General features: G+C 46.6%; 3 protein-coding genes and 1 non-coding gene across 7 annotated transcripts in view; all 4 read left to right on the top strand.

The window, feature by feature from the left end:
* Ccm2l (CCM2 like scaffold protein) overlaps positions 1-4,072 on the top strand; it is a 19,363-nt gene extending 15,291 nt beyond the window's left edge. Inside the window, exons 8-10 of one of the 2 annotated variants that reach the window (XM_036183742.1) lie at positions 66-195; positions 1,021-1,159; positions 1,987-4,072. In XM_036183742.1, coding sequence (XP_036039635.1) covers positions 66-195; positions 1,021-1,159; positions 1,987-2,297 — 580 coding nt within the window. In that variant the 3' untranslated portion in view covers positions 2,298-4,072. The remainder of the gene's footprint in view (positions 1-65; positions 196-1,020; positions 1,160-1,986) is intronic. The other variant, XM_036183743.1, reaches the window with a different exon arrangement.
* A 21,721-nt stretch (positions 4,073-25,793) lies between these two features.
* On the top strand, positions 25,794-75,893 carry Hck (HCK proto-oncogene, Src family tyrosine kinase). The gene is made up of 13 exons (XM_036184885.1): positions 25,794-26,074; positions 40,738-40,855; positions 44,772-44,814; positions 45,652-45,751; positions 46,505-46,603; positions 48,052-48,155; positions 50,830-50,979; positions 51,403-51,555; positions 54,001-54,180; positions 55,563-55,639; positions 62,797-62,950; positions 72,971-73,102; positions 75,395-75,893. The coding sequence occupies exons 2-13, from the start codon at positions 40,739-40,741 to the stop codon at positions 75,595-75,597; spliced, it is 1,512 nt and encodes a 503-aa protein (XP_036040778.1). The 5' UTR covers positions 25,794-26,074; position 40,738; the 3' UTR covers positions 75,598-75,893.
* Positions 75,894-81,655: 5,762 nt separating this feature from the next.
* LOC118583266 lies at positions 81,656-81,760 on the top strand. Its single transcript, XR_004944852.1, has one exon. It is a non-coding gene; the product is annotated as a U6 spliceosomal RNA (small nuclear RNA).
* Positions 81,761-89,969: 8,209 nt separating this feature from the next.
* Positions 89,970-136,128, top strand: Tm9sf4 (transmembrane 9 superfamily member 4). 3 transcript variants are annotated; one of them, XM_036184751.1, is made up of 18 exons: positions 89,970-90,180; positions 107,076-107,189; positions 110,271-110,370; positions 115,467-115,635; positions 115,735-115,867; positions 117,082-117,205; positions 118,358-118,476; positions 118,578-118,689; positions 119,521-119,591; positions 121,939-122,071; positions 122,942-123,023; positions 123,118-123,193; positions 125,007-125,090; positions 127,357-127,532; positions 128,265-128,328; positions 130,145-130,264; positions 130,949-131,038; positions 134,265-136,128. In XM_036184751.1, exons 1-18 carry the CDS (start codon positions 90,166-90,168, stop codon positions 134,412-134,414), a joined length of 1,932 nt encoding a protein of 643 aa, XP_036040644.1. In that variant the 5' UTR covers positions 89,970-90,165; the 3' UTR covers positions 134,415-136,128. The 3 variants fall into 3 exon arrangements, with proteins under 3 accessions (XP_036040644.1, XP_036040643.1, XP_036040645.1); XM_036184750.1 differs by having other exon boundaries at positions 107,073-107,189; XM_036184752.1 differs by lacking the exons at positions 89,970-90,180; positions 107,076-107,189 and having other exon boundaries at positions 110,312-110,370; positions 115,511-115,635.
* Positions 136,129-143,186: the final 7,058 nt, after the last annotated feature.

Genomic DNA, 143,186 nt, shown 5'->3' with positions numbered 1-143,186 from the left:
AGGACCAACCAACTTTAAGGAAAGGAACAGAGGTTGATGAAGGTCTTTTCCTCTTGTCTCTGCAGCAATGGCTCCCAGGACACATTTGAAGCATGTTACAGTGGTGCATCCACACCATCTTTCCATGGCTCCCACTGCAGCAGTATTGACCACAGTAGCTGGGCCTTCGAGCAGCTACAGGATTACATGGTCACGGTGAGTGGGGTGACAGTGTTCTGTAGCAAGCATGGTGCATTGCAGGAATCTTATGTGACAGCTCAGATGCCAGGGAGGGAGAAGCAATAGGGAGAGGCCAGGTTAGAAAAGCCTTGACTGACATCAGCCAGCACTGAATGTTCCAAGCCTTTTCGGACATCTTGTCTTTAATCTTTTCAACAACCCCAAGGAGGTGGGAGATCCCTTCTCACCACAGGTGCAGAAGAGGAAGGCAAGGATCAGAGGGGTAGTGACCTCCTGACACCACAGACGTGGTCACCAAAGGATTGAGCTTAGGAAGCTGGACCCACATCCCGTTCCTAGATGCAAAGAATCAGATATTCCCCCAGTGGGCAATGGAAGGTTTTGGAGGCAGACTAGGCCAGGTAGGCTGTTGGAGAGAACTCCAGCATTTTTAACAGGAATCGAGTTTTGTTGCACTCTGGGACTGGTCTCCAAGGATGTCCCTGTAGACAGATATTTCTTTGGGCCACCAGTTCCTAAAAAACAACACAGAGACTTATTATTAATTATGAAAGCTCAGCTTGTAGCTTAGGCTTGTTTCTAACTAGCTCTTATAACTTAAATTAACCCACATCTATTAATTTACTTTCTGCCTCCTGGCTTTATTTCCTCATCTCCATACTGCCCATCCTGCTTGTTCTGTGTCCCCTGGCTTCTCTGCCTTCTTCTTCCCAGCATCCTCTCTGCCTGGAAATCCTGCCTAGCTATTGGCCAGTTAAGCTTTTTATTAAACCAGTCAGAGTGACACATCTTCACAGTGTACAAAAAGATCATTCCACAACACATTTCTTATTCTCACAGCTGCGGAGTAAGCTGGGTCCCCCTGAGATCCAGCAGTTTGCAATACTGCTACGAGACTATCGCCTGGGGCTGCCTATCCAGGAATTCTGTGCAGGCCTGCAGAAACTCTATGGGGACCGTAGGAAGTTCCTTCTCATTGGTAAGCCCCGGCTCCCCTTGGCTCCAGGCATCCCTAGTCAGGCACCACCTGGGAATGCTTTGTTCTTCCAGCCCCTAAGGCCATGACCTTGAGACCCTGGAACAGAGGAGAGCAAGAGTATGGAAAAGGAAAAGGAATTGCCAGGAAAGAGCTGATGTGAACAAAGCCCTCAGGTAGCAAAGCTGGGTCAGGTTGTGACCCACCCCCTACACACACACAGCCTGTGGGGGCTCAGCCTCAGAGAGGCAAAGGAACTTGTCTAGAGTCACACAGCTAGTGAAGAAGGTTAATAAGCACCATAGGAATAATGCCAGCAGCACACAAGCACATGTTTGGCAGTTATCACAAGCCAAGCATGATCTCATAGACTGTCCCCACCTCTGGGAAGTAAATACCGTTATTTCGTGCCCATTTGCATGCAAAGAAACTGAGACCCAGAGTAGCAAAGTAAAGGAAGAAAACCAAAGAGCTAAAAAGGGCTGGAGGCAAAACTAATGTTTATGGGGCTCAGCATGGGAAGTAACTTGTTATTGCATTTGCGCCAAAACAGGTAAAAAACATCTATTTTTACAGGTGAGGAAAGTGAGGTTTGAGTAGTTATTTAATAAAGGTTGTGTAGCTAATAAGTGGGAATATAACCTTAAGCTAACAAACACGTGGGGAGCCTTGTGTTATCTCCTGTTCTGTGAGGTTTAAAAAAAAGAAAAAAAAAAAATCTTGGGTAAAGCCACACTGGCAGAGACAGGATTTGAACTCAGACTCCCAGAGAGGGGCACTCCTTCGCAGACTGGCCGAATGAGGGAATCATCTTGCCCTGTGTCCTGTAGGGATGCGGCCCTTTATTCCGGACCAGGACATTGGCTACTTTGAGAGCTTCCTGGAGAGTGTGGGCATCCGTGAGGGTGGCATCCTCACCGACAGCTTCGGCCGCATCAAGCGCAGCATGAGCTCCACGTCTGCCTCTGCGGTGCGCAGCTACAGCTACGACGGGGCAGCCCAGCGGCCCGAGGCGCAGACCTTCCACCAGCTGCTGGCCGACATTACACACGACATCGAGGCTCTGGCCCCCGACGACGACGACGTCTACGAGGATGTCTCCCCAAGCGGGGGCGATCAGGGTGAAGACAACTACCTATAGCCCCGCTGCCCGCCTCGGGTCTCACACACTTGCTCGTGGGACACCATCCTCTGAGTGCCCAGACATCCTGGGTTCCCATCTGTGCCTTCTGGGCTTCTGTTGCTACAGATGGGTTTCTAGGGTTTCAGTTCCTGCAATACCAAGAACGTCCTGCAGACTGCTTTACTCTAGGGAGAGCCAGACCCTAGAGTTCTCTACAGGATGAAGAATCCCTCCACCTACTGGCCGACAGAAAAGATTTCCAATCCAAGCCCCAGTTTTCTGCACACCCTGCCCAGCCTCAAAATAAAAGCATTTTCAGAGCCCAGAGACCTCTCTTCAATTTTACAGGCTGAGAAACTGAGAAGTTTGTTGTTGTTGTCGTTTTGCTTTGTTTTTTTAAGGAATAAATATGAGGGAATGACCCTGTTCTTCTTGTATATCACTACCTATTTCCACATCTGTACAATAATTTCACCTCTTTTCACAAGTGGTCATCGGGATGAATGGAGGTCAAGACCTTAGTATTGAGGTCAAGACCTTTGCCTAGCATGCGTAGATGTTCAGTAAATGCTGTTTCCTTCCACTTGGAATGTTTTCTGACTCAGTTTACCTACCGTTCCTGGGAGCAGTGGGTGGAATGCGATATCACAAAGACTAAAGGAGTTTAAAGCCTGAAGAAGAAGCAGGACTGGCCTTCACAGTGGTCTTATAGCCTGGCCTTGCACCCAAGCTCCAGACACACACTCAGGACTCTGCAGACACTTGCCCTAGGGCTGGGCAAGACAAAGAACTGTGTAGGTTCGTTCTGCTGTGAGCTATGGATGTTAAGACAAGGCCAGCCCTTGGCACAGCCTGAGTGAGGACTGTGAGCCTTGAGAGGAGGCCAGATACTTTTAGAAGAGATAAAATGTGTCTGCAAAGCCTTCCATGGCCAAATATTTTCAAATCATGTGATCACTGGAACTTAGTGTTCCAGATTCCCACTTGGTTTTGTGGCCAATGACTGTCCCTTCATCACTGGGTCATGCAAGGCTCTCCTGGTGTTGTGTTTCATTCCTCCCCTGTCTGTATTCTTCTCTACATCACAAACCCCAGCCCCACATGTCAAAACTCATCCCTGTCCATAAAACACACAATGCAGGCTGGGAAGATCATGCCGTGCATAAAATGCTTACCTTGGAATTATATGATGGCCTGAGTACGGATCCCCAGCACCCATGTAAAAAGCCAGTGTGGTCACATATGTCTTTAACCCTAGCTGGGGTCGGGGTTACAGAGAGAGTGGCCAGCTAATCAGTAAGTGTGGGTGAGAGACCCTCAGCTCGGTGAGACCGCTCAGATTGTGAAACATTTGTTGCATAAGCCTAGCTGCCTGAGTTCGAGCCCCAGAACCCATATAAAGGTGGGGGGAGGAAAACAGCTACACAAAGTGGTCTTCTGACCCCCACACATGAGCACAGTGGCGTCATCATGAGCACAGTGGCATCACCACCACCACCCTGCATATATATATGCAAGCACAGACACTAATAATAATAATTTTTTGTTAACAAAGAGAGACCCTTTCTTAAAAGGTAAGGCACAGAGAGACTGAAGAAGACACTCAGCATTGACCTCTGACCTCCACATGCATGCAAACCCAGACATGTACACACGCACATACACTATGCAATGCTGTGTGCACAAGAACACAGCATAAGTGACATTGGAATGGGTTCTAATTCTTCCACTTCCTTTCACAAACTTGTTGTTTGGGTTGTATTTTGTTTTGTTCTTGTTTTTTTGACGGGATCTTGTTGTGTAGCCAAGGCTGCACCCAACTCAAGGTCCTCCTGCCTCAGCCGCTTGAGTGCTTGGATAATAGGTGCGCAGTTCCATGCCTAGCTCACTCTGTAATGTTTTAAAGATCCAGACATATTACTGTGTGGAAACATAGCTTATTGCATTCAATGGCTGCCAGATATTCCAAGTGAAGCAGTCCCTCTATTTTTCCAGTCCCAATGATGGAAGGTTTGCTTTCAACCCTCTCATACCACAAACACTGCTGTGATGACCATGCTTGACCCTTGTGGACTCACGTGAAGATTCCTTTGAGTTCTGCCAGGAGGGGAGTTAGTAGATCCCAGACACACACGTGTAAATTTCACAAAACCCTTCCAGAAGGGCCTGTCCACAGCTTTCAAACCATGCTGTTGCCTTGCACATACATCCATCTGTTTTCTTTAATGCCTGACTACAATTGTTGTCTGTCAGTTTGGATGTGGCATCTAAGCAGGATTCAGCCTCAAAATAAAAAAGCCTAAGAAACACTGGGATGTAGCTCAATAGTAGAAATGTTTGCCTAGTATGTATGTGACCCTAAATTCAATTCCTAGTAACACACCCAAACACAAACACACACGCACAAATGCACACACACCAGACAAATACACATATACCATTATACCATGCATTCTTGCATTTCTGTGTTAATGCTGAGATCTGTGTTGTTGTTGTTGTTGTTGCTGTGAGATAGTGCCTCATGTAACCCAGGCTGGCATCAAACTTCTAATCCTCCTAAGTTCTACGATTAAAGATGTGCACTGCATGTCTGGCTTGTGGAATGCTGAGCATCATGAATGCCAGATGAGCACTCTCCCAACTAAGCTACATCCCTAGCTGGCTCCAGAGATCTGAGGCCTCCTTCTGTACCTATTGGGCATGGGGCTTTCCCTGCTATGAACTGCTCCTTTACTGTTTGCTCACTTCCATTGGGTTTCGTGTGTTTTTTTCATTCATTTGCAAGAATAGCATTCAAATTTTAGATATCACTCCGGTGTTGGATGTTGGTGTTCCACATATCTTCTCCCAACATGTTGCCCATCTGTTAAGTTTCTCCATAGCCTTGATTGACTAACTTCAGTGTGCCCTGGAGCCTCCAGGAAAGCTTGCTGGAACAGACTATTCAGCCGCTTACCCAGAGTTCTTGACTTGGTAGGGCACAGTTGGGACTGGAATTCTACATGGCCAGCATGAACTCTAGTGGTACCAGTAACCCGGAAAACTCACGGTGGAGAGCAGCTAGTCCATAGTGCCTGCTGTTGTGTTCTATTGAACACGCTCTTTAATTCTGATGTTGCCAGGTGTCTTTCCTTAACTTGTGAGGAGTGGCCTGGAGTGAAGGAGAAGACCTCAAGAAGGAAGCCATGTTGCACAGTGAACTGCAATATGGACTTAATAACAGAGCTGATTTTTTCAGCCTCCCTCCTGCCTTGCCTCCTATCCTAAAGGATGTGGCAATGCCAGGACACACTGGGATCTGAGGCCCTAGGAATCTTAGGAAGATACTGAGGGAGGCAGCCTCTCTTAAAAGTCTTCAGCTTTTAAGAACTCAGATTTGTCCACAGTCCTAGCCAGGGTACCATGGCAGGTACTGAGAGACACTAGAATGGTTCTTACCCCATATCCTTGAGGATGGGGCAATTTCCCTCACAGGCAGGGAAGTTCATGCTTGCCCCAGAACTACTGTATTACTAAAGTCATGTGACCACTTGCTGTCAGAAGGCTGATGGGTCTGGCTGGGGTAGCCTAAGCCATGAGCCTAGGAACTCTGGCCACACTTCATCCTGTGACACGAAGACACCCTGCCAGGGTCACTTCCCACCATGGTTCAGTTCCTGGCATCGAAAGAGGGGGAAATCCCCTAGGGCGGGGCAGCTGGCTCCCAAACACCTCTAGGGTCATGCAAGTGTAGAACTTCATGACCAGCTGGCCCCTCTGGGGAGTTTAATCCAAGTGGTAAGATCAGTAAAACTGCCTCTCAGAAAGTGCTCCGTGCATGGGGATCTCTCCTACCTGAGGACTCTACAGCTTCCTCCTCCTTCCCTGCTCCTTTCCAGCTGGACACTCATCTTATGGAAATTTCCAGCTGTGTTCAGGGATGAGTGCTGAGGCATTTAGAGAACACCTATTTCTGTGCCCAGTTTTGTGCTAGACACTAGAGGGAGACAGAGCCCGTTTCTTGCCAATGCAGCTCCTGGGTGTGGGTGGGTTTGGGTGGGTGGAGTGGGACATGGAATCTGGAGGGAGGTCTCAACATAAGCTGAGAGCGGTGACACATGATTGTAACTTTAGCATTTGAGAGATTGGTGTAGGAGAATCATGAATGTGAAACCAGCCAGGGCTGTGGAGCTGCCATGGATGATGATGATGATGATGATGATGATGATGATGATGATGATAAGTGGCATTACAGAATTTTCTCAGTTATAAAATTAAAGAGTGAGAAGTCCCCTCTTCTTAGGGAATCTGGAAAGGACTTTGAAACAGAGGTGACTTAGGAGCAAGACCTTCTATGAGGCTTGGGGTGAACAAGGGAGAGGAAGAGTTCTCCAGGCAGGGATCTTAGCATGGGCAGAGGAAGAAAAGTCAAAAGAGCATGGCAAGCAGGCAGAGGTAGAGCAGTGAGTGGGTTTGAATCCCAGAGCTGTTATCTGCTAGTCAGGTTAAGTTGGGGAACCCCTGGAATGTCTCTGGTCCTTGAGTTCCTTATCTGTAACATGGAGATAGCAGCATATCACAATCATGGAGCCTAGTGCAGCTTGAACAAGATAGGTCCTACTCTGTGGCTGGGCTCTCTGGGTCTCAAGTTCAAGATCAACCAGAGCTACATACTGAGAGCTAGCTCAAAAATAAATAGATACGCCGGGCAGTGGTGGCACACACCTTTAATTCCAGCACTTGGGAGGCAGAGGCAGTTGGATCTGTGAGTTCAAGGCCAGCCTGGGCTACAGAGTGAGTTCCAGGACAGCCAGGGCTGCACAGAGAAATCCTATCTCAAAAAAACCAAATAAATAAGTAAGTAAGTAAGTAAGTAAACAGGTAGGTAGGTAGGTAGGTAGTCAGGTAGGTAGGTAGGTAGATAGATAGATAGATAGATAGATAGATAGATAGATAGATGAGGTAGGTAGGTAGGTAGGTAGGTAGGTAGGTAGGTAGGTAGGTAGGTAGATGAGTGTGTGTAATCAGTGTTCAAAAAATATAGTAAATGCAGGCTGGAGGAGCAACGGGTGAGGTGGTATCAGAGTGGGTAGAGCTTATAGGAGAGGAAATCAGAGAAGCCTGAAGATTGAGGAGTACTGCAGGGGCAGGCCAGGAACTGCTGGAGAGGAGGAAGAATTAGAGAGCAGAGGAGGGGGGGGGGGGCTGGGGCTGGAGCAAGGGTTGGTGGTAGGATCTCAGACAGGGGAGAGGAAAAAAAGTGGAGGTTCATTCAAAGACGAAAGAGGACTACTTAGTCCTTAGACGCTGGCCTCTTGGAATTTATAGTCTAGTAGTTGGCATTAATGGGTTTTGGTTTTTGGTTTTTTGAGGCAAGATTTCACTCTGCAGCCCAGGCTAGTGTCAAACCCTCGGCAATGCTCCTGCCTCTGCCTCTAGAGTACTGGGATTACAATTGTGAACCACTACATCCGGGCTCACTCTACTCTTACATGGTGTTCCTTGGAAATTCCGGGTCCAACTACTCCTCATCCAGGCCAAAGTGGCATGTTTGAATGACCCTACTCTTACATTTCCATCCTCACAGGGTGTTTCAGATGCAAGGCAAAGAAGTTGAGGCCATAAAGCCAGGCCAGCCTGTCGTGCCTGGTATCTGCCATGATGAGTGCACAGTCTTTGGCACCAGCTCCTGCCATCATATGCAAAGCTGACAAGTGCCCCCGTCATTCCTTCCACCTTCCACCACTGCAGGCTCTAGCATCACGTGGTAGGCTCTATGCAATCATATGCAACAGTAGTGTGACCGTCAGAAGCTTCTTTTATGTTTTTCCTGTTTTTGTTTGTTTGTTTTGAGACAGGGTTTCTCTGTGTAGTGTTGGTGCCTGTCCTGGATCTCACTCTGTAGACCAGGCTGGCCTCGAACTCACAGAGATCCGCCTGGCTCTGCCTTCCAAATGCTGGGATTAAAGGTGTGTGCCACCACTGCCCAGCCAGAAGCTTCTTTTAAAAGACACCTGTTTCCAAAGAAAATTAATTTCTCAATTCATCATATAGACAAATATGGCTGCATTCCTGCTGAGTTACTCCTGGCCTGGCTCCAGAGAGCAGCACCTAGCCCTAATCCATCCTTTGTTTAACCGATGATACCTTTTGTTTCTCTTATCACCCTGTGTGTGTCTTGTCTGAGAGTCCCCCAAGGATCAAAGGCCTATGCAAAACTTGGTTCAGGAAACCCGGAAAACCGTGGTACCTGAGAAATGGAGGAATTTGCACTTGGCATGTATTGTGGGGAGCCCCTTTCAGGTTGCTTTGAAGATACAGAAATGAACTGGCTAAACTGTAAAGAGAGAGAAAATAAAAATGCCCAGGGTGAAGGGAAAGTGCTTCAGTCCTTAGAGGCTGGACCCCCTGCAGCCGCCAAAGGTTAATTCATTCTCAAGGTGCCTCTGAGTCTTCTTTCCACAGATCCGAGTGAACCCACACACCCGTGCCGTGACAGTCCACGACAGACAAAGGCTTAGAGCCTTTAATGAATAGAGAGATCCACCAATATGTAAGATCCAAACAGAAGAGCAGGAGGTGTTTTCATACAGCATGCAGAAAACAAAGTGTGTGTGACCCTGAAGCTTGTGATGAAATAGTCAACCTCACTCACGAAGAAAGAGGTCAAAATCGATACTACCCAGGGAAGCCACTTGTCAGCTGTGCGATTCGGCAACGTTCCGAACATTTGGTGACTGCCTTTGGGGCTGTGGCTGCGAGGATCAGGCACTGATGCCAGGGTTTTAGCGCAGCTCCCTGCCTGGAAGCCCATCCTTACTCGTATCCACACAAGGGGATGTGGATGGACATGCGACTGACCGGGTGTTAAAATAAACCAAAGAGCAGGTGACGGGGGACTGGTTAGATAAACTGTAGGTCCTGAAGAAAATGGAATACCGTGCAATCGTAAGTAAGGTTTGGTACCTCTCTGTGCTGACACAGAAGTATTCCCAACATAATGTAAGTGGGAGAAACAGACAAGGTGCTGAACAACGAGAAATACCTTTGTGTGTTGTGAAATGGTTCTGGACAGATACAGGGAAAAGGTTGCTGTTGTCAGCTCTGAGCTGGGACGTGGGTTGGCTGTAGAAGGAGAGGAAGGAGACTTTCTCTTTGTGAGCCGTGTATCTACATCATAGCAAAGCTATCCTTAAGAACCATTATTCTGCCACCACCATATGCAGCAGTGGGGGTGTGGGGGGGAGATGCCTCCTTTACCCTGTCTGCTTACAGCCTGCAACAGATGAGAGAGCTACCCTCCCCCTTACCAGCTGCAGCACTCGGCAAAGCGGGCCCTGCTCCTCACCTAGACAGCACAGCAGAGCTAGCTGTTCCGGGGTAGTTGGAGGTGAGGTTGACCCAGGACCTAGGTTGTGAGCAAAGGACAGCTGTCCCCATTACTCATCTGACATGTGGCAGCATGGTCGGAGGAGAGATGCCCTCCCCCCATCTCCCATCAACACCTGAGACAGGTGGAGGAGCTGGCCCTGGGGTCCTAAGAGCAGGAGAGCTGCCCCTGCCCCTCACCAGCTGCAGCACTAAGGAGAGTGGTCCCTGTACCTCAGACAATAGAGCTGGCCCTCATAGTGTAGATGTGGGAGAGCAGACCCTGAGAGCCTGAAAACAAGAGAACTGGCCTCACCCCTCACTCATTGCTACAAGAGGTGAATTAACTGGGGTGATGCTAGAGAGCTCACCCTGGTGGTAAGGACAGGGGAGAACTGGCTGGCAGACCAACCCTGAAGCTGCCCAGGCCCAGTACCAGAGTTATGACTTGGCCCACCCCAACATCCACCCCATCTATGATCGGCTGGAGCACGTGAAGAGGCCTGACCCATAGACCCAAAGCTGCAGGATCTTCACAACACAGGGCAACAACAGGATATCCAAGAATAATCCTAGTGAGGGCCCAGCATCGAGAGTGTAGTAGAAACCAGAGGCCTCGAACCAGACTCTGCAATGAACACTTGCAAGTGAAGACACAAGGACAAAGTGGTTTAATTCAAGACTCACCGTGCCACACTGCAGCTTCCATCATGAGATTTTAATTTTTTTCCTTTGTTTTCCTTTCCCTTTCTTCTCTAAATTTTATTTTAGGGAATGCAGGGGCGGAGGGCAGATGCAAAGGGATGGGGAAATGAATCGGATCAAGATACGATGTAAAAGACACATAGAATAAATAAAGAAGAAAAAGAACCACTATTCTACTGTTGTGTGGTTTATTGAGCTCTATAGACACCATCTGTTTCCATACGTTGACCTGCCACCCCCACCCATGACATGCAGGCACACATACATCTTGTAAGGGAGGGCTACTTCTGAGTCCCTCCTCACTCCCTGGAGCTCGGCATCACCCTTGGCACACGGCAGACATTTGGGGTAACTGAAAGTGTATTTATACAACCGTGTCCTCCAGTTAATCTCACCTCCTGGTAGTCATGCTCTGTGTAGACCCCTCCTACAACTGAACAGAGATGCCCTGTCTAGCCACTGAGATATTCCTTCTGGCTCTGTGTAGACCCCTCCTACAACTGAACAGAGATGCCCTGTCTAGCCACTGAGATATTCCTTCTGGCTCTCTCGGCTCCCTCGCTCTGGGGGGAAGCCTGACACAACCCAAGAACACATGCAGAGGTCTACCTGAGGAGGGAATAAGGTCTCCTGCTAAAAGCCTTGTGACTGAGACATCTTGAAACAGTGAAAGCTTCAGACGACATCAGATCAGCTTGACAAGAGACAAAGGCCTCCTAGCCAGAACCACAAAACTAAGCTGCTTCCAGAATTGTGACCCAGAGACACTGGGTGGCAGTAAACATGCCTACGTTAAGGACACTCAATCTGGGGCAATTTGTTACACAGCGATGTGTAACTAACACAATCTTTGTTTGTTTGTTTGTTTGTTTGTTTTTGTTTTTGTTTTTTCAAGACAGGGTTTCTCTGTAGCTTTGGAGGCTGTCCTGGAACTTGCTTTATAGACCAGGCTGGCCTCGAACCCACAGAGATCCACCTGCCTCTACCTCCCGAGTGTTGGGATTACAGGCATGTGTCACCACCGCCTGGCTATAACACAATCTTTTAAGCCCTCACTCCTCACTGGGTGGCTGGCCTGTGCTAAGTGCTGATTCAGTATATGAGCAACATGACACACTATAAGACAATATGGAATGTTCTGGAATCACAGAAATATATAGGTTAATGAGTTTAATTTGCAGAGCTTTACATGGATTTTAAAAAACTTAGCAAATGAGGGGCCAGGGATTTAGCTCAGTGGTAGAGAGCTTGCCTAGTGAGCACAAGGCCCTGGGTTCAATCCTCAGCTCAAAAAAACAAAAAACAAAAGCCAAAAAAAAAAAAAAATTAGCAAATTAATATTTCCTGTTGTGTACTTGATTATATTGAAATAATCTACTATGGGACTAGAGAGATGGCTCAGCAGTTAAAGAGCACTGGCTGCTCTTCCAGAGAACAGGGGTTGTGGTATTTGAATATAATTGGCCCCCATAATCTCATAGGGAGTGGCACTATTAGGAGGTGTGGTTTTGTTGGAATGGGTTCCTTGTTGGAGGAAGTGTGTCACTGTGGAGGTGGGCTTTGAGGTTTCCTATGCTCAGGATACTTGCCAGTGTCTCAGTCAACTCCTTGTTGCCTGCACACTGCCATGCTCCCCATCATGATGATAATGGACTGAACCTCTGAAACTGTCAGCGAGCCACCCCAATTCAATGTTTTCCTATAAGAGTTGCTGTTGTCATGGTGTCTCTTCAGAGCAATACAAACCCTAACTAAGACAGGCGTCAATTTCCAGCACCCGCATGGCAACAATCTGTAACTCCAGTTCCACGTGTCCTTTTCTGATCTCCACGGGCACTGGGTAGACACTTGGTACACAGACATACATGCAGGCAAGACATCTACACAAGTAAAATAAAAACAACTTGAATTTAAAGAAATAATTTACTATGAAATGCATCTAAAAATAATATTAACAGGGTCAGCAAAATGGCTCAGTGGGTAGAGCACTTGCTGTGCAAGCCTGAGGACCTGAGGCTGATCCCTGGAGCCCACGGGAAGGTGGAAGGAAAGAAACGCCTCCACAAAGTTGTCCTCTGCCCTGCACACTCGTGCTGTGGCATGCTACACAAACAACTCCACTACACACTCTCACAATAATAATAAGTAAAAATGCTTTTTAAAGAAAGGTACATTGGTGCTGGAGAGGTGACTCTGGGATTAAGAACACTTGCTGTTCTTGCAAAGGTCCCATGTGACTATGCACAATTACCTGTAACTCCGGTTCCATGGAGTCCAACACCCTCTTCTCACCCCCAAGAGCCCTACATGCATGTGATACAGTTGCGCACGTGCAGGCCCAAAGACTCACAGATACAAAATAAAAACAAGTCAACAAAGCCAGGTGTAGCGGCGCACACCTTTAACCCCTACACTTGGGAGCAGAGGCAGGTGGACCTCTGTGAGTTTGAGGCCAGACTGATTTATATATCAAGTTCCAGCCAACTGGAGCATACAGTGAGACCCTGCCGTAAAAAAAGAAAGGAAGAAATGATAAATGATTGGAAGGGATGATTGGCTCAGTGGTAGAGTCCTTGCCTACTATTTAGGAGTTTCTTCCAAAAAGATTAACTGGAGTCTGGGGAGATGGCTCAGCCCGTGAGAGTGCTCGAGGCACAAACATGAGGACCTGAGCCTGAATCCCAAACATGAGGACCTGAGTCTGAATCCAAGCATGAGGACCTGAGCCTGAATCCCAAAAAACATGAGGACCTGAGCCTGAATCCCAGGCACCCACACAAAAAGCTGAGCAAGGCTACGCATGTGCCTGTGACCCCAGGACCCTGGTGGGACCTCGCTGGCTGACAATTTGGCTTCAGGTTCAGTAAAAGACTCTGCCTAAATAATTGGAGAATGTTCTTGAAGTTCAGTGGCCTCCATGTACACAGAACACAAGCACACAAATGATGTGCGTGCACACACACACACACACACACACACACACACACACACACACACACGATGAATTGGTGGGCACACATGTGATAAAGAAGGTAATGTATTAATGATAGAAGAGAGGCTATAAATATAGTTCTGCAGAATTCTTTCAATTCTGTTGCATGTTTTAAAACTTCATAGTCACACCAGGCGGTGGTAGCACGCGCCTTTAATCCCAGCACTCGGGAAGTAGAGGCAGGTGGATCTCTGTGAGTTTGAGGCCAGCCTGGGCTACAGAGTGAGTTCTGGGAAAGGTGCAAAGCTACACAGAGAAACCCTGTCTCAAAAAACAAAAACAAAAACAAAAAAACAAAACAAAACAAAAAACCAAACTTCATAGTCAAGTATTTGGGAAACAGGACATTTAATATCAATGTGCACTGATTTCTTCATTTATTTTTATTATTCTAATTGCAAAAAAAAAGCATTCTAGTTAAAAAGGAAAAATAAAAGCTAAATACAGAAAAAGTCACTCCCCTCTCTGACCCCACACTCGCTCCTCTTCATGGTCACCCACTTTCCTGTGGGCTGGGCGGGTAACTTCCAGACTTTTCCCTAGTCCCATGCATTCAGAGGGTGGCAACCTTAAAGGACTGCACTCTGCGTGCTCTTCCTTGTTTAGGGGAGGGAAGGAAAGTTGAGAAAGGATCTCATTCTGCAGCCCAGCCTGGCCTAGAACATGGGACAGTCCTCAGTGTCAGAGTTGCAGGTGTGAATGAGCCATCCTGGCCAGCCTTTGCATGCTCCTGTACACACGTGCCCCGTGGTGTTAAGTCATACACATCACCAAGATGCCAAGTTGGGGAGGTGACTTCTCTAAGATTCAGGCTGAGAGAAGAGGAGCTTCACCTGGTACACACAACATGTTAGATGTGCAGACGGGGCGAGATCATGGGTGGGTCTGGACACCAGTTTCCCACCCTCACCATCACCCCTGAAAATAAAGCAAAGAGATGGGATTGTTTTCTCATCTCTCAGCCCTGGCAAACCTGCCAATGTTCTAGCCAAATGGTGGTGGGGAACACGGACATGCCCAGGACCCCTGTTGTAGAACCTGCAGGCGCGTCTGGTTCTGCCTCTTCAGGGAGGAGCCTGGCTTGGTATACCCTGACCAAGAGGAAGTCCACAAAGTGCTTCCTCTTTTCTTGCCCTCTGGGGACACTGGGGGAAGAAGAGAGGGTGTTATGAAACTCAGCCCTCCCTCCCCCAACCTCCTGGGAGGACCTATCAGCTGGCGGTCACCACACAGATGGGGGCAGAAAAAGCAGTTTCAAGGGATTCCCCCAGCAGCGTCCCCCCACACACACACCTCCTATTCCACCTGGTCCTGAACACCCTTGTCCCAGGAGCAAAGATCATGCCTGGGGAGGTAAGCTTTGAAGATACCCTAGGCCAGTCTCCACATCACCTCCTCACTGTGGCCTGTGGGAAGTGGGGAGTTCACAAGCAGACCAAGCCCTACCCATTGCTAGGCTTCCCAGGCTGCCTGTGACACACTGTGACACCCCAGCTGTCTTGTTACTTTACCATCACTGTGACTGAACACCCCAAGTTCAGGGAGGAAGTTCCAGGGGAAAGCTGGGTAGCAGGGGGTGACTGGTCACGCTGCATCCACCGTCAGGAAGCAGAGGGAGAAAGGCTGGTACTCAGCTCCTTTTCTCTGTTTTATTTCATCTGGGACCCCAGCTCATAAAATGGCGCTGCCCACACTGAGGGTGAATCTTCCCGAGTCAGTAAACATAATCCAGACAATTCCTCACAGACATGCCCAGACCTTTGTTTCAATGGTGAGGCTGGATCTCATCAGGTTGACAAGATGAACCTTCCTATCAAGCATCTGGAGCCCTTGAGCCTTGGCTCATCTAACAGACGTCTCAGGAACTCCTCCTTGGTGTGACCCAGGCTGGACCCCATGTCCCCCACCCCTACCCTGACACACACACAGTTCACTGTCCCTCTCAATCTAAATTACAGACGGCTGTGTTTGCCTCTGTAACTGAATGGTTGGACAGAGAGCTGGGATGTTGCTTGGGCACCAAGACCATCTTGCCCATCTTTGTGTTCCCAGACCCCAACAGAAACAACACCCTGTGGGGCCAGTGGGTAAAAGTACTTGCTTCACAGCGTGATGATCTGAGTCAAACCCCAGAACCCATGTTTAAAAAGAAGAGTTGGAAGCAGCAATCAGCTTGTGTAATCCCAACAGTCCTACTATGAGATAGGAGTTGAGGCAGCAGACCCTCCTGGAAGCTCGGGGCCAGCTAGCCTGAATTATGAAGCAGAGCGGAAAGGAGGAGATGCTGCCTAAGAAGGTGGAGGAAGGGAAGAATTGACTCCTGAAACGTGTCCTCTGACCTCCATTTGCACAGTGCGGCCCATGATGATGGAAAAAAAGAAATGCATACCACAAGCCTCTAATGTGTATTATCAGAACTGGAGAGTGAAGAGTTGGGCTACCATCCTAACATTCACTGGTGGCTCCTACCTAACTGAGCCTTAGTTTGTTCACCTGTGAAATGGGCACATGAATACTCCTCACCCAGACCTTGAAAAGCAAGAGAGAGAACAGACCACCAACAGATGAAACATGTGACTGTGCAACAATGCCCACTGGTGACAGGTGACAAGTTCTATGGTGGCAAGTGGAGCTGGGGGTGAAATGTGGAGACAGCTGGAGGAGGGAGGAGCTTTTTTGGGAAGCAGGGTCAGGGAGTTGGTAGGGGTTGCTGGGAACATCTTAAAGCTTGTCTTCCAGGGCTAATGCTTGCACCTCTTGTAAACGAGGACAGCCGTGACCTTCTGCCAGCACTAATGTGTGCAAAATGACTGACTGCTTTGCAGACAAAAGGGGAAACACGGGAGGCCTGAAGTAATGATTGCTGCACCCTCACCCCACCCAGCTTGTTTTGAATAGGAGATAATCAACAATGGTCCCAAGGAACTTAAAATATGAAATGCAAATGCCCATGGACATAGGAAAATGTATTCTGGAAGTAGCCAGCATCCTGCCCACTGCTAGTGAAGTCTGTGCTGTTTCCTGGGTCCTGACCTTCTGGGATGAAATCTGTCGGAGTCCTCCGTTCACTCCGTGCTCCCCCCCCATCCCCTGATGTGTTGATTGTACACACCACAAACCTAGCTGTTGTGGCACATTAAAGCACACCCACTGGCCATGAGAATGTGAGTCTTTGCTCTGCCACTTTTTGACTATATTACCATTGTTAAATGCCTTTACCTCTGTGAGTCATCCACTTAGCACTATTTTAAATCATTAAAAATAACAAGCTAATGCAACTGAAGGCAGAGAGATCCTGACTGGTGAGTGGCAGTGAGTCCCAGCCTCTGCCCTCACTCTGTCGTCTACCCCTCCTCCAACTGTCAAGGGCACTGTCAGAACAACTTACCTGATTCTTGATCCTCTAAAAATCCTGCCCAATCTCAATTCTATTTTGTTCACACAATCTCTGAGGTATTTGTGTGTTCCGTTCAAGGATCTCCTGTAGTCCAGGTTGGCCTAGAACTCCCAATGCCACTGAGGATGACCTTAAACTCATCATCCTCTGGCCTCTACCTCCCAAGTCCTGGGGTTACAAGTGCGCACGATGACACTAAGCAAGACGTTTCTGACTTTGTCTTTGTTTCTTTAAAAAGTCTGTGGGCTGGAGAGATGGCTCAGCAGTGAAGGAGCACTTCCTGCTCTTCCAAAGGACCTGAGTTCAGTTCCCAGCACCTACACCAGGAGGCTGACAATTGCCTGTAACTTCAGCTCCAGGGGATCCAAGGCCCTCTTCTGGCCCCCTCTGACACCCACACACGTGGCACACATTCACACACACACATAAATAAAAATAAATCTTTAGAAATACTAAAGAAGGTTTTATGCTGCCTGAGAATAGCTAATATTTCACATGGCTCACAAGTGACAAGTGAAAAGGGCGTCCTACAAATCCCCTCCCAAGGGGGAGACCATCCAACTGTTCCTTTGTCCATCCTGACTCAGCACTGTATGGTCCTTAGCTCTTGCTCTATGTAACTAATAAACAGCGTAACCATGGTGGTACACTGTTTTGCTTTTTTCCAATTACCCATGTATCTTGACATTTGGACTCTATTATTACATAAGAAGCTTCTCATTCTTTTCTTTGAAAAAAAAATGTCTTATTAGGACTGGAGAGATGACTTGGTTAAGAGCACTAGCTGTGCCTGGCAGCGGTGGCACACACCTTTAATCCCAGCACCCAGGAGGCAGAGACAAGTGAATCTCTGAGTTCAAGGCCAGCCTGGTCTATAGAGCGAGTTCCAGGACAGACAAAACTACACAGAGAAACTCTGTCTTGAAAAAAAGAAAGCAAAGCAAGCAAGCAAGCAAGAAAGAAAGAAAGAAAGAAAAGCTAATATTGATACCATTCATGCCCTTCACAATCTAGCCCCCCTGCCTCTATCATAGTACCTCCCCCATTCTCCCCACCCCCTGCACTCTGGCCATGCAGACCCCCTTGTACTCAGTGAACATGGGCTGAAATTCTTCTGGTCCCTTGCTAGTCCTGTTCCTTCATGGGACTCTGCTGGGTTCTGCCTGCTCCACTTCCTCACCACAGCAGATCTGGCCCTCATGCTACTGCCTCAGAGAAGCCTTTGCCGACTTGAGTCCCTTGGCCTGTGGCCTCTTGCCTTGGCCTCTCACGTTTTGTTATAATCCATATCATCCCCAGACAGAAGATATGCTTGCAATCTGCAGTTCTTGCCCACCTTCCCCTCCAGAAGGTCAAGTCCAAGAGCACAGATACTGGCTTTGTTCACCACTTGCATCCACAGCGTCCAAACTACAGCGCCGCATGTAGTAGGTATTTCACACGCTGTTGAATGAATGACCGACGCTGCCCATCTGTGAAAGCAATCCAGCAGCTTCCTATGGATCTTACTAAACTGGACCCTCCTGTAGAGGTCTACAAGGTCCTAATTGCCCAGCCAACCTTGTGGACTTCACCTTGGGCCTCTAGCAGTCACACTGGAGCTCTTCAGACACACAAAGCACCCTCCTACCTTGAAGATTGAATCTCACATTAATTCTCAACAGTGTACAACAAGTTATTCCAAAACATAACCGCTTTGAATCGTAAGAACTTAACTGCCTTACCCAGCTCCCACAGTTCACGAATCAGGATGGCTGCCGAGGCTTTAGCCAAGGTGTGACCAAGACCACATCACTCCAAAGCTTCATGGAACGATACACTTACCAAGGAGCTTGGAATGTGGCTCCCAAGCTGCTTGTGGTTATTGGTGGGACGCCTCACTCCTGTGCAGCTGTGTGGAGTTCTGCACATAGCAGGGTGGCTGGCTTCCCCCAGAGGAAACAAACCAAGAGAAAGCCAGGCAACAGCCATGGAGAAGGACAGGAAGAATGCTAGCAGAACTAACTTGCTGCTCCCTGGAGTGCACTCAATAAACTGTTCTTCCTTTAAAAGATGAGAGAGAGAGAGAGAGAGAGAGAGAGAGAGAGAGAGAGAGAGAGAGAACTGTGGATGTAGCTCAGGAGGTAAGTGCTTCTGTACAAGAATGAGGACCTGTGTTCAGGTCTTGGGAGTCATTAAATGAGGAGAGCCGAATGGATTCCTGAAGCTCATTGGCCAACAAGCCTAGTTGAATAAATGAGCTCCAAGATTCTGGGAGAAATCTTGTCTCAAAAAACAAAAGTGGGAGGCAACAAGGAACAGTCTCCTACTCACACTTGTGTACATACATATCCTACACTAACAAGTTCATATACCACATATGCACACCACACCACACATACATACACAGAGGGGAGAGAGACAGAGACAGAGAGAGAGAAGGAAGAGGAGGAGAAGAAGAAGAAAGAAGGAGAAGAAGAAAGGAAATAAGGAAACTAGTGAGGAAATCAAGGAGACCCGGGAAGAGAAGCTTCTTGCTTTGGAGTCTGGATGGAATGTCTCTCCAGCTGCCAGTTAAGAATCCCAGCCTAACACACCAATGTAGTGTGAAAGCCATCTACACAGAGGTCACCATACACAGGTGTTTCAGAGAAGCATGCTGGACACACCATGTGTGGGGCCTGACTGTGGTCTTCCTCCCCAGCTGTAAACATGCACTTTTCTAGAAAACAAAACAAGAAGTTCCATTTATAGTAGAAGGTGTCTTAAACCCCCCTCTGATGAGCCTGCAACAGACAGTTTACCTTCTCAGACTGTCATCTCACCCAAGGCACCACAAGCTACTTTATAATCCCATCTACAAGGGAGTTTGGAGGGGCTCCTTAGCAATTCTTTGAGAGACACCAGCTGTTGACATTTAAATGCATCTCTCTTGGGAAGCCCCCATCCACACTTGAGTGTGTCTTTTCCTTTCCCTTGCTAATAATGATAAACTCCAGTTCTGCTTCATGTTAACCCATCCCATGCCAGGCCAAGTCAGGAACCTCAGCTGCACCTGATGAGAGAATTCTATGAAGAAGCTAGGATGCTCCTGGCCGCAGCTTGGAGCTGGGGGTTTCTGGCCTACACCCTTCACCAATGACGTAACCTAGCCATAGAAGCCATATCCTAACCTTTCTTGATGTCTTGGTGACACAGTTCAGCTGTCTTCAGAGGGGCAGGGAATGCCAAGGGGGCATCTTGGAGAGTGGACATCACATACCTATTGCTTCATTCAGCCTTCTGGTCTCAGCTTACATGTTGTTTCCTCTGGGAAGTCCTTTCTTACTTCCCCTGTGGATCCTGAATGAATTCCCACCTTCTGCAGAGGATTCCAATTCTAACCTATCCTTGTTTGCACAACTACTTACACAAGCTTCGTCGAGATGAAGCTCCTGAGGCTCACACTAGGAGCTGCCTCTTCCTCTGGTTTCTGTAGCTCCCAGCTAGGTGCTCATCACTCAGTGAGGGCTCCACGAAAGTGTGCTGATGGGCCAGGCGTGGTGGCCCACACCTTTGATCCCAGCACTAGCGAGGCAGAAGCAGGCGGATCTCTGTGAGTTTGAAGCCAGCCTGGTCTACAGAGTGAGTTCCAGGACAGGATCCAAAGCTACACAGGAAACCCTGTCTCGGGGAGAAAAAAAAAGTGTGCTGATGGAATGAACTGGAGACATTGAGTGGCACACTCGGGATCACTTCTGGAGACAGAATGACACTAGAATCTAAGTTTAGACACGCCAGCCAGGATGGCTTCCTGGCCCCAGGTCCGCTTCAGTCACCAGACGTCAATGACAGCAGAAGTCTTTCCAGGGTTCCCATAGCCCGTGGTCTCCTGGCCCATCTTCCTCCTAGAGATAGCTTCTTGCTCAGTTGCATGTTGCTTTTTGTCTTTGGACGAGGCAGGTGGGGCAGCACTGACTTCCAACGCTGCTCCAGTCAGAGCTCAATCAGCAATTTCAAGTCTCACCGGTCCAGGCAACTGTAGAAATCAGCCCAGTCTTTGTCTGTTTGATTCTCTCAGCAACCTCCTTAGGCCAAGGCCATTTTCATGCCCTCTTGACATGAGGAGACTGGGGCTCAGAGAAGCTGATTATTAGAGAAGCCAGTGGGCAAGTGGTAATGCTAAGGCCTCTGAGCTTCCCCGGTTCTTCCAGCAGTCAGCCAGATTGTCTACGACAGTGGCAGGATGGATGGATGACGAGAAGGTTTACCACTTCTAAGACTGGCCACACACTGCTTTAGCACAAAATGTGTAATTGTATAAATGTCTTAATGTAAGTATCAAAGTTAGGTGGGATTTTTTATTATACTTCGTGCGTGTGTGTGTGTGTGTGTGTGTGTGTGTGTGTGTGTGTGTGTAAGAGAGAGAGAGAGAGAGAGAGAGAGCGCACATGCACATAAGGAGATAAGAAGACAACTTACAAGAATCATTTCTCTCTCTCCACCACAGATCCTGGTGGGGTCAAACTTGGGCTGTCAGGACTGACAGCAAGCATTTTAATGCCCTGCCCCCAGCCATCTCAATAGCCCTAGATGGGATTTTTAAAAAATAATAGATTGTACTAAAATTGTTATTGTTATTGTTAATGTTTTGCCTGCATGTATGTCTATGCACCGTGTGCATGCCTACTCCCCATGGAGGCCAGAAGAGGCTATGCGACTGGAGTTATAGACAGTTGTGAGCCACCCTGTAAATGCTGAGAATGGAACCCTGGTCTTCTAGAAAAGCAGCCCGTGCTCTTAGTCTCTGAGCTATCTCTCCAGCCTGGGGACTTCATTATATTAAAATATATATATATATATATATATATATATCAAATGGCAAGGATGTGGAGTGACTAAAATTCACGTACTGCTGATGGAAACACCAGTCACAGAGACACTTTGCCAACTCAATAGTTTATGGTGCAGTTAGACAAGCACCTGGCTCCAGATCCAGCTATTCCAGTCTAAAGTCACTCAGGAGAAATTGAAACAAGGCCTCTCTCAAGGTCTTTATGACAGGCACCTATCACAGCTTTAGTCACACAGTAAAAGAACTAAAGATAACATAAATTCTACCGGCAAGTAAGTGGACAGACAGCGGCACATCCGTACTGTAGAACACTACTCAGCCATGAAAAAGGACAAACTAGTAGACTGTGTAACAATGGACAATCTCAAGAAAGCAGTAAGTGAGCAAAGAGAAGAGAAACAAAAGAAGCATATCATGGTTATGATTGTGTGAAATTACAGAAAGTACAAAGCTAGTCTATAATAACAAACAATGAGTTCACGGGGACTGAGGAGGTAGCTCTGTTGGTAAAGTGATGGTCTAGGACAGATAAAGCTCTGGTTCCCAATACCCAATGAACCAAAAATATTGATGCACACCTGTAAGGCCAGCACTTGGGAGGTGGAGTCGGGAGGACCAGGAGTTCAAGGCCATTCTCAGCTACATGGTGAGTTCAAGGCTAGCCTCGGCTACATGAAGTTCTGTCTCAAAAAGAAAAAAAATCTATTGCCAATTACCTGGAGTCACCTAAGAGCTGGAAGAATTGACTGGAAGAGAGCTTAAGGAAACTTTTGGGCCATAAAAATGTATTTGTTTTTGAGGCAGGATCTCAGAATGTAACCCAGGCTGATCTCAGACTCACCATGTAGCTGAAAATAACCTTGGATTTCTGCTCCCCTTCCCAAGTGTGGGGATTACAGGTTTATGTCACTGTGCCCCATTAATTTGGTACTAAGGATCAAATCCAGGGCCTTGTGCATGCTAGGAAAGCCCTCTACCAACTAAGCTGTAACCCCAGCCCAAAAACATTCTGTATTCTGATTAAGGGAATGGTTCCATAAGCAAGTATTGTTTGCCCAGATTTACCATGCTTAATAGTTATAATTGTACCTTAAATTTTTTAAAAATTTTTTTGGTTTTTCAAGACTGCATTCATCTGTGTATCTTTGGCTGTCCTGGAACTTGCTCTGTAGACCAGGCTGGCTTCAAACTCAGATATTTGCCTGTCTCTGCCTCCCAAGTGCTGGGATTAAAAGCATGTACCACCATCACCTGGCAAATTTTTTAATTCTATTTATTTATGAGTGTGCATGTGGGTGGGTGTTCATGTGACGTGACATGTATGTAGTGCTCAGAAGACAACTTGTGTGAGTCTTTTCTCTTCCTCTGCCAGGATCCAACTCAGGTCACTAGCTTGGTGGCAAGTGCCTTAACCTGCTGACCCATCTTTTTTTTTTTTATTATTGTTTTATTTTGTTTTTTGAGACAAGGTTTCTCTATGTAGTTTTGGTGCCTGTCCTGGATCTTCCTCTGTAGACTGGGCTGTCCTCGAACTCACAGAGATCTGTCTGGCTCTGCCTCTTGAATGCTGGGATTAAAGGCGTGCACCACTGCCACCTGGCCTGCTGACCCATCTTGCCAGTCCTAATTATACCTTTTGTTTACAAAAATTATGTCACAACGGGGTTGGTAAGATTGGTCTATGGATAATGGCGCTCCCTCTGCAAGCCTGGTCACCTCAGTGCAGTCTCTGGAACCCACACCAAGGTAGAAGGAGAGACACGATTCCACAAAGTTGTCTGGTATGCGCACACAGTAAATCATCTGGGCCAGAGAGACAGCTCAGTAGGTTAAAGCCCTTGGCCTGCAGCACTGACAACCCAGTCCTATAGTAGGAGAGAACAACTCCCAGTGGTTGTCCACACACATGCTAAGGCTCCTCTGCACCTACATTCACACGCATATCATGCACACATACACACAATGAGAATAAAATTTGAAAATATTTTTGAAACAGAGTCTCACTGTGTAGCACTGGCTGTCCTAGAACTTGCTGGGTAGACCAGGCTGATCTGGAACTTACAGAGATCCACCAGCCTCTGTTTCCGAAGTGCTAAGGTTAAAGGTATGCACCACCACACCCAGCCTAATAAAAATATTTTAAATTATGCCACAATAAGCATGATATGAACTTTAGAGACATGAATGAGGATTTTTATGCCAATACTACTTTAGCAAAAACTTCTGAGAAATGGTTTTAAAAGGGAACATGGTTCTTTGCCTTGTCAACAGTGATGTAACTGATGCTGGTCATATCTAATATCCCCTGGACCTGCTCCAGGACCTACCTTTCTTTTCCTGGAGGTCCTGAGAGCAAGGTTGTGGCAAGCCAGAGTACTGGAGGCCTAATGCCCTCTGGGCATTCCCTCACTTAACACCCCACAGGAGTGTTCAAATGCCCAGGCCGTTGTCTCAAAGCGGATAACGTGTGTGTGTGTGTGTGTGTGTGTGTGTGTGTGTGTGTGTGTGTACAATACACTGCCTCTAGTCTTTGCAGGACAGACTCGCAGTTGCAGCTCTGAGATGCTTCATGGCTTCCTTCCTGTCTCTGTCTCCTTCACTCCATCCATAACCCGTACTGTTTACTTCTGCACAGACTAATTCTGTGTTGAAGTCAATTAAACCAGGCAGTGGTGGCGCACTTGGGAGGCAGAGGCAGGTGGATTTCTGTGAGATCGAGGCCAGCCTGGTCTCCAAAGCGAATTCCAGGAAAGGCGCAAAGCTACACAGAGAAACCCTGTCTCGGGGGGGGGGGGGGGGGAACCTGCTCAAAATCCAGTCTATTTTTATAAATAGGGCATGCATGCATACATTAAAGTACAAAACAAACACATACGTGTAAGATGAGTGTCTTTCTCAGTAGTGGTTATGTCTTGAGGGAAGGGGCAAAGGACAGTTGGCCAAGCTGCGTGAGGCAGCTCTGGTTGTCAGAACTGGGGGAAGAGTGCTAACGGGCCTAGTGAGTGGAAGTCAGGGGTGCTGCTAACACTGGGTTGTGCTCAGAAGCAGTCATACTCAATACACAGTACTGCTGAATGCTTGATACAGGCATACATAAACAAATGAGTAAGGGACGCTGGTGGTCAGGCCTGGCTGGAGTACCACAGAGTGTGGGTCCCTGTCTTTTTGAATGGATGTTCTCTGCCCCTGACTCCTGCTGGGCAGAATGCCATGCAAACAGGGCCTCAGTGGTCCACCAGTCAGACTTTTTTCCTCTTCAACTTGGGAGGTCCTCTGAGCAATCCCAGAGTTCTGCCTAGAACAAGGCAGAGAACTCCCGCGTGTGGGCGCCAAACTTTGCATGAGTTTGAATAAGCACTGGGAGGGTAGAGGGAAAAACCGTTGCGTGTGGGAGGGACTGAAGGAATGTGGAGACCCACCAGAATCTCGAGGGGCGTGGTTAGACGTAAAGGAGGCTACATTCCTTCCGCAGCTTGTTGAGAATCTTTAAAGTGAAGGGCAGGGACGTTTGACAGCTCAAGTGCAGGGACCTATGGAATTAGAATCCCAAAGACAGCGGTGTAGTACACTGTCTGCAGCGATGCCCTGGATTCCATCCTGTACCACACACACACACACACACACACACACACACACACACACACACACACACACACCCTCAAGATTAAAATCCTTTCAGAAGGTTGGATTCAATTCTAGAGAAGAAGGATTGGGACCCTTTACTTGGGTGGATTAGAATCCTTGCGGGCAGAACAGAAAGTGAGATTAAAAATACTTTGCAGGGGGAGGAGGTGGAAGGTTTAGCTTGTAAAGGCTCCTTCTGCCAAACCTGGCTACCTGAATTCAATCCCATCACACCATGCTGAAGCACTAGTGTACTTCTACACGTACACGTAATCAATTAATCAATATAAAACAATAAAAATCCTTTAGGGGACGCATGAGTCTTTGGGTATTAGGTCTCTTGGATGGGGAGTCTGAATCCCTGAGGGAGGGGGTTTAGAATCCTTTGCACCGATTCAGACCATGAGGCGGGGTTTAAGTGCATTAGTTGGGGGACTGGGAATCTTTGGAGAATAAGTCAAACTTTGGGGTCTGATTCACTCCTTCAGGGACTGGTTAGGGTCCTTGAGGACAGAGTTAGCAAGGAAATGTTGAAATTCTTGGAAGTGGATTCAGAGCTGGCGACTGGAGGGCGGGAGTAGGGTTAGGCTCTTAGGGGGCGGAGTTTGGTCATTTGGGGGCGGGGTTTGCATCGCCCAGGGCGCGGCTAAGGCTCCCAGATGGCCAGTGAGCGCCACAGGGTCTCGGCTTCCAGCCTGTGCTCACCCCGGTGGCTCTCAGACCGGTGGGAGGGAAGCAGAGTCGTTGGGACGAGCGGCTTCGAGTCCCTCGGAGTGCCGTCGCAGCCTCCACAGTCCTCAAGTCTTCATCGTTTGCTCCAGGCTTGCGATTCCTGGGCTGCCAGGGACCGCGGAGCTGGGGGGTCGTTCGAGCTGCGAGGATCCGGGCTGCCCGCGAGGCGAGGGGCGGGCGCCCAGGTGAGTGAGGGTGTGGGATGGGACTCCGAGAACCCGCGGACCTTGGGCGCCAGGTCCTGGTCGAGCTGCCGGGGCGGCGAGGAGAGAAGGGACAGTCCCAGGAGCAACCGATTGGTGGTGAGATGTGCCGTCTGGTGGGGTTACCCGGGTTGCCAGGTGAGGCGAATTGCCCCTGCCCAAGGCGAGCATGGGATAACCCTAGATAGAGGAAGCTCAGGCAGGGGAATGACAAGGCTGAGCTGACGCTTCTCTGACCGACCAGGTTCCCCTTCTGTACACACACACACACACACACACACACACACACACACACCAAGAAGAAGAAGCAAGAGGGGCGGGAAATGCCCGTTCAGTTCCCAGTGGGGGTGGGGGTGTGGTAGGTCACGCAGGGTAGTCAGCGGGCAGGGCTAAATGAGCAGCTGGGGCAAGACATGCCCATGCCCACCACACCCAGGCCCCGCTGCAGCTGTACGTCTTGAGTCCCCTCCTCCCCTGCTCTCCTGGCTTCCCCTGCCCTCCTGGCTGACCCCTAACAAGTCTACATCAAACTTCAGAACCTCTTACACAAGGGCCATAATCTACCACGATCTCCTGCTTGTGAGACCCTGGGCAGGTCACTGGCTGCTCTCTGGATTCCAGCTTCCTCTTCTGTAAAATGGGCTATTTTAGGTCTCCCGTTGAAGCTGAGTGGTCCAGGGAGAGAAGCAGGTCTGCATGATACAGGGCGGGGAGTTTGGCTGTTCTGTGCCTCTCTTTCCATAGCTGCAGGATGGGAATGGTAATAAGATAGGTTGAATGTCTTCTATTCAAACAGCTTAGGATCAGAGGTGTTTAGGATTTCAGATTATGGCAGAATTCTGGATATTAAGTGCACAGAGAAGCATCTGGGGGATGGAACCTAAGTGTATAAAGGAAATTTGTGTATGTTATACATACTTCAGTGTGTGTGTGTGTGTGTGTACAATTTATTGTGTGGTTGGGTGTTCATGTACACATGGAGGTCAGAGGACAACCTCTCTATTGTTCTTTGAGCAAAAGCAATGTTCCTTTTGGAGACAGGGTCTCTCATTGGCCTGGGCTTGCTGGGTAGGTGGGGCTGCCTGGCCATTGAGTCCCAAGGGTCCTCCTGTTTCCACCTTCGTAACACTGGGATTAACAGAACTCCCAATTTGATTTTTTCCCATGGATTCTCGAGATATAGCTCCATTCCCCCTGTTTGCAAGACCCTCACTTTACCAACTGGGCTATCTCCCCAGCCCATGATTTTTACATATTGTATATTCATCGCCCAGAAGTAACTAATGTCGCATTTTTAATAGCATCTACATTTTTACGTCAACTCACAGCCTCAGATCAGGGATAGACTTTCCCTTTGGATCATACTGTCAGTGCTCAAAGTGTCTCAGATTTTGGAGCGTTTCAGACTTAGGGTTGGGGATGCTCCCTCACTTTGGAAGACAAAACTAAGAACTGAAGGCAAGGGGCTGAGAGGTGGCTTTGAGGTCCAGAGCACACACTGCTCTTCCAGAGGACTCTAGCTGGGCTCTCATCAACCACAAGAGCACGATAAACGCCTCCCAGCTGCCTGTAACTCCAGCTCCATGGAATCCCATGCCTTCTTTTGGCCTTGTGGGCACTAGCACACATGTGCTGTGACACATACACACGCTAAATCGGAGAGAGAGGAGGAGAGGGAGAGAGAACAGGAGAAAAAGTTCTTGGAACACTGATTATCAAGTGTACGTCCCACTGTTCCCATCCAACCCTGAGATTCTCACACCAGCATCACCAGGAAAGTGGGTTCAAATGCACATTGCTAAGGCAACCCCCAGAGGAAGGTCTGGGGCAATATACTGAGGATTGGCAATCTCACAGCTGCTGATGCTGCCCAGGAATCCCACTCTGAGAATGTTGGCCAAGCCTAGCACTGACCCAGAGAGGCCTCCCAAGATAGCACTTACTATCTAGTGGCCTTCTCATTGCTCTCCTTTTCTGGAGGAGAAAGGGTGCTGTTTAAAGAATGTATGCTCTGTGTCCCAGGAACATGCCACCCAGAATTAACTAATGGTGGTGCATGGGCATGTTTGCCTTAGAATTTAAAAAAAATAAAATAAAACTGCTCAGTGTAATGGGTAAAATCCAAGTCCCCTGCCTGGAATCCTTTTCAGTCTTCCTTCTCTCTCTATAGGAGACCCCAATGTCGAAAACTAATCCTTCCTGTCTGTGCCGTGATAAACAATCCACAAACGTGTCCTCTGTGCTGTAAAGATTAGAGCAGAGCTGGGTGTAGCGGTGCACACCTGCAGTCCCAGAACTTGGGGGAAGAGACAGGAGGAGCAGAAACTCAAGGCCGTCTTCAGTTATATAGCAAGAGTTTGGGGCCAGCCTGGGCTATGAGACTTTGCCTGTAACAAAACAAAGCAATCTATAGCCGTTCACCTTGATCAACAAGAGATGCTTTCCAAGATCCCAGCAGATACCTGAATGGCAGGCAATACTGAGCTTCACATATATCTTTTGCATATATACGAAAGCTTTTCTTTGGCAACTCTGAATTGACAGCATCACTACTGTGCCTGGGGCTATGATTTAAATAATGAGTGTTGCTTGAACACCATCATAGTAACTACCGAGGTGGCAGTGCATATAGAATGGATCCATTGGATAATAGGATGGTTCCATCTTGAGGAGGACAGGGGTAGACTGTGAGATTTCATCACTCTACTCAGAAGGACATGCAGCTAAAAATTTAGGGTTGCTTATTTCTGGAATTTCCCATGCAATAGTTTCAGGTTGTGGTTCAGTCTGGGCCCGAAACTGTGCAAAGCTAACCCTCTGATTGGAAGTGTAGAGGAACTACTCTACATGAGTACTGATCTAACTATGAGGTTCTTCTGCAACTTGTCTTCTCCCTACTGATCATCAGACTGGAATGATGAGGACTTGAGGCCTGATTTATTCCTGCTAACTGTAGTGGAGTCGTGCTAGCCGGTGACTGCGGCACATTTTCCCCCCACTCACCCATTGTCAGACATGCAGGTTGCTGCCAGTGATATTACAACAAATAATATTGCTGGGACCATCCTGTGTGTGTGACCTTGGGCATGTGTGCAGGTGTTTCTTGAGGAAAACACTAAGGGACTGGATGGCTCTCCAGGTGGTAATGTCACCTGTCCCTTTTTATGAGAACAGTATGGGGACTTGGAGGGTCACTTGTGGAGTCTGAGGACCTCTTTGCTCAGTATGGCCAGTTTACCAGGCCACATGCTCTCTGCTGTAACAAGCTTCAGTCCTTGGTTGAAGGCTGCTCCTGTGGGTGTGACAGTTTGCTGGCATATCAGCTTGTGAAGCTCAGACAGAGCAGGCGCCTGTAGCCACAGAGAAATCTCTATGGCACAGAGGTGCTGGGGCCAGCAGTGGGAAGTCCAGCCAGAATGTTCCAGAATGGTTTGGTGCTGAGGGTCAAGGACAGGGCTTGCACAGCACCCGCTTCCACATACAATGCAAAACTGTCAAGGAGGCCAAGGCCAGATGTTAGCAGAGATTACCCAGGTCAGGGAAGGATGGGGCCATGGAGGGGGTGAAAGGAGTGACCTGTAGGGGCCTCAGATTCACTTGTGATATTTAGACCTTTAACAAGCATGTGCTACTGTCTCATTAGAGGATAACAGAGACGTTTCACCACATGTATTTTTCTGTGTGTGTCTATATACACATATGTGGGTGTGTGCAGGGGTGGGTGTGTGCAGGGGTGGAACTAGAGGACAACTTGTGGGAATCAGTTCTCTCCTTCCAACATGTGGGTCCCAGGAATCAAACTCAGGTCCTCAGACTTGGCAGGAGGTGCCTTTACCTTCTGAGCCATCTCCCCAGCCCCAAGAGCTGATGTTTTAAACCAAACATGTACATTCCACAGGATGAAAGTAAATTATATACATACATGAAAATGTCACCATGAAACTGATTGCTTTGTGCAGTTAGTATATTCAAATAAAGCGTTCTGAATCTATACCCTCCTTGGGACTGGAGAGATGGCTCAGTGATTAGGAGCATTTACTGATCTTCCAGGGGACCCAAGTTCAGATCCCAACATCCTCATCAGGCTGAAACTCTAGGGGATCCATCATCACTGGCCTGCACAGGTAAACGTGCTCACATTGCAGATACCTACATGTAGATAATACATAATTAAAAGTAATAAAAATTGATCCTTAAAATAATAGCACACCCTCCAAAATATAAAGGAAACCAGAGCCTAGAGCTTTTATCAACTGGAAGATGTAAAAATGTGTTCTTGTGGCTTTCCCCCGCACCTTTTTAAAATATGAATGTGTGTGTGTGTGTGTGTGTGTGTGTGTGTGTGTGTGTGCTGGAGGTTGATTTTCATTGAGGCGGGGTCTCTCAATCAACCCCAGAGGTTGCCAATACAGCTAGTCTCCTTACCCAGTTTGCTCCACAGACTCCCTGTTTCAACTTCTGAGGCAGGAATTACAGACAGGCTGCCACACCGACCATGCCTTTATGAAGGTTCTGGTGATCAAAGGCCAATCCTTCTTGCTTGCATAGCAAATGCTTTAACCACTGAGCCCCAACCTCCAACTCTTTCCCTCCCTCCCTCCCTCCCTCCCTCCCTCCCTCCCTCCCTTCCTCCCTCCCTTCCTCCCTCCCTTCCTTCCTCCTAAGGAGGGTCTTGAACTTTTGACTCTTCTGCCTTCACCTCCTGAGTACTGAGATTCTGGGTGCATGCAGCAACCCTCGGCTTATGTGGTACTAGGGTGGAACCCAGGGCTCTGTGTATGCTAGCTGAACACTCTACCAGCCCAGCCACATCCCAGATCCTGTTCTCGTGGCTTTGAGGATCGCACCTCTGAGACACGGTTGGATGGCTGACTTGGGAACAGACAGCAGACGAAAGTGAAAAGTTGCCTGTCGCCAAGCTGGCCACCGTGTCCTGTGTAAAAGGGACAATAAGCTCCAGCCAAAGAGCACCTGGTTTTGTTAAGGAAAAATGAGCAAACTGGAAAGCTCTCCCCACCCAGACACCTTTTTAACTGTTGCTAAGAAACCTGGGTACTGAGGAGGCTTGTGTCCACGGACGCCACAGGAACTGCCTAGGTTCACCGTGCCTTCTTTTCCCACATTCTCCTCCTTATTCCCTTGAGGCAGAGTTCCTCAGAGAACCTGAAGCTCGGCTGGTAGCCAGCATGCCCCAGAGGTCCTCCTAGTTCTTGTCTCCCAAAGCACTGGGGTTACAGATACGTGCTGCCACTCCCGAGTGCTGGGGATTGGAACCCAGGTCTTTATGCTTGTATGACGAGTGCTTCTGCTCACTGAGCCATCTCTTCAGCCCTCTAGGCTACATTTGAAAGAACTCTTGTATTTTTAAGAGAAAGAATGGAGATTCCCATCCAAGTGATTTCAGGTCTCATCCTGCACTTCTCCAACTACTGGCCTCAAGACAGATAAAATGAGATTTAAAACATCCCAGGGAAGTTCACAGATGCTGCAGATCTCTGGGGCTGACCAAAGGCCTAAGAATTTGATTGACAGTTGAGCCAGCCACTGGGGCTCAAGCATCTCCTACCAACTTTCTAGCTGGGCCACACTTGGAAGCAGACATCTTTCTCTAGGTAGTGGGGTCCCAGGCTTTCAGGGAACCCAGGGCCCACTGTGTATCCTCTCTGGAGATTTTACTTCACCTGAGAATGAAGGGCTGTATCTCCAAGACTCTTCCTGTATGCAGTAAACTCATAGCTTGGTGAGAGGAAGCTAAGTCTCCAAAAGGAGGTATGAAAGGAGTGAGGTGTGACCCCCCAAATGTCCACCAGAGACAAGTCACATAGAGTAAAGACGGTTCTCTCAGAATGTGGCCAGGATGCCTGAGGGGACTCTATACCCCAAAAACTGCTATAGAAAGGAACTTCTGGCTAGAAAGATGCCCCAGCCCCCTGGCTGAGCTGTTCCAAGAACAGAAAGTTCCTCTAAGCAGACAGTTGTAAGCCACGGGCCCCACAGTAGCCATTGCCTCCCTGAGCTTCCTTTTGGGGTTTCTTGCTCCCCCACACCTTGACCAGTAGCCTCTGTTGCTGACCCCAGGGGGAACGACAGGAAAGAGAACTCTTTCTCCCCGCCACGGTTCCTTGACACAGGAATTCCTTCTTTGAGCCTTCATTTTCTGATCTGAAGAATGGGTTTCTAATTCTGGTCTACTAGCTTACAGTTATGTGTGGTAAGGCCTGTAGAGAGAAGAACACAATGTGCTCGATCCTCAAACCTGAATGGTGGGCCCCTCAAAGGCCATGCACTTATTAGGTAGCTACGGCTTCAGTGTCTCCAGCTTGACAAGATCCACATCCCCATCCTCACCATCTGTGAGCTTAACTTCTCTATTACCAAAGCCTGCTATCAGAGAAGTTAATAAGCCATTCGCTCTTAGGTGTAAATTGCACCCCTGCTAAGACTCTCCTATGTTCTGGGCAGAACTCTATGTATGGTATTAAAGAGCAAAAATATAATCCAAATTGGCCCAAGCAGTAGAGGAGATTACTGGAATGCCCACAAGACCCCAACTTCAGGCCAGGTTGCACTTGAGTTGGGAGTCTGGCTGTCTCTATTTCTTGGCTTTTTCTGGCTACAGAAAACATCTTTCCCAGACAGAGGTTACAGGCTGATGCTCCTTGGTCAGAACTGAGTCACACCCAACTTGGCTTCTGTGGCTACAGCCCTGGTTGGTCCAACTTGGTCACAGACCTGTGCCTCCACAAATGCAGGAGACTAGAGTCAAGGCTACCTCAGTCCATGAACTGAGCCTGAGGGAGTGGTCCACAGAGGACAATTGGGGAGCTGCTGCTAACAGGGGCAGACAGACGCTATGTTGAGGAAACTACAGCTGTCTCCCTCAGAAAATGTCTCATTTCACTTTGGAGAAATGGAGGCTTGCCTTAGGCCACACAGTAAACTTTTAGCAAAGGTGGGGCTAGAGAATAAATGCTTTCCGAATTCCATGTCCAAGCCAAGGGTGCTGCTCAAGCAGTCCCAGTTCTCCTCGGCTTGGAGTCTGAGACGAGCTGCAGCTAGCATGATAGCACTGGGAAATGGCCAGCCAGGATAACTGGCTTTTTTCTTTCTCTCCCATGTAGCCCCTACAGAACTGAGGCATCTTAAGAGAAGAGAGGGCCTGAGGATTGTCCTAGACACAGTCAACAGTTCTGAGACAATGTGGGACTGGGGATACTTCTGCTCTCAGTGCCTGATTAGGAACCACATTAGACAAGAAATGTTCATGTGGAGGTTTTGAAACGTTTGTCACAGCTTTGTCTCAGGAGACCTCAAGTCAAGCCTGAGAAGCAAGTGCCTCCTAATTACAGAAAAGAAAACAAGGGCCTGGAGAGATGGCTCAGCAGTTAAGAGCACTTGCTGCTCTTCCAGAGGACCCAGGTTCAATTCCTAGCACCCACATGGTAGCTCATAATTCTCTGTAACCCCAATGCAAAGTGATTTGACACCCTCACATAGACAAATATGCAGGCAAAATACCAGTACACATAAAATAAAAAATAAATAAAGCATTAAAAAATGAAAAATGAAAATCAGAGAGGGAAGGTGACACAGTCTCACAGTCAGTCTGTGGCAAAACCTTGGGACCCAAATTCCAGGTTCAGCCTTCATGCCACTACATTTAGGGGTCTCAGATTTTAGTGTTTCCTCAAACTGTTCCATAAAATAGAAAGAAAAGGGAACTAATCTCACAGTACAAAACTAGCTTTACCCTGATGTAAAATGAGACACACACAGCCACGTTCCTCAAAAACATGGTTGCAAAAAATCTCAATAAAACCCTGCAAACCAATGCCTGTAATGAAGTTCAACATCTCTTTGTGGTAAAAGCCCTGAAGAGACTAGGAATAGAGGAACAGTCCACAACAGAATAAAGGCTTTATACCACAGACTGACAACCAACATGACATTAAGTAGGGAAAACTGAAAGCATTTCCTCCCAAATCAGGAACAAAATAAGGGTGTGTCTTCTGTTCCTCTTATTCAATGTAGTACTTGTAGTCTTAGCCAGAGTAATAAGACAAGAAAAAGGAATGCAAATCCTATTTGCTGATGACATGATCCTATACTCTTGGGTTTGTTTGTTTGTTTTGATTTGGTTTGCTTTGTGCATTTTTTAAAATTTTATGTGTATTAGTGTTTTTCCTTGCATGTATGTCTGTGTGAGGGTGTCAGATCCCCTGGAACTGGAGTTACAGACAGGTGTGAGTTGCCATGTGGGTGCTGGAAATTGAACTCAGGTCCTCTGGGAGAGCAGTCAGTGCTCTTAACCACTGAGCCATCTCTCCAGCCCCCGCTTTGTGCATTTTATGAAACAGGGTCTTTCTGTAGTGCCAGGCTGGCCTTGAACTCTGTGTAGCTCAGACTAGCCTCGAATTCATGGGATCCTCCTGGCTCAACCTCCCAAGTGCTGGGTTTACAGACATCAGCTGCCATGCCTGGTTTATGATCTTAAAAGCCTCTGTATATTCCAGCAGAAAACTCTTAGCACTTCTAGCTAAATTGCTCTAGCATGATAAAAAGGTCAACATTAAAAATCAGTAGCTTTCCTATATCTGAATAATGAACTTGTAGAAAACTAAATCAGGAAAAAGAATCTTATTCACAACAGCTCTTTAGAATTTCCCAGGAATAAATCTAACTGAAGAGGTAAAAGGCCTCCATAGTGAAAAACTTCAAGACACCAAAGAAAGAAATTGAAGAAGACACTGGAAGATGGAGAGACTTCCCATGCTCAGGGTTAGCACACTCATGAAAATCATCGTGTTACTGAAAGCAATGTACGGTTTCAACATAATCCTCCATCAAAATCCCAATGGCGTTCTTCACAGAATTAGGGGGGAAAATCTTTCTTTCTCCTCTCCCCATCAATGACCCCTTTCTAGTTTCCTGGATCCTGCAGGCACTTCAAGTTAAACATACATCTAAAGATTCAGGGCTAGGACCCACATGTGAGTGAGAAAATTTGGTATCTGTTTTTCTGGGTCTAGCTGACAATTTATAGCCATGGGGACAATAGTGGTATAAATGGTAGAGAAGTAACCAAGAACTTTATGATTGGATTTAAAGCCTGTTCTGCAAAAGGAAATGCATGCCTAGTCTTTTGTGAACCTGGCCAAGAACCCACAGTTGGGGGAGCTCATAGGCTCCAGGGGTGAACATACTACTATTATTTTGCTAATGGACACAGTACCAAACTACTCATCCATTAGTGCCGCTCTCAGGTCTCATCAGAGAAGTTTCTTTGTTCAAGGCATGATGGTTAATGCAGAAATTCACAATTGATAAACTGAGTATGCACATGTAAAAGAATGGAACTAGATCCATATATGTCACTCTGTACAAAAATCAACTCGAAATGGACCCTCATGCAAGACATGAAGCTGCCAGGAAAAGTACTTCAAGGCAGAGGCACAGGCAGGACTTTCTGTAAAGGACTCCAAGAGTTATGAATGGGTGTGTGTGTGTGTGTGTGTGTGTGTGTGTGTGTGTGTGAAATTGCTCTGCAGTCTGTGGAACTGAAAAAGGTATTTTCCAGCCATAAGTCAGAAAAGTGATTAATAACTATAATATTTAAAACTGCAAAAGCTAAATGTCAAGAACCCTAATCTATAAGTGCGATATGAACCAAATAGGCATTTCTCAAAGAAAGAAATATAAGTGGCCAATAGTATTTGAAAAATAATCTTCAACATCATTAGCCAACAGGAAAATGCAAATTAAAACTCTCACGCAATCAGAATGGCTGTCATCAGGAAAACAAATGAGGCAGAGGTAGGAGGATTGTCACGAGTCCTAGGCTAGCCTGGGTTACATAATGAGAGCCTGTCTCAACAAACGAAAACAGAAAGACCTGACAGATGCTGGTGAGGATGTGAAGAAAGAACCTCTGTCACTGCTGATGGGAGTGTAAGCTAGTGCAGCCACTCTGGAAATCAATATAAGGGTTCCTCAAAAACACTCAAAATAGAGCTACCGTCTGACTCAGCTGCACCACTTCTGGGTATATGCCCAAAGGGTTGTCGGTCAACACAGTTGCACATCCTTGTTTATTGCTGCACTAGTCACAGTAGCCAGGAAATGGAACCACTAGAGGTCTATCAGCAGCTGAATAGATAAAGAAAATGAAATATATATACAAAATAGAGTATTATTCTGCTATAAAGAAGAATAAAATTATGCAGTTTTTTAGGAAAGAGGATGAAACTGAAGGTGTTAAGTGAAATAAGCCAAACTTGGGAAGGCAAATACCATGTATTCTCTCAAATGCAGAATCTAGATATAAATTTGCATATACATGTATGGTGTGTGTGTGTGTGTGTGTGTGTGTGTGTGTGTGTGTGTGTGTGTGTGATGGAGAGGCCTAAAGGGAGTGGGGTGTGGGGAAGAGAGAGGATATATGTGACATAGAAGCAAGCTGTAATAAATATCATATAACAAAGAATCTCTCACCATAACCATTTTAAATGTGTAGTTCAGTGGCATTTAAATGCATTCATAATGTACTCACCATTGCTATCATCTACCTTCACAACCCCCATCATCTTCTAAAACTAAAGATGCTTCTATTCAACAAAACTACACACATCCCGCTCCAGGCCATAACCAATCTACCACAGTCTCCAACAGTGGCTTCTCCATGAGATGCCATTCTGTGTGCTCAGATTTCACTTCTCAGCTTGATCCATGGAGCAAAAGCCATATCCCAACACTTCACTGTAAAGAATGAGGTGCTCTGAGCAGGTAGGTGATCAGTCACTAGAAGACGGCTCAGCAGTAAAATGCTCACCAGCAAGCCTGACACCCTGAGTTTGGATCCACAGAACTACATAAAGCTGGACACAGCGGCACATGTATCTAATCCTCGTGTGCCCTTATGGGAGAATGGGAGGTGGAGGCAGGAGAATGAGTCACCTGAAGCTCTCAGACCAGCTAGCCTGGCAGATGCAGCAGTGAACAAGAGACTATGAACATCCCTTTTGTAAACTGAGTGTCTGTAGTCAGGATTGCAGATTAGGTCACCCCAAATTCCATGTTCCAACATGAAGCCATCTCATGAAGTTTTTACAGTAATGAGACAAAGGGAATTATGAATTGAGACACCTTTTAAATACCTCGGTGGGAACATGAGTTAGGTGGTTACAGCAAAGCAGGAGAATCTCCGCTGTAGGCTTCAGATGCTGCTGGCTTGCTTTCTTAACCCTTTAATTGGTGGGAAATAGAGTTTTTTTTTTTTTTAAGTCAATACATTGCAGAAGGTTTTTATCTGTTAGCCACAGGCAACAGCTCTTTAGGAGACTCAAGTTAGCCTGTAATTGGGCTCAGCTGTTATTAGGCTCTGGACCTTCTATGTTGCAGCCTCTGAACATCACTAGGGATCTAATCAGTTAATCCTCCTCTGTAGACACCGCTCCTTTCCAGGAATACTCCTTCACAAGGCCCTGTCTCCAAACACAGTGGAGGGGAGTGCCAGTTGCCAAGGCTGTGCTCTGAAGCCCCGACACACATGCTGTGGTGCATGCACACCTGCTCCAAGGTGATGGGAATTCCCTGTTTCAAAAGTTCCTGCTGTGTGTGGTGGCTGTAGCTCCTGGCCAAAGGGAATGCAGACTACCCTTGCCTCTAAGCCACTTGTTTGTTTCATATCTGATAGGGGGTGGGGCTTGAACCCAAGGCTCCTCTATGCCTTGCAAGTGCTATACCACTGAGTCACACCTCCCACCACACACCCCCATTTGGTGGCACATTTACTCGTAAATAGAAATATTAGGGCTGAGGTTTCTATGGGGTTCACTGTGCCCAGTACTTTCACTTCCGTCAGCTCCCTTAGACACCCCCAACCCCATGGGACAGAGGCTACCATCCAGGCTGGGGGCATAGCTCAGTGATCGGGCTCTTGCTCAACATTTATGCTGTCCTGGGCTCCATCCACAGCACCAGGAAAGGAAACAAGAAAGAAAGGAAGGAAGGAAGGAAGGAAGGAAGGAAGGAAGGAAGGAAGGAAGAAGGAAGGAAGGAGGAAGGAAGGAAGGAAGGAAGGAAGGAAGGAAGGAAGGAAGGAAGGAAAGAAGGAAAAAAAGAAGACCCTACCATCCTTCCTAAGAGGGCCTGGGGATTTTCATGAATATGTAAATCATCCTTGTAAATGATGCTTACTATGCACTCTGTGATTGAGGCATCTGTGTTGCATTGGTGTGCACAGCTGCATCTGTCTATTGCCCATGCACAGGGGATGGAGCTGCCCTGCCTCACACAGCAAGTTCCTCTGACTGATCAAAACATACCAGTGTACTGTGATCTTATGCAATGTAAAACACACACACACACACACACACACACACACACACACACACACACACACACACAAGATGCCGCTTAATTTCCCAGGACTTTTCTCACAAATCAAGAGATGTTGGTTTCAGGTTTAAATTATAAAGCAGTTGATTCATTGTGATGAAATTTCAAATCAATGATCTAGCATTCCAGGAATCTGAATGTGTCCTTCCCAGGATAGACAAATACTGGCAAATAGAAGAAATCAGGCTGTTTTTTTGCTCTTGCTTGAGACTTAAACTGTTTGTTTTGAGACAGGGTCTCATGTAGCCCAGGCTGGCTTTAGCAACTCAAGTGTAATTGAATTTTCCCATCTGAGTACTATCCAGGCCCAACCCTTCTGAGCTTCTGTGATCGGATGAGATGCAGTGTGTTTGGGTGGTGTGGTCATAATGGAGGTGAGTTCTCTCTGCCCTGGAGGGGTACAGTGCCGGGAAACCAGCACTTCCTCCTATAGTGACTTGCAGCCTGCTTTCTCAGCAAACACGTGAGGAAAGAAACTCTTTGGCCACTCCACGATGAAGTGTTTGAGTACACAGTGCTGGGATCCATCCCTGGGTCTCCATCCCAGGGCCTCACACCTGCTAAGTTAGCCCTCTACCACCAAGTGATGCCCTTAGCTCCCTACAGTTAAGGTTTGACTCCAGTTACTAGGTCAGCATCGAGGTGTGGTGACACACAGCTACAACTCTTGCACTAGGAGGCTGAGGCAGGAAGAATGTGAATTTGAGGCTAGGTGAATGTGTTTCCTCTTAATACAGCAGCAAAGCTGGAGAGGTCTGCCTCTATTCCCTCTAAGGTCCCTCAGAGCTGCCATAACCCACGGCCAGACATCACAGCATTCTCCTCACAGGGTCCATGCCCTGCTTCCATAGTCCTCCACACTTCTCCCAGTGATTCATCTTAAAGTGCAGCTGATGCCCTGGAGATACAGCTCAATGGGATAGTAGCCAGTCTGGAAAATAAAAGTAAAGTAAAAAACCACAAATTGAACCCCAAAGTCCCCACAGTTCCCATCCTCCTTAGAGTAAAATCTAATTCCTCCCTGGCCTGTAAGATATGGTGTCCTTACCACATACCTCTCCTGCTCGGAGAGCTCCATCCCTCCAAGTACATCCCAACCTCAGGACCTTGCTGGTTCTGCGACCTGCCATACTCTACCTTCAGAGAGCCAGTTGTGTTACTTGGTGTTACCTGGGCTAATGTCACCTAAAAAAGGCCTTCCCCAGCTGTTCTGTCTCCAGAGCCATGCCCAGCTGTTCCCTACAGCATCCACTGCCCTCACACTTGTCACTAAATTGAGTTACCCGTTGAATAGTTTGTTGTCTGTGTCCCCTTTTCATCTCCAATTGAGCTCCATAGGACGTGAACTGGCCGGTCTTATTCATGGTTTTAGAACAATAACATAAATGTTGGCTGGGAATGGGGCTCAGTTAGAAGATTGCTTACCCAGCATGCACAGAGTCCTGGGTTCCACATAAATTGTGTGTGATGCTGCATGCTTGTAATTGGCAGCACTTGGGAGGTAGAGGCAGGAGGATCAGAAGATCAAGGTCATCCTCAGCTACATGGCTGAGTTGGAGGCTAGCCTGGGATATAGGAGAATCTGTCTTTTTTTTTTTTAAGTGTAAACTTGAATGAACAAATAAATGAATGAATGACCAGATATACCCACTAAAAAAGGAGAAAAGGAAGGAAGGAAGGACGAGAAAGAGGACGGATGGAGCCATAAGCCAATCATAACACAAGGAGTATGATGCTCGGTTATTTTTCTGGATTATTTGAGCTATGTTATAGATCTTCATTATTGGGACTTAACACACAGTGACAATATAGTTTTAATCTCATGTCAAGCTCTTCGGGGGCTGGGATGCCATCCAGAGGCTGCTGAGTGTTTCCCATTGCCACAGGTTTCCCCATCCTTCCAGTGCTCTGCGGGAGGGATACAGAGTTTGCTGGGGCTGGGGGTGGGAATGACAGATGAAGTGCAGTGGTCTGCAGGGGTCAGGGACCAGCTCAGTTTCCTAACCCCAGGCCAACACTACCCACCACCCACATTACCCCACACTGCTCCACAGCTCTGCCATGCTTTTTCTTAGTAGACTCCCCATTCTGCTGGTCCTTAGAGCCCAGGACTAGAATACCATGTGAGCTCTGACCAAGCAGCATGGCAGACGGGCCAGAGAGAAGCTGAGGACCTAAGCAGTTTCACTCGGGGCTGGCAGGCAGGGTGGGGATGTGAAGACTCCTGTCTTCCCTTCTTTTGGCTACAGGATGGGATGCATGAAGTCCAAGTTCCTTCGAGATGGAAGCAAGGTCTCGAAAACAGAATCAAGTGCCAATCAGAAGGGCCCTGTGTATGTACCAGATCCCACGCCCTCCAACAAGCTGGTGAGTAGGGCACCCCAGGGAGTTATCCAGCACTTGCCATAGGGCCTTCAAACTCCTGCTCTGGCCCAGTGAAGTGAACTTGGGTGAGATGGAACCCGTGAGCCATTTTCAGGATGCTTTCCTAGGCATGGAAGCTGCTTCTTTATGTGGCAACCAGGGCCTGGCCCAGGTCTCTGCCTCTCAATCAAGTCAGGTGTGGACCTTGAACCTGGATCCTGTCCACAGCAGTACAAGCAGACCCATGACAACAGCAGTAGCATGGCTGTCCCTGACACAGGTATAACAGCAATCCCAGCAAGGGCAGATAGCAGTAGCAACAGTGGGAGCTCAGCGGACAAAGTACTGTTTCTCAAGTGTGAGGACCAGAGCTTGGATCCCCAGTAGCATCTATGATCCCAGCGCTCAGAGGCAGAGACACAGGCTCTCCAGAGTAAGCTGGCTAGATAGACTTCCCGATGAGAGACACCCTCCATCAATATATAAAATGGAGAGGGAGAGAGGAAGACATCAACTTCGGGGGCTCCATACATGTGTGCACCCATGTACACACATACTTGTACACAGATGTGCATCTACATACACATGAACACACATAAAATGTACATCACACACATGCAAAACAAAAATAAAACCCCAGCAGTAATGGCTCTATTAGTTATTTTTCTATTACTGTGATAAAAGACCCCAACTAAGGTGAATTTTAGAGGGGGGTTATTTGGACTTAGGATTTTTGAGGGTTAGAGTCCATGATGGTGGAGCAGAGGCAGCGGGGGGCAGGCATGGCGGCTGGAGCAGCAGCTGAGCACTCACATCTTGAGCCCTAGAGAAGGAATCAGAAATGGTATGAGCCTTTTAACTCTCATAACATACCCCCAGTGACATACTTCCTCCAGCAAGGCCACACCGCCTCAGCCTCCCAAACAGTGCCATCAGTTGGAGGCCAAGTGTTCAAACGCATGAGCCTATGCAGACCCCCACGGTGGCTGTAGGAGCATCAATGAGAGTAGTCACTAAAATGAAAGTATAATACAGGAAGTAGAGGACAGCACAGTCCATTCGGTGCTTTCCACACAAGTGCAAGAGCCCGAGTTGCATCTCTAGAACTCATGTTTAAAGACAGAAAGAAAAGAAAACAAACCAGATGTGGTGGTACATGCTTATAACCCCAGCACTGAGGAGGCAGAGGCATGCCGATTCCTGGGGCTTGCTGGCCAGACAGCCTGATCTAATCAGAGAATGCTATGCCAGTGAGAGATCTTGCTCCAACAAAACAGAACAAGTGCATGGCTCCAGAGGAAGAATGACCTAGCAAAGACCACGTGGTCAGCAAGAGCACAAAATCAAGAGCTGCTGAGGCAGAGGTGAACACTCACACTGGCTGCTGTGGTTGAGGTGGTGCTAGGGTAACCATGGTCCCACACAGCCACTGTGATGGTCCCCATAGGCTCATGCATCTCAGAGCTCAACGACAGGGATGATGGGAGCTACGGTCATGGATGTATAGTCACAGCAGCATAGGAGGTGTAATTGTTGTCCTCTTCTCTAGACGCCCACTCTGTTCTGGGCACAAGGAGCAGGTGTGTCCCTGAGAATCTTCACCCTAGCCTGGGAAGCAGGAGGATGCCGCTCACCACCAGGGTGACTCAGGGCCAAAGAACTTGAGTGGTCCTGGGGTGAAGATCAAGCATGTGGGAAGCCATCAAGTCCGGGGCCTTTCAGCTCCAAACGTGGAGCTCTATCTGCTTTGCGGCCCTTTGGTCCTTCCCTTCATTTGCTAGTGGTGAGGGAGCTCATTCTTAGTGTCTCCCAAAGTGGAGTGCGTCCCTTCATCTGCTGGTCCCTTAAGAAGCTCTTCCTAAATCAGTGAGGTGGGTCTGGGGAAAAGGCACTTTGCATTGCAAGCCTGCCAGCCTGAGTTAAAGCCCCATAGAAGTGGAAGGAGAGAAGTGACACCACAGAGATATTATATGCACACCATGACAGGGCATTCCCACTCACACGCCATGCACTCACAAAACACACACAATAATATTGTAAGTTCTTCCTTAGCCGGGCGGTGGTGGCACACACCTTTAATCCCAGCATCCTGGAGGCAGAGGCAGGTGGATCTCTGAGTTCGAGCACAGCCTGGTCTACAGAGTGAGTTCCAGGACAGCCAGGTTTACACCGAGAAACCCTGTCTTTAAAAATAAATAAATAAATAAAATTTTTTAGAAAGTTCTTTTTATTGAAGGGAGGTCAGTTACACATAATCCCTCCCCCTTTATCCCAAGCCTGCCCCAAATGCATACAGTCCCTTCACCTAGTGACAGTCCACTGTGAAGGCAAAATCTTGCCCCAGGTCCACCCTTCTGAGCCTTCTTTATCGGGACTTCTGTCTTCATATCCTTCTTCAAGTGTGGGGCTCAGAATAGGACTATTCCTGAGAAAGGGAAATAATGCAATAGCCACCTCCCTCTCTTTTTGACCTCTGTTAACACAGCCTGTGGTTACACAAGTGTCTCACACTGGTGACATCCTGAGTTGGTTCCATCCCTGGGTCTTCTCCTCACTTGCAAAGCCCTGCTTCTGGAGGACAGCTTTGGGTTGTCCTTCCTGAGAAGAGGTGCAGTTATCAGAGCTCATGCTGTTCCCTCCTCCTTGGTGCTGGCCCAGAGGTGGAGGTAAGTTAAGAGAATGTTTCTAGGAGAAGGTGTTCCCAGGCCAAATCTGAGAAACCCTGGATGACACAGGCACCTTCCTTAAGGACATCTCAGAACTTTAAGAATCTTTCATAACAAACATCAAGTATCCCTCAATGCTTCCTCAAACGAATGTGGAAGGGCATGTGTGACAGGAGGCACACTCTTATTGAAGATAAAAAGTCAGGAATTACGGAGCTGGGCAAGTGACACATCCCCAAAAAGCATCAATCATTATCAGGTTGATATGGACATTTAAAAACACTTTTCCATGCATTTACCAATCCACTACCAAGTATGTGTCCACAGGAAATATGTGTTTGATATAATGATTTGCTTGTTTGTATGCTCGCTTTTGAAGACAGGGTCTCACTCTGTAGTTCAGGCTGCTTGGCACCCAGTGTTGGCATTATATGTGTGCACCACCATGCCCAGCTTCAATAATGTAGTGTCCAGCAGATGTCTTAGTTAGGGTTTCTATTGCTGGGAAGAGACACCATGACCATGGCAACTCTTATAAAGGAAAAACATTTCACTGGGGTGACTTACATTTTCAGAGGTTTAGTCCATTATCATCATGGTGCAACACGGTAGTGTGCAGGCAGACATGGTGCTGGAGAAGTAGCTGAGTGTCCTGCATCTTGACTTGCAGGCAGCAGGAAGTGGTCTGAGACACTGGGTGTAGCTTGAGCACATGAGATCTCAGTAACACTTCCTCCAACAAGACCACACCTAATCCAATAAGGCCACACCTCCTAATAGTGTCACTCTCTTTGGGGGCCATTTTCTGTCAAACCTCCATAGCAGAAGAAGTTGTTTTCACTCAGCAATGCCTGTGAAGTCCTCTAAGTGATACTTAGAGTCCCATGGCCCTGGTGACCACGCCTCTTTTGCTGGGCTCTCAGATCGCTCCACATGCATGATGAAGTCTGTTCACGAGAAACCTGATACCCAAGGTACCTTCAGATATCAATAAAAAACACTGATGTGGACCAGTTCTCTCACTTTGTAGAAGGATCAATCTAGCCTTTTCCAGTATTTCAAGACAAAGGCCCAGGTCACAAGCTAAGAGATCTCCATCCTTAAGCAAGCTCTGCCCCTTATTATGCCATGTGACTCCACCTATGCCTGTAATCCTCTCCTACCAGGACCCAGGGCCAGAGCAAGATATCCTTAGATATCCTTTCAATCCTTTCAATTTTAGACCCATGTCCTTTTCCTGTTTCTTCCTGCAGGGGCCAAACAACAACAACAGCATGCCACCAGGGTTTGTGGAGGGTGAGTATCTGGAGGCAGGGGTCACCGGCATGATGTACCATCTATTAGCTTAGGTTCTGAGTTGTAGCTGGTGGGAAAAAGTCAAAAACATCTGTATTAGTTTGGTTTTGTTTGTTTGGTTTTAGGGTTTTGTTTTTGTTTCTGTTTTTTGTCACGCTGTGATAAAACACCATGACCAAAAGCACCTTGGGGGAGGAAAGGGTTTATTTCATCTTACAGCTTGCAGATCACAGTCGGTCACTGGGAGAAGTCAGAGCAAGAACTCGGCAGGAAGCTAGAAACAGGAACTGAAGCAGAGATGACAGTGCTTATTGGCTTGCTCAACCTGCTTTCTTATATATTTCATATATATATGAAATATATATATATATATATATATATATATATATATATATATATATATATATATATATATATATATATATAACCAGCTGTCCAAGGGAAACACAGCCCTTAGGGGGCTGGACCTTCCCACATCAACCATCAATCAAGAAAAAAAAATGCCCTACAGATTTGCTCACAGGTCAATCTGATTTGGGCAATTCTTTATTTGAAGTTCCCTCTTCCCAAGCGACTCTGGTTTGTGTCAAGTTGGTGAAAACTAACCAGTACTCCATCCTTGAGTATCCTCTAAATTACTCCTGAGTCCCTTGCTGGAAATCTTGTGTTTCGAGAACGTCACCCAGTGATGTGGGCAGAGTCCTATGGGCTTTAATCAGCATCACACCCAGCACTGGAGGCTGCTTGGTCATCTATGAGACAGGCAAAGGAGTGGGTCCAGAGTGGGGTGCTGGGTGCAGGCATGGGGTCTTACCCTGGCATCTCCTTCCCTGGCAGGCTCTGAGGACATCGTTGTGGTTGCACTTTATGACTACGAGGCCATCCACCATGAAGACCTCAGCTTCCAGAAGGGAGACCAGATGGTGGTCCTGGAGGAGTGAGTTCTAGCCTAGTCCTAAGACACACCCACCTGCGGGGTTTAGCTACATTCTTGTTCTGCATCATTAAAGAACCCGAGAGCCTGTCAAACTCTAGCAGTAACTGACAGATGACAATTTGATTGCATACCATAGAGGAGGAGGGCTTTGCTACCTCTTGGATAACAGAAACAGTGACAGGGACTGTCCCCTTCCAAGCAGGCTCTCTGCAGAGCCTTCCTAAGGCTCCTGTGACTGGGATCCAGGTATCCCTGCAGGCCCGGCCCCTTCACTGAGGCTTTGCACTCAGACATCCCAGGGTCTCTGAGTTCCCCACCTGGGATGGTCACAGCTTTCAGCATCAGGCTGCTACAAGAGTTCAGATTGTACTGAGATCCCAGAATGGGACCTGGCCATGCACAGTCAAACCCTGAGCCCACAGCCTTCTCCTCTGGGCCCCTGCTGAGCCAATCAATGTGAGTACTTCCTGGATACAGGTCCTGGATTGGGTAAGGGTAGTCCAGCCAAGGATAAAAGTCCAAGAAGGAGAAGGGATCCAAAGATCCAGGATATTGTCCGACTCGGAGACAGACTTCACCCCAAATTCCTTTGAAGACTACCAGCTCCCCTACCCTAGTCCCAGGCACATGCTGGGTGTCGTGCGCCTCACCCTCCCGGCTTCCTGAGTGTGGGGAGGGGGAGATTTCTAGGCCAAAGTGGAGGCCACAAGAGACTGAAGGGTTCCTGCGCCCACTGACCCTTCTTTCCCTTAGGTCTGGGGAGTGGTGGCGGGCACGATCCCTGGCTACCCGTAAGGAAGGCTACATCCCAAGCAACTACGTGGCTCGTGTTAACTCCTTGGAGACGGAGGAGTAAGTGTTCCATTTCTGTCTTCCAGAAAGCAGCCTGAGCAAAACGGGCCTGCTCCCACCTCAGCACCATTGCACATACTCACCCCTGTCGGCACCCTCCTCCTGGGGCTCTTGGCTTGGCTGCTTCTTTCCATGCTTCAGGCTTCAGAGGCCTGTCCCAACATCCTGTCCAAGATGGCTCCCAAGAAGCCTGTCTCTACTTCCTTCTGAACCTATCCCACTGGCAAAAAGGGACATCGGTGTTTTGTTTGGTCATCCACACATGCACTATCTACCTCCTTCTTGAATATGAGCTCTCATGCCTGGTCTCTGGAGCTATACTGTCTGGGTTTCTAATCCTGTATCTTCCACTTCCAAGCTGTGTGACCCCAGACAAGCTACTTGTCCTCTTGGTTCTCCAGTTTGATCACTATAAACTAAGAATAATAAAGATGACAATCACGGGCCGGGCAGTGGCGGCACACGCCTGTAATCCCAGCACTCGGGAGGCAGAGGCAGGTGGATCTCTGTGAGTTCGAGGCCAGCCTGGGCTACAAAGCTAGTCCAGGACAGGCTCCAAAGCTATAGAGAAACCCTGTCTCGAAAGAAACAAAATAAATAAATAAATAAAGATGACAATCACAAAGAGTGAGGTCTCTTGCTAAGCTAGGGCTGGAGGCTCAGTGGTTAAGAACACTGGCTGCCTTTCCAGAAAGCTGAAGTTTAGTTCCCAACACAGGGTTTTACAACTGCCTGTAACTCCAGCTCAGGGAATCTGACACCCTTCTGGCCTCCATGGACACCAGTGCTCTCTCTCTCTCTCTCTCTCTCTCTCTCTCTCTCTCTCTCTCTCACACACACACACACACACACACACACACACACACACAAGGTGGGGGGAGAAAGAATTTATTTTTAAAAAACAAATGAGCCGGCTAGTGGCACACTTCTTTAATCCCAACGCTTGGGAGGCAGAGGCAGGCGGATCTCTGCGAGTTTGAGGCCGGGGTGTGGGGGGAATTGATGAATGTTAGCTGTCTTTCTCCCTTGTTGATAACTGGGGAAACAGGAATAGAATGAGAGTTACCCAGCAGGGTTGAAGCACGCTGACATGTCTCAGGGCTCCCTGCCCATTGTGGTAACAAACTGCTCCTTATCCTAGTGAGAATTGTCTCAGCCTTTACAACAGGAACTTTTCCATCCATACTGAAATAGCAGGGGGAAGAAAAAAAAAGGAAGGAAGAGAGGGAAGGAGGGAGGGAGGGAGGGAGGGAGGGAGGGAGGGAGGGAGGGAGAAAAGGAAGGGAGGGAGGAAGATGGGGGGAGAACAGCTGTTTCCCACCATCCCACCCCCCAAATGTAAGAAAAACCGTGAAGTTGCTTGGACCCTGACTTCTGGGTGGGCATGATGTGAGCAGGACAGGACAGTCCATCTTGAGGCTCACACTGTACTCATTCATTTCTGGCAGGTGGTTCTTCAAGGGTACCAGCCGGAAGGATGCAGAGCGCCACCTCCTGGCTCCAGGCAATGTGCTCGGCTCCTTCATGATCAGGGACAGTGAGACCACCAAAGGTGATACCGGCCCTCCCTGCCTTCCTGTGCCCCGTGGTGCCACCTCCGACCCTTAGGGACATTCTCTGAGAAAGGCTGGGCAGCTCTGTCAAGTGGCCGTACTGCCAGATTTTCTCCTGTCCTTTGCTGCTCTGAGCGATGGGAGGGCTAAGGGCCTTTGCTGGGTGGCTCTCCTCAGTTCTGGTAGATGCAGGCTTAGGTCAACAGAAGTGAGCCCTGACACCAAACAAACATCTTGCTGTCACTTGGTCCCCGACTTTGATTAAGTTCCTGGTTTAATTTTTTTAAATAGCTAACCTACTGTATCCTGCCCACAAGTCCCCGTTCCTCCCTGGTGAGGAAGCATTGTGGGGTGAGGTAAGGCTAGACCCAAAACAACCTCTGGGACTCACTTAGAGTTCTCTCTTGGTGGGGGCGGCAAGATGGCTTAGCCAGATGCCTGATGTCGAGTTTGACAACCTGACTTTGATCCCCAGGATCTACATGGTAAAAGGAAAGAACCAACTCCTGAGAGTTGTCCTCTGGCCTCTACAAGCATGACATGACCTGCATGTGCTCTATCCTATACAGACATAGTGGTGGGAAGCTCTTGGGGGCATGTGGATAGGAAGATGTCATGGATGGGTAGATATCAGGAGTCTTGTCCTGAAATTCCTGTAGTAAAAGGGTGGCATCTTCAGTGGGTGACCAGAATTTAAAAAAAAAAAATCACCTCAAACCACAGAGAGTGATTCCAACTAGCACCGCCCAGGTGAGTTTCCCAGAGCGGCACACAGGCACTATGTGTGAGTTCAGACTCCACGTGTCCAGCGAGCCTTAGGCTGTCGCTTGCTCTCAAAGTCACTTGAATAGGTCAGCCAGTTGTATAAGGTGTGACCTGGTTCGGCTGTGAGGCACATAGGTTTGGGGACAGTGAAGGCATCTGTGTGTCTGGGATCAGTTCTTCCATCCACGTCTGAGGTCAGCAAGCATTTACGCTGCAGGGAGGCACAGCCTCTTGCCTCCAGCTGTGCCAATGATAGCTTAGTGATTGGGCTGTCCAGTTCTGCAGGGAAGCAGAGAAATCAATGGCACCGTGGCAGACCTGTGGACGGGGAGGAGGGCAGGAGGGGGGCTTGGCTAGCTTCCACAGCCCTCTGGGGAGGGGAGTGTATGCTGGGGATCAAATAGATTTAGAATGAGGCCCCGAGCATTTGGCAGTTTCCCAGATCCTGCATACTCTGTCTAGCAACAGCTACTCCGGGCCGCCCCCTTGACTGGGACAGAGTGGCTAAGAAGGGGCCCTGGAGCCAACTGGCCCAGTTTGGAAGCCAAATGTGCCACTAACCAGCTGTGTGACTCTGAGTAAGTTATGTTACCACTTCGGTTTCCTCACCTATATAAAATGAGGCTGATAATACCACAAATCTCCACCTCAGGAGGCTATTTACTTCATGAGTAATATAATCCATGTAATTTTAACTTATTAAAATGCATACTATTCCCATTCATTCATGGTGTAATTTTAACTGACTGAAATGTGTACTATTCCTATTCATTTGCTGTTCATTTGACCAGCATGCTTAAAACAGTGCTTGGCATGTACAGTCAGCTGTCATTCAGCAAGTTAAACTTCCCCCAAAGCCTATGACCTTGTGCTATTAAAAAGAAAAAAAAATGCAAGGCAGAGAGGCAGGCTAGTTAGCATCGCTCATACATGGTAAACTGTGGCCACGGACTGGAAGACTTCTGTGTCTCTGGTCTATGTGACAATCTGTGTTATAGCTTACTGCAAGCTTGGTGATTTAGAGCAATGTATCTATTACCTCACAATTCTGGAAGGCAAGCGTCTGTGCTTACTGGGCCCAAGGTGTCTGTGGGACTGGCTCCTTCCAGAAGCTTGCAGGGTGGGGGTGGGCCCCATATCACTTTCTGTCCTTTGGGGCTTTGAGAGGCCACCAGCATTGCTTGGCTCATGGCTTTTCCTCTTCAGCACCTGTTTCCACCTGTACATTCACTAACCGCCTCCCTGATAAACACCCTTCTGGATTCACTTGGAACCCCTTGGATTCTATGTCATATAAGGTCACATATCCCCAGGGATTCACATATGACCTATCATGGACCACAGTCCATTTTTCACATTTCATAATCACACTAGGTTTTCTTTGTTCTCTCTTTTTATTTATTTGTATGTTTCTCTCTCTCTCTCTCTCCCTCTCTCTCTCTCTACCAAATTAGTATGGCATCTTGGCTTTTTCTTCATTAAATAGATGATAGATGGATAGATAGATAGACAGATAGATAGACAGACAGATAGCTAGAAGGTAGATGAGTGGATGGATAGATGATAGATCAGAAATAATGAAGAGGTAGTGACGACCAGTTGGGCAACGTGATGAGATGGAATGGCATAACTACTCTTATTTTACAGGTGAGGAAACTGAGGCATAGAAAGGCCATGCAGTCATGTATCCAAGGGCTCACAGCTGAGAATAGCAGAACTGGGATGGGAACCCAGGCAGTCCAATGTCTCAGCCCACTCTTAATGACATGAGCATCTGCCCAGATGTGCATGTACTCACATGATGCCAGTAGAGGCCTCACAGGGAATCACAAGGATGTCAAGGAACTGACATCAGATGGCCAGGCCTCTGAGGTGCCATTCTGAGGGGTTTCTCTTGGACCAATGCAGGGAGCTACTCACTGTCTGTTCGAGACTACGACCCCCAGCACGGGGACACGGTGAAGCATTATAAGATCCGGACACTGGACAGCGGAGGCTTCTACATCTCTCCAAGGAGCACCTTCAGCAGCCTACAGGAACTTGTGGTCCACTACAAGAGTGAGTCCTGCCCAAGGCCTTGCCCCACATTTGACTGCAGAGTCTAAGCTGGCACCACTGCACAATGGTGGCTGGGATGCCATCACTAGCCACAGCCTTTATTCCTCAACACTTTGGCTGTGTTTTACAATGGTTGTTGGTTCTGGGGAAGGAACCAGAGTCTGGCACATGCTAGCCAAGTACTGGATCACATCAGCGCCCACTAAGAAGGTCCTGACCCTCAGAATCCCAGTCACATGGGATTCTGAGTGACAACCTTGAGGCACCCAGAGGTCTTTCCTGACCTTGTCAGGGGAGCAGTCACTCGGGCAATCCTGAAGGTTTGGGCTTGTTGGACATGGAAGTGGAAGTACACAGACAGCAGCTCATCATGCTCTGTTCTTTGGGGAATGTACCACCTGCTGAATGGGCACTCTGTTTCAGAGGGCAAGGACGGGCTCTGCCAGAAGCTGTCAGTGCCATGTGTGTCCCCCAAACCCCAGAAGCCATGGGAGAAAGATGCCTGGGAGATTCCTCGAGAATCACTCCAGATGGAGAAGAAACTTGGAGCCGGGCAATTTGGAGAAGTGTGGATGGGTAAGGAGATGGGGCCAAAGTCCCCGAGGCCATGCTGCTGGGAGGCCTGCCAGTGTTGGAGAACACACAGCAGAGGAGATTTAAATAATAACCCCAAAGGGCCACTCCTCAGATAACAAACCAAATTGTCTACTTTGCCTTTGCGGCCAGGCTTGAGGATCAAGGAACTGCCCTCTAGGAGGCCCGAGTCCTGGATGGCAAAGGCCCTCTGTTGTGTGGAGTTGGGCAACCTACCTTCTGGAGCTGGCATAACCAGCCTCTTGGGATAATGAAAATTCATAGTGGTGGACAGAACTTGAGTTTCCAGGCGAGTCCAATGCTGACAACTGAGGACTATGCTGTTCAGATCATGAGCCCAGTAACATTTCAGATGTGATGGGGCACCAGAAAGGCCTGGCACACCCCCTGTGGTCCTTGCCTCAATACTTTAAGAGCAGCAATTCCTGTTTCATGGGGAGGTAGGTAGTCACAATATGTTTACACTCCCCTGTGTGGCAGATGGGAGGGAGTCAGCTCTTAGAAATGCAAACATTGGGCCAGATAAAGTAAGTTGTTTGGTTGGTTGATTCGTTGGTTTGGTTGAGTTTTTCAAGACAGAGTGTCTTTGTTTAGCCTTGTCTGTCCTAGAACTAGCTCTGTAGACCAGGCTGGCCTTGAACTCACCTACCTTTGCCTCCCGAGTACTGGGATTAAAGGCATGCACCAACACTGCCCAGCAGAAAGTTTTAAAAGTCTGTGTTTCACTACATTTCCTGACAGCCTGTATATGCCAGATGCTGAATAAAGGGATGAACCCATAAGGAAATGCAGGGAGGAAAGACAGATCTGAGTAGCAAAGTTAGGGCAAATGAAGAAGCTGTCCCATGGGGGCCCATGCTCTCACCACCGGAAGCCCCCAGATCTGGATTTGAGCTTCCTGGCAATCAAAGCACACCTGGAAAGAAAAGTGAGTATAGGACAAGAGCCATAAAATGAAGCAGGGTGGGATGGAGCAAGAGAACAGAGTATGGCAAGTCCCCACAGTGGAGACGGGGCCAGGTAGATGCAGGGTTAGGGTTAGTGTATAAAAGCCAGAGTGAGGCAGGTGAGGTGGTTCAGCAGGGAAAAGCCTTGCTGAAAAAGCCTGATGGTCCAAGTTCAACCCCTGGAGTCCACAGTGGGAGGAGGGAACTGGCTGGCAAAGATTGTCTTCTGACCAACACGCACACATACACACACACACACACACACACACACACACACACACACGCACACGCACACGCACACGCACACGCACACGCACACGCACACGGGGGGGGGGGGGGGGGGCTGCAGGATTTAATTAAATTGTTAAAAATAAAGCAGGAGTTATTTAGTGACCCAGCCCTATAATCCCAGCTACATATTGAGACAGGAGGGCACAAGTTCAAGGCCAACCTGGACAACTTAGTAAGACTCTGTTTCAAAATAAAAAGTGAAAGGATGCTGGGGATGTAGCTCGGTAGTAGATCACTTTATTCATATGAGGCCCTGGCTCAGTCACTGCTTGTGAGTGTGTGTTGGGGATGAACTTGGTGGAAGACAAGGATAGAAAAGTGGGCATGGCCAAGTTACACAAGGCCTGTGGGGCATAGTGAATCTGGTATTTATTTCAAGGCAGCGTTAAACACTGTGTATGTAAGCTCATGTCATGAGAGAATGATTGGACCACGGACCTGAATGCAGGTGTCTGAAATGGTCTGCACTTGGCTGTGCTGTGGAGGGGGGGGGGTGTCTTTTACTCCACCCCTTGGCATCTCTATAAATACCCTGGGGCAGAGATAGTCGGGGCCCATTGGAAAAGGTTCCAGGCCCTCTCGAGGCTATCCTTTATTTTCTATCTGTTTATCTCCGCACTCTAAATCCTTCTAACTAGTATTTCCTGTTACTTACACTCAAGAAAACTCTGGGGAGCTGTGGGATTGGTGGGTAAATGCCCCGCAGTGTCACAATCTAATTAGTGCTTTATGAGTTACTACCCATTATTACTGTTATTTTACAGTGCTGGGGCTCAAACCCAGGGCCTTGCATGTGCTAGGCAAGTGTTATACCACTGAGCTCCAGTTCCAGCCCTTGTTTTTTGAGACATGGGCTGGCCTGGAGCTGCCAGTCTTTCTACTTCACAGCCTTGGGAGTTCTGGGGTGACAAGTGTGTGCCCCAGGCCCAGACAGAAGGCTGGTTTTCACTCTTGCAAACAGCCCTTCATAGTGAATGCTTATTTTCATTTCCACCTGCCAGATGAGGAAAACACAGGCTAGAGAACTGAGGTCATTGGTTCAGTCGCTAGGGAGCAGGGAGCAGGGAACCGGTCTCCAGCCCACAGCTGGTGGTGCCCTCTCTCTGTCTTAAAGGGCTAGGTGGGCGGGGAGAGTTCCTCCAGGACTGCTGGATCCTAACCCCCTTCCCTGCTCCTGTGCTTTACCCAGCCACCTACAACAAGCACACCAAAGTGGCGGTGAAGACCATGAAGCCAGGCACCATGTCTGTGCAGGCATTCCTAGAAGAGGCCAACCTCATGAAGACCTTGCAGCATGACAAGCTGGTGAAGCTGCATGCTGTGGTCACTCAGGAGCCCATCTTTATTGTCACGGAGTTCATGGCCAAAGGTGCGTGGGCTAGGATGGACCGTGGTCCAAGCAGACTTCTTTCAGACTCAAAGATGACCTTGACCTGGCTCTTCCGGCATTTCCAATAAGTCTGGCAAAGCACCGACTGTCAGTCCGGCCTCCTGGCTCACAGAGTGAGACCATGTGGTTATGGAGAGGAAGGGCTGGGGCTCAGAGCAGGGAGCAGGCAGAGCCTCTGGGACAGCAGAAGAGGTACATGGCTTCCTTGTGATTTGTACCTTGGAACCTTGGTACTGGACTGTTATGAAGCCCTGCTTGGAGTACTAAGGGACGAGAAGCCACATGGAGACAGACAATAAAGATGAGACATCATCTTGAATGTTCTACCTCTGTTATCTCACTTCACAGTGTGGTCCACCTAACCTGCTATGACCAACGCACAGCATCATGGGAAATGTTCATGTTGTCACTCCAGGCTACTAAGCTTTGGGCTACCCTACCTGTGATCATTCAGCATATCTCAGGAATGTTTGAGACAGGATTTCACTCTGTAGCCCAGGCTGTCCTGGCACTCACTATATAGCCCAGGCTAGCCTCAATCTTGCAGCAACTCTTTGCCTCAGCCTCTCAAGTGCTGGGATTACAGCCTCACAAATGCATGTGTCTCCACACCTGGCTTTTCCAGGTTTCTTTTTTAATTGTTGTTATTTATTTATTTTTATTTATTTATTTACTTATTTATTTAAGATAGCTGTTCTATAGTCATTTTCAGCCCCTGCTCATTTTTGGATAAACATCTCACACAACATCATTCAATATGATTTGAAATTTCAAAACCTTTTCAATTTTCCAAATCTACAATCAGCCAGTTTTCTAAAGCTAGGCCCTGGGCACCAATCTCATGGATCTTCATCAGTCAAAGAGTCCAGCTAGCAACCAAAAAGTCCTTTCGGAGAAATTCAGGCTCTAGCACTCCGATACTAGGAGCAGTAAGTAAGCATTCCTAACTCTAACACTATGGCTGGACAGTGAGAACAGCTTGCCGTCATGGCTAAATAAAATTGCTAGCTGATGTGGAAAAGATAGCTGGAGCCCAGGAATTAGAGATCAGCCAGACAATATAGCAAGATGCCATCTCAAAAAGAAAGTCGGGGGTTGGGGATTTAGCTCAGTGGTAGAGTGCTTGCCTAACAAGGACAAGGCCCTGGGTTTGATCCTCAGCTCAGAAAAAAAAAAAAAGAAAGAAAAAGGAAAGTCGGCTGGAGATGTAGTTCAGTGGTAGAGCACTTGCCTCTCATGTGCGAGGTTCTGGGTTCAATCCTTGCACTACAAAGAAGAAAATCCTCTAGCGCTATGAGAAAATGTTAGCTAGTTTTCACGAAGGTCTGGTAGACAATGTTCCTTCTCGCTCCCCTCTGCAGGAAGCCTGCTGGAGTTTCTGAAGAGTGAAGAGGGTAGCAAGCAGCCATTGCCAAAACTCATTGACTTCTCAGCCCAGGTGAGCCCATGCCATTGATGGTCAGGAAAGGTGACCTCACTTGAGCACTCTGTGTCTTTTGTGTGAATGCTCATCCCCTCCACATGCACACAGATTGTTCCAGGACCCCACAGATGCCAAAACCTTCTGTATGCTCAAGTCCCTTATAGAAAATCATGTATTTACAAATAACCTAGACACATTCTCCTGTGTACTGCTTAAACGCATTTCTGGAGGCTTATGGGATCCAACATAAATGCATGTAAATAGTTGTCATGTTGTATTGTTTAGGGGATAATAATCATTTTAAAAAGTCTGTAGAGACTGAATGTAGATGCAATTGTTTTTAGAATATTCTTGGTATGCTGTTGGTTGATTCTGTAGATGCAGAACCTGCAGATATGGACTGTTCTTCATATGGGCCAATTCATAAAGAGCTCACATCAAAACTATGGAATGAGTCTTTTAGAAAAGATTTTATTATTTTATGTATATGTAAGTCTATGTGCCTAGTGCCCTCAGATGCCAGAGGAGGGCATCAGATCTTCTAGAACTGGAGTTACAGATGGTTGTGAGCCACCCTGCAGCACTGGGATCCTATCCAGGATCTCTGGAAGAGCAGCCAGTGCTCTTAACCACTGAGCTAACTCACCAGCTTCTGGAATAATTTTGTTGATTGGTTGTTTTTTGGTGTGAGGCATGGAACCCAGGGCCTTGTACATGCCAGAGAAAGGCTCTCCCTGTGAGTTACATCACCAGCTGTGGAAGTTATCCATTCTTTATGTAACAGATCACCTCAAGGTTTAGTTGTCTGAAATAATAACTGAATATTTCCCATGATTCTCTGGACTGACTGTAGCGGGCTAGGTGGACCACTCTGTGAACTGAGGGGACATTAGTAGAATGTCCAAAGTGACCCTTATAGTCTCTCTCCGTGTGCCTCTCATCACTCAGTATTTTAACACAGCTTCTTCACAGCCCAATATCAAAGCTCCAGGAGAACCCAGCCAAGGAGCAACTGGTGCTTAAGCCTCTGTTTGCATGGCCTTGTCAATACTGTGGTGGCCAAAACCAGTTGCAGCCGCCGAGATCAGAGTCAGTGCCAGACCAGAGGGATAAGTCCTGGTGGGCAAACAGAGCCTGGTCACTAGAAGGTAACTCATCCCATTTTACAGGCCTGAAATTGAGGTGTAAAGACTTAAGAACAAAGGACACGATGGTGAAGGACTAATCCTAACCTTCAGGAGGCAGGACATGGGTGATCAGGAGTTCCAGGCTAGCTAGAGCTGAGCTGCAGACTGTCTAAAAAAGTTAAACTCGGATGAGGAAACTGAAGCCCAGGGCTCTGCAGCTGGCCTGGGGCTGACTAGGGGGAGGGGCAAACACTGCTGGCCTCTTACAGGTCACTTGCAGGTGAGACCATGGGTACTAAACAATGGGCTCTCTTGACCTACCACCCCATGGCCCTGGCTCACAGTCTGAAGAGCAAGAATCTAGCAAAGAGAAAGGGATACGTAAACCTGAGGGACACATCCTAAAACCCCATTAAAAATAATAAGTATAACAAAAATGCCACAATGGTACAGAGCTTTGGTAGGTGCAGGGCACACTGGGTTCTATTCCCAGTGCTGTACAAAAACAAAAACAAAAACAAAACAAAACAAAAAAACCCACCAATCTATCTCATCTGCCCCCCACACACACACACAGAGCACAGATGTTGTTTTTCTCCAACCCTGTCTCATGCTTTCTGCTCTCTGTGAGAAAACATGGTGGACAGTGGTGCTGTGGGAATGCACAGCTTGATCCAGGAGCGGTCAGAGAAGGATTCACCAGGAAGTGGTCCCTAGGAGGAGCCTGGGGATTAGAAATTCTGCCCATGCAGAGGAGTAGGAAGGAGGTCTAGACGAAAGAAACAGCCGGTACAAAAGCCCAAAGAGAAAATGAAGGGGCTGAGTCTGGTCAGAAAGAACACAGATGAAAGGGATATGGCGTGCAGCCTGCTGGGAGCTCAAGGAGTCTGCTGCTTAGCCAGCCTAGGGTTGAGCCTGGTGGAGAGACTCAGGTCAGTGCTCATTTGAGTATGCAAATACCAGGGACTCTGAACCACCAGCAAGGTCTAAGCAGAGGCTCTACTTTCAGAGCCCTGAATGTCAGAGACATATGGAAATCAAGGCCTAGAACTTCCGTCCCAGTCCTCAGGAAAACAATAGTGTGGCCTGTTACTGAAGAATAACCATCAAACCAGCAGGAACCTTGCTGGACAAGGGTCAAAAGCTGCAGAAGGAGCTACTGTTGGGGCTTGAGTCATAGCGGAGTCAGTAGAGTGCTTGCCTAGCGTGCATGAAGTCCTAGGCTTGATCCCCAGCCCCACAAAAACCAGATGCAGGGGTGCACATCTGTAATCTGAACATTTGAGAGGTGGAAGCAGGAGGATCAGACGTTCAAAGTTATCCTCGGTTATTTAGTGAGTTCTAGGTCAACCTGGGCTACATGAGACCATCTCAGAAAATAGAGCCACATGCCCCCCTGCCCCCCCTCCCCACTTCACAGCTGAGGAAATCAAACAAGGCCAGAAAGACATTCCGGTCTTGGTACACCCAAAAGCAGAGGTTGATTCTGAGCCCGTGGTGAACAGGATACTACCTGGGGACCTGGCTTTGTGACCTCAGTCCTACTCTGCTTCTCGGTCTCCCTGTCCAATGAGGAAATTGCATCACAAATGTAGCTTTCAAGTTTAATATCTGTTTTTAGCCCCAGCTTTATTGGTGAAAGAAAATTTTATATAGTAGATTTTTTTTTAAATGTCTTAAAAGGGCTGGCGGTGGTGGCACATGCCTTTGATCCCAGCATTCGGGAGGCAGAGCCAGGTGGATCTCTGTGAGTTCGAGGCCAGCCTGGTCTACAGAGCGAGATCCAGGAAAGGCGCAGAGCTACACAGAGAAACCCTGTCTCGAAAAAAAACAACAAAAAACAAAAAACAAAAATAACCAACAACAACAACAAAAAAGTCTTAAGAGAGCTATTCCTGGGCCGGAGAGATGACTCATCATTTAAGAGCACTGGCTGTTCTTCCAGAGGACCCAGTTTCAACTTCCAGCACCCACATGGCAGCTCACAACTGTCTGTAACTCCAATTCCAGGGATCTGACACCCTACACAGACATGCATGCAGGCAAAACATCAATGCACATAAAATAAGAATAAATATATTATTTGAGAGAGAGAGAGAGAGAGAGAGAGAGAGAGAGAGGGAGAGAGGGAGAGAGAGAGCTATTCCCATTGAAGTTGGCAGAGAGTGGCCTTGTTAGTGACCTTTCTTCTGTCTGACCACTCCTAGACAACCTGAGGACAAGTCCTGGGCTAGAGGCTGGGGATGTAGCCCTGGGGTAGAGTGCTTGCCCAGCACACAAGGTACTGGGTTTCATTTCCAGTAGGATACACACAAACAAAAAGAGCCTTGGATTAGACTCTACTCACCAGTTCTTCCAGACTCCCTCATGCTCTCGGAAACAGATCCAAGTTCTCCTACCTGACCTCATGGGGACCTGCCTGGTGGTTTTGAAACCTCATCTGCTTACCACCATCAAGTCCCAGGGACACGTGGACCCAAGTTACCTATCCTTACATAGTTGACAAGCATTTGAGAGGCAGCATCCTACAAGTTTAGGGTTTGAGTGACATGTAGGGTCCTAGCTCTACCGTGAGGCTGTAAGCAAGACACTCGGCCACTCTGTTGGCATTACTAACCACTTCTGAAGTGACTACTATATGGAAGACACTGTCCTTACCCATGGTACAAGCTTAGAGGTTAATCTCCCTGTGAACTCTGGGAGAAAGGCTTGAGGTCACAGAGCTTGGGGATCAAGATGAGCTGGTCCAACTCTGGAGCCGTTTAGCCATGATGCTCCATTATCTCCCAAGTGGAGTTGGTTTTCCTGCCCCCATTGAGCTCACTTAAGAACCACGGACGTAGGAGTGTCAGCCAGTGGGAAAGCACTAAGCACAGAGGGTGAGTGGACTCAGGCAAGACACAGCTCTCGGCTCTGGTTCTGGATCTTATGTGCTATGCAGTTATTGACCCGTTATTTACTTCTCTTGGCTTTCATTTTCCCTCCTGTGGAAAGAGATAGCAAAACTACCTCCCCAAGTCCATAGTAAACAAACAAACAAAAATTCTGTTTATCAGTTTATAGTGAATAAGCTGCATTAGCATCCTAATAACTTTTGCAAACTAGTCTTCTAAGGATGTCCTATAAATTTCCCCACACTCTCCAGGTCAAAACCCAGCTCATTCCACTACAGCCTCTAGTCCAGACAGAACCAGTCTTGAGATTGCGGTCTGAAAGTTGGACCTGTTTCCACTGCCTTTGATGCCCCCTGCTGTTCATTCTTTAAAAGTGCACTACCTGGTCCCTTCAGGCTTTGATCAGACTCAGCCACCCTGGGTTCCCTAGATAATCTCATCTGATAATTCAGTTCTGGGCTACCTAGAGTCAGCCTGGTTTAATGCTGATATTTGGGACAAGTATCTCTGTGAAATGGATAATGATGAGTCTACCTTCACAAAGCTCCAAGGTAGTTTTGTAAATTGTATATGCTGCTTTCTGGACAACCAAGATTCATCTTCTGCCTCTTCTGTCCTAACCTTTGTAAGTCAGAAAATCTCTAAGTCACAGCCATGAATCTTTCTACCAGAAGCTTCCAGAATAAGAATTCTCCACACTGGCCAAATGCCATACCTGGCCAACTCGACTGAGATCTAGCGTTTTGAGTCGGTCTATCCATCTACTCCATCTATGAGCTGCTGGAGCAAGTGGAGAAGCTGGTGCTGCAGAACCAGATCCAGGAGCATGTCATAGCTATAGAAGATGAAAACCGGAAGCATAGTTCTGATCGAAGCCGGCTGTGGCCTCCAGCACCTGCTACAGGACCATGGAGTAGCTCCAAGGAGCCTGAAGAGTCTGAGAAACCCATGGAGGCTCACAGGGGAGACACATCAGTGCAGGAGGAGTCTGCAGAGCCCACAGTATCTGTGGAACAACTTTAAAAAGGCAGGTCCTATGGGGAAATGCTTTTAAAAAGTGGACTCAGGAAACTGGAAGGTGGCAGAGCAGAGCCACACATGGAGGATGACGAAACTAAGACACGGAGATGAGGGTATGGGAGCAATGTGGGAGAGTGCCACAGGAGCTACCACTGCTGCTTACCCTGCTGGGACAAGGGGTGTGTGTCAGCCGGGTGAGCCCCGGGTGAGCCTCCAGCTGAGCCTCCGGCCTGCCAGCACTGAGAACAGAGAGGTGTGCAGTGGACTGGAGTTCTCTTGGATCCTGCCCCTGGATGCCCTGCCTAGCCATAAGATCATCCTGACTCTGAGCAACAGCCAGATATTCCAAACAAGTCTCAGTGATGGTCCAGTATTTATGGTGCTTCAGAAACCAGATAAACCAATGACTCATTGCAATGAATATTGGCATGTAAAGCTGTTTGAAATGTGTGTGTGTGTGTGTGTGTGTGTGTGTGAGTGTGTGTGCGTGTGTGTGTGTGTGTGTGTGTGTGTGTGTGTGTGTGTGTGTGTGTGTGCTGGGTGACTCACTGTAGTTTTCAATGCCACTTTGACAAACAAATGTGTGATGGATAGGTGGGAAAGAGGGAGGAATGGAGCAGCACATGCGTGATGGAGAGAGGCGGAAATAGAGATAGGACATTGGTGACAGGCATGGGAGAAGGCTGTGGTGGACAGGGCACAGGGGAGCATGTTGTTGCTGAGTAGGGCTGACAGGGTGGTGTGTAGCAGCCTGGAGTTTGTGCAGGCTCTTTTCTGAACACATTGCCCAGTGGCACGATCATCCTGGCTCTGAGCAGCAGATGTCCAAGATGAAGAACAACTCATTCTCTGGATTGGTCCTCCTGGAAAGACCCCCATCATCCATGCTGCCCTAAGAGGCCTTGTCAGTATCCATGGTTCATGCTACAGCTGGAGGACATGCTGGTCTCTGTGGTCCATGCTGCCACTCCATCCATATTGATGCCCGAGGTCCTTGTGAATGTCTGTCTGTGGTCTGTGCCACCACTGGAGGCCATGTTGATGTCTGTGGTCCATGCTACCGCTAAGGGCCATGTTGATGTCCATGCTCCACCTGCATCTAGGGGTTGTGTTGATGTCTGTGGCCCATGTTACCACTGATGGCCATGTGGGTGTTTATGGTCTATGCTGCCACTCAGGGCCATGAGGGTGTCCGTGGTCCATGTTACAGCTAAGAGCTGTGTTGATGTCTGTGGTCTGTGTTACTATGGGAGGACATGTGGATACCCTTGATCTTGGCTGCCACCTGAAGCCATGTTGATGGCTGTGGTCTATGCTGCCACCTGAAGTCATGTCCGTGTCTACAGCCTGTGCTGCCACCGAGGGCCATGATGGTGTCTGTGGTCTGTGCTGCAGCTGAAGGCCATGTTGACGTCCATGGTCTGGGCTGACAGTAGAGGCCATGTGGATATCTGTGGTCCATGCTATTGCTGGAAACCATGTGGAAGTCCATGGTCCGTGTTGCCACTGACTGTAAAGAAAGGAAGCTACTTTTGCAGTGGTATCGATGACGGCAAACTCACAGTTGAGAAAGAGGGACATAGAAGGCTTCTGTGACAACCTCCCCCCAACATCACCCTCCCCTCACCCCCAAAAAGAAACAATCTAGACAGGAATCCATTGAAGACAACTCTTCAAAATTGTGATGGGGGGTTGGGGATTTAGCTCAGTGGTAGAGCACTTGCCTTGCAAGTGCAACGCCCTGGGTTCGGTCCTCAGCTCCGGCAAAAAAAAAAAAAAAAAAAATTGTGATAGGGATGCTGAAGTGTAGCTCTTCACAGTTGATGCCTTCTGGCAGGGCAACTTGGGGTGGGGAAGGACTCACCTTTTTTTAAGGAGCTGGCTGCTGGGTGTTTGACGGTGCTACAGTGAGTGTATGAAAAACACAAATGGACTTGGGTTTTCTTTCTTTTTTTTTTTTTTCTGGGTGAAGGTCACAAGGGTGGGGGCAGACCTGGAAGGACTGGGAAGTGAGTGGTCAGGATGAAATTCCAAAATAATTGATAAAATATTTATGCTTGAAGAAAGAATTCTTTTGAATTCTTTACCATAATTTAGTGTGTGAGGGTGACATTGTCTCTTCCGGGTGCAGATTTCAGAGGGCATGGCCTTCATCGAGCAGAGGAACTACATCCACCGAGACCTCCGGGCTGCCAACATCTTGGTCTCTGCATCACTGGTGTGTAAGATTGCTGATTTCGGCCTGGCACGGATCATCGAAGACAATGAGTACACAGCTCGGGAAGGTAGGGAACATGGCCCTGCCGGAAGGGCTGTGAACCTGAGGGTGGACACCTCTAAGAGAGTCTGAAAAGAGCAAAGATCTGTCCTAGACTAATTCTTGCATCAAGTTTGGCTGGGTCCTTCTGCACAGTGCATTAGTTGGCAAAATACTCAACAGAGGCTATGTAAGGAAGGCTTTAATCTGGCTTCTAGTTAGAGAGGACAGTCCATCCTAGTGGGTCAGTAAGAGTATACAACTGGTCACTTTGTATCCATAGTCAGGAGGCAGACAGACAAATGCTGGTATGCAGCTGCTTTTTTCTTTTTCTTTCTTTCTTTTTTTTCTTTCTTTCTTTCTTTCTTTCTTTCTTTCTTTCTTTCTTTCTTTCTTTCTTTCTTTCTTTCTTTCTTTCTTTCTTTTTCAAGACAGGGTTTCTCTGTGTAGCTTTGGACCCTGTCCTGGAACTTGCTCTGTAGACCAGGCTGACCTCGAACTCACAGAGATCCACCTGTATCTGCCTCCCGAGTGCTGGGATTAAAGGTGTGTGCCACCACCGCCCAGCACTTTTTTCATTTTTATGTGGTCCACAGCCCGTGGGATGGTGCTGCCCACATTCAGGATGGGTCTTGCCACCTCAATTAACCCTATGTAGGAAGTCCTTCACAGACACGCCCAGGGGCTCTTCTCCTAGGTGATTCTAGCTCCTGTCAAGGATGACAATGTTAATGTCACACAAGACTTGAAGAGGAACACTTCAGATGAGACTGAAGTGACAGCTTTGGCAAATACAGGTAGCGGTGAGAGGTGAGAGGGACTTTATTCCAGGAGACAAAGTCAGAGTGATCTAAATGTCCACAGACAGGGTCTGCATACCAGCTGTATCACTCACTGAGTGTGGCATCATACAGCAGTGGAAAACCCCACCCCGGGGGCTAGAGATGACACTCAGTGGTGCAGGCTTGACTGACACAGAAGGCCACAGGTTCCATCCCCATCACACCACACACCAATGCCACCTGCAGCTAAAGGGAAGGTGTGACATCTGCATGAGAGAAGTGAGCCTAAGCAGAGCAGATGCCAGGAGGTTCCACAGACAGGGAATCCAAAACCAGGCAAAAGTCATTTGTGAAGCTCATGGTGTTCTTCATAATAGCCCCAGACTGAAACACCCTCACTGATGACCATCAGCTGATGAACAGGGGAAGAAAATGTCAAGTATCCATACCACAGAACAGTGTTTGTGATAAAATGGAATGAAGTGTTGAGATGTGCTGCAACATGTACCAGCCTTGGGAGCATGCTCAGTGGAAGCCAGGCACAAATACAGATATCTGTTACCCTTGGTATGAAATTCCCAAGTGAGACCAAGACCGCTGTGGAGGCTGGGAGTGGAGCAGTGGTTGCCTAGAGCTGGGTGGGGGACTCGGGAGGAAGGGATTCTGAGTGCTAGGGATGGGACTGGATGACATGTGATGAAATAGCCTAAATTTTACAACTCTTCCACTATTAAAAAGTCACTGGAGTACACACTTTAAATGTGTGGATTTTATGGTCTTATATCTCATTAAAGCTGTAAATTTCACTTATACCGACAAAGCTGTGAATAGGGGCTAGCTGGAGTGGAGAGGTATTTCCTGGGAGGACCTGGAAGGAGCCTTCTGAAAGGCTGCAAATGTTCTCTGCCTTAATCTGATGGTGATCACAGGGGCTACTCAGCTATCAACTCCCAAGTTAGAACTTAAATATCTGTAGACTTTAGCCGAGTCTAGAGGTGTAGGCTTGTAACCTCAACTACTCTGGAGACTGAGATAACCCGTTCAAGACCCGCCAGGGCAAGTTCATGACCCTGTCTCAAAATAAAAAGTAAAGGGGAAGTAGTTCTGTGGCAAGAGCACATGCCTAGCATGTGCATTGTGCTAGACTCAATCCCTAGTAACACACACACACACACACACACACACACACACACACACACAGCATTTGATTTCTGTTATGATTGGATAAAGTTTAAACTAACTACAAAAATATAAAATGAAAAGTTGGATATATAATCTAAATCTGTGGGGAATAAATGAGATATGAAGAAAACTCTCTGGATATAAAAGATGGCAGCTGAGGATGTGGCTTGGTAATAGAGTAATGCCTACCAAGCATGTCATGTTCAGGGCTCTGGGTTCAAGCCTTAGTACCACACAAAGCAAAAATATGAAGTAAAGAAAATTACTAACTTAGAGTTAGAGCTGTAAACCCCAGCACTCAGGAAACTGAGGGTTATCATAAATTGGAGCCAACCTAGAGTATGTAGACCCTGTTTCTTGAAAAGAAAGGAGGGCTGAGAGACGGCTCAGGGGCTAAGAGCACTGGCTGCTTTTGTAGAGGACCTGTGTTCAGTTCTCAGCACCCACATGGTGGCTCACAACCACCTCATTTCCATGAAATTAAAGTTATCATTTGTCTAAATTGTTCTATTATTAATAACTCTGGAGTCAGATATTGGGGTAAAAACCTGATAGAACAAGAAAGCAGCAGAAGAATGACCAGCTGACCCTGTGTCCACACTTCCCAGGTCAAAAGGGTCTGCAAATCTTTCCAAGCCCCTCCCTATTTCTTCCTGTGTCTCTCTACTATATCCTGTGTCCTCCAAAATCTCTATGGGTAATTCTGGTCAGCTAGTCATTGACTCGGCCTCCTAATTCAAGGTTAACTTTATTAACAGTCTCAGAGTGTCATAGTGTGGTCAAATATCCTGAAATATTTCCCTCTTTTTGTCTAAATAAAAAGGGAAGGTTTCAACTCTAATACAGTAAAACTACATACAATAAGAAAAATTATCAGGTATTGTCTAAATAAAGAGGAAAGGTTTTAACTCTAACATAGCAAAACTATATACAATAAGAACAATTATCAGGTAAGAATTACATTGACAATATCCAGTCCATTTGTATTTAGTAAATTCAGAGAAATTACTCTATTATCTATCCTATTTTGATGAGTCCTAAGTTTTATACCTAAACCACTTTCTATCATAACTTCTATTACCATCCTAAAAATGTCCTTTTAGACCTTAAAACATTTTCTTAGATAAACAACTTCAGCTTTTATGTCTCTCAACCTTATAAACTTTACATCTCTTTTGTAAGTTCCTTTTCTGAATTTGATAACAAAGAAAATGGTATAACTATCTATCTTCAACCCCTCAGAGATCCAAGAAAGATATACTATTACCCAAATAAACAGGAAGTACAAAGCAAACAACTTCCAAAACTATAGAAATGACAGGGATGGCTGGCTGCCCGGACAGTTACCCAAAGTTCCTCTGCAACATTAGGGCATCTGTCTTTGACTTATAGGCCTAGAATATCTGATATACTTTCCTGTAAAGCAGGAATTTTGAAGGACTGTCCACCTGTTTTGGCAAAGTTTGGCAGCTATCTTCCTTTGTGTCCTGCTTGTCCAGTTTGGACAGCATACTGTCTGCAAAAACTGCCCAAATGGCTAGCTTTTGCCACAAAGAAAGCAAACTCCATATGGAGGTTCTTCAGTGCCCATCATCTTCTCTGAAGTAGATTAGTGCTGCCAGGAGCAGACGTGTCTCACTGTCATGAAAAGTCTTACGGTATTAAAACATCTTAAATGCCATTTTTTGTAGGTCTCTGAATTGTTTGACGACTATCTATTTAAAATATATCTCTGGCCTTGAAAACATACCTAACATGACTATAAGTTTGATTGTTATAGATGACTAACTACTAACCTGCATTTCTTAATTATTCTGAATAGTTTATAATAGCTTTCAAAGACTATAGTTGGTTTTTAGTTTAAAAGTAAATTCAACAATCTACACTTTTATCCCATCATTCTTATATCCTCCTTTTTTTATCTTTTCAAAAAGAGATCCCTGAATCTACCCTCCTTTGTTTAGTTTCCTCCCTGACTGTGACCAATAACAACTTGCAACTAACCCCCTAACTGATGATAAACATCCATAACCCACCAAACAACCAATCCCCCTCCACTTCTTGGGAATGTGGGTGCCATGTTCTTAAAATTCCTTCCTGTCTGTCTGGGGGTGATGGTATTTTTAGGGGACCCTGAGAAAATTGAGATAAAGATCAAGTCCTAGGAGAGCTAGCTGTTGTCCCATCTTGGTGTGATGAGAAAGTGCAGGGCTTATCTGAAGTCCCAGCTGGAGTAGTCTATGAGACTAGACCACCTTACCTAACTGCTTTGGGGTTGTCCTGAGAAGTTTGTAGTCCAAAGCTGATTTTTGGGTTGTGTTTGTCAGCTTAGTGGCATTATCACAATCTAGGTGAATCTGTCATTGCAGGGCCCTATCATCTCCTTGGAGACCTCAAAGGTCACTGCCAGGGATGGTCATGGTTCACTGCAGAAAACTTAAACATTTTAAATGTCACGTGCAGCAGATCTCTAAGAGGTTAAAGAACCATAATCTGTTAAATACATATGGGGTACACAAACAGTTCCTGGTTACTTGCTTCAGACTCAAACCCAAAATGATGTAAGCTAGATAAAGCTTATTTCTAGAATTAATTAATACTCTATATGGCCATTAATATCATGAAAGTTTATATATATAATCTTATAAAAAAGTTTTTTTGGTTTTTCGAGACAGGGTTTCTCTGTGTAGCTTTGGAGTCTGTCCTGGAACTCACTTGGTAGCCCAGGCTGGCCTTGAACTCACAGAGATCTGCCTGCCTCTGCCTCCCCAGTACTGGGATTAAAGGTGTGCACCACCACTGCCCGGCTTTTTTTTTTTAAGAAATTTATTTATTATTTTTTATTTATTATTTTTAGTTATTATTTATTTATTTATTTATTTATTTATTTATTATGTATACAACATTTTGACTCCATGTATGCCTGCATGCCAGGAGAGGGCACCAGATCTCATTACAGATGGCTGTGAGCCACCATGTGTTGCTGGGAATTGAGCTCAGGACCTCTGGAAGAACAGCCAGTGCTCTTAACCTCTGAGCCATCTCTCCATCCCATAAATTTTGAGATAATATTTATACCTTAAGAAAAGTATTAAATAGAAACCAAAGGATGGTGAGATTAATGGCAATAGAATAGTCCCATAAATTTTGTTTTCTTCTGTCCCATACCAGGTGGCTCTTGTGACATGAGACAGAGATTTTGGATTTTCCTTTAACCAACATGTGTGGGTTTAGAGAAGGAGAGAGCCATGCTCCAATTCCAAAGCCAGCTTTAATTTTTAATTGAACTGAGTCCACAAAAGGACCACTTGCATTATATGTCTACAGAGAAGTTGCAAAGTTAGGAAGCACTGGTTCGAATTAGCATCATGTGACAGAGTCCTGAGGGTGGAGCGTGGCACAGGGGGAAGGAGGCCTCAGTCTCTGGCATTGGTAGTGACTCTGGCTCTTTCCACAGGCGGGTTCCAACCCTTAGAGGAAGCATTAGAGCCAACATGGCAGTTTGGACTGCAGCAAGAGTCTGGGGCTACGTGTTCTCAGTTCCCTCCCTGAGTCCTGGTTAAGTTGCTTTCTTCCCCTGATGCTGCTACTTCCATGATGAAGCCAGTCAGGTTTATTTACATCCAGTTCTGAAAGGATCCCATGCTCCTGGGTGCTTAGGGTGATGTGTGCCTTGTGGACATTAAACCTTTAGAGATGGTAGCCTAGTTTCTCAGCCTACAGGGATACTCTGGCCATGAAGCCAAATGCCCTGCTGAAGTCTTTGAAATGGAACTGCTTGAAGCTTTCTAGCTCTTTCTACCCCCACAGCCCTGCTGTTTGGCAGGCAGCTACTGGTCCTGCTCCTCAGCTTTCAGCCTGTGCTCTGCCTACCATGATGAAGCATGGACAGCAGGGGGCAGCAGAGAGTCACTGAGAGCTGGACCATGATCTCCAACATTGTGATTTTCAACAAGTGTGATGGTGCAGAAATAGTTGCATTCAGAAGAAATGTAGCACATGCCTCCAATCTGGGCAATAGGGAGGTAGAGACAGAAGGATCAGGAGTTCAAGGCCATCCTCTCTATGTAGTGAATTGAGGCCAGCCTAGGCTATGTGAGGGCCTGTCTCATAAAAATTAATGAATCAATGAATCAGTCAGTCAGTCAGTCAATCAATCAATATGCCCCCCCTTTGGATACTGTTCTCTTTCCCAGTCTGGTGATAGGCTGTCCCCCACCCCATCCCCACCCCCACCCCGATAATGCTAAGCCAGAGCAGTGAGCTACAGCTCTGATTTAGTCACCAGAGGAAACAACAAAGAAGCCATGGTCTGAAGTTCCTGAACTAAGTGTTAAGTGAGCTAGGTGGTCAAGGTGTTTTTGACTTCTGGTTTTTGCCTTACAGTGGGTTTATCAGAGAATAATCCTAAATCAAGGAGCAGCTGCAGACCATGTTCACCAATGAGACTGTGATTAAGACAAATACCCACAAACAGCTAACCAAACTCATCCTAGAAGGAAAGGGAGAGGAGTAGACAAGGAACATCCAGTGACCGTCCAGCCTCGGGCAGCAACTGAAGTCCTCTCCTGTAGCGGGAAGTTTTCTGTGTCCTACAGCCACTCGGTCCCAAATAAATACATAGAGGTTTATTATTAATTATAAACTGCTTGGTCTATGGCTCAAGCTTATTGCTAGCTAGCTCTGACATCTTAAATTAACCCAACCCTATTCATCTATATTTTGCCACGTGGCCATGGCATTACCAGTCTGCTGGCATCTTGCTCCTTGGGCAGCTGGATGGCGTCTGCCCTGACTCTGCCCTTCTTCTCCCTGTCTCTCTGCTTGGATTTTCCCGCCTGGTTCTTATCCTGACTTACTAGAGACCAAAGCAACTTTATTTATTAACCAGTGAGAGCAACATATATTCACAGCGTACAGAAAGACTGTCCCACAGGCATTTCCCCTTTTCTGTCTAATCAGAAAGGAAGGTTTTCATTTGAACACAGTAAAATTAAATATAACAAACAGTTATCAAGTAAGAATTAGTTATAATATCTAGTCTATTTGTATTTGGCAAAATTAAAGAAAATATTCTATCATCTAGCCTATCTTTGTGAGTCTAAAGTTTTATATCTAATTTACCTTTTATCATAACTAAAGAAATTATAATTATCTAGTCTTCAACTCCATCAAAGACCCAAGAAGGATATAATATTACCTAAGTAAACAGGAAGTGCATTGTAAGCAATTTCTAAAATATTGGAAATGACAGAGACATCTGGCTGCCCGGACAGTCACCCAAAATTTCTCTGTAACATTGGAGCATCTATCTTCAGCCTACAGGCCTAGAGTCTCTGGCATATTTTTCAGTGAAGCAGGAAATCTGAAGGACTATTCTGTATAACAGCAAAGCTCATCAGCCACTTTCCTCTGTGTCCTGCAGAATGTCTGGTAGATCCTTCTGTGAAGCAGGAACCTGAAGGACCATCCTGCCTTGTTTTGGCAAAGTTCAGTGGTCATTTTCCCATGGGTCCTGCATGTCCAGTTTATACAACATACTGTCAAGCAGTCCAGGCAAGAGCAGTTTCTTGCCCAAATGGCTAGCCTTTTTTATATTGTAAGCAAACTCAGTAACAAGTTTCTTAGATGCCCATCATTCTCTTTGAAGTAACTGGTGCTGCCAGGAGCAAACATGTCTCACTGTCCAGAAAAGGCTAAATTCTTAAAACATTTTAAATGCCATATTCTGTAGGCCTTTGAAATATTTGAAGACAATCTATCTAATTGAAATATATCTTTATATACCTAAAAAACTTAACTAACATGACTATAAGTTTGATTATCATAGGTGAGTATTAATTTGTATTTAAGGGCTGGAGAAATGGCTCAGAGGTTAAGAGCACTGGCTGTTCTTCCAAAGGTCCTGAGTTCAATTCCCAGCAACCACATGGTGGCTGAAAACCATCTGTAATGAGATCTGGTTCCCTCTTGGGCCTACAGGGATACATGCAGGCATAACATTGTATACATAATAAATAAATCTTTTTTAAAAATTGTATTTAATATTACAATCTTAAATGAGTTGCATAAATGTAATACCTTAATCAAGAACAGAAATACACATACATTATAACAAAATAGACCTTAAATTTATATTTATAAACCCAATGTAAAGTATTTTGAGATTAACAGTTGTTTTTTAGATTAAAGTAGATTTAACTATCTACCTTTTTTCATCATTTCTATATCATATCCCCCTTTAAATAAAAACAAACATTCATAAACAATATTTTGGAAATTTAGGCATGGGCTTTCTATACTACTTCCTGCTGACTGGGGGTGATGGCAGTCTTCTGGGAATCCTGAGAAAATTTAGGATTATGGTCAAGTCCTGCCTGGAATCATCTATGAAGCTACATTGTCTCAGCCAGTTGCCTTGAAGCTGTTCTGGATGCTGGATCATCTGGAGACCTCTCAGGGGGTCTTCATTGATGGAATCATATTAACATGGAAGGAATCCACAGCTTCTCATCTTCTGTTGAAACAAAAGCAGAACCTCTTTTCCAAAGCAACATATCCTTAGACCCAAATTTTGAAATCAAGATACCTTTAAGATATATATGTTGGTTTAACTTAGCAGCCCCCACAATCAAATTTCTCTCTGCAGTTAAAAAAAAATCCCAAAGACAACACAATAATATACAGTATGCAGACTCTCTATTTTCCATCTTTATGTGGCTTTTTTATTTTATTTCTTTTTAAAGGACTTTCTCTATCCTTTTTCTTTTTTCTCCCAAGTCTATGTATATTTTTAAATACAATGTAACCCATTTAGAGGTTTTTTGTTGTTGTTGTTGTTGTTGTTGTTGTTTTTACCATCTGAATCTGTTTTATTGTGTATCTTTAACCCTTTTTTGACCCAGAGAGTTTTTAAACTGCTAAGCTATGTGGCTAGAACCGAAGCAGTGCCCTGGCTGCTGGCTCTGCCCTGTTCAGCTTTTCAACATGGCAGAGGTACATTCATTGCCAATTCTAGGAGCCATGCTCACCACCCCAATTCTGGGAAGCAGCAGGTCTATGCCATCATTAAGCAGCTTGCAGCACATTGCCCACAAACCCCATTTAAGTGCTCCATAGCAGAACCTCTGGAAAAAGCCATGGGTGCCACCAGCAGGAACCAGGAAGCTGTCTCTTAAAGGAGCCGCACATCTGTTAGCCACCAGCAAAAGAGCCTATCTGAAAAAATGCAGCTACCTAGAAGCTGTGTTTGACTCATGTTTTTGTGAGTCTAGAATCCCTTTTTAAGTTTTTGTCAGGTTTTATGCAGAAATTCCAGCCCCATGTTGGGCTTCAGATGTAGCCAGAAGTTTTCCTGTGTCCTGCAGCTGATTGATCCCAAATTAACACATAGAGGCTTATTATTAATCATAAACTGCTTGGTCTGGCTCAGGCTTATTGCTAGCTTGCTCTGACATCTTAAATTAACCCATTTCTATTAATCTATATTTTGCCACATGGCCATGGTGTTAGTGGTCTGCTGGCATCTTGTTCCTTGGGCAGCTGGATGGCATCTGTCCTGACTCCACCCTTCTCCCTGTCTCTCTGCTTGTGTTTCCCATCTGGCACATTATTCCTGCCTTACCATAGGTCAAAGCAGCTTTATTTATTAACCAGTGGGAGCAACACATAATCACAGCATACAAAAAGACCATCCCATAGCACTCTCCTGCACCCCATGGCTGGAGGATGGGCTGAGGTATCAGCTGTGAGCTGGACTCAAGCCCCCTGAAGCTCCTCCATCCCCAAAGGCCTCTAGGATTCTACTTCCCAGAGTTATAATTCACCAGGTATCAGCTAAATCAAGGAGGTGGTCCCCAGAGCGAGCACCTGCATTACATCCCTATGCCCATTCCTCCCTGCTTCAGCTGTCTATCCTCAAGACAGATGTCTCTTGATACCATGGATCTGGGAGGCACATTGCAGGGCTATCACTGTTTGCAGGAGGCAGCAGGTGTCCCTGTCCTGATTCCTCTACCCTAATGGAGCCCCAGCCCTCACTGCTCCCCAGATTAACCCTGATTCTGCTCTGTCTAACCCTGCAGGAGCCAAGTTCCCCATCAAGTGGACAGCTCCTGAAGCCATCAACTTCGGTTCCTTCACCATCAAGTCAGACGTCTGGTCCTTTGGTATCCTACTGATGGAAATTGTCACCTATGGCCGGATCCCTTACCCAGGTAGGGAAAGGGACCTGAGTTTAGGGGTATGTCTACAGCTCAACCTGGCCATGGTTTATCTTGTCAGCATGTCTATTAAACTCAGCTCTTGATCATCCCTCAACCCCTCTTCACCTTTCCCATTTCAATCAGAGGTACCAGCCTCAGCCTGCACATAAACGATTTGTTGGCTGTTAGGGTCATTGCTTCATCTTTCACACATCCTATTGTTCCTAAGCAATCAGAGCTCAGAGCAGGAAGTGGATGAGAAGATCTGAAAAAGCCAGAACTGGCAGGGCCTGGGTATGGTAATGAATGTAGGTGTTTGCTAAAGTATTTAGGAAGCCATGAGGTGGCATGGGGCTGGGAGGAAGTAAAATGGTTTTGTTTGTTTGTTTGTTTGTTTGTTTTTGTTTTTGTTTTTGTTTTTTGAGACAGGGTCTTACGATGTAGCCCTGGTTTGTCTGGAACTTGCTATACAAACCAGGCTGGCCTTGGAGACCCATCTGTCTCTGCCTTCCAAGTCCTGGGACTAAAGGTGTACCCCACCACACCTGGATGATTTCTTTCTTTGAGATGTATGCTTGAGGCTGGAGAGATGGATCAAAGGTTAAGAGTACTTGCTACTCTTGCAGGGGATGGGGCTCTCGATCCCAGTACCCATGTGGCAGCTTACAACTATCTGTCACACCAGTTCCATGGGATCTGATGTCCTTTTCTGGTCTCTAAGGATACCAGCATATATATATGTAAATATGGATATATGTATACAGAAAATAAAAATAAATAAATATGAGGGGGAAGGCTTTGGTTGAGTGTGAATGGATGAGAGCGTGTGACCAAGGTGGCACCATGCAGCAGAGATAAGCTGATGAACTGGGCCACACTTCAAAAGAAGCAGAGAGAGTCAAGGACGGCTGTCCTGGCACTGAAGGAGCTGTGGACATTTGAGTTGACTCACTTGGGGTGATATATAGACATCCAAACAAGCTGTTTAAGGTTTCTTAGGTTTTGCTCTTCGTCATTGACCCATCTCTTCAACACCCCCCCCCCCCAAGTTAAAAAAGAAAACTAAAAGGGTGGTGGCACATGCCTTTAATCCCAGTACTCGGGAGGCAGAGGCAGGTGGAACTCTGTGAGTTCGAGGCCAGCCTGGTCTACAGAGTGAGTTCCAGGACAGGCGCAAAGCTACACAGAGAAACCCTGTCTCGAAAAAAAAGAAAGAAAACTAAAACTAAAAGTAAAGTTGGTGATCATAGGTATTTCATGGTTGTTTTTATAGGTAACAAATGTAAGCTTAAATAGAATAAGGAAATGATCCCCTTCAGAGTGGCCACTTGTTTTGTGGATATACTGGTGAAATCCAGGCAGAAGATTACATAACTACATCCATTCAGATGCTTGAGGCTGCAGTTAACAAAACTAATGGACAGCAGCTGTGGAAGGTAGTGCACACACCTTAGTCCTAGCTGAGGCAGGTGGATCTCAGTGAGGTTGAGGCTTCTGGTCTACAGAGTGAGTTCCAGGATCAGAGCTACATAGTGAGACCCTGTCTCAAAAATAAATAAAGATAAGAGCTGTAGAGAAGGCTCAGCCCTTAAGAACACTGACTGCTCTTCCGAGCACCTGGGTTCAATTCCCAGTACCCACACGGCAGCTCACAACTGTCTGTTAACTCCAGTTCCAGAGGATCCGATCACCTCATACAGACATACATGCAGGCAAAATACCAATGCACGTGAAACATAGATAAATAAATAAATGTAGATAGATAGATAGATAGATAGATAGATAGATAGATAAATAGATAGATGATTGTTGTATGATATTTGTTTGTGTTCTGACAACACTTGCCTAGAGATCAGAGAAGCAGAGCAGCAGCCACTGGAGAGTTCTTACCTCTCTACATAATCTCAGACCAAATGCATAGGCTCCTCAGACTGAATGGGAGCCCCATCCTGTCTCCACCTCCCTAGTGCTGGGATTAAAGGTGTGTGCCACCATGGCCTGGCCTCTATGGTTAACTGGTGGCTAGCTCTGCCCTCTGATCTCCAGGCAAGCTGTATTTGTCAGAACACAAACAAAATATCCCCCAACAGAGGATAGATAAAATGATGACCAACAGTAGCAGAAACAGTAGGCTGGTTAATGCTCTCCTCCTATGAGATCTGGCATGGCTTGGTGGCTAGACAAACTCAGCAACTGGACAGCTATTAGGACTTAGTTTCCATATCTCCTCCATACAGTCAGATGGTAACTGCAGCTCCATTTGCCCCTCACACACACACACTAAATTCCACACCTCTTTCGCAGGCATGTCAAACCCAGAGGTGATCCGCGCACTGGAGCATGGGTACAGGATGCCTCGACCGGAGCACTGCCCAGAAGAGCTCTATAGTATCATGACCCGATGCTGGAAGAACCGACCAGAGGAACGGCCCACCTTCGAATACATCCAAAGTGTGCTGGATGACTTCTACACAGCCACTGAGAGCCAGTATCAGCAGCAGCCTTGATGGGCAGGACATGAGCCAGGAGTGCCTGTGGCATGCTTAACCTTCTGGGCTCACTCCCAGACACCAAACCCCACTTTACACACTCCAGCCACAGATTCTTCAGCTGTCGAGTGGGTGGGGTGGACTTCACAGTCTTTTTTTGACTCTAGTCATCTGCAATCTGCCGTTCTCAGGGACCCCAAGTTGGTATCTCTTATTTGCCTGGGATGATTGAATTCAAGCTATAGCTGTGGTTTAAGTGGGAAGCTTAAAATAGTATTTAAATAAAGATGTGAATGTCAAAGGCTTTTCCCAAAGGTCAGCTTCTCTGTTCCCAGATGTCTATTTGCCTCCTTGCTGTGTGACCTCTCAGAGAGAAGAAGGACCTTCCCAGAGGCCAGAAGTATGAAGAATGAGAGAAACTGGGTGGGGAGATGGCTCAGTCAGCAAAATGCTTGTCCTACAAGCACAGCGACCTGAGTTCAATCTCCAGAACTCATGGAAAAATGCTGGGTTTGGTGGTGTGCATTTGTAATCCCTGTGTGTGTGGAGGGGGGAACCAGAGGATGCCTGGGACTCAGTATCCAGGCAGTCTAGCCTAAGTGCTGGGTTCCAGGTCAGTAAGAGACTCATCTCAAAAAAGATCAATGCCTTCTTTGACCTCTACATACATGTACACACACACACACACACACACACACACACACACACACACACACACACACATGCATAAGGAAGGGAGAGATTAGAAGCAATGCTCAGGGTTTCCTAACCATCCTAAAATACATGAATACATGCTGGCTCGGCCTTTTGTTTCCTTAACAAATCTCCACAAGCTCCTGGCTGCAAACAGCACATGATTATCATGGCACACGGTGGGGAAGCCAGGAGTGCCAAGTGGGCTGACAGTGCTTTGTTGCTCCCTGAGATTCAAGGGGCGGGATTCCTTCCTTGCCTTCTCTGGCTTCTCCTGTGACTCAGGTTTCTGCACACCACTCTAAGCTCTACTTCCATCTTCTGGTCTCCCCTGCGTCTTCAGCTGCTGCATCCTCTAAAGTAATCACACTGGACTCACTAAATAAGCCAGCAGAGCCCTTCCACTTCATGATCCTTAATCACACTTGCAAAGTCCCCTTCGCCAAGGCAGCATTTTTCTCAGCTTCTAGGGATTCACACATGCACACCTTTGACGGGCCATTACTCTGCATACTACACTGGTGCCTGGGTGCTCTATGGTTTTGCCTTTCAGAAGCTGGGTCTGTCAGGGCACCACATATGGTTTCTCTCCTGTTGAAGCCATACTGATCCATGAGCTAGACCTCCCTCAGGGATGGTGGTCATTTCCTATGGCCACACAGCTGTCATGATTGCTAAGATGGTCTTCATCACTGCAGGAGATCTTGGGTCTGAAAGGGGGAGGGGGGCTGCTGAGAAGAGGACCTGGTACTTTGTAAGGGATGCTCTTGGTGGTCAGGAGGGACACCTGACAGGAAGTAGAGGGGACAAGAAGGTAGTGAACACTTTCTGCATTATCACCTCAGCCAAAAGTTCTTGGCTTTTGTCATGGGGAGAAGACAGGGCTGGTGACAGTGGGACAGCGTGCAATGACATTCTGTATCACTGCATCTCCCAAAGGTCGTACATCACAGCATCCCCCAGTGTCACATGAAACTCTGAACTTACCAAAGCCAGTCTGCATCACTCAGGAGCTCATGGGTCTATCCTTAAGAACTGGGTCTAAGAACAGTGGGGACTGAGGCGAGCTGGGTTTTAATCTACACTCTCAGGAGAGAAACCAAGTGATTGTTCTCCCCATTTTCACACTACAACCAACATTTCTACGAGCATGAAAGGTGCAGAGATTTCTCCTGAACAGCTGCCCTACAGCAAGGGTCACCCACTGGGAGGGGTATCCTTTCTTCCAACTCAGTTCTGACCCAAACTAGCTGGAGGTACTGTCAGATCCCACAGGTTGGGGGCTCAGTCCCCACGACTTCCTCCCTCCCACATTAGATGCCAGATGGAAGTGGCAGGTTGTTATATGCAGGCTCTCACTGGCTGCCTATAAGCCGGGCTCCCCATGGCTCCCTCCTTAGGTTCCATTAATTTGCTCAAGCTGCTCAGGGGACTCAGGATGAGAATGAGGTTTTATCATAAGCGATACAACAAAGGAAAAGATGACAAAATGGACAGTGGGAAAGGGGCCACGTGGCACTTCCGTGTCCTCTTTAGACCTGCCACTGCACAGAAATCGCCACATATCCAGCTATCTGGAACCTCTCTGAACCCTGTCCTTGGGAGTTTTATGGAGACTTTATTGCCTAGGTGTGATTGCTAATAAACTGGGTGGGAACCCCCAGCAAGGCTTGTCTTTGATGTGTGTGTGTGTGTGTGTGTGTGTGTGTGTGTGTGTGTGTCCTCTCTATGGGGCTTTCCTACCTACAGGCTATGGGTTAGGATCCCATTGGAGTGAGGAGGCCCTTATCACATACTACACAACAAGAGTCTTTGTGGCCAGCTCCCAAACAGAAAGGCAGGGGGATGATAACGTTTGTTATGACCTACTTAGAGAAGACATAGTTTAGCTTTTATGGCTTGATTTGAGGAGGGAGTTATAAAGTGGGAACCATGGACAAAACCTAAAACCAGCATCACCAATATATATATGCTCACATGTGTATCTCATATTTATAATACACACACACACACACACACACACACACACACACACATCACAACTTACCTTGTCTGCAACCTAACTGATTGTGCTCTTGCTTTGTGGTTTGGAATACATACTTTGGAGTCTGAAAGCAAAGCCCAAGGTCTTACTCACAACCATACAATAAAAACTCAGTAATCAATGGGAAGAGCACCCGTCCCTGTCCTGCTAATGTTGAGCTCGGCCAATGGAACATTAGCAAAGGCAAAGGAAATGGGTTTAGAATGTTGTTTCTGGTCTCACCCTCCAGCCTTCTTCCTGATTAGAATGTGACCTAAGGGAAATGAGTGACAGGAGGAGCAAACCTGGACCAGCCTTCAGGCTGGCACCAAACCCAACCAAGCCCAGTCCAGGCTGAACCCCAGCTGGTCCTCAGACATTCGAAGGAGAAATAATTATCATGAGCTTTTGCCTCCTGGGGTTGTTCTGTTACGTGGATATTATGGTAATGGCAGTCTAAGACAGGCCCGGCTTCATTTTCTTAACAATTTTTTCTTTGCAAAATTTTAAATTCCTGTTTTTGAGACAGAGTCTCACTGTATAGTCCATGCTGGTCTCAAACTTTTTTTTTTTTTTTTTTAATGTGGAGCTGAGGCTCGAACCCAGGGTCTTGCGCTTGCTAGGCAAGCGCTCTACCACTGAGCTAAATCCCCAACCCGGTCTCAAACTCTTGATCTTCCTGCCTCTGGCTCCTGAGGGCCTTGGATTATAGGTGCATGCCAACACAGCAGGCCAGTCTTTAATTTTCAAACTTATTTATTATTTATTGCAGGGAGTTGACATGTGTCACAGCACTCATGTGGGGTCAGAGGACAAATTGTAGAAGTTGAACTCAGGCTTGGCGGCAACCGCCTTTATCTGCTGAGCTGTCTTGCCAATCCCAGTTTTTAATTGTACTGAAGTACAGTTAACCAAAACATACTGTGTTGGGGGCTAGACAGCTGGTTAAGAGCTTACTGCTCTTGTGGAGGACCTGGTTTAAGCTCCTAGTCACAACTATCTGTAACTGCAGTTCCAAGGAATTGGATGCCCTCTTCTGGCCTCCTCAAGAATGGCAGGCACATGGTGCACCAACATGCAGTCAAAACACACATTCATATAAGTAAAATCCTTAAAATCTCTCTCCCTCTCTCTCTCTCTCTCTCTCTCTCTCTCTCTCTCTCTCTCTCTCTGTGTGTGTGTGTGTGTGTGTGTGTGTGTGTGTGTGTGTGTGTGTGTTTGCAGGCTGGGGCATACCACAGCAGCACACATACGGAGGTTGGAAGACAACCTCAAGTGTAGGTCCTCACTTTGACCTTTCTCCTTATTTGAGCAGGGTGTCTTGATGCTTTCATCTGTGTGCCAGGCTAGCAGCCCTCCAAGCTTCCACAGACTCGGCACCAGAGGGGTGCTGGGCTACTGATGCTTGCACCTACTTGCACACAGCTACTTTTTCAGGGGGGAAGGATGTGGGACAGGGTCTCACTATGTAGATTAGGCTGGCCTCAAACTCACAGAGATCTGTCTGCCTCTGCTTCCCTGGAGTTAGAGGCATGCCCACCACGCCTGGCCCATGCCCAGCTTTTTATGTGGGTTCTGGGGATCTGAACTCAGATCAACTCAGGCTGTCAGGCTTGCACAACAAGCACTTTACTCAATACTCTGCCCCCTACCCCCCTTTTTTAGGCAAGGTCTCGCTATGTTGCTCAGGCTGACCCCAAGTTCCTGAGTACCAGCAATCCTCCTGCCTCAGAATAAATTTTTCTTTCACAGACTATGCTTTTGGTGTTGTATCTGTCTCCATGCTTTCATCTGTCTTTTCTGTGATCAGAGAGATGAGCCAACGTTAGACAAGATAGTAGGAAAGAAGGAACTGACCCAATGACCTTGTCTATAGTTGTAAGTTCTGATCCCTGTAACTCCAGCACTTGCAAGGCCAAAGCAGCAGGATTGCTATGAATCCTATGCCAGCTTGGGCTACATAGCAAATGTCAGGCCAGCCTGGGCAAAAGGGAAGAAAGGAGACAAATCCTAAACTTGAAGAATATGTTTTCAAAACATGTATCTAATGGAGGACTAGTATCTAAAATATGCAAAGAGTTCTCATGACTCAATAATAAGAAAACAACTCAATTTCAAAATGAGCACAATTGGAAAAGGTTCCTCATGAAAGGCACACAGACAACAGATAAGCATGAGAAAGATGTTCTACATCATGTGTCATCGGGGAGACAATAACTAAAATGACAAGAACACACTTAGAGTGACTGAGACTCCAAATGCTGATGACACCAACCCCAGCTGCAGGACATAGTCACTCAGTGCTGCAGGAACTCAGGACCCCACAGTCACTTGTGAAGATGAGACCCAATATTTCAACAAAATTAAACAAGCTCTTAACTGTATGAGTCATCAGCTGGGTAGCCTGCTGTTTTGCATGAGTTGAAGATGTGTGTCCACACAGGAACCCATACAGGACAGTCAGAGCAGCTTCCCTCATTGTTACCAAAGCAAGCAGATGGCCTACCAAAGGGGAATAAGGAAACTCTGTAATAGATTATTAGCACTAAAAAGAAATCAGGTATTAGGCCACCAAAAGAGAGAAGGGAATCTTATAAAATTCCTGGAAGAAGCCAAGTTGGTTCTGGGGATCTCAGTGGTCAAACCTTTTGGCATACACAAGGTCTTGGTTCCACCCTCAGCACAACAGGGTAAGGGGAGAACCAGTCTGTAAAGGCTACACTCTATAGATCTCAGCTACATGACATCCTGAAAAGAGAAAATCATGGAGACAGTTGCTAAGAATTTGAGAAAAAGAATCGAGGAACAAATAGAACACAGGCAGTTTTTAGGGCTGTTCTGTAGGGTACCATAGCAGGGGCTACTTACCAATTAAGCCTCTGTCAGAACTCATTGAAACTATGTCACAAAGAGTGTCCCCAAAGCCAAGTGTGGTGGCGCACGCCTGTAATCCCAGCACTCAGGAGGCAGAGTCAAGTGGATCTCTGTGAGTTCAAGGCCAGCCTTGTCTACATAGTGAGTGCCAGGACAGCTAAAGCTACAAAGTAAGACACTGTCAGAAAAAAAAAAAAAAAAAAAAACAGGAAAAGGAGAGGAGGAGGAGGAGACCCTGAGGTAATGTATGGACTTGAGTTGGTAATGCATCACTACTGGTTGATTAGCTTCCACAAATGGACCACCCATGCAAGGTGTTAATAACAGGGAAAAAAACCAAGTGTAGGATGGAAAGTTACATGGGCCTCTGTTCTATCCACTTAATACTCCACCCCTAAATTTGCTTCAGTCCATTTGCTCTAATAGAATGACTGAGGCTGAGTAATTTGTAAAGAGTAGGGACTTGTTTCAGGAATTCCAGGGGCAGGGCTCTCACTTCAGCAACATGTATGATTAGATTGGAACAATAAAGAGATTAGCACAGCCCTGTGCAAGGATGGCACACAAATCCGTGAAGCATTCCATATCAGAAAATAAAAAGCCCTAGGGGCAGAGATGTCTAAGGTTCAGGGGCCTGCAAATAGCAAGGGTCTTCTTGTATCATCCCACTGAAAATGGAAGTGCACCTGTAGAGGTGCATGGGTATGTAGGGCTCAAAGCCATCCTCCCACTGAGAACCAACTCTCACAATAGCTCACTCTGACAATAACTGTTCATCTATCCATAGGAGCATTTGTTTGTTTATTGAGACAGGGGCTCCCAGGGTATCCTGGTATTGCTAGGTAGCTGAAGATGACCTTGAACTTCTGGTCCTCCTGCCTCCACCTCCTGAGTGCTGGGATTGCAGGCATGAGTCATAGGTTTACACAGTGTTGGGAACTGAACCCAGGACTTCATGCTTAGTAGGCAAGCACTCTACCAATTCAGCTATATATCTCCTGCTCTCTTTCATCCCTTAAATGTCAGGTCTTTAAATACTGTTGCATTTAGAGATTAAATTTTCAACACATGAGCTTTGGAGGACACATTCAAATCATAGTACTGATGTTAAAAAAAAAAAAAAAAAACAAGTCTAGGCTGGGTATGGTCCCAGTACTTGGGAGGCAGAGGCAGGTGGATCTTTGGGAGTTCAAGGCCGATCTGGTTTACCTGGTGTAGAGAGTACCTGGCTATATAGTGAGACCTTGTCTCAAAAGAAAAAACTTATATGTATTAAACAAACCACAAAATGTGGGGACGCATCTCTTTTTTTTTTTTTAAAGATCCTATAGATTACAGATGGTTGTGAGCCACCATGTGGTTGCTGGGAATTGAACTCAGGACCTCTGGAAGAGCAGCCAGTGCTCTTAACCTCTGAGCCATCTCTCCAGCCTGGGACACATCTCTTGTTCCCCATTCTGTGGAAAACAATGAGCATTCATCCCCTAGGAGGTAGCAGAAGAAAGAAAGTCACAGGTGGCCTACTTCATCCCATGTGCCCCTGAGCCAAGGTGCAGGAGCAGCATTTGGCTCACTTTACCCTGTGATCTGGAGCCAATCTACATCCATATTCCCTACCTGGGGCCTCAATTTCTTCATGTGTCTGTCCCCACCTCAGTATACTGTGACATGAGGCTCTATCAATTTTCCCTCTGTGCTCCCTCCCTTTGAAGGGTTTGCAGGGATTGATCATTGTCTTCATATCCAGTCTGCTGCTTCTAGAAAAAACACTTTTCAGGGCCACATGATCACCTAGGATGAAGGTCATACTAATTCTCCCTCTCAAAGCAAAACAAAGATGTGGAATTAATGAGAGATGGCTCAGCAGTGAAGAACATTGGCTGTTCTTCTAGAGGTCCTGGGTTCAATTCCCAGCACCCACATAGCAGCTCATAATTGTCTGTAACTCCAGTTCCAGGGGATCCAACACTCTCACACAGACATAATGCAGGCAAAACACCAATAAAATAAATTATAAAAAATGTCTGGTCAATGATTTTAAGTAAAAATATATGAAGTCATTTTTGGGAGCCCCACTCTTACCCATACCCTCAAGACAGGAGACAGTGAGTGGCTGAGGCTCCTCTGGGAAGCATTCCATAGTCCAAACGAATGAGCCTCTTGGCTGTTCCTCTTGAGTTTTAGGATTACAAGCACACACCACGCCCTATGGCTTCAGGAGTCTTTTCCTTGTTATTCATTTTACAGATTTATTTTTAATCACAGGTATGTGTATGTGTATGTGTCTGTGTGTGGGTATCTGCATGTGAGTCTGGGTCCCAGGAACTGGAGTTACAGGCAGTTGTGAGCCGCCTGACATTTGTGCTGGGTATCAAACTTGGGTCCTCTGGAAGGACAGCGCATCCTCTTAATGATTAAGCCATTTCTCCAGCCCCCTTTTGTCTTTAACGATTTAATTTTAAACCTAGAAAAAAACTAAAGGCAACTAAGGAATGCTGAGAGTGTGAGAAATAGTCTTTTCAGGGAAGAGCACACCAGCTGGTTATCCAACACAAAGGGTCATAGAAATAACGTTACATGGACTAAACAGTTGTATTTATATATTTAGGAACATATACAAACACACATATGTAACAACAACCAAAGAAAAAGAGACAACAAATTTGATTGAGAGCAAGAGGGATACATGAGAGCGGTTGAAGGAAGGAAAGGGAAGGGGGAAATGATGCAATTATATTATGTTATGTTATATTATATCATATCATATCATATTATTATTGTTGCTGTTTGTTGTGGAATATTTATTTACACTGTGTGAAGATGTGTCACTGTGATTGGTTTAATAAAGGGCTGAATGGCCAATAGCTAGGTAAGAGAGATAGGTGGGATTCCCAGGGAGAGAGAGGAAGAGAGAGATGAATCTAGGCGCAGTGAGATGCCAGGGAGACACTGAAGAAGTCAGATATACAGTACAGAGTAGAGGTAACCGAGCCACATGGCAGAATGTAGATTGAAAAAAATATGGGTTAAGTAAGTTATAAGAGTTAGTAGTTAGTTGGGAAAAAGCATAAGCTAAGGCCTAGCTTTCATAATTAATAAGTCTCTCTGTCATTATTTGTGAGTTGGTGGTACCTAAGAGAAAGTACTACTACAGTTATTGTTATTGTTGCTGTTGTTTTGAGACAAGGTCTCTGTCGATAGCTATGGCTGGCCCAGAACCCACTGTGTAGACTAAGCTGGTCTGAAACTCACGAGATCTGCCTGCCTTGCTTCCCAAGTGCTGGGATTAAGAGTGTACACCACCATACTGGGCAGTGGTGGCACACGCCTGTAATCCCAGCACTTGGGAGGCAGAGTCAGGTGGATCTCTGTGAGTTCAAGGCCAGCCTGGTCTACAGAGCTAGTCCAGGAAGATGAATGAACCAAAAGGATGATAAAGCTGGGTGGAGGCTAAATCACAGAGTAGTTTAGAGTACTGACATCATATCAGCTTGGTCTGTCCTGCCCCTGGCTTTTACCTCTTAGGCCAGGACTCCTTTCTCTTAGAATGGGCTGGGCTTTCTTCTGCCTTGGTATGCATGACTGTGCCTGGGATGTATGTATATGTATATTTTCTACTGCAAAAGCCTCAGGAGCTAGTGTTCCCAGAACGCTGTAAGTGCCGTGGAATTGGCACTTTGGGAGCAGTGCTCCTTTTTTGAGTGCAGCTTCCTCTCCTGGATGGGCAGGCTCTCAGGTAGCGAGCGGTTCTCAACCCCTGGGCTGCAACCCTTTGGAGGGTCACCTGAGACCATCAGAAAACACAGATATTTACATCTCAGTTCATAACAGTAGCAAAATCACAGTTATGAAGTAGCAATGAAAATAATTTTGTGGTTGAGGGTCACCACAACATGAGGAACTTATTAAAGGGTTCCAGCATTAGGAAGGTTGAGAACCACTGCTCTAAGAGATGTGTCTTCCCAGATTCTTCACTGAAAAGGCTTCAGATATTCATGATGTTAACTTGCTTGATGTCACACCCTTTCTAGACAGAGTTCCAACGTGAATACAGGTTTAGAACTTGTTCATAGTCATGAGTGATATGAGAGAGAATGCCAGGTACGGCAGCACATGCCTGTAATCCCGCACTAGGGAAGCTGAGGTGGAGAGTGCACAATCGAGGAACTGCTTTAGCACGGAGAACAAAAGATGGAACTGAAAATAATGAAGACCGGTCATAACTCTGTTCATCAGTGACTTGGGCAACTATGTTAAATAAGCTGAGAGTTTCAAACTAGCATATATTTTTGTGGTTATAATGTAACAGCAATAGACACTGCATGCTGTGAATGTAATCTACAATACTGAGCAGACCAGATGGTTTGGTGAATAAAGACACATGCAGTCAAGCCTCAAGATCTGAGGTCAATCCCTGAGTCCCACATTGTAGGAGTGGATTGACTGCTGAAAATTCTGTATGTGCAACAAGGCATGTAGTCATATGTGCACACTCAAACACACACACACACTAAATATATGTAATAAAAATATTTAAAAGTTGACATAATTGGAGCTGGGCAGTGGTGGCACACACCTTTAATCCCAGAATTCAGGAGGCAGAGGCAGGTGGATCTCTGAGTTTGAGGCCATCCTGGTGTACAGAGTGAGTTCCAAGACTACACAGAGAAATGCTGTCTCAAATATATTTATTTATTGTTATATTCTTTTACATTATGTTTATGGGTATTTTGCTGCATATATGGCTGTGCACCATTTGCATGCCTGGTGCCTGCAGAGGCCATAAGAGGGCATTGGATCCCCTAGAAACTGGAGTTACAGAAAGTTATGAGCAGCCATGTGGGACTTGAACCTTGATTCTCTGGAAGAGCAGCCATCTCTCCAGCCCAGTCAGTATTCTTCTTTAAGCAGATGTAGTCGTAAGAGACTTCCAGGATTTAAGCTGCAGTAGACCTTGTCACAAGTCTACAATTCGCCGGGTGATGGTGGTGCACGCCTGTAATCCCGGCACTCGGGAGGCAGAGGCAGGCGGATCTCTGTGAGTTCAAGGCCAGCCTGGTCTACAGAGCGAGATCCAGGAAAGGCGCAAAGCTACACAGAGAAACCCTGTCTTGAAAAACCAAAAAACAAAACAAGTCTAAAATTCAGTGTTACTGCAAGACTTTGGTAAATCCTTCCCGTTTTTTCTAGATCCCTGCCCTTTGGGAATATATTTGCTCTTTGGGATGGTTGTGATGGGCACAATCATTTATGGGTTTGTGTTTCAGGCTACATAACAAGCCATCCCCTAAATCAGCTAGGTTCAACCACGTAGTTCTTTTGTTCTACACAGTGTCAAGAAGGTTAGTCACATAACACTATCTTTAGTTGGTAGCTCGGCTAGGTTTGAACTGTCCAAACTAAATTCATTCATATGTGTAATGTCAGCTTCTAGAATGCCTTGAGGAACAAAAAGAAACTGTCTCTTGATAGGGCTCTCCAGCAGGACACCTAGCTATTGTTAGATTTTCTTTTACTCTAGCCCCATGTTGAAATGCCAAAATGTTGTTTGGTTTTGCTCTTTTAGGGGGCTCACCACCCAGCTCCCAAATAAATCACACAAAGTCTTATTCTTAATTATAAATTAAGCCTTAGCTTGATGTTGTTTGATAATTTATTTGTGTTCTGACAAATACAGCTTACCTGGAGATCAGAGGGCAGAGCTAGCCACTAGTTAACCATAGAGGCCAGGCAGTGGTAGCTCACACCTTTAACCCCAGCACTTGGGAGGAAGAAGCAGAAAGATGAGGAGTTCAAGGCCACCCTGGGCTACAGGAGTCTAAACCAGTCTGAAAGAGAAACAGAGCTGGGTGGTGGTTGGTAGCTCGTATCTTTGATGCCAGCACTAGGGAGGTAGAGATAGGAATATAAGGTGGGTAGAGACAGGACCTGCCCCCAGTAAGTATGAGGATTCATAGAGACAGGATGAGCCCCCATTCAACGGTAAGAAGTATCTAGTGACTGGCTGCTCTGTTTCTCTGATCTTTCCCCTTTCACCCTTGATATCTGGTTCCAGGATTTTATTGTTAAGACTAATTAGGTTCATGCTTTAGCTTGGCTTATTTCTTGCCAGCCTTTCTTAACTTTGAATTATCCTGTCTACTTTTTGCCTCTGAGCTTTTCCCTTTTCTTACTTCTGTATATCTTAATTTCACTCTTACTGCGTGGCTTTTGTGGCTGGGTGGCTGGGTGGCTGGCCTCCTCATGTCCTCCTCTCCTTGTTCTCTTGCTTTCTTCTCCTCCAAGATTTCTCCTTCTATTTATTCTCTCTGCCAGCCAGCCCCACCTATCCTTATTTCTGCTTTGCTATTGGCCATTTAGCTCTTTATTAGAATCAGATGTTTTAGACAGGCAAAGAATCACAGCTCCACAGAGTTAAACAAACGCAACATACAAGAATGCAACACATCTTTGCATTATTAAACTAAATGTTCCACAGCATAAGCAAATGTAACACATCTTAAATTAATATTCTACAGCGCCTAGCCTTATTTATACCCTTGGGTGGAAGAAGCTGCCAAGTCTCTTAAAGCCGAGACACAGAACTGAAAGACACTTGTATCTCATTCTATTGGTCAAAGCAAGTAACTTGATCATCATATTCAACAAATGGGGGAAAGCCCACCTTTTGATGGGAGAACCAGTATGCTCATACAAGGAGGAGAAGACTGTTAGTAGACATTTATGCAAAAGAATCTGCTACAGTGGTGATCAGTGTTGACCACAATGGTGGTCAGAGTTCAACTGTTCCCTGCCAAGATGCAGAATGAGATATCTAAAAATCTTAAGAACTGTTCTGGCAAGAGCTATAGCATTCAGCAATGCTGAGTGTTCTCCTTTGGAGGGGGAGGTTGTTTTAGCCAGTGGCTCTCTCTATAGCTAAGGCTGGACTAAAACTTACTATCTAGTGCAGGCTGGCCTTGAACTCACCACAGCCATCATTCCTCAGCATCCTGGGTGCTAGGATTACCAGTGTAAGCCACCAAACCTGGCTGACTCATTATTATTATTATTACTATTATTATTATTATTATTATTATTATTACCATCATCATCATCATCATCGAGACATGTATTCCAAGATGACCGTGAATGCGTCTTGCCTCTACCTTCAGAGTTCTGGAATTACAACTGTGCTCTAGCGGGCCACATTTCTGTAGTGCTAAGGATTAGGCAGGCACTCTGCCAAGTGAACTGTCTCCACAGACGTCATTACTACTCTTTGAACAACCTTTTGGATCCATCTGAGAAGACAGCCCTCACGCTGTACACACTTTACAGTGATATATGTGGACCAAATGAAGTCTTTCTCCATCATGATCCTGAGCCATACCCCCCAAGCCCCACTCCTGCCTTTTTTTTTTTTTCAAGACAAGGGTTCTCTATGTAGCCCTGGTTGTCCTGTAACTAGCTCTGTAGACCAGGCGGCCTTGAACTACTCACAGAGATCCACCTGCCTCTGCCTCCTGAGTGCTGAGATTAAAGGCTAAAGGCATATGCTACCACCTACCCCCTAAGCCAAAACTGGAAACTGAAGTTTAGGATGGTTAAGTGATTTGCTTCTAGTCATACATTAAGTCAGTCAGAATCGAGAAGTCCATATTAAAAGATGTCTCCTTCCAACCTGGTGGTGCATGCTTGTAATCCCAGCACTGGGGAGGCAGTGGCAGGCAGAGCTCTCTGAGTTTGAGGCCAACCTAATGGTCTACAAAGTGAGTTTCAGGACAGCCAGGGCTGTTACACAGTGAAATACTGTCTCAGAAAAAGAAAAAAATGAATAAAGTAAAATAGAAGAATTTTGTTATCATTTAACAATCAAGAAAATGCCACACAGACATGCCCAGAGGCCAAACTGATTGAGGAAATTCTTTGGTTGGAGTTCCCTCTTCCCAGGTGTCTCCAGGTTATGCCAAGTTAACAATAAAAACTAACCAGGACATGTTAGTCCCACAGATAGAGGAGAAAGAGCACCGACCCAAATTATCGTGGCCAAATTAATCAAAGCAAGCTTTTTTTATTCGCGTACATTGGTGGTCTCTCCCTAAAATCTGGGTTCAAGAGGTCAGCATTGGACATGAGGAAGATAAAGGTTTTTACAGCTCAGGAGTGGAGGTTTCCAAATGGAGGACCTGGCAGGCAAACAGATGGGACTACAGAAGCAGAACACAAGCATGACAAGTTGATTATATCCACTTTCTGAAACAACAAAAGATGTCTTCGCAAAAGATGTCCCTCCGCTAAGCATGCTGCTTTTCATTCACTCATTTAACAAAATGAGTTGTTTGAGGGACCTACCATCTGTGTGAGGGATGGACACAATCATATAATAACAGTTATTTATCGAATACTTCCCACGTAAGATTGTATCAGGGAATACTCAACGTAATTCAATTATGAAAGTAATCTAGAAATCTCTGCCCCATTTTACAGATGTAAAAAAAAGGCAGGGCAAGGTAAAAGACAGACGGAGTCCCACCTTCATAGGGATTACGACCGATTAGTATTATGGGATGCATAATAGTCAAGTAAATATTTAAACACATAATTACAAATTACTTGGAATCCAGCTGCTGTCAAAGAGGGTTTACCAAGCCTTCTGTCTCACTAAGTCTCGGGTAACCCTGGCAACGGATCTCTGCCAATAATAAAGATGGCTTCCAGAGAGCGCGCATGTTTTCACACACCCCAATTACCCACAGTGCAAAAGGAGTAGGGGGAGGAGCCATGTCTGCCAGAAGTTAATATGGCTCCAATAGCTACACCGTACTCTCTCTTCACCTAGTCAGAGACCTCACTGCTAAGACCAGTTTGCCAAGGAGAAATTAAGTCTCCTTTACCTCTTCACTGCTGCGACTACAGAAGCAACTGAAGCGAGGCGACCCGCTTGTGGAGTTACAGTCCGTACCCACGGAAGCACCACTTCCGCTGACGTCACCGCGGCGACACGTGGATCCAAGATGGCGGCGGCGATGGTGAGTGAAGGAGAGTCCGGGAACCGGACCTGGAGCAGGGCCCCCTGGATAGCCCAGGACCTTCCGGCACCCCATGCCTGGTCCCCAGCCTCCTGCAGAACCCCTGCTCGGGTTACCCTCGACTGGGTTGGCCTCTCACAAAGTCCCTTTTTCCAGCCTTGGCTTCCACCTCGGCTTGTCAGGGCCTGGAGTTTTAGGGGAGGTGCCGCTTGGAAGGAAGACCTCAGCTCGTGTCTCCGCGGTTCTCATTTCGGCTTACGTGCCCGCCCCCTTGTCACCCCTATTTCCCAATTTTCACCTCCGGGCCTTGTCCCATTCCGAGGACACCCGTTATTTCTACCCTCGCTCCTCCTCCTCACGTTCATCTCCCCCACATCCCTATCATCTTGACCAGTCTGCGGATGCTACCTCGCTTCGGAGCAGCCTCTTAGCCCAAGCTCTGTCCTTAAATGCACCCTCAGCAGTCCCCATACTGCACCCCGCTTGATTGCTGCCACACCAGGGCATCCTGTGCCCATCGTCCATCCCCAGGCCCTTCCCTCCTCCTGCCTTTCTGTCAAAACTCGTTACCTCCCCTAAAGTGCTTTTATCCGATTGGTTCTTAAACTTCACTGTGCATGGGAATCTTGGGTTGTGGGTGAGGAGCATGTTAAAATGCAGTTTCCTGAGCCTCACTCCCAAGGAGTGGGATTAGGCAGTGCTCAGGAATCTACACTTTTCACAAGTAATCCTGTGATTATAATGGAGGTGGTACCTGTACTACCGTTTAAAAACACCTCTGGCCTTACCTGTCTGCATCCTCTTCCCATGCCATACAGCTCCTTACAGGTGAAGGCTCACTCTCATGAAGCTGACTAGAATTAAGTCTCTTTAGGGACGAGAGTGGAGGTAACAGAGCTGTGCCTGGAGAGTGGGTCACAACTTGCTGGCTTCTGTTATGGAACCACAGAGTTAAGTTTTTGAAGGACTGGCTTTTTTTTTTTTTTTTTTTTTTTTTTTCCTGAGACGTTCAGCTCAAATTCTATTTGCCAAGGAATAAGAACAAAGATCCAAAGTGAATTTTCCTGGGTAGTCCTGTATATTGATTGCTTCCTCAGAAGATAAATTTTGTTTCATCCTGGTAGTGAATGACAAGAAAGACTTAGAGAAAAAGCTTGTTGACATTCGACTCTACCAAAGGAAAATTCTTGCTTAAGCTATTTGGTTTACTCTGACCAGGGCTAATTAACTGAAAGGATTCCCTTCTGTTAGAAGATCGCTAACTTACCTTATTTGTTCTGGGTTGTTTGTTTGTTTGTTTTTGTTTTTTAAAGATTTATTTATTTATGTACTATGTATACAGCATGTGTGCCTGCAGGCCAGAAGAGGGCACCAGATCTCATTACAGATGGTTGTGAGCCGCCTGTGGTTGCTGGGAACTGAACTCAGGACCTCTGGAAGATCAGTTAGTGCTCTTAACTGCTGAGCCATCTCTCCAGCCCCCGCCCCTCTTTTTTTTTAAATAAAGAAAATTCTTTATTTATAAACTCAGAAGTCGTGTAAAAGATTTCATAGCTTGGGGGAATGTAGCTCATTGGCAGAGCACTTGCTGAGCCTACACAAGAGCCTGAGTTTGATCCTCTGGCACTGTTTGAGGGGGAAAATGTTTCAGAGCTTTAGCTGGTTTCTGTGGCCTCAGGCTTCAGTCTGAATCAATGAAGTGGGGCAAATCCCCAGAGTGAAATGTTGAACCTTTTTCTCCTTTACCACCTTCAAAACAAGGCTGATGTGAGGACAGGAAGTCACACCCTTTCTTGGCCATAGAGAGTTCAATAAAGTGGCATTTATTGCACTGCTCTGGGAAATTCCAGCCCTGTACAGAGTTTTAAGAGTTTATAAGTTAGCGATATGTATTTCTAGTATGCATTTATTTAATCAGCAAATATTTGAGTGCTCAGTTAGTGCCAGGAACTAGGTGTATAGTTATCAGGGGGTCAGGGTCCCACCCTTGTGGAGTTTCTCTCATTCGAGGAAACCTGCAGTGAGCAGCACCCAAGTAGAATAATGTCTGGTGCTTTGAAGACAGCACGGTGAAGTGATGATTGGTGCTGATGTACCTGGGATTGAGCGGCAGAATCTCCTCAGAGAAAGTGATAGGAATTGAGGCGCGGTTGACCACAAAGAACCAGCCGGGCAAAGAATGACCTGGGCAAAGAAAATGGCAAGTGTGACGATCCAATGGTGCGTTTGAGGAATACACAGAAGGCTAGAACACAGAAAGGTGGGGAAGGTGCAGCAGGAGCCGGTGATCAAAGCCAAGTTGGAGACAGAGAAGAACAGTGGTTCCTAGAAGTGAGCTTGTGGTTGGTGTGGTTGTAGCTCACAATTGGCAGTCCATGTTCTGTATTTTGAAATAGATTGTTCTGTTAGGCTGGCTTCACTTCCTTAGGTGAACCCATTAAGGGAGCCATCTTGTTCTAAGTGTACAAACAGACCATGGAAGCTAATTTAATGCATTTCAATAAATGGAGAATGTAGCGCCTGGGAGGCTGAGGCGGGTGGATCTCTGTGAGTTCAAGGATAGCCTGGTCTAATGAGTTTCAGAAGAGCTAGTGCTATAGAGAGAGACCCTGGCTCTAAATAAATAAATAGATAATATAAATGGAGAATATCTTGTATGCAGAGACAGTTTAAAAGGCACACAAGAAACTGCATGTTTAGTGAAAAGGCACAGAAGCAAGTTTGTACAGAGGTGTATGTGGAGTCACAGGTAGGTGTGAATGTGGTCTGTGCCAAGCACATTACTGCACAGAAGTCAGAACTGTCCCCACGCCCTCATACACATAAGCTATTTCACAACCATTTTGGGAGGGGCATATAGATCTAATTTGGGGTGAATCAGCTTCTGAGACAAGTCATGCAAAGAGGAACTTAGCTAGTGGACTCAGTGGCCATGTGAACAGGCTAGAGTTTGGGGAGGCTGTGTGCTTTGAAAGTTAGAGATGTGGGTATACAGTTCAAGATCTTTCCCCTTCCCTCTCTTACTTTCATGAATGGCTCTTCCCCAGGTGTGCAGATGCTACTCAGGTCTGCTAAGCACAACAGTGTTTCCTGAATCTGCAGAGTAAGACGTCTCTGACTGTAGGGAGGAAGCCAGGAGTTTGCCTTCTGCCCTGGATTTAGACTACCCTATAAAGTTACAGGATGGAATTCATCTGGCTGGGTCAGAATTGAGAAGCAGGCTCATATCTCATTACAGAAAACTGCTCTTGGGAATATTTTAATGGAACTTGGGAAATACCCATTGAATACATTCATAGGCACATAATACTCTATTTCCCTTAGATATCTCCTCCCTCAAACTGTATCGGCTTTTATTATAGTTTTATCTCTATAAATATTACTCATATACTACAAAATCGCCCCTTATTAAAAGATCTTTTAAATTTTTATGTGTTTGCTTACATGTATATACGTGTACCATGTGCATGCCTGGTGCCTGAGGGAATTAAAGGAGATTTTTGGAACTGGAGTTACAGATGGTTGTGAGCCACCTTGTGGGTTCAGGGACGCAAACCCCGATCTTCTGCAAAGGCAGTGAGTGCTTCTAACACTGAGCTCTTTTAAAGTTCACAGTTCAGTGGGTTTTGGTGTGTTTAGAGAATAACTGTTTAATTCCAGAACATTTTCATCAACCTAAAAAGAAGCATTCATAGTCATTCCCAGGCTTTGCTCCCCCTAGTCCCTGGCAACCACTGATTTTCTGGGAATTTACCTTTCCTCATTTCATATAAAGAGGATTTATAATTTGTGGTTTTTCTTATGTAGCTGCATTTACTTTCCCATGATACTTTCAAAGTTCATCATGTTGTATGTAGTATTCCTAGTACTTTAGTTTTCTTTTTAAAGGCTAAACCATTCTGTTGTATGGATAGAGCACAGTTTCTTTATCCCTTTATCTGCTGATTAGGACTGTCTCATGTATTAGCTGTTTGGAATAATACTGCTGTGAACTTTGTGTGCATTTTTAATAAACATGTTTTCAGTAGTCTGGGATACATGCCTAGTAGTAGAGTTCCTGGGTCAGTTTACCCTATTTTGAAGGGTTTATTCCATGTAAGACAGAGTAATGGACTGACTGACACCAAGGTTCCTTGGAGCTAATAGGGCAGTTGGATGGATGTGTCCTGGAGCAGGAGGCAGGAAGTTTCACGTGGTGGCAGCTGCTGTCTCCTTTGGGCTTTCAGAGCATCAGTCAGCACTGGAGCACAGGCCACAGCCTGGCTCATTGTAGTCTAGTCACTGATTTCATGTGTGGCCTGGCAGATGGGTTTGGCTTTCTTGGTCTGTTTTATGTATATGTCACATGTGTCATTAGTATTTGAACTTCAGCTGAGGGTGGTAGCACATGCCTTTAATCCCACTCAGGAGGTAGAGGCAGATGCATTTCTGGGAGTTCTGCCAGCCTGGTCTACATAGGGAGTTCCAGGCAAGCCTGGGCTATAGAAAGAGATTTGCCTTAAAAAAAAAAAAGAGGACTTCATGATTTCTAAGTTCAAGTGGAATGTTCTGCAGCAAATACTTACATTGAAGGCTACTTTTCTAATGTACTGTGCAATTGGATTTGTATGGTGCCTGTCACCATTCCTGTGCTCCCTCCAGGGTGTTGTGTTGAGGATATTTTCTCCCTAGCTCCTTGAGTTGCCTCACCTGGCACATATTCTGCAGGAACCACTGTATCCTGGGAACTGTGTGCCCGTACCGAGCCTCGGTTAGTGTGTTTCTCTTTTACAGGAGGCCCTAAGCCCTCAGGAAATGCAGAGGAGATGGCATTTAGTTGTCTCTTGGTCTGTTTTACAACTTGGACAAAAGGTCCCCTTTGATCTTGGAATTAAAGAAGCAGGTTGCAGAATGTTGAAGAAGGTTGAGTTTTGATGTCTGGGCACTGGCAGGGAGGTGGGAAGAACCCAGGATGAGCAGGGCCATCTGGCCACAGATGGATGGTAGGAGCCACTACCTTCTAACTTGCTTTGATCCCTGAACCATTTGCTGTCACTATTGTTCCCCAGATGGAGTGGGGGGCGCCCAAGACTTCTCAATTCCACCCCATTCCTCTTCATTGCTTCCTTTGTGCTGTCCAATATGTCCAGTATGATTTCTCACCTACATCCAATGCCTTAAACTGACAGACCTCCCAGGCTTTGAGGTTCAGGTCTAAGGCAGAGTATACAAGCCAGGGGTAGAATTACTTTTGTGACTGAGCAAACTTCTTGCCTTTTTAAGCCTGTTAATTTTTTTCTTAATATTTTCATTGTGGTGAAATAGACATAAAATTTGCCATTTTAACCATTCGTACAAGTTCAGGACATTCCATACATTCACAGTGTTATGCACCACCACCTCCACCCATCTCCAGAGCTTACCCGCTATCCCATACTGAATCCGTTCCCCTAGTTCTGAACTGGGCATGAGCCTCTAAAGAACTGTTGTAATAATGAATCCTAGTGCCTAGCACTTTGTAGCCTTAATCCCGGGTTTGAAGTGTTGCAGGCTTGCCCTGTCTGGGCCAACTACCTGGGTAGCTGAGAGCTCTTTTGTAAATACCCCTGAGGGCAGGGAAGAACAGTAATTTCTGCACGCCCTCTCCTTCAGGAATAAGTCTGGCTGCTTATAGCTTTGTGAAGATAGTTGCTTTCACCTGGACTTCCTCTTGACAGCCCTTCCCTAACCTCCTCCACCCCTCACTCCCCAGCAGTTCTTGTGTCTTTGTGGGTCCCTGTTCCACAACTGTCAGGTATGTGTTCTGAAATAAAGGCTGCATTTTCCTCACTAGTAGCTCATTTAGTTCTGGGTATTTTGTTTTGGTTTCATGTAGCTGGGTGAGTTCTTTAGCCCCATGGGACTTCTTAGTAAGTGGTCTTCAGCCTTCATTCACATGTGATTGAATTCATAGGGAGCTTTCACTGATTGGATAATTGATTTCAGTTAACTGTTGGCAAAGAGCGCCTTGGAAGCCTCCCTACCCCCACCGCTGTGGCTCAGTTCCTTCATCTGTGGAGTAGTTACCAACTGACCTGAAAATGGTACCGTTTCAAGAGGAAGAGCCATGTAGCAGTCGGTCTGCGGTGGGCACAGCTGCTTCTGCAGCAGGAAGGGGCAGGATGGCCGGGTCAAGATTGGCCCAAGCTGGGTGACTAGGTGATGCTATTTATAGGAAAGAGTTGGAGAGGTAGAGAGAGGGCTCCAGAAAAGAAGAAGTTAGCCTCTGGTCACAGAAATGCCATTGAATGAACCATTTTGCGTTCTCAGGAGAAGCTCCCTGTTTCCTTTGAGAGAAGGTAACTGTCCACAGCTTTCAAAAGGGCAAAACTGGCAGGATGAATTTTTTTTTCCTAGTAGCCTTCCCTTAGGTTACTAAGGAGTAGAGGGGGGTGTTGTTTCTGAATGTCCAGACCCCAAGAATTAAAAAAAAAAAAAAAAAAAAAAAGTCAGGGAGAAACTGATTCTTAGGTCCCTTGAGCTTCTCAGCTTCCCAGGTCACTGGTACGTTTGCCAGAGGTGGAGTGTTAGATCACTGCAGGGAGTTCTCGGTTGCCGTCCTCTGGTTCCTTGACAGGCTGCCCTGGAGTCTTGTGACTTGGACACCAAGTAAAGCAGACGCTGTGGAGTGGGCTGCTGCTTATCTCTTAGAACTCACCCCCCTTTTAGGGCTCTGGGCACACCTGACGTTTTGTACTGAGCTTCATCACAGGTAATCAGTTAAAAGTCAAGGGACAAAGGCTAGGTAGATGAATGGCCCAGTGGTTAAGAGCACTTGTTCTTGGAGAATACCATCCATATGCCAGTTCTGGGGGAACCAATGCCCTCTTCTGACTTCAGGCACCAGGTGTACATGTGGTGTACAGATACACATGCAGGCAAAATACTCATTCATAAAATAAAATAATCTAATAATAATTTTTGGGGGAAAAAAGGTCAAAGAACAAGACAGAAATTTCCCAATAAGCAAGGATTCTGCTATCTTTTACAGAAGTGAACTGGGAGCTACATCCTGTTAAGCTCTCAGGGACCCATAAACTGCTAAGTCTTAAGTCTCCTTAAATCATGTAACATCCTACATATTGGGACTTTTAACATCAGGACTTGTAGCTTTTATCAGCTCTCATGGGAGTTTAGGACACTCTTCCAAGGTTAGAATTGCTGATTTAGTTATGAGCAATTAGTTATCACCTGCAAACCTGGTGGTCAGATTTTCTATGCTGGACATTCCATATGTCTTGTATCTAGGTATTTTTATAAGCAATGATTTTCCTTCCCTTGAAATATAAATATAAGCCAGGTGGTGGTGGCACACACTTTTAATCCCAATATGCAGGAAGCAGAGGCAGGCAGATCTCTTGAGTTCCAGGCAAGCCTGGTCCACAGAGCAAGTTCCAGGATAGCCAAGGCTACACAGAAAAACTCTGTCTCAAAAAAAAAGAAAAGAAAAGAAAGAAAGAAAAAAAGAGAAAAGAAAGATTAATGTATACAGGGAATGTTGCTCAGTTGATAAAGTGCTGACCTAGCAAGCGTGAGACCCCGGGTTCCACCTCCATCCAGCACTGTGTAAACTGGTCATGGTAGTATGCACCTGTAATCTTGGCATCTGGATGATGGAGGCAGGAGGATCGCAAGTTCAAGGCCAGCCAGGGCTATATGAGACTGTCTTAATTTTTTTAAATATATATGTATTAGATAATGATGACCCATGTATGTGGGAAACTGCATATGAAATTATAAAGAAATATATAATCAATGTGTACATTTCAATTTGTTAATTATTTTAAAAAACCTGGGTCAAAAAAGATGAATAAATTACTTGCCTTGCAAGTCTGACTGCCTGAGTTCAGTTCCTGGAATCCAAGCAAAGGCGGAAGGAGAGAATGGATTCCACAGTTCTCTTCTGACCTCCACACACCCTGTAGCACATAAGCACCGATGTCATGTACACCACAGACACACAATAACAATAAAGGAAAAAACAGAAAAGCTAAAATAAGTCACTTGGCTGCCCCTAATCCATTTATCAGAAGAAATTGTCTTTGACTTTAGAAACTATCTCTGTAATATTTTTGCATATATAATTCCTACTTTTAAAGTCTTGTTGTAGGTTGGATGTGGTGGTGCATCCCTTTAATCTCTGCACTGGGGTGGGGGTGCAAAGGCAGGTGAATCTCTATGCGTTTGAAGACAAACTTGGTCTACATAGGGAATTCCAGGCCAGCCAATATTACATAGACCCTGTCTCACAACAAACAAAAATAAAAGCCCAACTTGTTACAGTAATTTCAGCATACACCAGCATAGAGTACGGCCATTGTCACTTACAACCCAGCTTCATCGCTTGTGATCACATTGCCACATCCTTTCACCTCTGCCCTTCCCAACTAGTTCCCTTTTCTTTAGGCATATTAAGCTATACTTTCATACTACAAATCACCATTGTGAATGTACAGGGCAGTGACCTTTAGCTCTGTATAAACTTGTGCCCTTGTCATTGCTGTGACACAATGTAATAGAACAGTTCTGTTACCCCAAGTTCCCTCACGTTGGTCAAGGGAGTGATGCAATCAGGCCCTTGTTCCCACAGCCAAACCACCACTAATCTGATGTCTGTCGCTGTAAATATTCTTTGCTGGGCATTCCATGGAAATGGAGTCATGTGTTATATGGACTTCTGCATCTGGCTTCTGTTACTCAGTATAGTGTTCTGGGTTATACCTTCTTGTAATTTGTATTGGCAGGTTTTGGGTTTTTGTTTTTTCTTGCTGATAGTATCCCATTGTATGCAATTCTTTTTTTTTCTACTTTTACTAACAATATGCCTTTTAATTATTTTCAGTTTTGAACTGTAGTAGTCCCCCAATCTGAGGGTATGTGTTCCAAGCCTTCTGAGGAGATGCTTGGAATGCAGCCATTATGGAACTCTGTGTTTTCGCTGTTTTGTGTACTAGGAATTGAACTTAGGATATGTGCCAGGCAAATGGTATGCCCATACCTCTTTTTACTGTTTTGAGACAGTCTCACTAAGTTGTGCAGGCTGACTTTGAATTCACTCAGTATTGAGGCAGGCCTTGAGCTTGGTGATCTCCTGCCTCAGCCTTTCAAGTAAGTGAATTATAGACCTGTGCCATCAAGTCCAACCCCATAATTTTCTCTTTACTTGAATATCTTACAATAAAGTTTAATTTGTAAATTAGACACAGTAAGATCAGCAGAGCTGGTGATTTAAATTAGGTGGTAGACTGCTTGACTAGCTAGCATACATAAAGGCTTGAGCAGTAGTCCTCAGTACCATACAAACCAAGTGTGGTGGTGCACTCAGGGTAGAGGCAGGAAGATCGGCAGTTCAAGATCATTCTGGGGTACATGAATCCTTGGGGCAGGGATGAGCAAGAATGCTTATTAACAAGGTAGAACATTTATACTAATAGATAGTAATAAAAGTTAAAGGGTTCGGTATCATTTATCTCTGGAATTTCCTGTTTAGTGTTTTCAGACCTTGGTTAACTGTAGGTAGCTCAAACTGGAAAGTAGAACCAGGGAGAAGGAGACAGCTATTGTGGTTAAAGTTGCTATGAACACACGCGAGTCTGAGTGTTTCTGTTCAGTTGATGCCTAGAGTTGGGAGTCCTGGCCAGTAAGTCTGTGTCTAACTTTGTAAGCTATACCAAACTTTGCAGAAGTGCCTGTGCCATCTCACCATGAAATGTGAGCGTTTCTCTCCATGTCCTGGTTCACACTTGCCTGGTTTTTGTTTTGTTTTGTTGTTGAGTCATGCAGGTGTGTTGTGGTACCCAATATAGCTTTGGTTTGCATTCCCCTAATGACAGTGGATAGTAAACATCTTCTAATGTGCCATTCGTGTATCTACCCATCTCTGGTGAAATGAGCATACCAATCTTTTATGCCATCTTCCCACTTCCCACTGAACCACTCCCCCAGGCCATTTGTCAACTGGGGTGTTTGCTGTCTCATTAAGTTGTGAGAGTTCTTTACGTATCCTCAACCAGTCCCTCATACATCATTTACAAAGATTTTTCACCTGTCCGTGGCCTAGAAGTGTAAAATGTTTTATTTTTATGAAATTTATTAATTTTAATGGGTTATATTTTGGGCAGTATATTTAAAACATCTTCATCTAACTCAAAGTGACAGTTTTCTTCTAGGAATTTTATTTTCAGCTTTTGTTTTAATCTGTGGTTCATTTTGAATTTATTATTTTTGAGTGGTCTAAAGTTACTTGTGAATATGGTTACCACATAGTTAAAGCACTTTGTCCTTGTTAGATTGCCTTGGCATCTTTGTTGAAAATCAAATTACTGTAAATGGAAAGATTTATTTCTATGCTTTTAATTTGGTTAGATTAGTATATATGTGCCTATCCTTACCAATTATCTTTTTCGTTTGTTTGTTTTTAGACAGAGTTTCTCTGTATAACAGTCCTGGCTGTCCTGGAACTTGGTTTGTAGACCAGGTTAGCCTCAAACTCACAGAGATCTGCCTGCCTCTGTCTTCCAAGTGCTGGGATGATGTGCCACCATGCCCGGCTTACCAATTATCATTATTATTATGCTTTATGGTATGTTTAGAAAATTGTATAAATTACCCAATTCTGTTTTGGAATCTGCTTTGGATATTCTGGATCCTTTCTATTTCTCTATCAATATTAAGGTAACTTTGTACTTGGCTTGGGTAGTGCATACCTTTAATCCCAGCAGACTGGAGGCAGAAGCAGATGGATCTCTGTGAGTAAAGACCAGCCTGGTTTATATCTATTGCAATCAAGACCTTATCTTTGTGTGTGTGTGTGTGTGTGTGTGTGTGTGTGTGTGTGTGTGTGTAAAATAGGGTAAATTTGTCAGTTTGAGCAAAAACCATGCTCAGATTTTGATGGGGATTGAATCTAAAGATCAGTATGGAAGTGGGATTTTCTTTGCCCTTTTTTTTAGTTTTTATTTTCATTTTTATTATGTGTATGGGTGTCTTGCCTGGATGTATGTCTGTACCACCATGCCTGGTGCCCACTGAAGCCTGAAGTTGCTGGCTCCCCTGGCACTGGAATTACAGACAGTTGAGAGTCAGGTGTGGATGTTGGGAATTGAACCTGAGTCCTCTGGAAGAGCAGGCAATTCTCTTAACCACTGAGCCATCTCTCTAGCCCTAGAAGTACAGTTTTCTATCTTTTCTCTGTGGAGTAGTCCAGTTTATCAACCTGGAATGTCTGTAGTTATTTAAATCTTTCATTTCTCTTGGCAGTGTTTTGTAATTTTCAATAAAGAAGCTCTTAAAAATCATTTTCATGTACCTAGACATGGTGTGCATGCCTGTAATCACAGCATTTGAGAGGCTGAGGCAGGAGGATTACCATGAGTTTGAGGCCAGCCCAGACTACATAGAGAGCACCAGACCAGCCAGGGCTACACAGCCTTGTCTCGAACCAAAACAAAATATGTATTTGTTTTCCTTTATTATTTGTAGTGTTGGATGTAGCTTGTGTTGAGCATGCTTGGCAAATGCTTTACTACTCTGGTGCATATTGTGTGATAGTTGTTTGTGTTCTGACAAATAAAGCTTGCCTGAACGATCAGAGAAGCAGAGCAGCAGCCACTAGAAACCTCTTACCTCTACCAAATCCTCAGGCCGAATGGGATGCCAAGATCCTGTCTCTACCCACCTTATATTCCTGTCTCCACCTCCCTAGTGCTGGGACTAAAGGCGTGCACCACCACCACTGGCTCTGTTCTCTTTTAGACTGGTTCAGTCTCATGTAGTCCAGGGTGGCCTTGAACTCCTGATCCTCCTGCTTCCTCCTCCCAAGTGCTGGGATTAAAAGCATGTGCCACCACTGTCTGGCCTCTGTGCTTAACTCTATGGCTAGCTCTACCCTCTGATCTCTAGGCAAACTTTATTTGTCAGAACACGAACAAAATATCACACAACAGCTGCATCCAGTCCTAAGTCCTTTCTGATATATTCTTAGGGGCTAGAAAGGTGTCGGCAGCTGGGCGGTGGTGGCGCACGCCTTTAATCCCAGCACTCAGGAAGCAGAGCCAGGCGGATCTCTGTGAGTTCCAGGACAGGCTTCAAAGCTACACAGAGAAACCCTGTCTCAAAAACCAAAAAAAGAAAGGAAGGAAGGAAGGAAGGAAGGAAGGAAGGAAGGAAGGAAGGAAGGAAGGTGTCAGCAGTTCAGAGCACTTGACTACTATTCAGAAGACCCGAGTTTGGCTTCCAGCACCACATGGTGGCTGACAGTCTTCTGTAACTTAAGTTCCAGGGATCCAACACCTCTTTAGACCTTCTCAGGCTCTCACACACGGTACACATACACTCAGGTGTGTGTGTACACATACAAGTATTTTTAATATATATTCTTAAATTTTTTCAATACTAAGTAGAACCATGTTTTAATTTTATTTTTGAGTACTTATAGCCAATAAGTAGAAATACAGGGTTTTTTTTATATATCAATCTGATAGTCTGTACCTGTCCTTAGCTTAATTCTTGTTAGTTATTGCATAGGTTTCTTTTTTTTAAGATTTATTTATTTATTATGTATATAGAACAGGGTGCCACATCTCATTACAGATGGTTGTTTGCCACCATGTGGGTGCTGGGAATTGAACTCAGGACCTCTGGAAGAGCAGTTAGTGCTCTTAACCTCTGAGCCATCTTTCCAGCCCTGCATAGATATCTTAGAGTGTTCTAAATGCAAGGTAATATTATCTACAACTTAAACCATTTGTTACTTTTTTATTCGGTTTGGATGTGTTTAAATTTTATTTCTTTCATGAACACTAGCTTATAGTATAGAATTGAGTAGACATGGCAAGAATGTGTATTCTCTTTTGTTCCTGATCCTAGGGGAACTTAGCATTTAGTTTTTCAACATTGTGATGATTGCCTGTGGGTTTTCATAGCTGCCTTTCATTTGGCTGGGGAAGTTCCTTTTTAGTTGTACTCAAAGTTGTTTTGATGACTGTGTTGGATTTTGTCAGCTGCTTTTTGTGTCAGTTGTGATGCTGGTGTGTTGTCCTTATGCTGCTTCTATGGTTCACTATAGTAATTGACCAGTTAGAAAGCCGTCCTTGAATTCTTGGGAATTACACAGGCCAAAATGACCTCAACTCATTCTCCTGCCTCTGCCTCCAGAGTACTGAGGTTGCAGGCGTAATTCACCATACTTAGCCATAGATGTTTTTAATGTGTTGTTAATTACAGGACACTTTTGTTGTTGTTGTGGTGGTGGTGGTTTGTTTGTTTGTTTGTTTGTTTGTTTTTCAAGACAGGGTTTCTCTATGTAGTTTTGGTACCTGCCCTAGATCTCGCTCTGTAGACCAGGCTGGCCTCAAACTCACAGGGATCTACCTGGCTGGCTCTGCCTCCTGGGTGCTGGGATTAAAGACGTGAGCCGCCACCACCCAGCTACAGGACACTTTCTTAAGGATATTTCCATCTGTGTTCGTGCTAAAATATTTTGGTAGTGTTCTTTTTTGATTACTTTGTTTAGTTTTGGTATATACAAAAACAAAAACAAAAAAAAAAAGGACGGGGTCTCATTGTGTTTGTATTCCTGGCTGGCCTCAAACTTGCTATGTGAACCTGGGCCCTCAAACTCCCAGAGATCTACTTGCCTCTGCTTCTGGAGTGCTGGGATTAAAGATGTGCCACCAAGCCCACTGGTATATGTTTTCAAACATTTAAACAAACAAGAATAGGCTATGCATACATAAACTAGGATCATTGTTCATATACCTAAGAATTTGTCTTGGCAGTACTTGAGAATAGCTCTGCCTCTCACATTGCCAATTCTCTCCTCAAAGATGATACAGTTTTTCTCCATCTAGCGTACTCTGACTTTTTTTGTTTTGTTTAGAGACAGGGTTTATTTATTTATTCATGTGTATGTGTATGCATCTATGAGAATTTATGTACACCATGTGTGTGCAGATGCCTAAGAGGCCAGAGGGCATTGGCTCCCCTGGAACTGAAGATACAGGCTGTTGTGAGCCTTCTGACATGGGTGCTAGGAACTGATCCTCTGCAAGAGCAGTAAGTACTCTTAACTATCTCTCTACCACCACCACCACCCCTTTTTTTTTTTTTTTTTTGAGATGGGATTTTGCTTTGTTGTTTAAAGGTTGGTCTTGAACTCATAGGCTCAAGTGATCCTCCCATCTCAGCAGCCTCCAGAGTCATTGGGATTGCAGGTACATACAGCTCCTCCTCCCTTACCCCCCAGTTATGAAATGGGAATACAGGTTTATACATGAAAAGAACCTAAAACTGTGCCTCACACATATTGGCATTCAGTAAATATTAGCTGTTGCCATCAGCCTCATACATTCATACATTTTAATGTATGATGCTAACCAGGCTACAGGCCAGGCTGGCATCAAACTTAGAGATCCACCTGCCTCTGCCTCCTGAGTGCTAAGATCATAGGTGAGTGCTACCAACCACCTGGCTCATCATCTTATATTGAAACTCACCTGCCTCAGCAGAGCACACATATTCTATCATCACATTTGGGTTGCATGGCCTGGGAAAAGTTATTATTTGAGGGTGGGGAGTGAGTTAAAATGGGATCTCACATACCCCAGGCTGGCCTGGAAGTCACTGTGTATCTGAGGATAACCTGGAATGTCTATCTATTCCTCCTGCCTCCTATCTTCCACGTGCTAGGATTAGAGTGTATGTCACACCTCTGATGTGATGCTGGGAATCAAACCCAGAGCCTTGAGCACGCTGGGCATGCTCACTACCTTCCAAACCACATCCACAGCCCCCAAGTTATTTCACCTCTCTGTGTCAGGTTAACTGACAGTCCTCTGCAAAATGGTGGCAGAAGTGCACAGGTAGTAGTCATTGTGAGGGAAGCATGAGTGTGGGAGGTGCTTAGCACAAAGCAGCAGCTAGGTAAATAGAAGGAAGTTGCTATGCCTGGGCAGTTCTGTGTTCTTTGTTGCTTTTTAATGTTACCTTCCTGCTGGGGTGAGCATGGATCTCACTGTTTATTTTTGGGTTTTGTTTGTTTGGGGAGGAGGAAGGGCTTCATTGGTTTCAGACTTTGGAACCAAAGGGAATTGAAGTCTTCCTGGATTTACTTTTCATTCCTCTGCAACCCGAGCTCCCAGGGGAGCATTGTGCTCCCGGGGCAGTGTTCTCAGTTCAGTCTGAAGGTTCTCTTTCTGAAGGAGGTAGAACGAAAGTGACCTCTTAGATTTAATTGACCTGATAAACTTGGAAGATTGTAATCCTCTGTCCCTGCTTCAAGTCACCATTAGATAAGGCTAACGGTCCGGTGTCAAGCTTCTTAGAAGGAACTTCAGAACACGTTTTCTTTACGTTAACAGGAAAAGTGATCTTGGTGCCTTACATGTGAGTGTAGCGGCTTGGGGCTGGAGAGATAGCTCAGTCACTAAAATGCCTGCCGTGCAAGCATGAGGACCCTGAGCTCAGGTGCCCAGCACTCACGCAGAAAGTGAGCAGGCACAGTACTGCATACCTGAGCTGGTCTAGCTCAGTCCATGAGCTTCAGGTTCAGTGAGAGATCTTGTCTCAAAGAAAAGGTGGGGAACAATTGGGAAGACACCAGATGTTACACATATGTACACACTCACATGTATGAATACACACACACAATCATAAAAGTTATTAAAAAAAGAGTAGTTGGGACTAGAGAGATGGCTCAGCAGTTAAGAGGTCTGTGGTTCATTTCCTAGCACCCACATGGCAGCTCACAACTGTCTATAACTCTAGTCCAGTGGTTCCAGTCCAGCACACAGGAGGCAGGCAGGTCTCTATGAGCTCAAGTCCAGCCCGTTTACATAAATGAGTTCCAGGTCAGCCAGAGTTATGCAGTGAGACCTAAAATAACAACAACAGTAATAATAATGTGGCATTGGTAGGCTTGTTTTGTTTTGTTTGCGGGACGGGAGTTGAGACAGAGTTTCTCCATACAGCCCTGGCTGTCCTGGACATTGCTATGTAGACTAGACTGGTTTTGTATTCACAAAGATTACCTGGCTCTGCCTCTTGAATGCTAGCATTAAAGGCATGTGCTACCATGTTCCCCCACCCCCCAATCTCATGCAGTCCAGGCTGGCTCGAGATCTTTCTACCTCTAATTGCTAAATACTACTAGGATTGTAGGTGTACATTGCCACACCTGGCTAATTGTTTTTCTAATGTAATGTAAATATATAATTCTATATAAAATATTAGAAAGAACACTATCACTCAATCCATTTAACATTCTGGTAAATGTCCTTCCTTGTATGTTTTGGTAGAGTTGCCATCTCTCTCTCTCTCTCTCTCTCTCTCTCTCTCTCTCTCTTTTTCCTGGAGCTGAGGACCAAACCCAGGGCCTTGTGCTTGCTAGCTGCCACTGAGCTAAATCCCCAACCCCACCATATCTTTCTTAACATGTCTAGAAACAGTCCAGGAGCTGGAGAGATGGCTCAGTGGTTAAGAGGGCTTTCGGCTCTTCCAGAGGACTTTAGACAAAAATCTTAGGAATAGAATTGCTGGGGACTCTAGGAAGTAGGTGCGAAGTTGCCGTCTAGAAACGCCCGTTTGTATGTGCCCACCATATCAGCACAGAGCGGCACTTTAATATCTCAGGCTAGCCGCAGTCTTGCTCTTCCTCCCAGGTAGTAATAGCTTGACCCATCTTGTCGCCCATCTCTGGAAGTGCAGAGTCTTGTTCCTTGTAGCATTCTGGGAAGGCATTTGGGAAGCAACTTTACAATGACCTCAGGCTTCCCAGAACAGAGGTGACACTGGCCAGTGCAAGCAGGTTGGAAGGTTCCCACTTGATCTGCCTTTGACTGCTCTCCCTGCGTTCCAACTGTAGTCTCTCTCCCCAGCAGGTTTGGTGGCCAAGGTTCCTGATGCTTCTCTGTCTCACATGTAAAACAAGCACCTTCTATGTCCCTGGAGTCGCGCCAATCAACTTCCACCAAAATGACCCAGTAGAGATCAAGGTGAGTGCCTGCTTGGACCATAGGAGCACCTGTGCCTAGCAGCCTGGCTGTGTATGTCCATCCTGGAGTTGTATGGAGCTCAGATGAGGGCCAGCTCCCCTGGGGAAAAGAGGGTTGACTCCATCCTGAAAGGCTGCCTACAGTTCTACCTTTCCATTGTTCCCCTGTGCCTCTGGTCTCTTGTCTCCTCACGCTCACTTTTACTATGAAGTGTGTCACATGCTACCCCACCCATTTGTGTTACTCTGCTTGCTTCCTTCTATGGCTTCTCTGCCACCCCTTCTCATCTACTCCATCCTCTTTTCATTCCCAACTTTCTGAGTAACACACAGCAGCTGTTTAAATGTCTGTGTTGTAGGAAGCTGTCTTCCTTATATCTTGCAGGAAAAACATAAAAGTAACAATTAACTGAGGGTTATTACATGCTATGCATTGGGCTCTGCTTAGGTCAAGATGCCTCCAAGAACCTTCTGAGGGAAATTTTATGTTTTACAGAGTTTCTGTATGTTTCACAGATATGGAAATTAACGCATAAAGAAGTGAGCCAACTGGTCACATGCAGAGAAATGCAAACATTGACACCAAGTAAGAGACATGGAGCTTTTCGAATGCCAGCTTTCCCACTGCAGTGCCCTGTCTCTCACTTTTGACCTCTGTCCTCAGCCCCGAACAAAGCTCGGTGTAGAGGTCCAGTGGTATCTGGTCTCTAACCCTGCCAAACTGGAATCAGAGAGGACACCTGGGCTGGAGGAGAACATAAAGGTGGAATGCTTCTATTTGTAATGGGGGGGGTATAGTGACCCCCCCCCACCCTCCCACTGTCCAGAGAACAAAAAAAAAAGAAAAGAATTAGCAACAATGGATTTGGGGGTAATTTTTCCTTAAGTAATTCATAACTTGATTTTGTTGGTTTGTTTGTTTTGATTACTTGGTTTGGTTTTAAGACAGAGTCTCATGTAGCTTAGGTTGGCCTTGAACACTGGGTAGCTAAGGATAGCTTTGAACTCCTGATCTTCCTTCATTCACCTCCCAAGTTCTGAAATTATAGTCTGTGCCACTACACCAGTTTATATAACGTGTATAACCCAGATCCTTAGTGTCTTCAGGCTGACATCCCAAAAGCTCTAAAACCCAAGGTTTCCTAAGAGCCCTGGAATGAAGAGCTGACCTCAGACTGAAGTGACGCCACTTACTCACTTCATGTATTTCACTTAGTGTCAATATGTTTGCATTTCTCTGCAAGTGGTTATGAGATAAGAGGTATTATTCCAGACCCATCTGGGGTTGTGATACAGCCAATGGTGTGTATACCATACTGCCTGTTTAAATGCCCTCAAATTTCTTAATTACAAAATAAGAGTTTTAAGTAAGGGTTGTAGAACTATTCTAAAATTTAAAAAATTATTTATACTTTTAGATGGTATCTGAGGAATAGCAGGTAGTTCCTAAGTAGTTAAAAGTAATTTCTTTAAAGGATTTTTTATAACATTTTATTTATGTCTGTATGTGTATGAGTAGGTGTGGGCTCATGCCACAGCACACACGTGGAGGTCAGAGGACGACTTGGAGGAGTTGTCTCTCTTGACCCACCATGCGGGTCTGTGGGATAGGAACTTGGGTCATCAGACTTGGCAAGAAGTGCCTTTATCTCCTCAGCCACCTCAGTGGCCCTAAATTTTTATTTTTTTATAATATTCTCACTGGTTCTGTTTTAGCTGTGATTTAACAGTTTTCTTTGTTAGAGATGGGCTGTCATCAGTCCAGGCTGACTTCAAGCTTATGTAGCCAAAGATGGTCTTGAGCATCCTTAGAAATTTGTGTCTGTTATTAGTAATGTCCACATACATAACGTATGTGGGGTAGGCTGGGCCACAGCAGGGAGTGGAGCTCACAGTAAGTTTTGCCGAGTTCATTTCCCCTCCACCTTTACACAAGTTCTGTGGATCAAACTCAGGTCACCAGGCTTGTGTGGCAAGCACCTTTACCCATGATGCCCTGGGTTTGATCCCCTGGCCCACCATCCCTGGCTTGTAGCTAAGAATAACCTTGCGCTTCCGATTTTTCTGCCTCTACCTCCTGAGTGCCAGCATTAGAAGTTTGTGTCACCATGCCCATTTTATGCGATGCTAGGGATCAAACCTGTGGCTTTGCATACTCTAGTCAGGCATCCTGCCAGCTCAGCTAGCTGCATACCTAGATTCTCTTCCTATCTCTCCTCCCTCCCCTTCCTTTCTTTCCTTTTTTCTTTTCTTTCTTGGTTTTACTCTGTAACTTGAGTTCACTTTCCTCCTGTCTCAGTCTTGAGTAAATCATGATCGATCAGTTTCCCATTGTAGAAGGCTTTCATTGTTTTTATGGTCATTTAGCAGACATTAAATGAACATCTACTGTACTGTGATCTTAAGTGGGAAAAACTGATTTTTAAAGTCATAGGAAAGACTAGGGTATGGTGGCTCACATTGGTAATTTTGAATTCAAGGCCAGCCTGAGCTACAGAGTAAGACACTGTCTCAAAGAGAAAGAAAGAAATTAAAACAGTATACAATAACTGCATTTTATATGACATGCTCTGGTGGAAGCTGAGAAAGTTGAAATGGAATGATGGGGAGTTCATTTAGATACAGTGGGTAGGGAAGGGCTCATGGGTTGGGAATTTTAGCTGAGACCCAGATAGGAGAAAGCATCAGATGAGCACAGAGGAGAGCCGAGAGGAATGGCAGGGGGGAAGCCTGAAGCTGTAGGCTCAAAGAACTGAAAGGGGAGGGCTACATGGATTGCAAGTGAGGTGCATACCCCTTTGTTCTTAAAGCCTCCTGCTGAAGGGTACTCAAGTGACATATCCTGTCCAAGGGCAACCACACGTTTATGACTCAGTGAATATTGAATCTCACCGTGGCTTTAAAACTAAATCTGTTGTGCCATCTACAGCAAAATCCAGAAATGTGGGCAGTACAGGAATGGCATGCTATAGTCCTAGCTCCTGCAGTGAACTTGCTAAAGACGTGAGTGCCAAGGAGACTTCTTGGAACAGCCTTCTGTTTCTGGTGGATTGAGGAATAACAGTTTTTCTCCTTCCTGTAGGCTGTGAAGCTTACCAGCTCTCGAACTCAGCTTCCTTATGAGTACTACTCATTGCCTTTCTGCCAGCCCAGCAAGATAACCTACAAGGCAGAGAATTTGGGTAAGCCTCGTGTATGGTTTCAGCCTGTCTCACAGGGGACCTGGCATGGTTTTCCCTTGCTATGTGCTAGACACTGTTGTAAATAGTTTATGTGTGTGTTAGCTTATTGAGTCATAACGATCCTGCAGAGCTAGTGATTGTATGTGTGTCTGTTTTGTAGACTGACTTGCCATTGGTTGTATTGTTCGGTAATAGCTAACCTGGGCTTTACCAGTTTTCAGGGTTAGAGTACTCATCTTCTAACCATAACAGCTTTCCCTTGGTTTCTATATAGACATTTCTTTTCTAGTGGCTTCTATTACTTGCTCTGCCCTTATCCTGCTTTTGGTGTATGGCCAGAGGTGGACATTAGATGTCTTCCTGGGTTGCTTTCCACAATAGTTATCAGGACATGGTCCCTTGCTTGAACCTAAAGCTCACTGATTTGGCTAGTCTAGCCATCCAGGTTGCTCTGGGGATCCCCTGTCTTTGTTACCCTAATGCTGGGTCACAGGCACCACATCCACCCAGTATTTAAATGCTGAGGAGCTGAACTCAAGCACTTCACCTATTGAACCATCTCCCCAGATCATTGCTCTACCTTTAATTAAAAGATTGATGTTAATATAGGCCTTGTATATGAAATTCTTCAAAAATAAAAGAAATGTAAAAAAGAAAAGTCTGGGCAGTGATGTATAACTTTAATCCCAGCACTCAAGAGGCAGAAGCAGATTGATCTCTGAGTTTGAGGTCAGCCTGGTCTACATAGTGAGTTCCAGCCCTGCCTCAGAAACCCAAAAAAGATAAGAAAAGAGTGATTATCTTTATCTTGAAGCAAGCAAAGACATTGACATTCTTGCTAAACTGAACACGACTTACTCAGAGAGTATGTGAAACACCCTTCACAATGTCTGGCACAAGTGGTAAATAGCAGTCAGATTCTAGGTTAAATATTCTCTGTAGCATGAATCTGAAAGGGTTTATTAAAAAACAAACCCGGAGCCAGGTATTGGGGTGAACACTGAAAGATGAGAGAGACAGAACAGGCCACAGCTAACCTCACCTGCTCAACTTCTCAGCTGATCCTGTTTCCTCAAACTGGAAGCCTCTTTGTCCTCATCCAGAATGAATCTCAGCTGAACTGCTGCTAAAGAAGTCTAAAAGCTTAACCGGCCTAGTTTTGGTCCTCACACCTTATATACCTTTCTGCTTCTTGCCATCACTTCCTGGGATTAAAGGCGTATGGCACCATGCCTGGATGTTTCCAGTGTGGCTTTAAACTCAGAGATCCAGATGGATCTCTGCCTTCGGAATGCTAATATTAAAGGTGTGTGTGTCACCATTTTCTGGCCTCTATATCTAGTGGCTGTTCTGTTCTCTGACCCAAGATAAGTTTATTAGGATGCAATGTATTGGGGACACAATATCACCACAATTCTCCAACTGGAGTTCCCTCTTCAGGACAGTTCCTCATGCTTCCTCTCTGCCTACCTCTCATTAAATCCTAGAAAAGCAAGCAGACAGACACTCCTTGGACCTCAAGGGCCTCAGCAGATTTTCCTCTTCTGTCTTACAAGGAGAAGGAAGACACTTGTTCTCTCTGGCTTTTTGTTGTTCTTGTCATTGTCAAAAGGTCTGCTCTGTTTAGTGTGTGCTCATCGGTGTGAGTTTATGTAAGTACACTTGGAGGCCAGAAGAGATGCCTCAGAGCTGGAGTTACAGGCATTTTGTGGTACATGTGGATTGTCATGTGGGTTCTGAGATATGAAGTCTAGTTCTTAGGATTGTGTAGCAAGTGCTGTTTTCTGCAGAGCCATTTCTTTGGTCCTTCTTTTTGTTTTTGTTTTTTTGAGATAAGATTGCCACCTTCCAAAAGCTGACCTGGAATCTGCCATGTTGCCCATTGCCCAGACTGTCCTTGAACCTATGATCCCCCTGCTTCAGCCTTCTGAGTGCTGTGATCTGAATCCAATCTTCATGATTGTGCAACAGTTGTTAACCAGTGAGTCATGGTGTGCCACCAGGAAGGTGCTGTGTATCAAACCCAGGGATTTGGGTATGCTAGGCAAGTGCTCTATACTGAGCTACACCCTAGCCCTTGAGAATTGGTTCTTTTGAAAATTTTTTATTAGCATGTATTATTTAGTCACATCATAGCTTCTGGTACATTGTTAAAAGGAGTTGACACAGGCCTGCTGCCCCGGCTACTTGAGAGGCTCAGCAGGAGGATGGCTTGAGCTTGTGAGTTTGAAAACAACCTGGGTACATAGTGAGACCCTGTCTCAAAATTTAAAAACAAAGGGAGAGGGGGATTTAGCTAGGCATGATGGCCCATGCCTTTAGTCACAGCACTCCAGAGGCAGAGACAGGTGGATCTGTAGGAGTTAAAGGCCAGCCTAGTCTACATACTAAGTTCTAGATTAGCCAAGGCAACATAGTGAGACCCTGTCTCAAAAAAAAAAAAAAAAAAAAAAAAGAGGAATAGTTCTGTGTTTTTCAGAAATGAGCCATTCTAGACCAGGATGTCCTCTTCCTCTTTCTTTCCTTCCTTCTTTCTTTTTTTTTTTTTTTTTTTTTTTTTCCTTTCTTTCTTTTTCGGTGGTGGTGGTGGTGGTGGTGGTTGGTTTTCAAGACAGGGTTTCTCTATGTATGTATCCTTGGCTATTCTGGAACATGCTCTGTAGATCAGGCTGGCCTTGAATTCACAGAGATCCACCTGCCTCTACCTCCTGGGTGCTGGGGTTAAAGGTGTGCCCCACCACCACCCAGCACCTTCTTTCTTAATTCAGTTTGCTTTCCAGATTTAAGAAGTGGCACAGCCTTATTTAGTTTGTGGATCTTCTGTCTGCTCCTTATTGACCTGCAAAGAAATGAGCAGCAGGGCATGGTGTAAGGAAAGAGCCCACTCCAGGGACCATGTCGAGCTTGTGTCTCTCTAGTTCTGGCTGTCTATAAAATATCCTCAGCCATGAGTTGTGCAGATGTCCTGTTGTCGGCCTCACTCTCCTCACTGATCCCAGACCTAGAAGCTCATATGCACTATTAGGCATCTGATAGTAGCTGATGGACAGAGGCTTCACCTTCTTCACGCTCTACCTTTTCCTCTCCTGATGGCCTATGCCATACTCAGAACATCACCTAGGGCTTCTACCTTGCACAGCTGCATGCTGTCTTTAATACAGTAGAGTTTGTGGCTCTGTCACTTTGCACTTACCTACCAACAACTCATAGCATCCTGTCCATAGCCTGACCTTTTCTATGGACAACTCACAGAACTTGGTCATGGAAACCTTAATGTCTTTCCTGCATGCACCAATCCTTCCTCATCCCTTGTATCCAGTAAGCAGCTAGTTCCCACAGCTTTACCACCTTTACCGCTCTTGAATCTGTGGGCTGTGATGGTGGCCTCTGCACACACTCTCTTCTTTGTTTGTCCTTACTTCATGACTGGTGCCATCACTACAGCCAACTTTTTACATCCCTTTTTCTGCACAAAGCAGTAAGAGTAATCTTTCTGTAACAGCAGACAGGTAATGTCTTCTCCATCCCTGTTGGAACCCCTCATGAACTTGTTTGCTTTCTGGACAAAGATCATATTGTGTGTGATCCACCCTAAGGCCAGCCCCTACCCATCTCTTAGCCAGCTCTCCAGCTCTCCCAGGTCGTTCCCCGCCACTCTGCTTTGCCACCACACAGGCAATCGCAAAGTCACTGCCCCAAGCAGCCTTTGCCTCTGTGTAAACTGTTCTCCATCTCTTTGCCAGGTTAGTACTGCCCCTCCTTCAAGCACTACTAGCTCAGTGAGACTTCCCGAGATCTACTCCCCAGGACAGCACTTACACAGTATATTTTCACCTTGCTGATTATTTAATCAGTCTGTTTCACTAGAGCTTAGGGTCATGAGTTCCACAAATATGTCCGTCCAACATTGTATCTTCAGGCCTGGCACATAGCCACTTCCCAGTATGTGTTGGTGAATGAATGAGTAAGTGAGTCGATAAGACAGTTTGAGTGTGTCTAATAGATCCACTGGCATATGTGGAGGCGGTCGTCCTGCCTGCCTGTTGTCATGGTGTGTCTCCTTCAGCCTGCCCCAGTTTCATATCATTACTGTTCAACTAATGAGCTGCTCAGAGTGAAAACACAGTTGCATTTAGTTAATGATCCCAGCTGCTCAGTGCCTCTGAGTGTAATATTTGGCATCAGGTTCCTTGGAGGAAACAGGCATAAGATGCCAGTACATTAAGACATAGGCTTTGGCTCAGAGAGCTCCCTGGTGGTAGGGGAGTCAGACCTACACATATTAACATACTGCAAAGTAATGTCATTGACGTAGAGGAGCTTCGCAGAGATAGAAAGGTCTTGGGTAAGAGGCCAGCTGGCTGCAGAGGTGATGCCAGTGATGCCAACGGTGTTCTTTGTCGCCTGCCTGCTCTGTGCCTGGGAGTGGATTAACCTCTTGGTTCTGGGTGTATCTGCTGTCTCATTTTATGGAGGAGGTGCCATGCTGGGACTCAGCTGGTGAATACCAGGCAGAGTGCGTCAGCAGGTCAGAGTTAGAATATTCTCTTCACTGTACAGAGGGGGAAGGGAGGGAGTGACGAGCTCCAGGCTGACAGGGTCAGCAAAGGCTGCTTGGGGCAGTGACTTTGAGATTACCTGTGTGGTGGCAAAGCAGAGTGGCGGGGAGCGACCTGGGAGAGCTGGAGAGCTGGCTAAGAGATGGGTAGGGGCTGGCCTTAGGGTGGATCACACACAATATGATCTTTGTCCAGAAAGCAAACAAGTTCATGAGAGGTCCCAACAGGGATGGAGAAGACATTACCTGTCTGCTGTTACAGGGTCAGGAAGGGTTATCCAAAGACAGGGGAGCCTGAGGCAGGACGACACGCCAGGCATAGGAAGCCACCCAGGGCTCTAGAGGCGTGGGAGGATGTGGAGCATCTACCAGCAATGGAACGCCGAGTAGAGAGGGTGGTGGGACATTTGAAACAGGTAGGGCAGAGCCTGACAGCTAGTCTGTGGCACTGCTGACATCCTTGGAGCTCCATTTGTCCTGCTGACCTCAGCCACCACAGGGCTGAAGCTCTGAGCTCCATCTGTCTCTCTTATGGCAGGAGAGGTGCTGAGAGGGGACCGGATTGTCAACACCCCTTTCCAGGTCCTCATGAACAGTGAGAAGAAGTGTGAAGTTCTCTGCAGCCAATCCAGCAAGCCAGTGACCCTGACAGTGGAGCAGAGCCGGCTGGTGGCTGAGCGCATCACGGAAGACTATTATGTTCACCTGTAAGTTACCCACTACATCCTGCTGGCCTTGAACTCAGCCCAGGGAGGGCCTGGTGGGAGTGTGGTTCTGAGAGACTGAGTGAGGCCTTGGGTTTCTAGCATTGCTGACAACCTGCCTGTGGCCACCCGGCTGGAGCTCTACTCCAACAACCGTGACGGTGATGACAAGAAGAAAGAAAAAGATGTGCAGTTTGAACATGGCTACCGTCTTGGCTTCACAGATGTCAATAAGGTAGGTAGAGTGTCTGGCATGCTCAGAGGGCTGGGTCAGCAGGTGCTGAGATGGCACAGCAAGTAAAGGTGCTTGTTCCCAAGTCTGATGACTTGGGTTCAGTCCCTAGTACCCAGAGGCAGAAAGAGAGAACCGACCCCCACAAGCTGTCCTCTGACCATCACATGTGCTGGGATGTGTATGCACACGCATATAAATGATAAAAGGAATATATATATATATATATAAATTTATAAATATATAAATTTATTTCTTTCAAGGAGTGTCAACCAGAACATTTCTGTCAGTACCTCGTGGTGTATAGCCTGTGAGAATCCTGTGGCTTTGGACTGCTCCAGCACACACTATAAAGAGATAAAGGGATTGACACTAGATTACTAGATTCTGTCTCTGAAAGATTAAAACTATTAAGTGTATAGGAGAGAAGACCACATGATGATCAAGAACACACTGGAAGCTTCCTGGGCTGAATCCTGCACCCACCTTTGGCTAGTGATCTGAGTGTCCTTAGCCCAGTGTCTCAGTATCTCACCTGTGCAGTTTTGAAATCAGTCTGTGTGCACACTTCATGACACAAATCCTGGGAGTAAGCTAGTAATGATGTAGATCGTAATTGTGTCCTCTTCATCTGATTTCCCAGGGACTAAAAGGCTGACATTCCTTGTGGCATAGAGGCCTTGTCCTAATTTGAAGAGAACTGGTGGTGTGAGGCCCTGAGTCTTGGTTCCCGGTTGCTTTCCACTAGCCAGGGAGCTGTTGTGCATTCGGGGCCTTGTGGAGGACAGAGGGGCTTAGAAAAGAGTTGGGCTAAGTGGAGTAGAAGAAGGACAGCATCCCAGCTGGGTAGAAGTACTGGGTAGGGACTGCTTGTGAGGCGGGGACAGGCTGAAGAGCCCGGGTGAGCTAATGTGACAATTGGTAGGGCAGTGGGTAAGCAAGACAAGAACAGAATATGTATGAAAATGCCGTACTGAAACCATTATTTTGTATGCTGGACAGTTGACAGCCAGGCCAAGGAAACTTGGGTTTTTATCTGAGTCCCAGAAAGTCATAGCAGGTGTCAGAGCAAGAGTGGAATATGAGCAGAGCAGTGTTTTCAGAAGGCTGGTCAGTCATGGACTGGACACAGGAAGGCTGTAGTGTTTGGGGTGGGCTTCCTGAGAAACTTCTGGTTTGGGCTGCTAGCTTGGTTCTTCTCTGTTGCTCTGCTGTAGATCTACCTGCACAATCACCTCTCATTCATCCTTTATTACCACCGGGAGGACATGGAAGAGGACCAGGAGCATACATACCGTGTCGTCCGCTTCGAGGTGATTCCCCAGAGCATCAGGCTGGAGGGTGAGTGGGGGGGTATCACCAGAGGGGCAGGGCTGGATGGGCCTGGGCTTCCATACACAGGGTCTTCTCATAGTCTCACCACTTTCCTGGCTGGCAGGCCCAGGTATGGCACATAGCTTCATCCTAAGAAGACCGCTGTACCCCAAGAGAGCAGGTTGGGAATGAGGGAGAGATGTACCTGCTGTCTTGTGGGCTGGGTACCATGTAAGCCTACCACCTCCCAGCAACTTTGCTTTTGGCTCTGCTGGCGCCACCACCTCCTCCTCCTCTTTTTTTTTTTTTTTTTTTTGAGACAGGGTTTCACCATGTAGCCCAAACTGGCCTTGAACCCATGGATCCTCCTGCCTCTGCCTTTTCTTTTCATGTGCTAAGAATCAAACCTAGGGCCTCACGTATTCTAGGCAAGTGCTCCACTGAGCTCTGTCTCCAGCCTACCTCTGGGATCACAGGCATGAATCACCACTCCAAGCCTTTTGTCCACAGTGGTGATTTTCTGGCTTTTTGAAAAAGTATGGAGTGTGACTTTCCACGTGAAGCAGTCGTAAAACATGGAACTTGTTCTCTAAGGACTGTCCTGTCTCTCCTGTGAGTGGCACACGCACAGCTGGGCGTTTCCAGAGGTTTATTCTAGAGGTCTCTTACATCCTCAGTGGCTCTTCAGGATTGCACTCTGTCCTTTCTTGACAGCACGGTGCCGATATGTCGGCTGACTAGATGAGGTGGTGGATGGCAGCAACAGATGAGTGACTGAAAGAGGGAGGCATGAGAGGGTTGGGTTACTACAGGAAGGATGACTGGGTGAGTGAGCAAACAAGCTGACAGAAGGAGCCACCGTGGTGCGCGCCGAGTGGGCCTGATGGAATGGCGAATGAGTCAGTGGATGTTTAGGTCCAATGTAGAAGGCCCACTGCTTTTTGGATGGAAGGAATTAGACTCTCCCTCCCTCCGCCATGTGCATACCTTTTTACTCCTGAAGTCCCTTAGGAAAGCCAGGGCTCCAGGGAGTGTAGCTATTAAAGTCAGTTACCTCTGTGCTCACAACCTCCTCTCAGCCCTGAAGGCAGGGCAACCTTGAGACATCTACAGAGCAGCCCTGCCTGGGGGAGTAGCACTGGCCACTGGGAGAGCAGACTGGATCTCTGTCTCTCCCAGACCTCAAAACAGATGAGAAGAGTCCATGTATTCTACCTGAGGGTACCAACTCCTCGCCCCAAGAAATTGACCCCACTAAGGAGAATCAGCTGTACTTCACCTACTCTGTGCACTGGGAGGTGAGACAGAATGCCTGCTCTGGCCAGGGGAGGAGGGTTTGCTCTGGGCTGGGATTCTCTGTCCTGCAGGAGGCCTGACTCTGCTTCCTCCTGCCTGCTAGGAAAGTGACATCAAATGGGCCTCTCGCTGGGACACTTACCTAACCATGAGTGATGTACAGATCCACTGGTTTTCTATCATTAACTCTGTCGTCGTGGTCTTCTTCCTATCAGGTGAGAGCTCTGAGTAGTGAAGGTGGAGTGGTGGGTGCATTTCTAGAGTGTTGTCAGGGCCAGGTGTGGTCAGACACAGTCCCTTACCATGTCCCTGTGCTAGGCCTCGTGTGTACGACAGTGCACAGGAATTGGTCTCTGCTCTGATGAGCTTGCTAGAGAAAAGCAGATACATTTGTCTGTGCAGTCATTGACTCATTCAACAACCCCAGAAACGTGGTTCTGCGGTAAGACAAGCTTGGTAGAAAGCCGGGTGGGGAAATGTTGGGCAGAGGTAGAATGAGGACGATTGCTTCCATCCTATGAGAGGCAAAGGGAGCAGCAGCTCCTGCTTATCCACTGCCTACCCAGGGCCTGGCTGCCGCCCTGGCTTTACGAGCTCCAGTTCACAGCTCAGGAGCTAAGCGTAAAAGCATAAAGTGAGCTCAGGGTCATGAAACCCATTTCCTGTCCACCATGCCGCTACCTAGAGAGGGAGACAGGACAGATGAGGCAGAGTGATGGTGGTGTACCCTGAACTATTGAGGGATATAGAGAGGTAAAGGTACCACCCCAGGTGAGTCTTGATGCATGGGTGGAAGTCTGTCATTCAGGACATTTCCAGTACACTCTCCTCCCTGACACAAAGAGCAGCATCCTGCAGCCATCTCTCCCATCTCAACAGTTTCCTTCTCTTCACACCCCCTTCTCAGCTGGAGTGGACTGCTTATATGAGAGGGTTTGGGGTGGCCTCCTGACCAGGCCCTGTTAAAAAAGGGCCTGGGGCTAGACCACTGTTAGCAGTGCTCACCCCTCCCCACCCCCATCCCACCTCACCCCTGTCATTCACAGGCATCCTCAGCATGATTATTATCCGGACCCTGCGGAAGGACATCGCCAACTACAACAAGGAGGATGACATTGTACGAGGTCTTGGCTGGGGCGGGGTGGACTGGAAGAGGGAGGCCCAGGGAACAGTAGGGCTCTCCACCTGCCAGGCCTGTGTGCTTGCATGTGCATGCACACACACGTGTGTGAGAGATCATAGAATAAACCTCAAAGGCATTGAAAAGGAAACACAAAACATTTCCTAATCACCCGAAGTGGTAGGTTTGAAAGAATTCACAGAAAGAAAACTTGGTTAATTTGTCATTTTTTAAATTTTAAAGTAGAGTTTTTGAGATGGCACATCATGGTAAAGGTGCTTGCCACCAAGCCTGACAACCTGAGTTTGAACCCTAGTACACACATGGTGGAAGTAAAGAACCAACTCCCACAAATTGTCCTCTGACACATTGTTATGCATACATATTCCCCACACACAATTAAATAAATAAATATAATCTTTTTTTTAATTCAATACTAGAGCCAGGCATAATATTATGTACCTGTGATCCTAGCACTCAGTAGGCTGACGCAGGAGAATCTCTAATTTGAGATGACTTGGCTCCATAGCAAGACCTTGTATGAAAAACAGCAAGGCCCAGCATGGTCATTCATGCCTATTATTTCTTGGGAGGCAGAGGCAGATGGAGCTCTATGAGTTCAAGGTCAGCCTGATCTATATAGTGAGTTCAAGTCAACAAGTATCCAAAAAAAGAAAAAGACAAAAAAATTACCATCACCACGGCTAACAAAAAAATTAAAAAATCCTAAAATTTCTTATGTACTGAACATTTCTTATGTATTTATAGACAAGAAATTACACATAGACAATTATGACATGATACTTCAATATTTGTTGTTGAGATTAGTATTGGTGTTATTATTACAGACGTGAGCCAATATGTCTTGTTTGAAATTTTTTTTATACTTCAGGAATAGCGCCCCCCCCCCCCCCCCCCGAAAAAAACATTCAGATTCAAACTGTCATAAGAGTGGAGAGTGGTCTTGGGACAGGTAAATAGCACAGATTTTTTTTTTTTTCTTTTCTTTTTTTGAGACAGGGTCTCACTGTTACCTGGGCTCTTTCAAACTAGAGATCCTTCTGCCTCAGCCTCTGAATGCCGGACCACAGGTATACGCCACCACATAAGCCTTCTTTTTCTTTCTTTTCTTTTTTTTTCTTTTTTGTAGTACCAGTTGTGGGACTATGGAGGTAGCTTAGTTGGTAAAGTGTTTGCTTTCCCACACAAACATGAGTTTGGATCCTCAGTACACATGTAAAGCTAGGGATGGCAGCATGCATCTATAACCCTGCTGAAGGATCAGACGGATGGACCCTGAAGTCCAGAGAGAGACTGTGTCTCAAAAAATAAGGTGGAGAGCAATTGAGGAAGATGCCCAAAGTTGACCTCTGACCTCACATGTACATACACAGGAACATATACACCCAATCAAAATCGTTAGCAGAATTGATATGAGAGCCCGTGGTGTTACACACCTTTAATCTCAGCTCTCAGGAGTCAGAGGCAGTCAGATCTCTGAGTTCCAGGACAGCCTGGTCTACAGAGTAAGTCCCATACAAAGTGAGACCCTATCTCCAAAAAACAAAAAGAAAAAAAGATTAACATGGAGAAATGTTCAAAATCATATATCACTTGAAAGTACAAAGTACATGGTATGACCCTCTATTTATTATTTAAAACTATTCATGTGTGTACATGAATAAACATAGATAAAAGAAACAAGACTAAAGAAAATAATGGTATCATTTTGTGTTAATGTGTAAACATTACTCACATATATAGATCATTTTATTGTTTAGATCTTTCTACCACATAGAAAAGTATGTGTCTGTGTGAACACAAATGTTGGGAAACAGTCTCTTGTCACATTGCCCAGACTGACCTTGAACTCTCAATCCTTCTGCCTTACCCTCCCAAGTGCTAAGACTGCAGGTGCATACCACTGCACTTGGCCTTTTCTGTGTTTTTAATTTTTTTTAATATACTACACATTTTCTGTTTCTTTAAATTCATTTGAATTTCATGACATATACCACTTTTTATACAAATAAATACACCTTTTATTTATAATCAGAAAAAATAAATTACTTCAGACTTTCACCAACCAAGACTATTAAGTTAACATTTTAGTGTGCTGGTATTTGCATTGTTTCCCATTCTCTTGTTTTGTGGAATTAGGGAACTTTTTTCCTGCAGCTTCAAGCATCCTGTTCTTGGCCTCCTTTCCCCATGTAGCATTCCTCTGAGAAGCCTGTGGCAGAATGGTGCTGGTTTGATGGAGCAGCCTGGGTCTATAGGGGTGTTCCCTGCAGGAGCCTCCCTGACCACACAAACCTACCTCGCTCTCTGCCCTTTGCTGTAGGAAGACACTATGGAGGAGTCTGGGTGGAAGCTTGTGCACGGTGATGTCTTCAGGCCACCCCAGTACCCCATGATCCTCAGCTCTCTGCTGGGCTCAGGCATTCAGCTCTTCTGCATGATCCTCATCGTGATCTGTGAGTGGGCCATGTAGGTCTGTGAGTGGGCCATGTAGGTGGGGTATGGGGATCAGAGGAACATGGCCTGATCTGGAGGTATAGCCACCGTAGGCTTGTCTCCCTGGAACAGGCTTTCTGGACAGCAGCCCCAAGTGATTCTCCTCACTATTTTTCAGCTCTGTTTACATAAGAGCCATCCTGAGAACTTGGTCAGGGAAGTGCACATCAGTACCAAGAGGCTAACTTCATTCTTTCCTTAGAATAAGCAGCTAGCCCAAACTCACTGTCAGGGTCAGGGCTAACTCAGGTCTCTCCCTCTCTCCTCTTTTTTCCCTTCAAGGCTGGGTCTTATATGTAGTCCAGGCTAAAGTGAACCCTCACTTTTTCTGCCTGTGCCACCGTACAGCAGGACTTTTCTCAATACTCTAGAAAACCTCTCACTAATCTCTAGTACTTACAGACAGGTCTGGAGTCAGTCTGCCTAAGTGTGTATCTCGCGCCCTCATGCCTTTAAGCTTTGTAACTAGACAGCCGCTTAGTCTTGTTGGGCTTCAGTTTCTGTGTCTAAAACTTTCATTTTCCATAGTCAAGTTACATTCAGCTTGTAGGCATTCAGAATGCTCTCGGCCCATTATGTGGTTCATCCAAGGACTCTTAGGACTAGAAGCTGTGGTTAGATTCAGACAGCCAAGGCCTAGCAGCTGCTCCAGCCCCAAGCCCAGCTGCAACCCAGACTTTTTCTGAAGAGAACCGTGCTCTCATAAAGGCCAAGGAGGAAGGGGGTCTCTCCTAGCCTCGTTTGTCTAGCATCCTCTGAGTCTGCCCATCAGAAGCTTCAGGCCAGATAGACACCCTGATCCTGACTCTGCCCTCCGCTTCCCTCTGTAGTTGTGGCCATGCTTGGGATGCTGTCACCCTCCAGCCGGGGAGCTCTCATGACCACTGCCTGCTTCCTCTTCATGTTCATGGGGTAAGTGTATGTGAGGATGTTCCCAGGGGCTGGCACAAGCCTGCTTCACACCGTGTACAAGACCCCTCGTGGTTTCTGCCTTTTCCCACAACAGGGTATTTGGTGGATTTTCAGCTGGCCGTCTCTACCGAACTCTAAAAGGCCATCGGTGGAAGAAAGGAGCCTTCTGTGTAAGTGTCGTCTCCTCCTCCTCCTCCTTCTCTTCCTCCTCCTCCTCCTCCTCCTCCTCCTCCTCCTCCTCCTCCTCCTCCTCCTCCTCTTCCTCCCAGCATTTGGTAGGGCCTGAGACACTCTCCTACTGCTCAGAAGCATAGGCATGCCCCAGTGGGGATTTTTTAGGCTAGGGCCCACAGTCAACAGTTCTAGAAGGCTCTCTTAAGCTTATAAAAGGATTTCTCAGAGCTGCAGATGCTTCGTCCATAAAGTGATAAGGGGATTGAACTTGGGTGACTTTTAGCTTGCATTGTCCAGTGGCTCAAGCAAGAGAATAGCGGATTCAGAGCGATCAGCAACATCGCAGGAGGATACCATGCCCAGCAGACTAGAAAGAATTGCCTGCCAGAGAAAGAGGCCAGGCTTGTGTAACAGCTAGCCGACATGCCAACTACCGGAGTGAAGAGACATCTTGGAGGTAGAAAAGTCCATAGAAATGGGGTGGTGCAGGGCTGGGGTTCTCCCAGGAACTTTCTTCCTCTTTCTGTGCCTGATATCAGACCTGGTGTCCAGACTATTAAGTTTCAGCCAGAAAGGAAGATGAGGAATTCTCTGCTACACAGCAGAATGAAAAAGAACAAAAAGGAAAAGACATCTTGACATTTGAACTGGGCCTTGAAGATTTTAAGTAGCACCCAAGATTCTGGAATTGCCAAGATCCTAGTCTTGACTTGGCTTTTCTTGACAAATAATCACGAACAGCCTCTGAGCTTCTGCTTCCCATCTCTCCAGTGGCATGGTTGCATCTACCTTGCAGCATATAGCCCCTGGTACACTCCTCCCACGGGTGTTGATGACCTACATGAAGACCTAGGGAACAAGACTCTGCAGGAGCAGTGACTAGCTGTTGGATGGGGACAGCAGTGAGCCAGAGAAGAATTAGTGCAGTTTGAGTGCTGGTTGCTTAAGATACGAGGGCCTTGGTTATTGTGCTTAGTGACCCACTGGGATGCCTAGATCCTAGTGTGGAAGAATGAGACTCAGTGTGAGCCTGTGGCTTTGGTGCCTGGCTTCTAGCCCAAGGCTGATGAGATTACATTGCAGGATATCAAGAGTGGGCTTTGGAGGCAGGCTGTCTAGATTCCCACCTCTGCTCACCATTGATAAACTGGAGTGGAGGGATACCCTCATCTTTTAACAGAGTCTCTTCAAAACCTGTAGTGAGGGTCAAGTGAGAGGATACAAGTGGAACCCACAGTTGCCATCCTTAAGATGCATTAAAACTGAACCGTTACTTTAAGTGGTTTGGAGTCGGAGCCTAGACATACATATTTTCTGATAGTGTTATATTAATTGATTTGTGATGCAAATACTTAATTGAGTAGCTACTGGGTTGTGTGATAAGAATACAGTAGAGGACAGGATTTGGAGTGTGTTGGGAGACAGACATTGATAGGTCGGGCAGCAGAGCTGCGTGCAGGGGCTCTGTTGTCTCCGTGAGGTTTCATCTCAGTTGATGGTGTCCTGAGATGAATGTGCATCTAACACACCAAATGTGGTGTGGTTGCTACGGAATGCCTTTAACTGTCAGTCCATCACCAGTTCAAAAGATCCTAAGCAGAACCTTCCTAAGTTGGGTACCATTTGTAATTAGAAAGTGGGATGAGGATAAGGAAAAGGTAGTTTCAGGGTTCTACAAAGTGTCTCATAGAGCAGGACCTGCTTGAGCTGAACCCAAAGGACCAGATGGCATGAAGCCTCTGGTCTTCTAGTCTGAGAATCCGGATCCCAGAGACCAAGAAGGAGCCAACCTGTTCCTCTTGCTCACAGACGGCGACACTGTATCCTGGTGTGGTGTTCGGCATTTGCTTTGTGTTGAATTGCTTCATCTGGGGAAAGCACTCATCAGGAGCAGTAAGTGTGTTCCCCACTGTCCCACCCCTCTCCTTGCTCAAACTGTTCAGCTCTACTCCCTAAAGTCACTTCCTGTTGTTCCCTTCTTCCCTTCCCTTTTCTGAGTCCCCGGAGTTCTGTTCCCAGCTGTAGGGGTGGAGGGTTGGCTGGGGTTTCCCCAGCATTGCCCAGCTATCATCTGCCAGTGCCCTGGCCCTCGGCCTGGCCTTTCTGCAGGCCTGAAACAGCTGGCCATAGTTCACTTCTCTAAAGGGAGGTTTCCACACTCCAGGGGCCAGCTGGGGAATTCCCCGTGTCTCAAGCAAAGGAGAGCTGCTTGGTGTGAGTGGCTAAGGGCAGAGGGCTCACCTCCGCTCCTGTCAGCACACTCTAGAGTGGAGTACTCGTTGGCCCCAGGCTGTGCTGTTGCCAGCAGCTTCTCAGACTCTGAGTGGAACTCCAGGCTCTGTGGCCGAGGGCGCGTGGGAGAATGGGCCCTTGGTCAAGTCTCTGTTTGCCACCCTAGCTTAGTGTGCTGAGAGTGTGTGTCTGCTAAGGGCTCTGGATCGGGTTCGAGTACAGACTGCTGCTTCCCAGCAGCGTAGGAAGCCTCAGTATTCATGGTGGACTGTCTACAGAGCACAGAACCTCAGTGGAACCACTCAGAGGCTAACACTGCAGAGGTCTTTGATAGATGTTCTTTCGGTCTTTTTCCTTCAACAGAGATGTTTCAAATGAGATTGTGATTTAAAAATTATAACAGACAAATTATGCTATTGTAATAAATGCTGTTCTAAACATGTAACATGCTCTCTTTTTTTATTGATTTTTAGGTTGGCATACAAAGTAATACATTCCATTATGGCATTTTACACATATGTATCACTATGTTCTCATTCATTCCCCTCACCCACTGCCCTTCTCCTTATCCCCTCCCCCCTCTGGCTGGTCCCCTTCCTTCCCCCACTAACTCCCAACTTCTGCTTTCTTATCACATGTATTCCATTACCCTACTTCCCCCTCCTTGAAGATCTCTTCCTTCCGTCTGATGATCCCCTTTCTAGTTTCACAAGTTACACATGCACATACACATACATATACCCACGAAATTTTAAGTCTAGGTTCTACATATAAGAGAAAACACTCAGTAGCTGTCTTTTGGAATCTGGCTTATTTTAACATAATGGTTTCTAATTCCATCCATTTCCTGCAACCTGTCATTATTTCGTTTTCTTTATCTTCTGTACAGTTCCATTTCCTGGCTATTGTGACTAGTGCAGCAATTAATGGATGTGCAAGTACCTCTGTGGTGTTATGACTTCGAATCCTTTATGTGTATACCCAAGTGATATAGCTGGGCCACACTGTAGTTCTGTTTTTACTTTATACTGATTTAATGTAAGCACAGGCTTACGTTCCCATCTTAATGCACACTTCTTTTTGCACAAGTCTTAGAGAAAATGACTATTCAGATGATGAGGGAGATGAAAAACTCAGTTCAACCCCATACCCCATCCAAGGAAGTACTCTTAACTTTTCATTGTCAGCCTTTCAGACACATACAGATGCAAACATTGAATTGGGGGGCATAGGATGTAGTTCAGTTAATAGAGTGCTTGCCTAGCATGCTTGAACCCCTGAGTGCCATTCCCAGCACTTCACGAACTCACCACGGTAGTGCATGCCTTCTAGTCCCAGCACCCAGGAGGTGAAGACAGAGGGTCAGAAATTCAAGGTCATCCTTTGCTATATAGTGGGTTCAAGGCCAACCTAGGATACATGAGGCCCTGTCTAAAAAATGAATTTTATTAAAATGGAGTCCTTTTATAACTCCAGGCCTTATGCCCTGCTTTCCCCAGTTGGAAGAATTTGTGGTGTTTCATTTTAACCAAACTGGAACAGGTTTGCCTTTTCCCTTTTTCTCTTCACCCAGCAGACCTCATGCTGTGTCCTTTCCTTCTGGCCCCTTCACAGCCCCTTGGAGTTCTCAGTTCCCACTTCCCTGGATGATGAGCTCCTGGGATGCTGAGGTTCCATCTTCACTGGAAGCTCACATGGCCCCCATCTACACTCTGCTCTCCCCACAGGAAATTCTTGGCCTCTAGAGATTCAGGCCAGGTGCCCTGGGCGGAAAAGTCTGCTGGACCTTCCCCACCACAGTGGCCCTGCTGCGCATGTGGCTTCTCCTTCCCTGGAGCCCAGAGCTGCCCACTCCCCCACCACCACTTGCATGGCTTCCATGCTAGGTATCAGGGCCTGTGAGGGCCTCATAGCACTGTGTCCACAGGTTCCGTTTCCCACCATGGTGGCTCTGCTGTGCATGTGGTTCGGGATCTCCTTGCCCCTCGTCTACCTGGGCTACTACTTCGGCTTCCGCAAGCAGCCGTATGACAACCCTGTGCGGACAAACCAGATTCCCCGGCAGATCCCCGAACAACGGTGGTACATGAATCGATTTGTGGGGTGAGTTTTGGCAGAGGTAAACCGGGGACTTCTGGGGTGGGCAAGGCCCAGTCCTCTCCTAAGACATCTCCTTAGGAGAACATAAAGAGGCTACCTTCCCAGAAGGGTGCTGAGATCACCTTGTAGCAGCAACAAGTGTTGGATAGCCTGCAAGCTCAGCTTCATGCCACAGTGAAGGCAAGTGCTACAGACTTGATGTCTGCCTAGAAACTAGGTCAGAGAAGCAGAGGTAGAAAAGCTGGGGCTATAACTCAGTGGCAGGGGTTGGGGATTTAGCTCAGTGGTAGAGTGCTTGCCTAGCAAGCACAAGGCCCTGGGTTCGGTCCTCAGCTCCGGAAATTTTTTTTTTAATTTTTTTAATTAAAAAAAAAATAAAAATAAAAAAACTCAGTGGCAGAATACTTACTTGCCTAAGTTACATACTACCCTAGGTTCAATCCCCAATATCCCAAAACCAAAAAGCCACATGGAATAATTGTATTTAAAAGAAATAAAAAAGATGACCATCTGAACCTTGGGCAGGTCACCCACCATTGTACCTGAGTTCCCACCTATGAACTGAAGAGAGTTTTGCCCACCCTGCTCTTTTCTCAAGAAGAAATAATGGTGTCATAGCATGACAAAGCCTTAGAACTGCCACCATGTAGACATCTCGGACTGATGCTCAGAGGGGCCTGGGCTTCCCAATGGCCGGGGTCTCTGTGCACCATCAACACTCCTTCTCTGTTGCAGCATCCTCATGGCTGGGATCCTGCCCTTCGGTGCCATGTTCATCGAGCTGTTCTTCATCTTCAGTGTGAGTACTGCTGACTCCCCACCTCTCTACATGCAGCCTTGCCACAGGAGCCTGATCTCTTGCCCTCACTTAGGCACTCTGCTTCTTGCTCTCTGTGAAACTGCAGGAGCCCCCTTCTTCACCCTTAAATTTGACAATGGTCCTGACTATCAGGACAGTTGTGAGAGATAATGGAGACATGCTGTGCATGAGGGGCTGATGCATGGAAAGGGCTCAGCACATGGAAGCTGCTTCAGTGATGCAGTCATTTGCAACGGTGATTGATAGCACTGTTGCATCTGCTTCCATTCCTGAACCCTCACCCTCTTCACCTGCCAATCTCTTACCTAAAACTTCAGGCAAGCAGACAGAAGGATCCCCAACTGTCAGGATCATTGTGAGACTGGAACAAATGGAAACAGGCTCAGCATTCAGAAAATGCTACCACCATGATGGTGAGCACTCCTGCCTAGAAGTACCAACATGAAAGCTAGCAGGAGGGTTCCTCCAGAGTATGTATGCAGCTGACTCAGCTGTCCAGCCCAGTAGTGCCATGTCAGTACTCTATAGGTCCCTGCTATTCCACAAGAGTAGCCCTTCCCTCCCCTACCTAGGGTAACCACAGATGTTTGCTGCTCTGTCCCCACAGTAGGTTCCATGGGCTCTCCTGGTGTCTTGGGACCCTGAACCAGTCACCAGAGCTTTGACTTCCTCAGCTAGAAAAGGCCAAGCTGGGGCTGCTGAGATGGCTCAGCAGTTAAGTTCCTCACTGGCCGCTCTTCCAGAGAACCTGATGCCCAGCATCCACACAGTGGTACACAATCATCTAGAATTCTAGTTTCAAGGGATACAATGCTCTCTTCTGGCCTCTGGGCACCAGGCATGCACATACAAGCAAACATACAAACATACAAGCAAAACATTCATACTTACAAAATAATGTTTAAACTGTTTTTTTAAGAAAGGCAAGGACCAGGTGTGGTGGTGCACACCTTTAATCCCAGCATTTGGGAGGCAGAGGCAGGCAGATCTCTGGTCAGCTTGGTCTACACAGAAACCCTGTCTTGAAAAAAAAGAAGAAAAGCCAAGGTCAGGAGTAGTTGGCCAATACAGAACAAACTCAATGCTATATTTGTAGAATCTTTGTCTCATTTTGCTTTGTTTTGTTTGGGCCTTTTTTTTATTTTTATTTTTGTTGCAGGGGTTGGGGGGTGTTTCTTGGTTTTGGCTATTGTTGTTGATGTTTTTGTTTTGTCTTTTTGTTGGTTGGGGGGGAGGGTTTGTTTTTGTTTGGTTTGATTTTTCAAGACAGGGTTTCTCTGTGTAACCCTGCCTGACCTGGAACTTACTCTGTAGACCAGGCTGGCCTTGAACTCAGAGATCCTCCTGCCTTTCCCTCCTGAGGGCTGGGATTAAAAGCATGCTCCACCACTGCCCAGCTATTTGTCTTTTTTTAAAAGAGAGACAAAAAGAACATAAAATTAGGTGGGGAGCATCCAAGAGGAATTGAGAGAGAAGGAAAACATCAAAATATATTGTATGAAAAAATGTTTTTCAATAATTTTTTTTTTTTCCAAAAAAGGCCAAGGTTACACAGGTCTATGTGTGGTGATAAAGCATGCACCTGGTGTGGGGTGAACTGTGCCTCAGTGGTAGGAGCTACTGTATAATTTTGATTGGGGTAGTAATTCTCTTACATGCTGTCAGGTTTAGTCTGGAGTCTACCCAAACATTAGTCACCTGTGCCACAAGCCCTCCCCAGAGGAGCCCTGGTAGAGGGCTTCTGGGGAAGTGGCTGCTAAGCAGCAGGCCATTGAGGCCATCTCTGTGCCCACAGGCAATCTGGGAGAACCAGTTCTATTACCTCTTCGGTTTCCTATTCCTCGTTTTCATCATCCTGGTGGTGTCCTGTTCACAAATCAGCATTGTCATGGTGTACTTCCAGCTGTGTGCAGAGGTAAGGGGAGTAGACCAGTAGGCGGGGGGTGGGATGGGACAGCCAGCACTGACCATCTTCATGGGACTGTAGAGGGTGGATATACCATGTGAGTACCTCCTCGGGCTATCTTGCTTCCTGCTTAAACCGTTTTCCTCTACACTGGAATTCATGATGCCCACCTCTGCATGGCTTTGATTTGTCGGCACCACATCCTCTCCAGTCAGGTGCAGATTGTTGGCCTGTCTCCCCTGTGTGCAGAAGGGTAGGCCAGCCCAGAGCCACTACCAGCCTGGACTGTAAGCCTGGATTTGATCTTTAAGTCCATATCTTAAGTTAACATATGATTTATAAGCAGTAAAATTTTACCCATTTTAGTTTGTAATTCTGTGGTTTTTAGAAATTAATCCAAATATGGGACTTCATCATAATCAAGCTTCCAAATGTGACTTTTTTCTTTTTCTGAGACAGGGTTTCTCTGTGTAGCCCTGGCTGTCCTGGAACTCACTATGTAGACCAGGCTGACCTCGAACTCAGAAGATCCACCTGCCTCTGCCTCCTAAGTACTGGGATTAAAGGTGTGAGCTACCACCACCCTGCCAAATGTGACTCTTATTACTCAGAGTCTTGAGTCCCTCTGTTGACTGAGATCTGTGGGAAGATACCCTGGAGCCTATGGTGACTCTTTCTCTCTTTGCTCCTTAGGATTACCGCTGGTGGTGGAGGAATTTCCTCGTCTCAGGGGGGTCTGCATTCTACGTCCTGGTCTATGCCATCTTTTATTTTGTTAACAAGGTACTACCCTCCTTAAGATCCCCCTTAACCTTCTCTGGGGCAGGATGGTTGTGGGGGAGGAGGCTGTTGAAAGGAAACCAAGTGTCTGGATTGTGCTTTCATACCCAAAGTGGAAATGACCAGAGCCATTTAGAGCTGTCTGGTGTGTTTGGGAAACAAGCCTTCAGTCTGAGTAACGGTGAGAGTGCTGTGTGCAGAATCTGTGAGATACTTGGAACATAAAGGCAGTACAGCCTGTAATCTTAGCACTGAGAGGCCAGTGTGGAGGGGTTGAAGGTCATACGTGCCAGCCTGGGGTATGTATGTAGCAGGACCATTTCTGCTGTGACCCACGTGGCTTGAGTCCTGGAACCCTGGCTAGGGTGGTGAGGGAGTGAAGAGAGGACAGACACAGTACGGGAAGCCAGACAGGAGGGCTCTACTGCCACTCTGGGTCTCGGTGCGTTCCTTATGGCTGTAGCACAGGGAACGGGTTGGCTAGTCTTGGTAGAAGATCTGTGTAGGCCAGCAGTCCAAGGTTGAAGGAGGAGGCTGCATGCAGCTGCTAGTCTTGGCGCACACACACTGATTAAGCGTTCAGAAACACTCAGACTCGGAGGGAAGCTTTGCCACTCCTCTTGAGCCCAGCGTTGGCGTCCTGGACATGGCTGTGCCCATGTCAAAACGCACATTCACTCGGACTTCACTCACTCGGGGTTTCCACCACTCTCTATCCACCTCAAAGGCAGAGAGTCACCTGTGGTGCTTCTACTCGGAAGTAAGGCTGGTAATACAGTGTTTACCTCAGACATAGGGGAAGGACAGTGACGTGAAAGTAAAAGCAGCTGAAAGAAATGGATAGAGATAAAAACCAGTCTGGGGAAATGGCTCGTCCATCAGGTGTTTCTGTGTGAGTGTGAAGACCTGAGTTTGATTCCCCCAGAACCCACATAAAAGACTGAGAACAGCAGCATGCACCTGTAGACACAGTGCTGAGGAACTGGAGACAGGTTGCCTGGAGCTTGTGGGCAGCCAACCCAGTCTGGTGAGTTCCAGGTTTTGAGAGGCCCTATCTGAGAAGTAAAGTGGAAAGTGACTGAGGAACACACCCAGTGTTGACTTCTGGCCTCACACCCATGTGCACACACAAATACATACACAGTAAGACCAAGGTAGACCGTTTACACACCCATTAGAAACCACATCAGCCCTCGTATGTCTGGTGAAGAGAGAAGGAACCAGCAGGAGGCTTGTGTCTTGAGTTCACACAGGTTAAGCGTGGGCTAGTAATCAACAGGAGTCTGGCTTAGCAACTGGGGCAAACCAGATGGGCCAGTTAGAGGAGTTTAGGGAGGATTTGGTGGGTACATCACCTTCAACACTGAAGGTTTGATTTTGCATGCTTTACTTAGGGTATCTAGAGCCCAAGGGCAAACAATCCACTGTCTGCAGCCAAGTCGTATTTGCAAAGTAAGAGCTGCAGGTCCCGTGGGTGACTCAGAATGTCCAAGTGTCCCCAGAATACAGGTTGTGGAGAGGACTTCCCAGATCATTTGATGCAGTATTCCTCGATGCTGTTTCTGCAGTCCCAGCAGAGGCTCACATCTGCCTCAGAGGTCAACAGACTAGCTCACAGGCCACTGGTCTGCTCTTGGAAGAACATTTTATTGGGACACAGCCGTGTACATTCATTCACATGTCTTCTGGCTGCCTTCCCACTGCAGTGGCAGTTGAGTGGTTGTAAAGCACATCAACTATAAAACTGAGGAAGAAATACAAATACTCTCTGGCCCTTCAGACAAGGTTTGCTGATCCTGCTGAAGCTCACCCAGCAACAGAAGCTCTTCCTCCAGATACTGGCATTCTCTAACTGGGTAGTCCCTATAGTTGTGATGGCCGGTTTCTCACCTCAGCCTGTCTCTGTGTGCCTTGTATCTTGGCCTTATTCCTAGACTCTTCCCATCTCGACAGCCTGTTTAGGTCCAAACCTTTGTGACTGTCAGGTGACCGAAACCTAATTGAAACTGACTCACACAAAAAGAATCCTTGGGCTGATGTTGCTGCACAGTTTAGGAAGTTGTTAGGTCTCAACTTGGGACCCTGTCAGCCCTTCCTTCTTGCTCATTCCCTTCCTGGTTTGACCACTGTCCTGCTCCTTTCCCCTCCTACCTCCTTCACCCCATCTGCAGGCGCGCGCGCGCACACACACACACACACACACACACACACACACAAGAGATGGCAGGGACTTTTGAGGGGAACCTATAAATATGGCCTTCGCCCTTTAGACTTAGAAGATCTCAAGACAGGGACCTGTGTTATTTTATTCTTTAATTTTATTTTTCTTTATTGTTTTTTTCTGGGCTTGTCACATTTTGTGGCTGTGTTTCTGCCCATGAGTCCTAGCACAGACCCTTCAGGGCCTGGTGCACTGGGCACGTACTAAGGTTCCAGACGGGCTGTGTTCCTATCCACCAGCAGGTGTCACATCACCAATCCCTTTAACCTCTACTTTAGTCACAAAAGAGGCCAATGTACTCCAAGATAAAAAGCATTGTGAGCTATTTGAGATACCCAAGCGTTCTCAGGGTCACGGGAGTGTAGACTGAGGCAGTTTGATGATGGCTCCATAGTCCTTAGCCTGGAGGAAGTGGGAACCTCCACACACCTCCCCGCTTTCGACTGATGTTGCTCCAGCTGTGCAGGAATATTGTGGTGCTGCTTTGGGACAGTGGACCAGGAAGTGGGGCGGCTGTGTCCATTCCTAGCCATGAGTTCTCCCCTGACCCCAAGGTCACGAGGCCCAAGGCAGCACTCTAGCCCTAGCACAGCTGGGAGTTAGTTGTTACTCTGAGCCTTTTCATCTGGCGGGTGTCAGCGTCATGAAATCAGGAAGGGCTGGGGGTGTGTCTTAGTATTTATCTACTGCTGCATGAAACACCATGACCAAAAGCGTTTATTGGGCTTACACTTCCACGTCATAGTCCCCTCACTGAAGGAAGTCAGGATAGGAGCTCAAACAGAGCAGGAACCCAGAGGCAGGAGCTGATGCAGAGGTCGTGGAGGGTGCCCTACAGCTGGTAGGGTATGCAGGCATTTCTCAATTAAGGTCCCCTTTCAGATGACCATAGCTTGGTCAAGTTGACATAAAGCTAGTGAGCACAGGGTGGGTGTCACAGTTTGTCATCGCTCATAGCTGCCTGGCACTAAACGTCCGTCCCTTTTTTCTCTGCCATCACCACCCCAGCTGGACATTGTCGAGTTCATCCCTTCTCTCCTCTACTTCGGCTACACCGCCCTCATGGTCCTGTCCTTCTGGCTGCTCACAGGGACCATCGGCTTCTATGCAGCCTACATGTTTGTCCGCAAGATCTATGCTGCTGTGAAGATAGACTGAGTGGGTGGACCAACGCGAGGCCCACTCCATCCTCGGACAGGAAGCTACCCTGCGTGGGGAACTGCAGGCACACAAATAAATTAACTCCTGCTCATTTGGAATGTAACTCCTGGCACAGTGTTCCTAGATCCCCAGGCTGCATGGGGGGCAGGGGGCCTGTGGACTCCCTTGCATTCCCTTCATCTTATTCCAGTCTGTAGGGTACGTTTTCCTGTGGGTTTTCTTAGCTGAGAGTCGCCTTCAGCAGGAGTCTTTTGACCTGTTAATTCAGGGGTTTTTTTGGTTTGGGTTTTTTGTTTGTTTTTTGTTTTTTGTTTTATTTTTTAAACAGACCCAGGATGGATAAATGTAGGGTTTTAGTCGCTGTCCCCATCAGCTCCTCAAAGCTGTTGGCTTCCCCACCACTAACTGGAAGAGGGAACGCCAGGGGCTACAATGAGGGCTCCAAGCCTCTCGTTGCCCATCCTTACCACTGATGCCACGACACAGCACAGCTCCAGCCCGGACAGTAGCCTCAGTGCCAACCAACCCCTGCCAGCCCCTCCTCCCATTCTCTTCCCCAGCCCGCCCTCTGCCGCCCAAAACAGGGCTTCCAGCCAGGCCTTTGGTCATTGTTTTGACCAGGAGCAAGCTCTGGCCTTGGTTATTACATGGACATGTCCTGGTTCCCTAGAACAGCAGGATTCCCCTCATCAAAGCAGCCAGAGTTTGCTGGCCACCGAGGAAGAGATGAGACCTGCAGTGAACTGTTCTCGTGCCAAGAAGCCCTGGGTCAGGGCCAAGTGTTCTAGAGCCAAGCACCCATGTATGTGTCTGGGAAGAGGTGGCTAAGGCCACTAGGGTGCTCGCCCCTCAAGATTGCTCCCCAGTCCTTTCCTTAGGGGGCACCACTCTTTCTAAAGGGTGATGGTGGACCTCCTCTTCCCGCACTTTCAGGTCTGGAGTCCTCAGATCTTCCTTGAGGTGGCCAGGGAGAGATGCTCTCTCCTCATGGCCCCTAACCTCAGCATTTATACTCAGTTCTTTTAGCCAGACCCATCCCCTCTTCCTCCCATGCAAGTTCTTTTGGGGACACCCAGAAAACTTCTCTGAGAAGGAAGATGGAAGGTAAGTTGGATTGCTCCTTTCCCAGTTTCTAGGAATAGGCAAGAAACTGGTCTCCTCAAGTTGGAAGGAGGTTCACGTACCTGGCCTGGCTCCTCCACCCCACCCCAGCCCCCTATGAACCCTGTGCAAGCCACAGACTTTGCTCCTAAGTAGCGAGAGACCAAACCCACCCTGGGTGTGGGGGCGGTAACAGCCGCTCGCCTTTGCTCCAGTCCTTTGGGACCCTGCTGGGAGACAAAGCTCAGGATGCTGCTTATGCTAGGAACACACCCTGCCCCTCACCGCTCCAGCCTCCTGGGGACCTGCCACCATCATCAGTCAGATCTGTGAACCTCTCAATCTTGCCTCACAGTTGACTCCACAGCACCAAGCGGCATCCACCACAAATCAGGCTAGAGAAAAGGGAACCCAAAGAGTAGAAAGTAATTGGGAGTTACTTGTTCATTCAAATCTTGCATTTTCCCCCCTAAGGTTCTCATTTGGGGGGTGGGTTTCAAACATTGTCAATTTTCTGACTTTTTAAATCATCGTCATTATTTTTAATTAAATAAATGCCTGTATGCCTTTTTCTGGTCCAATTGTAAATAAAAATGCCATTGTCCTGTTACGTTTTGACTCATGCAAGAGTGTGGGGTTTGTAATGGATTGAGAAGCTGCTTGCTTTTGTTTTGTTTTGTTTTGTTTTGTTTTGTTTTTTGTTTTTCGAGACAGGGTTTCTCTGTGTAGTTTTGTGCCTTTCCTGGAACTCGCTTTGTAGACCAGGCTGGCCTCGAACTCACAGAGACCCGCCTGGCTCTACCTTGAGAAGCTGCTTTTGAAGTTCAGTCTCCTGTCCAGGTTGTCTAGGATTCGGCAGTTTGTATCTGCTGCTAGCCAGCCTCTTCTGCTCAGCCCCTCCATAGGGAATTTCAGGCAAATGCCCCTCTGAATAAGTGGGAAACAAGTATGGACGCTGATAACGTTGAAACCTGGTTTGAATTCCCAACTTGCTTCACTCTGTGTCAGGTAGGATGCTTTCAAAGCAATAGAAATTTAGGCTCAAGCATCCCAGAACTTGGGAGGCAGAGCTGCATTTATTCTGATTTACAGTTAGAGGGGATCTATCCCATTGAGGCCAGGTCATGGCAGCAGGAACTTGAGGTGGCCGGTCACACCACATCACAGTCAGGAAACAGCTGTGAGCACCAGTGCTCTACTTCTTTCTCCTCCTCAGTTCAGTGTGGCACCAAAGCCTGTGAGATGGCGCTGCACACAGAATGGGTCTTCCTGCCTGACCTAATCTGATCATCCTCCCGTGTATCCGGAGGCCTTTCTCCAAGCAGGTTGATGATCAAAACCATCACAGGCCTCCAGGGCATCCTCCAATGGGAAGGCTTTTCAAATCTTCTCTTACTATTAGATTTACACCATGTGCATGTTAGTGCTGAACTGAACTGTTGAGCACAATCTTGGATGTGCCAGGCACTGCATGGGATGTTAGTCTGCTACTGCCAAATCAGCTTCCTGGCTGGCCATACTGATGCTGTGGACCATAGCCAGCAGAGACACTGGAGAGCCCCAGCATGTCCACTGTCTCTGAGGTCACTATAACTCCTGCACTGCCATTGTAGCTTTTTTAAATGTGTATTTTTATTAAGTGTGTGTGAGAGAGATAGAACACCGCAGCACACATGGAAATCAAGACAACTTTAAGGAATTGGCTCTAGCCTTTTGCCCTGCTGAGGCTGGGTCTTATTTCTGTGCCTGTGATACATACTCCAGACTAGCTAGTCCTTAACCTTCCAGGTGATTCTCCTGTCTCACCCTCCTAACTGACCTTAGGAGTGCTAGGATTACAGATGTGTGCCACTGCATCTGGATTTTTTTGGGGGGATGGAGTGGGGAGGGACAGGGTTTCTCTGTGTAACAGCCCTGGCTGTCCTGGATCTCACTCTGTAGCCCAGGCTGGCCTCAAACTCACAGAGATCTGCCTGGCTCTGCCTCCCGAGTGCTGGTATTAAAGGCGTACACCACCACCACCACCATCTGGCCTTCTCCAGAGTCTTTTATGTAGCCTAGGCTGGCCCCAAAGTTGTTAGGTAGCTGAGGATAACCTAGAACTCACGATCTTCCTGCCTTACCAAATCTGGCTCTGTGTGTGTGTGTGTGTGTGTGTGTGTGTGTGTGTGTGTGTGTGTATGTGTGAGTTGCTAGGAAACAACCCTTTAAGGCAACCACTCCACCACTAAGCTACACCTCTAGTGCTTGACATATGTGTGTATGTTTGTGTGTATGTGAGTATGTATGAATATGTATGTGTGAGATATATATATGTATATATATAATTGTGTGTGTGTGTGTGTGTGTGTGTGTGTGTGTGTGTGTGTGTGGTTGGGATAGGATCTCACATAGATCAGATTGCCCTTGGACTCTTAAAATTACTAGCACACTCCAGTGGCCCAACTAAGACCCATGCATTGAACATTTTTATCTCATGGGGTCTTAGATACACTTATAATCCTATAAATTTTCTGAGATTTGCTCTGAGACAGTTAAGTTCTTGGAAACAGTTTTTCTCTGGGCTCACAAGATGTTTTATTTGCAAATCCACATGACTTCATTCTACTGGTAACTGTTGGCTACAGGCGATACCTTCCTGGGTATACTGCCTGTGATGGCTGGCGGGATAGACAGTGTCCCCTGGGGGACAGCACACATGCCTAGCCCTTCCTAAGTGTTCTTTACCTGGTTTCAGGCATCTCCTCATAAACATGCTCTCACTAGCATTCTGCTGAGTGTTCAGAGAGTCCGAAGCTCTCCAGGGACATCTCTGCAGTGTCGTATTTTCTGAAAGCATTTGACAGAGTCGGAGAGCCACCATGACCTCTCGACTGTCAGCTGGGTCTCCTCAACTCATGATATTCACTGACTCCAGGGCAGTTCTCCCTCCTTTACACTCCTCTCCATGAAGACCAGGCTGGCTTCAAGCTCATAGAGATCTACCACTCTGCCTCCCGAGTGCTGGGATTAAAGATGTGTATGCTCTCACTATGAAGCTCTGGCTGGCCTTAAACTCACAAAGATCCCCCTGCCGCCAGGCAGTGGTGGCGCACGCCTTTAATCCCAGCACTCAGGAGGCAGAGCCAGGTGGATCTCTGTGAGTTTGAGGCCAGCCTGAGCTACAGAGTGAGTTCCAGGAAAGGGGCAAAGCTACATAGAGAAACTGTGCCTCAGGGGAAAAAAAAAAAAGATCCCCTGCCTCTGCTTCATGAGTGCTGAGATTGGGATTAAAGGCCTGTGCCATCACGACAGGCCTAAAAGATACATCTGTTAACATTTACTTGTTTAATGTGTGTGTGCATATGCTTTGGTGCACATGTGGAGGTCAGAGGATAACTTGAAGGAGGCAGTTCTTGAGTTCTTTCTTCCTGGCTGTCGGTCCTGTGATCTAACTCAGGCCGTTAGGCTTGGACCCATTGAGTCACTTTGCCAACTCCTATTTTGCTCTTTTCTGGTAGTGTGAGCTAGGCAGATTACCTATCCCCGCCTTGGCTGGAGACAGATCTCTGAAGTTACCGGTTCATCGAAAGACCACAAGGACTCTAAAGGACTGCATATGAGTTAAGTGAGTCCTCTACGTGGCAGACAATCAGTTATTCCTTCCTGGCTGTTCTTGCAGAGAGAGGGTCCTGGTTCTGTTCCTAGCACCCACATAGTGGCTCATCTGTAGCTCCAGTTCTTAGGGTTTGGAACCCCTTCTAATTTCTGTGGGCACTGAGACTGTACATGGTGTACATACATACATGCAAGCAAGACACTCATGCACATAAAATCTTTAAATTAAAAAAAAAAAAAAAAGTGCCAGGCCATGGTATCCCAGCACTTGGGAGGCAGAGGCAGGTGGATCTCAGTGAGTCTGAGGCCAGCCTGGTCTACAAAGCAAGTTCCAGGACAGCCAGGACTATTATACAGAGAAACCCTGTCTCAAAAACAAAGCAAAACAAAACACTACTTGCTTGCTTAGTTTGGTTGAGATTAGTGAAGATTTAAGGAATGTTTTAGAAGTCAATACCCTGTAGCCCTGAGGGCCAAGAAGGACTAGACTGTAGCCACTGCAGATAGCCACCTCGCCTATGCTTACTTTGAGCAACCTGCAGTGCCCTCTCCCCCTCTGTCAGTAACAGACTCCCGAGTGGGACCCAGTTCTAGGCAGCAAGCTACAGGAAAGCACCGAGGCCCCTGGAAAGGGCTATCTCCCTTTGGAACAGAATCTGGGTAGTTACTGATACATCCCAGTGTGACCCTTGGAGCTACTGCCTTGGCCCCAATCTGAGAGCGAAACCAGCATGAAGGGTGGCAGATAGGACAAGGTCCCCGTCCTTGAAGACATCAGTGAGCTGATAATAACCCCAAGCCTGCCTTACCTATGCAGACTCATGTGGGAAAGAGCCTACTGTGTGAATTAGACCCGTTCGATGCCTCCAAAAGCATTACCGCTGAGTCAGTCTCTTGGAAGGTCAGAGGTGCAAATGGAGAAGGGACCCTCGAAATCAGTGGTTCTCAACCTTCCTAATGCTGTGACCAACCCTTTAACACAGTTCCTCATGTTGTGGTGACCCCCCAACCATAAAATGATTTTCGTTGCTACTTTGTATCTAATTTTGTTACTGTTACGAATTGTAATGTAAATATCTGTGTTTTCCAATAGTCTTTGGCGACTCCTGTGAAAAGGTCATTTGACCCCTTAGGGGTCATGATCCACAGGTTGAGAAACACTGTTCTTCCACTGGAGACACTGTCTTCCCACTAAGGAATCCCCAGCTCTCTCTTGGGGTAGAAAATTGGCTGAGGGCTGTGAAAAGACACCCAAGGACACATAGTAGAGAATGATGGAGGGCAGGAAGGGCCTCCCAGCTGGTACCCATTGGACCACAGCTCACCACCACCCCAAGGTTCCCACACATATCCCACAGCTCACCACCACATCCCCAAAGCTCCCACACCCCAAAGCCAATCATCACCACCCCAAGGCTCCCACACCCCGTAGCTTCCCACTACTACTATATGGCTCCCACTCCCCATAGCACCCCACCATACCCCAAGGCTCCTATGCCCCCCACGCCTCTGCACCCTCACCCCACACTTCAGTTCTAGTGGGGCCATGGGTGGGGAGTCCACATTCAGACTCCAATCAATAGTTCTACTGCTGAGCAAGGGGCAAGCTGACATGGTACTTCCTTGAATTTTTGTGCTGAAATAGTATCCTTGAAGGAAACTATCAAAGTCCTTTGGGCTATAATCAAGGCAGTTGCTGATTATGAGCAATTGCCATACTTTAGGGGCAGGTTTTTCTCAGATTGAACTTGTCCAGAGTTTTATTTCTAGGCCAAAAGAACAGGGTAGACACTGAGATGAGGTGAGGAAAAACTGGGCTCGGTCTGTTCTCCATACCGGAGCAGAAGCCCCTGCTCACTCTGGCCTCTTTCCTCGAGCTTTGAAACTTGTAAGCTTCTCACAACCATCTCTGCAGGAGGGGTTGGGAATGGGCCCATGGGCATTTGTTGTTCCGGTTCCCAGGCTGCCTGGAGAGTTCCTGTCCCCGAAGAGATTTAAGTCCTGAAGTACATTGTCTGCAGTCCTCTGGCCGAGGTGGTCTAGTTCCCTTTGCCCACCTGAAAGCCCCTCCGTGTAGAACGGCTGAGTTCCCAGCTGCGCCGAGCCTGATTTATTCCAGGTGAGGGGACCCAGCAGTGAAGAAGTCCCCAGAGTCCCAGGGAAGCAGTTGTTTAACAATGAGCCGTGGTAATGGAGTGGTGACGGTGTACTCCTTTACTCCCAGCACGCAGGAAGCAGAGGCAGGCTGATCTTTGTGAGTTGAGGACAGCCAGGGCTACACAGAGAAATCCTGTCTAAATTTTTTTTTTAAAGCAAACAAACAGAAAAAAAAAAAAAAATGCAGTAGAGCCTTAAGTAGTGTAAACCTCCAAATAAGACTCCAGCCAGGCTGGCGGTGGTGGCGCCCGCCTTTAATCCCAGCACTCTGGAAGCAGAGCCAGGCGGATCTCTGAGTTTGAGGCCAGCCTGGTCTACAGAGTGAGATCCAGGACAGGCTCCAAAGCTACACAGAGAAACCCTGTCTCAAAAAAAAAAAAAAAAAAAAAAAAAAAAGACCCCCAGCCAGTGGAAGGAGAATATTACAAGGTGACTTCCAAAAGGTTTCACTGAAGAGGTGAAATGCTTTTTCTTATGTGCATATTGGTGCTGGGAAACCTTAGTGCAGCAATAAACCAGCCATGTAGATATCTGGAGAAGGTTCCAAACTGAGGAAACAGAAAGCAAGACTATGGCAAAGCTCAGGTTTGGAGACAGGTGTGGCTGGGAGGCTATCTGAAGGAGGGGCGAGCCAAGGTCAGGTCTTAAGGGTCTTGTGGGCTGTGCAGAGCCAGTTTGCTTTTGTTGTGTAAGATCTGAGCCCCAGGAGGGTTTGGAACAGAAGGATATGGGCTGACTCAGGTATAGAGAGCCACTCTAGATGCTGTAGCCATGGAAACTCCCAAGATACAGTAGGCACTCTATAAGTCCTGGTAGCTATTGGACCCTCCAGCTGAGGACAGGGACCTGAACAGAGAGAGGGTGTTAAGATGTGTAGATAAGGGGTTGGGGATTTAGCTCAGTGGTAGAGCGCTTGGCTAGCAAGTGCAAGGCCCTGGGTTCGGTCCTCAGCTCCAGAAAAAAAAAAAAAAAAAGATGTGTAGATAAACATGTTAAAAGCAAGATTTCTGTGGGCAAGGCTCATGCTCCACAAGGGCAGGGGACGTAGCTGAGCAGTGCGAGGGAAGCCTGGCACAAACTATGTAATACGTAAAGCACATGTTTCACTTTAGTGCCACTGCCCAGGAACTGGGGGCACAAGGCTGCTAAGCCCAAAATTAGGCAGGAGCCAGAGTATGCCTGACAACCAGCAGGCACAATCAGGCAAATCCCATGGTGTGCCAGTCCCTGTAATGCTTCCCTCTGATTTCAGACATGTTTAGGGCATAAATGAGAAACCCAGATGGTAGAAGCCAGCCTGGTGCTAGTGCCAATGTTTATGTTGTACTTGGGAGGTGGTAAGATTGCTGTGGGAATCACCAGGTGGTGGCGCACAACCTTTAACCCAGCGCTTGGGTGGCAGAGGCAGGCAAATCTTCATGAGTTCAAGGCCAGCCTGGTCTATAGCTCAAATTCCAGGACAGGTAGGGCTACACAGAGAAACCTTGTCTTGAAAACCCCCCAAAAAAAGGTTTCTGTGGGAATCATGGGGGCTTCCGAGCTACAGACGGGTGAGGCTCTGGAGTGGCAACTGTCCCTCTCCTTGCTTCCTGGCTGCCCTGTGAGCCACATCTCCTCCAAGCCACACCTGACACTCCTCGCTGCTATCCTCAGAATAAAGCTTCGGCCTGGCTGGCATTCCAGCAGGCCCCACACATCTCCAGCAGGCAGTTGTGTCCAGCACACTGCATTTCCATACATCAGTGTCTGTACACTTAACGCTGTTTGCCCTGCTACAAGGTCCCTTCTCCAGACCCATTGGTTATTTTTTTTTTTTTTTAATAGCTGGGATGGAACCAGCGCCTCACACAAGTAGGTTCCTCAGGGCTCTCACTGAGCTACAGCCCCAGCCAGAGCTCTACTTCTTAAACTTCT

The sequence above is a fragment of the Onychomys torridus genome, chromosome 4, assembly GCF_903995425.1.
Source record: "Onychomys torridus chromosome 4, mOncTor1.1, whole genome shotgun sequence".
NCBI lineage: Eukaryota > Metazoa > Chordata > Mammalia > Rodentia > Cricetidae > Onychomys > Onychomys torridus.
This window is presented reverse-complemented; position numbering and strand designations above follow the sequence as displayed.

Bases quoted from the DNA above. Each gene is read 5' to 3' on its own strand.
- Hck (XM_036184885.1), top strand. From the start codon at position 40,739: ATGGGATGCATGAAGTCCAAGTTCCTTCGAGATGGAAGCAAGGTCTCG. The intron at 55,640-62,796 runs GTGAGCCCATGC...TTCCGGGTGCAG, and splicing joins TCATTGACTTCTCAGCCCAG to ATTTCAGAGGGCATGGCCTT. The intron at 73,103-75,394 runs GTAGGGAAAGGG...CCTCTTTCGCAG, and splicing joins TGGCCGGATCCCTTACCCAG to GCATGTCAAACCCAGAGGTG.
- Tm9sf4 (XM_036184750.1), top strand. The intron at 115,868-117,081 runs GTAGGTAGAGTG...GCTCTGCTGTAG, and splicing joins GCTTCACAGATGTCAATAAG to ATCTACCTGCACAATCACCT. The intron at 119,592-121,938 runs GTACGAGGTCTT...CCTTTGCTGTAG, and splicing joins ACAACAAGGAGGATGACATT to GAAGACACTATGGAGGAGTC.